Below are 123,189 nucleotides of genomic sequence, written 5' to 3'. Positions count from 1 at the left end.
ACATTTGATATTTTACCATTTTAGTCCCGCTTCCCTGAGCCAATCTTTCAGTGTGAATTCAAAAAATTAATGATCAGTTTCCTTATGGAAATGTGCCATATACTCACAAGTACTGTCACTTAGCAGTCCCACTCCTCCTGCCTTGAAATAGTTGGGTGCATTTGCAGAGTGATGATCCATTAGTGACTTTTGTATTGAGGGGGAAATTATGCATATGTAATATGAAAATGCCAAACACAAAGTGCTACATTATTAGTTAATATATGGAGTTTTAGGACTGGAAAACTACTAGTAAGGATGAACAAAAGCTATAGAAATGCTGTTTAATTTGCATAAGTTAGGCTGACTGGGTAGGTAAAAGCAGAAAAAGATATTTTAACAAGCAATCTATGCAATGGCATAATTCACAGTGGCTTCTCAATTCAGATCATCACCTTCAGGTTATTACTGGATAATTTACCTCATGACAGTGACAGGGATCAGTGCAGTAGCATTTCTTCTATGGAGATGTTAGAGCCACAATGAATTAGGCTCTTATATGGTAACTGTGACTTGTGAAGTAATTTACGCCAATATGAAGGGGGTTGGGGGGAGAGGGGAGGTAAAGTATTGCGAAAACAGAATGGTAGCATTTTGTACCCACTTCACATTCATTTTGCTCTGGTGCAAATGAGCAAACACTAGTGCCAGCAATGGAGAATCAGGCCCTAAATGTGGTGAGCAAAACTACATGTGGTGGGCCAAATTCAGAACAGGTGAAAGTGTGTGCAACTCTGTTGACATCAGCGTTTTTGCACCTACTTACACTTCATTATTTTTTGGCTATTATTATAGCAGCAACTCCATGTATGCACTTTACAGACATGTAGAAGAAAAAAAGTGCCTATCCCCAAAAAGCTCATGATCTAAATAATATATCCACTCCGAATCTGACCCATAGTGTATCTAGATTTCAATAAGGAAGAGCACACTTACATTTTTCAGTTAGAATCGATTAGAATCTTACAGTTTGCCACCTCCCCAACTGTGTTAGCATTAACAGCTGTAAAATATACAGACAGTAACTTCCAGATGAGATTACAGCATAGCTCCTACCATCTCAGCCAATGGAAGAGCAGCTCTCTTTACACCAGGGGTTGGCGACCTTTGGCACATGGCCCACCAGGGTAAGCCCCCTGGCAGGTCAGGCCAGTTTGTTTACCTGCCACCTCCACAGGTTCGGCCAATGGCAGCTCCCACTGGCCACAGTTCGCTGCTCCAGGCCAACGGGGGCTGCAGGAAGCAGCACAGGCCGAGGGATGTGCTGGCCGCCACTTCCCGCATGCCCCATTGGCCTGGGACAGTGAACCATGGCCAGTGGGAGCTGTGATCGGCCGAACCTGTGGACACGGCAGGTAAACAAACAGGTCTGGCCTGCCAGGGGGGGCCGCATGCCAAAGGTTGCCAATCCCTGCTTTATACCAAGAGGGTCCCAGATGGATTCTCTGCTGGGTTAAAGTACAAACAGTAGCTCCTGCCATTGGGTGGGGACTGCGCTAAGTATGTCCAAGTGCCTGGTCAACAGATGTGCGGATGTAACAAACTCCAAAAAGAACTTAAGTTCGAGTGACTGCCCATCTCCCCATGCCATACTTCTACAGTGATCCGTGAAGTTGCTTGAACTGGATCTCCCTCAAAGCTGTGGAACTGTTTTTTAAAATCCCAAACTATGGTGTTTCTCTGCCACACTTGATCAGACTGAATCACTCACCTCCCAGTAAATACAAGTAAATGTTTTGGATTTTCTGGTACATTTTATCCAGCTCCTGGAGTTTTGATGGACATCTGAATCTGGATCAGATTGAGGATCTTTCCTCCTTCTGCTACTTTTGTCACTCAGTTTGTCATTTAACAAGGCAGTTCATAGAGACTGATTGCTCATCTTAACTGGAACCAAAGGTAAATCTTACTACCTAGAAACAAATGCTTTCACACTGTGACAGAATATACTCCTGGCTTCACACCCTATAGGCCAGTGGTTCTCAAAGCCGGTCCGCTGCTTGTTCAGGGAAAGCCCCTGGCAGGCTGGGCCGGTTTGTTTACCTGCCGCGTCCGCATGTTCAGCCGATTGTGGCTCCCACTGGTCACGGTTCGCCGCTCCAGGCCAATGGGGGCTGCGGGAAGGGCGGCCAGCATGTCCCTTGGCCTGCGCCGCTTCCCACAGCCCCCATTGGCCTGGAGCGGCGAACCGCGGCCAGTGGGAGCCGCGATCGGCCGAACCTGCGGACGCGGCAGGTAAACAAACCAGCCCAGCCTGCCAGGGGCTTTCCCTGAACAAGCAGCGGACCAGCTTTGAGAACCACTGCTATAGGTTATTGCACTAACATTTGTAAAAAGTATGCCTTGTGAGGAATCATTTAAAAACCTCATAATCTGATGATCAGTAATAGCATGGCAAAATGCACATAGCTGTGTTACATGTGAAGTTATAAACATAAGCCGAGATCATGACTAAACATATCTTTTCCAAATAAACGTGGGCAGTGGCTAAACCCATTCCTCAGAGACAAAGGGAAAACTGATGCCTCACTCAGGTGTAAACAAGGCTGATGGACCATTACCTGCTAAGTGGCCATGCTCTGGCAGGAAAGGGGGCAGGGACACAAATCTACATCTTAGTAAAGAAACAGCATGGAGTTTCCTTCCATGCAGACTGCCTGTCTCATTGCTCCCAGCTGGGGAAATGCTTCTCAAAGAGGGGACAAGATTATACTAGAGATCTATAAAATCATGATTGGTGAGGAGAAAGTAAATAAGAACGTGTTACTTACTCCTTCTCATAACCTTTGGTCTGACCCAGTATGGCCGTTCTTATGGTCTAATGAGAAGACTTTTGCTTCATTAAGTTGACCAAGGATGCATTCAGTCCATGGGACTACATGTCACTCTACAGACAGAAGGAAGGAGGAATACTTGTGGCACCTTAGAAACTAACGAATTTATTTGGGCATAAGCTCTCGTGGGCTAAAACCCACTTCATCAGATGCATGTAGTTGAAAATACAGTAGGAAGATATATATACAGAGAACATGAAAAAATGGGGGATGCTAGAGACAGACATTCCCATTGAGCTGGGTAAGGTCTACGCAGATCCTTACCTCCTTGTTATATGGCCCCTAGTGGCCATCATGAGTAGTAGCTCTAAATATTCACAATTAGAACCACAGAACCTTGTTCCTTCAGAAGGAAAACCTAGATCCCCTACAATAGTGGTTCTCCACCATGGGTCTGGGGGCAGGGGGTGTCCCTGCAAGCAGGTTTCAGGGGGTCTGCCAAAATAAACCATAGAGCAGGGATGGTGTTAGACTTGCTATAGCCAAAGCCCGAGGGCTGCCTGGGGCTGAAGCCAAAGCCCAAGTCCCACCGCCCAGGGCTGAAGCCAAAGCCTGAGCAGCTTAGCTTTGTGGGGCCCCTTGTGGCATGGAGCCCCTGCTTACTACCTACTAATGCCAGCTCCGGCTTTTAAGCTACTGGATGTGCAGAAAAACAGTTGTTGTGGCCCAGGTGGACCATGGAATTTTTATAGCATGTTGGCGGGGGCCAGAAAAGGAAATAGGTTGAGAACCCCTGCTCTACAACAAGGAGGTCTTCCTTAAAGTGGTTGATAGTAGTGAAATAAAATTCTCTATTCTCTCTGTGAGCCAAGCCACTGGAGGAAATTTGATCTCTCTCCCGCACACACAACCAGGTATCTTACAAATAAAACACCCACACACCCTGGCACAACGTTGTACTACAGTGCCTCATCCTTGCCCCGAGCTATCACCAGCAGTCAGATTTAACAACCTGGGGGCATGGCTCTACTCCCATGGGGTACTTTTTAAAATTAAATAAAAGAAAGACCATAGTTTTAGATTCACTTCTCAGGTTATAGAAACTCTCAATAATGATTAAGGCCCTGAGCCTGCTAAGAACTTAAGCATGAGTTTAACTTTAAACACATGGGTAATCCCAGCAAATTTAAATTGGGATAGCTTCTGTACATAAAAGGTAAGTACTTTGCAGCATCCGGGCCTGAGTTTGTAAGCTTATTGGGCAGTGATTATGTCTTTCAGCAGTCTTGGGACACACCTAGCCCTCTTTAGGACGTCAATAATGATAAACTTCCAAGAAAGCAGAGTGGAGGAATACCACTAGTTACGGTATTACCCACAGTGAATGATGGTCTTACTGTACATTTAAGTGCCTCAGAAGGCACAGTAGAGAGAATGAACTTATTCTGGAAGTCTGCCCTTTCTTATGAACACTGATTCAGGATTATGACCTTTTGCATTCAAGTTAATAAGCTAAAGTGCCTCCTAAATGCTCACAAGAAGTAATCCAATTCCAACCAATTCCTTTTCCCAGGTTTCCTTAAACAGTGCATCCCCTTTTCTCCATATCTGTCTTTTCGTTTGTAAGGTCTTCAGGGGGAGACGACCTTCATTTGTATACTGTGTTGCACCAAACCATCGTTAGCGCTTCAGTAAAGAACAACAGTAAATAACGCTAGTCTCTCTGAGCAAAGGCAGCACTAGTTACTGCTCAGTACAAACATTATTTATGTCCAAAATTTCTCCAAAGCAGGCTGCAGCTATGACTTTCAATCAATTTACTTATTCATTTTAAGGTGCCTATAGCTAAGGCTGGCTATGTGAGGCAGGCTTTTGGGTTAACAACCCCAGACGACTGTAATAAAGTATCTGTCCCATTGAAACAGGCACCTGTATTGTCTAGCTTGAAAAGAAAAAAAAAATGCACATCCTTTATGTCAGTGTAAAATAAATGGAAATTGTAATTGTTTCAGTTCTGTTGTCTGCTCTCTTAGATGGAGTATCTCCATTTATATTGCTTGTGCTGTACTGAAAGATGCTGGAGTAACAACCAAAATTGCTTCTTTCTTGGGTAGCTAATGAAAACAAGGTGCATATCTCAGAAGGCTATTTCAAGTAAATGAATTCATATTTTCCTAAAAGGAACATTATGATTATTTGGTGGTGGTGGGGAGTTATAAGCATCCAGATCAGAAGAATTCTTGCAGAACAGACCCTCTTTTCATGCAAATACTCTTAGCTACAGAAGAATAAGGGAGAAGAAATACAGACGAAAAGAAAAAAAACATAGACCATCTAAGAGGTGGATAAGAATGACTCCCCAAAATAAATCACCTATGTCTGTGAGCCACTAAAGACAGCGTGAATGAAAGGATCCTGAACTTCTTTAGCCCTTTCATTATTTATATCACAGCTAAAACCTACATATCCTAGTGAGATCTGAGCTCCCCATTCTGCTGGGCAATGCACAAAGACTCAATCAGAAACAATCCCTCCATCGAGGTACTCACAATCTAGACGCGACGGATAAAGGAAGGATTATTCAGCCCATTTTACAGATGGGGCACAAAAGATCGCTGAAGTCAAGTTCCCATGTGTGTCAGAATATCACCGCACAGTTAAAGTGCTCTCACAGTTAATGCAGGGATCAGCAACCTTTGGCATGCGGCCCATTAGGGAAATCCGCTGGCAGGCCGGGATGGTTTGTCTACCTGCAGAGTGAGCTGTAGCTCACGAAAGCTCATGCTCAAATAAATTGGTTAGTCTCTAAGGTGCCACAAGTACTCCTTTTCTTTTAGTGATTAACACAGTTAATAATGACCATGAATATTTAGCAATGCACTTTGACTCCTTAGTTTTCAACTGAAACAGGCTTGAAATAAACATTCAAATTGTTTGGCTCAAAGCATTAGAATTCCCCAGACGTAACCCTGTTCCTCATCCATTAATTCCTGCCACGAGCAATTTAAGTTGTTTAATAATTAATTGATGCCCTTGTAAAATATTTTGGGTGTGAAGATGGAGGACTGTAGGTTTAAGATTAGCACATTATGTGGCTGCAGCTGAAATGATAAGGTTCTTTGGATATTACCTATCCCCAACATTGATGTAGGGAATAAACAGGGAGGTACAAGGCTCAGTGACAGACACCTCTTTTGTTATCTTTGGGATTTCAAATTGTATTTTGTGGGCCTGATTCTAATCTCACTTACATAGTGCAATTCTTCAGTTCACAGATGTGGAAACTGAGGCACAAAGAAATCATGTAACTTGCCCAAGGCCACCCAGCAAGTCAGTAGCAAGGCCAGGATTAGAATTCAGGACCTTCTAATGCTAGTTCAAACGCAGTCTCCCAATGTCCCCAAATGTGCGTGGGTAGGGGGGAGACTGCTGGAATCTGAATTTAACATCTGGCCTCTATCTAAAAACCAGGACAAATCAAATTCCCAGATCTGAACATCCATATGCTTATGGATCATAGAATCATAGCACTGGAAGGGACCTTGAGAGGTCATCCAGTCCAGTCTCCTGTACTCATGACAATATTACCTAGACCATCCCTGGCAGGTGCTTGTCTAACCTGCTTGTAAAAATCTCCCAATGATGGAGATTCTACGACCTCCCTAGGCAATTTATTCCAGTGCTTAACCACACTGACAGTTAAGAAGTTTTTCCTGGTGTCCAACCTAAATCTCCCTTGTTGCAATTTAAGCACATTGCTTTTTGTTCTATCCTCAGAGGTTAAGAACAACTTTTCTCCCTCCTCTTTGTAACAACCTTCTATGCACTTGAAAACTGTTATCATGTCCCCTCTCAGTCTTCTCCTTTCCAGACTAAAAAAACCCAATTTTTTCAGTCTTCCATCAGAGGTCATGTTTTCTAGACCTTTAATCATTTTTGACAGGTTTCAGAGTAGCAGCCATGTTAGTCTGTATCAGCAAAAAGAAAAGGAGTACTTGTGGCACCTTAGAGACTCACAAATTTATTTGAGCATAAGCTTTCATGAGCTACAGCTCACTTCATCATTTTTGTTGCTCTTCTCTGGACTTTCTCCAATTTGTCCACATCTTTCCTGAAATGTGGCGCCCAGAACTGGACACAATACTCCAGCTGAGGCCTAATCAGCACAGAGTAGAGTGGAAGAATTACTACCCATGTCTTGCTTACAACACTTCCGCTAAGACATCCTAGAATGATGTTCTCTTTTTTTTTTTTTTTTTTTTGCAACACACTGTTTACTCATATTTAGCTTGTGGTCGACTATGACTCCAGATCCCTTTCCGCAGTACTCCTTCCTAGGCAGTTATTTCCCATTTTATGTATGAAACCAATTGTTCCTTCCTAAGTGGAGTACTTTGCATTTGTCCTGATTGAATTTCACCCTATTTACTTCAGGCCATTTCTCCACTTTGTCCAGATTATTTTGAATTATAATCCTATCCCCCCAAAACACTTGCAACCCCACCCAGCTTGGTATCAGTATTATGAGGAGCATAAAACAAATCCAGACCCACATTTTGCAGGTCTGGCCTATTGCTAGTTTCAGTGGGTTTATATTCTACTGTATTTAGGGTCACACCTATTCAAATTAAACCCTCTTCCTCTTCAGGCTTTACTGCACGCTGTGGAGCAGAACTCTTGTGTGCTTAAGGTGGTTGGGGATCTGCTCATGAAACAGTTCAAGCTTCGTGGCATTTCTCTAACAGAGCAGAGGAAAGCCAAGCAGTATCAAAGGCTATACCCTTTCTCAATTAGGGCAAGTAGAGACATGACCCTAAGAGCACAGGGTACATTGACAAGTATGGCATGGTATAGTTCTGTATAAACTGGAAGTGCTGGTTTGAATAATAAGAGATGCAGTTTAGAAACAATCTGCTCAGCAGGCAGGTTTCTGCTCTTTATTCAATTTCACAGGTGGATAGTACAATGCATCTGACAGTCAAGGGACCTGCCTGACGCCACACAGGGACTCAGCAGCTAAGATACTATCCATGGCCAGTATATGCAGACACACATATACACCCCGAAGGGATGTTCATACTGATGTAAAATACACACTAATCAGCCCACATGACTTGGGAACTTGCTCATTCCATCAGCTGAGTGAAGCAGAGGCTGGTAACTTCAGAAAAGAGGAACCTCCACTCTCTGCTCTAATCTCTTCCCTCCAGAGGAGGACAACAGCATCAAGATAAGCTGACTAAAGCACCTTGCCATATGAAAATTTATTTGTGATTACTGCCCCCCTGGGAATACCTGAGAGCACAAGGTAAATCACATGAGGCTGCCCCAACAAGCAACATCAGGACTAAATCAATGTTTCTCTTTTAGAAGAACAGAACCTGTCACAGTCTGTCTCTCCTCCTCCCACCTTTCAGGTGTCCTAGCTAGCGTTTGCATTTCCATGAAAGCTACTGAACACTCTGTTTTTATGCCTCAGTAAAGCCACCTCCCCAATCCTCATAAAACACTACTTCCAAAAGCCTCAGCTCACCCCTCGGTGCATGTCTTTTAAAAAGGCAGAACAGCACAGGTGTGCTCAACCAGCCAAAGCTAGCGAGCAGCACATGCTACCATTTAATGAAGGGAAGGAAAGGGGTCCCCTGAGTGGATGGAAGTAAGGGACTGATTGTTATTGATGGAAAACAGGTGAAATGGCTGGGAGGCTCTGAAGATGGGAATCTCATGTAGATGACTAATAGCTACACTGAGAAAGGAAAACAGGCATTTTAAAGGTGTGCTACCCACAACCACCATCAGAGATACAGAGCAGTAGATAAAATACTTTGATTTGTAGGAGTTAAGAGAAAATTGAAAATTACTTCAGTGAGCCTGAGGCTGAGACCTGTGTGGAGCCCATAAAAGCTAAATGAAAGCCATTCTGGCTTTGACTTTATCCATAATTTATACCAGCTGGCTACCCCTTCAGGTCATTTTCAAAGTCTGTGTTTTAACATGATTATGTTGTAGCCTCGAACAAGCTTCTCTGAAGACAGATCCTGATCTACAGCAGGGAGGAAATCCCCCTTTGTCATGAAGATACCAGGGCAGATAATGTTTGTTTCAGTATATATTTGTATAGCTGTTGTAGCAACCCCTTCTACAGATCAGCAGTGGTTATAGAACCCCTGGCCTTTGGCTCTAACAGCCTAGATATAGCCACTTGACCTGAATCAGTAAGTCTCATAGCTAGTTTCTTCTCTATGAGAACCAACCCTGGGAGGTTAAGGCCTGGCCCTGTAACCATATACTCATAGCCTTTGTTTTCTAATATAATAATCTGGTATATAATGACTATACTGTCAATGGGTGCAATTTTCAAAAGCACCTAAGGCTAGGATCCTCAAAGGGACATAGACACTACAACACTCAGCATTGCCATGCCCAACTTTTAGGTACCTAGAAAATGACTGGAACAACACACAAGCCTAGGCTCTCTATAAAATGAATAGGGAGAGATTAGCACCTTAGAATGGGATACACAAAAGCCATCACACTAGGCAGATAACCACCTAAGCTAGCCAATGGGAGATGCTAACAAGAAGAGTATGTCCTAAGCCCTGCCCCTCTCATACAGGTGCCTAAGACTTCAGGCACCTCAGCCATTTTTTGCAAGAATGAGTTAGGCACCTACCTCACTCCACACAAAATGGCCTGGGGAAGAGAAGGAGACCACCTCCTTCAGCCCAGTGGTTAGGGTCTCAACTGAGGCATAGAGATCCCAATTCAGTTCTTCCTTCTGAGGAGAGAGGATTTGAACAGGGATTGCCCATGTCTCAAGCAGGTGCTGTTGCAGCTGAGCTATAGAGAGATTCACATGCTTTATCTGGTCCAATTAATATTTAATTAAAGTGGAATGGCTTCAACAAGAGAGGTTGAGTGAGACCCACATTAGACTCTCTCATAATCCAGTGGTTAGGATACTCACCTGAGAAATGGCAAATCCCCATTCAAATCCCTTCACCTCATGAAGCTGAGGGAGGAATTGAAGCAGGGTCTCCCAACTTCGTGGGGAGTATTCTAACCACTGGGCTAACAGTGATCACAGAGGCTACTTTATAGAATTGTAGGACTGGAAGAGACCTTGAAAGGTCTTCTAGTCTAGTACCTTTCACTCAAGGTAGGACTAAGTATTATCTAGACCATCCCTGACAGGTATCTGTCTAACCTATTCTTGAAAACCTCCAATGATGGAGATTCCCCAACCTCCCTAGGCAATTTATTTCAGTGTTTAACTACCTGACAGTTAGGAATTTTTTCCTGATGTCCAACCTAAACCTCGTTGCTGCAGTTTAAGCTCATTGCTTCTTGTCCTATCCTCAGAGATTAACAAGAACAATTTGGCTCCCTCTTCCTTGTAACAACTTTTTATGTACTTGAAAGCTGTTATGTCCCCCCCCCCCCCCCGCCCCAGTCTTCTCCTCTCCAGATTAAACAAACCAAATTTTTTTTCAATCTTTCCTCATAGGTCATATTTTCTAGATCTTTAATAATTTTTGTTACTCTCCTCTTGACTTTGTCTAATTGGTCTGCATCTTTCCTGAAATGTGGTGCCCAGAACTGGACACAATACTTCAGCTGATGCCATATCAGCAGAGTAGAGCAGGAGAATTACTTATCTTGTCTTGCTTACAAGACTCTTGCTAATACCTCCTAGAATGATGTTCACTTTTTTGCAACAGTGTTATACTGTTGATTCATATTTAGTTTGTGATCTACTACGACCCCCAGATCCCTTTCTGCAATACTCCTTCCTAGGCAGTCATTCCCATTTTGTATGTGTGCAACTGATTGTTCCTTCCAAAGTGGAGTACTTTGCATTGTCCATAGTGAATTTCATCCTATTTACTTTAGACCATTTCTCCAGTTTGTCAAGACCATTTTGAATTTTAATCCTACCCTCCAAAGCACTTGCAACACCTCACAGCTTGGTATCATCTGCAAACTGTATAAGTGTACTCTCTATGCCATTATCTGAATCATTTATGAAGATATTGAACAGACCAGACTCAGGACCAATCCCTGCGGGACCCCACTCGATATGCCCTTCCAGCTTGACTGTGAACCACTGATTACTCTCTGGAAATGGTTTTCCACCTAATTATGCACCCACCTTATAGTCACTCCATCTAGGTTTTATTTCCCTAATTTGTTTATGAGAACGTCATGCGAGACAGTTCAAAAGCCTTACTAAAGTCAAGATATACCACATCCACCTCTTCCTCCCTATCCACAAGACTTGTTGCCCTGTCAAAGAAAGCTATTAGGTTGGTTTCACATGATTTGTTCTTTACAATTCCATGCTGACTGTTACTTATCTTATTATCTTCTAGGTGTTTGCAAATTGATCGCTTAATTATTTGCTCCATTATCTTTCCAGGTACTGAAGTTAGCCTGACTGCTCTTTAATTCCCCAGGTTGTCCTTATTTCCCTTTTTATAAATGGGCACTATATTTGCCCTTTTCCAGTCCCCTGGAATCTCTCCATGCATCACCTATGCGAAGTTGAGAGAACTTCATTTTCTTTTGGTGGATGTTGTATGGCACGGGCCCCTGTAGTCACAACAGAGCCAAATGCTTTATTAAGGCTTCTCTCGACCAGCCTCTTCCTTCTTTTTTACCTTGGCCTCTCTGTGCATTTAGACTGTTCCTTGTTTTTTCTCTTGAGCTCTGGGCTTTGTCTTGTTATTTTCCTTCTTTTTGGACTAGCTCTTTTCTTTCACCTTGTATTTGCCATATATTATTTTGTCTTTCTTTCCCTGGCTTTCCACATTCTCTAGTACAGCGTTCCCTTGAAAGATTAGTCCAGACCCTAGAGTTTCTTTGACCACTGTGACAAGAGAAGCCATCTTCTTCTGTATCATCACATCCATTGTAAGTTTTGTCCATTACAGCACTTTAGTTCTCATTTCTGCCATGGTCATGGACTACATGAAGCCCTTGTTTGTGGAAAGTATATTCTTCCTGATTTCTGTGACAGCTGTCTGCAAGCTCCCTGTGACAAAATATACCAGGCCCTGAGGCCCCCTGCTGGAGGCCTTGTGGCTCTATCACACAGAAAGAGCAGTAGAGGTGAGTCCTCCGGGCTGCTTAGAGCAGCTATGGGGAAAACAGCCAATCAGAGAGAGGCGGCAGGGAGCAGCCAATCAGAATGTGACAGGCCCAGCTAAAAGGAACTGCAGAGGCTGAGCACAGTCAGTTACTGCCTGGAGCTAGAGGAACAAGTATGGTGCTCTTGGTTGGCTGAAGGAGTTGCAGCATGAGGACAGAGCAGTTGCGGACTGGAACCAATAGATGATTGCTGGGGCTCAAGCTATAATAACCCCAAGGCAATGGTGCAGCTGAAGTAGCTGCATAGGAAGTGGCCCAGAGAACCCTAGGAGCAGCAAATAGTTGAAAGGCCACAGCAGATGGCTGCTAAGTATAGGGTCTCTGGGTTGGGACCCAAAGTAGTGGGTGGGCCTGGGTACCCCTCACTAGCCACCTAAGTTCCCTCTAAGCTGTGCAGCAGCCTATTAAGCATTACACAGGTGCTCAGGGCTGCAGCGGGAAGAGATGCCTCTCCCCCAGCCCTGGAGCTGCCACAGTGGGGAGAGGCACCTCTTCTTCTCCCCCCCCCCCCCCAGCCCATGTGCTGCTGCAGGGAGAGAGAGCTGGGAAGAGTCCTGTAGCCCCAGAGGAGCCTGCACCCCAAATGCCTCATTCCTGGCCCCCACATCCAGAGCCCTCACCTCTGCCCCAGCCTGAGCCCCTTATCTCTGGCCCCACCCCAGATCCTGCAGCTAGAGCCCTCACCCCCTCCTGCACCCCAACCCTCTGCCTGAGCCCCTCATCCTTGGCCCCACCCCAGAGCCCACACCCCCAACTGGAGTTCTCACCCCCCCGGAACCCCAACCCTCTGTCCCAGCTCTGAGCCCCCTCTTACACTCCAAACACCTTGGCCCCATCCCCGCCATATGAATTTTGTTCACTCATCACCTCCATATTGATGCACATAACAAAATTCATTCTGCACATGTGTGGGAAAAATTAGAGGGAACACTGCCAGCCATTAGGGAAGTGGCTTAAGCCCTGAGCAAAGGTGTAGCCCAGGGAAGGGGCTGAAGACCCAGAGACAGAGTCAGCATTTGTGCAACTTTTGATACCACCCCAGAAAGGGAGTGAACTGTGAAGAGTAACTCACCTGGAGAGCTGGTCAGCGAAGCTGCTATAGGTGAAGAGTCTCCAGGCAGGAAGGCTGGGGGTCCCTGCTCCATACCAAAGCAAGGACAATGAGAGAGAAACCGTTATACAAGGCACTGGTGAGACCTTACCTGGAATACTGTGTGCAGTTCTGGTCTCCCATGTTTAAGAAAGATGAATTCAAACTGGAACAGGTACAGAGAAAGGCTACAAGGATGATCTGAGGAATGGAAAACTTGTTTTATGAAAGGAGACTCAAGGAGCTTGGCTTGTTTAGCCTAACTAAAAGAAGGTTGAGGAGAGATATGATTTGCTCTCTATAAATATATCAGAGGGATAAATACCAGAGAGGGAGAGGAATTATTTAAGCTCAGTACCAATGTGGACACAAGAACAAATGGATATAAACTGGTCATTGGGAAGTTTAGACTAGAAATTAGATGAAGGTTTCTAACCATCAGGGGAGTGAAGTTTTGGAATAGCCTTCCAAGGGAAGCAGTGGGGGCAAAAGATCTATCTGGCTTTAAGATTAAACTTGACAAGTTTGTGGAGGAGATGGTATGATGGGATAACATGATTTTGGTAATTAATTGATCTTTAAATATTCATGGTAAATAGGCCTAATGCCTGTGATGGGATGTTAGATAGAGTGGGATCTGAGTACCCAGGAAAGAATTTTCTGTAGTATCTGGCTGGTGAATCTTGCCCATATGCTCAGGGTTTAGCTGATCACCATATTTGGGGTCGGGAAGGAATTTTCCTCCAGGGCAGATTGGAAGAGGCCCTGGAGGTTTTTCGCCTTCCTCTGTAGCATGGGGAACGGGTCACTTGCTGGAGGATTCTCTGCTCCTTGAAGTCTTTAAACCATGATTTGAGGACTTCAATAGCTCAGACATAGGTGAGAGGTTTTTCGCAGGAGTGGGTGGGTGAGATTCTGTGGCCTGCGTTGTGCAGGAGGTCGGACTAGATGATCATAATGGTCCCTTCTGACCTTAGTATCTATGAATAACCCAGAAAGGGCTGAGAGGCAGTTCAAAGCAGGGTATTGTGGTCAGCCCTGTTGGACTGAGTGAGAATAGAGCCCAGAGGTAGGGCTGCAGATAAAGAGACATTACAGAGGGCACTGAGATAGGCTCTGTTGGAGCATGTATCCCAGAAGGGGGCTGTTTTGTATTGTTGTATACCTACAGATGGTGTGTGACTTGGCTGAAGTGCCGAGTCACAGAAGGTTCACCTGAGAAGTTAACTGCCAGCAGGGGTCATTGCAAGCTACGCAGAGAGAGTGCAGGTGCAGACACATCTGGCTGACAGGAGGTGTTCGCGAGAGGCCCCCTCATACTCCCAAGTTGGGTTGTTTTAAAAAGGAGAGTGGAACCAAAACTTTTGCTTGAAGGCTCCAGTTGGTGCTCAGTCAATGAACTAACTTTGCTTTCCATCAGCCACAAATTCTATTGTCTTTTAGGCTATCAGATCTCTCAAATTTGCTTCTTAAGACATTCATAACCTACCAGTACAATCTTCCACAAGCTACTCCTCCCACAGTCAGGAGACAGGGGATAAGAAGGAGGGGGAATCCCCTCCCCAGTAAGTGGCAGATACCTCCTGGTGATGGAGCTCCCATGTGCTGTATTCACTGCTCTATGTATTAAATTGCACAGGCCTGTAGCATAAGGGCAACCTTGGTACTGAGGTTAAAGCTGCTCCCACTGACTTTAATTGGGGTTGTGGCTATTCAGCGCTTCTGAAAAATCCAGCCCTAAATGTCTCAAGCTGGGTACTCAAAACCAGTGGCCACTTCATGAAATGTTGACCTTACCCTCTCTGCACTTTTGTTTAAGTGATGAATTCCTTCCCACTTCACAGGGACTTTTAAAGTTATTTTAAAGCATATAAACTTCCTCAGCTTAAAGCTGTAATAAACCCGGAGAGTATTAGTGTTTGAACTTGAAAGAAAGTGTTTTCTCCCCATAGCCACTGTCCTTTTTAGGGGACAGGGCCTATGATGGGGGGAATCAGGCTATCTGGGTTCTCTGACCTGCTGTTTGACTTTGGGCAAGTCACTTCCTCTCTCTGTGCCTCAGATTCTCCACTTGCAGAATGAGGACAATGACACAAAACAACCTTTGCAAAGCACGCTGAGCTCTGTGGATAAAAAGGGCAATAGGAAAACAACGGCAATCTTTGACTGGGAAGATACAAACATTCTAGCACAAACAGCCTGGGCGGTTTAGCTCTAAAACCACTTGCATTCGCCTGCAAATCAGAAATTATCCAGAAAATGCATTTCATGAAGGAAACAAACCTTGAATAACAGTGTTGTGTAAGAGACCATGGCAACTTCAGCACTTTGGCCTCACTGCTGGTAGATAGTTTATATTACAGCCAGAGATGAATGGAATGGCCTCAAGCCCAGACAAACTGCATTTCCTGCTGTTTGTTTTTTGTTCCCACCGCGACAGACAAATTAAACCTCAGGAAGTTTTGTTTGTTTGTTTGTTTGTTTTACAGTAATAGTCTCCATGTTAGAGATCTCCCATTTTGTTTACTCCTCTGCTCTTGCGCAGCTCAGGTGGCCTCTGAGTCACAGCCTTGTTGCCGGGGCCAGATGTGAGGGTCCGACTGGCCACAGCACTCCTATTTGGCCTGGTCTCTGTTTGTTAAAGCTTATTAGCAACCTCCCACATTTGGGTGGACAAGACCAATCGGATCTGCCTATTTTTCTCAGAAGCCAAACTCACAAAATTTGTCTTTCAATTTGGGGGTGGGGGTAGGGGAAAAAAGAAGAATGTTCATGACCGTGAAAGACTAAAGGGAATTGGCTAAAACCTGGGAGAAGTGAGCATACCCCAAGTAAACTCTGCCACTGTACGTGGATCTGGACAGGTTGGCATATATTCTGATCCATTTTGATGGGCTGTCCCTCTTATCTCTGCCTAAGCATGTCACTCCTGATTTGTCACACTTCTTGCTAGACCAGTCTTGAGCCCACAAGCCGTTCTGCCAGTACTCTGGGATCTTGACCTCCAGCACATACCCTGTGTGAATCCCGATCCATGATTTGTTCCTGAGCAGAGGATGCCAATCGGATCAGTTTTGAAGATGTGGAGAACCACTCATGCAATATTAGATTGGGTGGATGAGTGAGGTTCTGTGGCCTGTGATGTGCAGGTGGTCAGACTAGATGACCATGACAGTCCCGTTTGGTCTTAAAGTCTGAGTCTATGATTGAGATTCACATGCCCCTTTTATGCCTCAGTTTCAAATCCTGAAACCAAGTGCTTCAGAGGTGAAGAGTAGATATCCTGCTGGACGGCTGTACCAGTTCTGTCTGTGTGCTGTAACTGGAAACCAGAATGTAAGGCCACTGCTTGGCAAAAACAATACTGTGATTTGAATTTGGCAGATCTCAGTGCAGTCCCCACTGGACAGGTGCTCACATCACAGGGGGAAAAAAACCCCAAAAAAACCCCACCACCACATATGGATCTAATTGCCCCTCCCCCCAGCTTGCAGACAGTCTCACTCGCCAGGCCAAGTATTGAATGGAACATGGAGACCGTATTCTTAGCATTCCAGTGTTGATCTTTCCAGCTCAGGCTTCAGTTAATAGTGGACCAATTCCCTTACTTTAAGCTCTTTCTCCTCTGTCTCTTGCAGAGTTTATCTTTAATCCCTCTATTTATTCCATTCCATGGGTGCATTCAGCCTGCCAGAAAGTCCTAGGAGTAGATATTTGAGCTGGTGTCAGGCAGGATTTTAATCCTCAATGGACAATGCCTTGAATAGCAACACTTAAGCGGCTATGGAAATATTTACCAGAAATGTCCTTATGTCTGGAATTCTTGATCAGCAAAAAGTACAGGGATCAGGTTATTATTATCTCACTAATAGTCTCAAAGTTAGAAAGAGTGCAAGTGAAGCACAGGGAAGAAGAATAGTATAAGAGCAAATCAGTGCAACATTCTCAACAAAAAAGAATTCAAACGTGGCTTGTGGACAAAACCAGAGGATTGCAGCAGAAGCTCTGAGAAGGGGCACAAAGTGGAGGAGAGAACAGAGGGACCCATCTCAAAATGCCAATTATGGGAGTATATTGGGGTTACAACAGGACCCGGATGGAGACCCACCAACTTATTTCTCGTGTGAACAGCCAGCATTCTCTGACTGGATTTGAATCCAGAAGTGAAAGGCTCTGTTGCACATTACCAGCTTCTGTTCACCATTTCTCTTTGGTGGATATAAAGTGGTGAAGGCCAAACTTGACATCTGGTGTGAGGAAACTGAGAAAGTTGAGGGCTTTATTGACCACTCTGCCACAGTCTAGCACCTACAACTGGAAAGACAGCAAGGCCTTCTAGGAGGTCTTCCTCTGAGTGGAGAGACAGGATCTTGTAAAGATTTCATCTCTCAAATTGTCCTCTTTCTGTGCGTTAGAGGAAACGGAGCACCACAGAATGAGGTGGGTTTGGGAAAAATAGGAACAGTGCCACCAAGCTGTATGACGATCCCCCCACCACTGCATGTCAGTACATCCAATGAGAGTAGCAGTAAAGAATATAAGAATCTTAAACCTGCCATAACCTGCAAGCAAAAGTAAAGTGCTTGAAGAGGAGTTTTTGCCATCAGTGGTTTTACTACGTCCAAATAACTATGTTCAGAGAACACTAAGGTTGTAAAAGTCAAGCTCTCAAAAGTTCAGAAATGTCAGAATTAGGGCTGCCTGTGCCACTTTAACTCATTCCCCTTGTACCTATGCGTTATGATACACTCCTTCTTTGAAGCATGGAGGTGTTACCCCATCTCAGCTGAATGGTTGTAAGAATTTTGTAATGTGAGCAAAACAATGTATTTTTTTTCCTGTTCTCAAACAGCTGAGCTGTTTTAGCTAAAACTTGAAACAAAACAAAAAACAAGCAAACAAAAAACCAAAGGCAAATAGCCAGCCTGGAAAATTTCAGCCCACATGGTTTACATTTGGCAAAGTTATAAGCAGCTAAAAACAGGATCTTATAAAGGAAAGTGGTGGACAACCATAACTATAGGCCTCACTCCCTATAACAATAGCATGCAATGAATAGGGTCCTACCAAATTCACGGCCATGGAAAAACACATCACGGACTGTGAAATCTGGTCTCCCCCTGTGAAACCTGGTCTTGTGTGCTTTTACCTTATACTGTACAGATTTCATGGGGGAGACTAGAGTTTCTCAAATTGGGGGTCCTGACCCAAAAGGGAGTTGCAGGGGGATCACAAGGTCATTTTAGGGGGGGTCACCCGTACTTCTGCGCTACCTTCAGAGCTGGGCTGCCAGAGAGCGGCAGATGTTGGCCGGCCGCCTGGCTCTGAAGGCAGCGCCCCGCCAACAGCAGCACAGGAGTAAGGGTAGCAATACCATACCATGCCACCCTTACTTCTGCACTGCAGCGGTCTGAGCTGGGTGGCTGGAGAGTGGCAGATGCTGACTGAGGGCCAAGGTCTGCGGGCAGCAGCACAGAAGTAAGGGTGGCAATACCATACCATGCCACCCTTACGTCTGCACTGCTGCTGGCAGCGTCTCTGCCTTCAGAGCTGGGCTCCTGACCAGCAGCCGCCACTCTCCACCCGCCCAGCTCCGCAGGCAGTGCCCACTACCAGCAGTGCAGAAGTAAGGGTAGCAGTGCCGCAACCCCCCTACAATAACCATGCGATTCCCCCCCCCCACTCCTTTTTTGGTCAGGACCCCTACAATTACAACACAGTGAAATTTCAGATTTAAATAGCCGAAATCATGAAATTTGTGATTTTAAAAATCCTATAACCGTGAAATTGACCAGAATGGACCATGAATTTAGTAGGGTCCTAGCAATGAAGCATCACCATGAATGCATATAGCACACAGCCCTCCCACAGGTGTTATCCTGCTCTCTCCCATTGTTTTCAGTCTGCAAAAAGATTTCACATTAACAGAGCAGGTGCGCAAATGCCAGGGGTGCTGAAGTTGTTAAATTAATTGTTGTGTTAGAATTATCCTTTAACAGTACACATTACAAAATGAAAACAGAAAAAAGAGAAAGAAGTCTATCCCTGCTGGTGAGAAAGTGTATTAGCATGGGGAGGAATGTGAGACACTCACTGTAGGCTCTGGAAACACAAAGTCCTGCTTCATGAAATCTCATTTCAGGGTTCTCAAGTCTTTGTGTCAGAAACTGGAAAGTGGGCAGTTGTGCCGGTGGTTGTGCCCGTGATTGTGCCTGGTGGTTGTGCCCGTGATTGTGCCTAGTGGTTGGAGCAAAAGTCAGTAGACAGGAATAGGAGCCCAGGGTCAGAGCTGGAGATAGGGGCCAGATGCCAGAGCTGAGAGTCAGAGCTGGGTTACCTGGAGTGAGGCAAAGCAGGAGCAGGGCTGGGTCCAAGGTAGGGAACAAGCAGACCCAGAAGCTACCACAGCCATGGCCAAATGCTTTGAGCAGCCACTGAACTGCTACTGCTGCTGGGGCTTAAGAGCTGCTCTGCTGACTCTTCCCACCAATCAGGCAGCTTACTACAGGCCAGCTATGCTCATTCAGTTGCCCGGAGACTGGCTCTGCTACAGACCCGGATTCCTCACTCTTCGGCATGTTTGAGAAACATGACATTATTCCTTTCATTCCTGTTTCCTCCATGGCCTGGAGATGGCATTTCAATAGTAGTTACGCTCTTAACACACCCATCATGTTATGTATAGGCATGTGACCATGGCCCTCCTCTATGAAGACCTTCCTACTTTTCCACCATCTCAAGTTCAACCTTCTTGTCTTTGTCACCTTCAAGCCCTTCACACGTCTGGCTGCCCTTCTCCATTTGCCCTCTTGTCTCTCATCATGTCTCGCCCTTAATGTCCTCGGTCCTCCACTTGCCCAGTTACGCTAGCTTCAGCCACCCATTTATCCACTTTCCCCCAGCTGTCTTCAGGGGCTGATCTTGGTTTGTGTAAAAGCAGTTAGCATCCACCCTTCCCACAACTGACAAGACTCAGCTGATCTGCTGATCCTTCTCAGAAAAGAAATGGTCAATGTTTGCCTTTAGATCAGCAGGGATGGAAGATTGGGTGGAAAGGAAGAAGAATGCTTGTGGCCGTGAAAGTCTCTCTCCTGCAGTATCTCCTGATCTGCAGAGGTTCTGAATGCTCCATGTTCCCATTGAACTTCATATGAGATTGTGGGCGCTCAGCACTTCTGAAGAATCAAGCCTGTTAGTCTATTTGGTTTGGGCATTTGTTTGTTCACTTCACCTAGGTGTTTGATACATTATCGCAGGGGCCACAGTGGCACATTATTCACCTTACAAAATGCCATCCTCAGGGGAGCTATCATTGAATCCAGCACCATCCTTATTATACAATTTGCTTACCCCTGTTAACTCAGTGGTTGTTACACCACAAGCAGGCAAGCCAATCACTAAAAGCTACATTCACCACAATGAGACAGGGAAGGAGCATAGGAGTTTCACTGGGATAATAACTGCGTGTTTTTGATGGATAGTGGTAATGGCCTGCATTTGGTTCTCTCTCAGGCAAAAGGTTTTTATTTTGAATGAGTGAGGTTTTATGATTAAGCCTGCAATTTTTAAAAGTGAATTTCTGCCTCCATTAAACACAGCTACCTCCCTGCATTTAATCTTCTCTTTGCCATGGGTCCAGTTCCGCTAGGGAACTTTTCCCTCTCATTAATATCACTTGCTTAGCCTTTTCAGCAAAAATTTCCTGTGCGAATATTCTTCCCTTTGGGGTTTTAAAGCTGTTTCCACAGCAACAGAGAGCACTGGCTAAAGGAGGGTGTTTGTTCCCCCTTTTTTTTTCAATTTTGGAGGGAATTAAGCAAGGGGAATAATACCCAGAGCTGGGGTGAGTAGAACTTCTAATTTGGACAGTGTGACTATAGGGCCATATCCATTTTTGTGGCTTTGTAGCACTCTAGAAATATAAAACAGCTGAAAACTCAGCCTAACCAGCCAGTTAACTCATAAACTGCCCAGATTTACAGCTATTTTATAACACTTGAGTGATGCAAAGCAGCTGGAGGGCACCTGTGAATGTGCCTCAGAGTATATAGGGAGAATTTACCAGGAGAACAAATCTTACCTCCCACCAAACCCACTCTATAGTATGTATCTGAAATTTAGATTTTCACTTAAATGTTGTTGTATTTGTGCTCTGTGTAGCACAGACTGTGAAAGAAGCAAGCAGAAGGAAAGAATCCATGGAAAATATAAAGTGGAAAATGGAGCAGAGGACAGAATGAAAAAACAGACTGAGGAAATTCAGCAGAGGGGAAGTGAGAAAAATTCAATGGCAAATTAAATACAGCCTGTCTAGTGTATTCAGAGCTTTTGTTTGCATCAGCCATGCTTTAGGGGAGAAACGTTCTGTTCCCAGTGTATAGAGAGTACAGATATGTAAGGGTCTGGGATTTAGTACCACAGCTACTTTAACCAGGATTCACTCTGAACACATGGAGCTCCGACAGAAACAAAGACGGCAGAGAGAATGGTTTATTACATTATTAAGTGAGACTGCTTCCTACCAGTGAGTCATTTGCAGGTTACCAGTACCAGATAATGAACAGAAATGGAGAACGAACCATACAGGCCCCATCCTTAAAGGCAAGAAAAAATGTTAAGGTCAAGCATTGACTTTTCTTGAATTCCGCTCTTGTTGTCTCTACTTTCCCCACTATTCTTCTTTCCCCAGAATAAACAACAGACAAGTTGAGATTCTGGCTCCCAGTCCTTCTGCTTTGTGCAACTCCAGAGTTGCAAAGCAGCTGGAAAGCTGGTTGAACTGGGTAGCTGGTATTCCCTTCACTTACAGGGAATCCCCAACAGCAGCAACAGCATCTCCTTGTCCTTTAGTACAGGGGTGTGTCGTGGAAAAAGGGGGCATAAGCAGTGACCCAGATCCACAAAGGAACTTAGGTGTTGCAATACTCACTGTTGCAGTGCTCAGTCTTTAGGCACCTAGAACATCAATGAAACAACCTTGGAATGCACAAAGCTTGAGTTAGATGCCCAGATTCCCCAGACAGTGAATGAGGAGAAATAGCACCTAAAAATGCAATCCAGAAGAGCCAGAATACTAGGCAGGGAGCCACCTAAATTAGCCAAGGCGACATGCTGAAGAGAGGAGTGTTTCTTAAGCCTTACCCCTCTCACAGACTTTAGCATCTATCTCTGCTTGTGATCCACAACCAACTTTTCATGGAGTGGCAGGAGCGTTACACAGGCCAAAAGGCATAACCAAACATTCAAAATGGCCACAGCTGGATTGGAATGCCATCTTCTACACATCTGTCTACTGGATTCTGACCAAGTTATATGCTCCATGCATGTCAAATTTTGTGAAGATCCAGGCTGATTGGAGTCTTTCCAGGAACTTATTAATAAGAGGAAAGGGATATCAATTATGCACCGTGATTTGATTTAGTGCCTGGTAATCAACACAATGTCAAAAAGAGCCATCCTTTCTTAGCTATGAAGAATATAGGGTCACCAGCAGGGGAGACAGAGGAATGAATAAATCCTTTCTGCAGGTTTTCCTCTAGGTACTCCTGGAGGGCCTACAGCTGTGGCTCAGAAACAGCATAAATATGTCCGAAGAGAACCTTCATCTCTGGCGGCGTTCAACAGGGCAGTCGTAATTGCAGTGGTGTGGTAGGGTGTCCACCTCCTGTTTGTTGAACACCCTGGTGAACTCTAGGTGTTTGACAGTAATCTTAAGTGTGGCTGGGCCTGCTGCTTGGGATATAGGGGTGGGGGGGAAGCACCACACAGAGTATGGTCGACTGTGGATGGGGGCTAGGAAGCCAGTCTCATTGATATGCCAGGGAGAAGAAGAGCACTGTCCTTGATCACCAGCTGATTAGGGGATCGTGGGAGACAAGTTAAGGGGTGCAAAGAATGACCAACGTATGTGGGGCATACCCTGAACTGCATGATTACCCAGTGGTTGCTGCTGGTGATGACCTCCAGGGGCACTGGTCAGTGAGTCCACCAACGTTTCCACACGGAGGTGGGGCACCACTCCGTCCCAGAGGTAAAGGGAAAGATTTAGTGGATTGGTGTGTTGGGATTGTCAGGATTGCGGGGCAGAGTGGAATACTGACCCAGCTCTGGCCCTGATACTGGGACTGGGTCCTGGTGTTTCCCGACCCAGCAGGGTGTTGTTTCTTGGCTGGACAACCTGCTGCTAAATGCCTGGATTTCCCACAGTGCATGCAGAGCCCTAGAGCCTGATTCCAGCTCTTTTCTTTGGTGGAGAGGTGGAGTCAACTTGGCCTGGTTGCACTGGCTCAGCATCCAATGGATTGTCTGGAATTGCAGAGAACGGAAGTGGTCTGACAAGGTTCAGGTGATGCACTTCCTTTCCTAGCTTTGTTTCATTAGCTGGTCATCAATCCTTATACACAGATTGATCAGGGCCCCTCAGATAGGCGAGGATTCTACTCGAGCTAACTCATGCTTAATAAGGTAATTGAGTCCTTGCCAGAAGTCATGTCCTTGCACAGATTCATTCCAGTGGGTATTGGCTGCCTGTCATCGAAACACAGCTGCCTATCTGGCAATGGATCAGGACCCCTGATGGAGGACTTGGAGCACAGTTTCTGCAGTGCACTCTGCATTAGGGTCACCAAAAATGCCTGCCAATGCCAGGACAAACTCGTCTAAGCATTTGAGAAGACAGCTAGACCCCTCCAACAGTGGGGAAGCCCATACCAGTGCCGCTCCAGTAAGCAGGCTAATCACAAATCCTACTCAGCACTGGTCCTTAGGGTACGATAGATGTCACAGAATGAACTGTAGGCCACATTGATTCAAGAAGCCCTGGAACTTGGCATGGTCCCCATTGAACCTGCAGTTCCTGTTAGGCCCCGACTAAGACTGCAAGGGTGAGCTGGGCTCCCGCTGGGGTCATCCCAGGAGGGACCTCCATGTTATTAGGCCATGCTCTCCCTATGTCTGGTCTTTAGGGCTGCTCAAACTGTAAGCTGCCAGGATGTGGGCATCAGTCTACATAGTTGGTAGACCAGGTTGCAATGGCAGTTTGAAGTAAAAGGGAGCATAGATCTAGGAGTCGGGTAACAGGCCTAAGGTGAAGCTGGGGTCAGGGTCGAGGAACCAAGCCAAAGGTCAGAACCGGAGTTAGAATCAGAAGCAGGGCAGGAGGGCAAGGACTGGATGGAAGTCAAGGCTAGAATGAGGGCTAGAGGAAGGGCCAGAGGCAGGCTGGAGCAAGGACTAGAGACAGAGCAGAACAAGCACAGTTACAGATGTGGTACACATTGAGAAGCCACTGTGCAGCTGCCACTGAAAGGCTCAAGCAGCAGGCTGCAGGTTCCCCTGCCCACTCAGAATCATGACCATTTGGAAAAGCCTCATTGGGCCCAGCTGAGCTTGCTGAGTTGCCTAGCAACCAGGTTGAGAGCCGGCTGTGCTCCTTACACATACTACTCCCAGGCACTCTCACGTTCCTCACTAGAGTTTCCAACCCTCCAGGATTGTCATGGAGTCTCCAGGACTTAGAGATTAATCTTTAATTAAAGATGATGTCATGTGATGAAACCTCCAGGAATACGTCCAACTAAAATTGGTAACCCTACTCCTCACTTTCACAACATTCTCTTTTGCACATCCATCATATAACCAGCTACGCTGACACATCCAGTTCTCTCAGTTACACTCAAACCCACAACATTTGCTCTAACCACACTAGATTAAAGTGAAAAGGAGTACTTGTGGCACCTTATAGACTAACACATTTATTTGAGCATAAGCTTTTGTGAGCTACAGCTCACTTCATCGGATGCTGTAGCTCACAAAAGCTTATGCTCAAATAAATGTGTTAGTCTCTAAGGTGCCACAAGTACTCTCTTTCTTTTTGCAGATACAGACTAACATGGCTGCTACTCTGAAACCTAGATTAAAGCGCATTCTCTAGAGCAGGGATGGACAAAATACAGCCGGGGGGCCACAGCCGGCCCTCCAGATGTTTTAATCCAGCCCTCAGGCTCCAGCTGGGGAGCAGGGTCAGGGTCTTGCCCCGCTCTACGTGGCTCCCAGAGGCAGTGGCATGTCCCCCCTCCGGCTCCTATGCATAGGGACAGCCCCAAGGGGCTCTGCACGTTGCCCCTGCCCCCTAAGAGTCCATTGTCCAGAAACCACGACCAATGGGAGCTACAGGGGCGGTGCCTGTGGACAGGGCAGCACACAGAGCCGCCTGGCCGCACCTCCATGTAGGAGCTGGAGGGGGGACATGCCACTGCTTCTGGGAGCTGCTTGAGATAAGTGCTGCCCGGAGCCTGCACCCCAACCCCCTGCCCCAGCCCTGATCCCCCTCCTGCCCTCTGAACCCCTTGGTCCCAGCCCGGAGCACACTCCTGCACCCCCAACCCCACCCCAGAGCCTGCACCCACAGCCAAAGCCCTCACCCCCTCCTGCACTCCAACCCCCAATTTTGTGAGCATTCATGGCCCACTATACAATTTCCATACCCAGATGTGGCCCTCAGGCCAAAAAGTTTGCCCACCCCTGCTCAAAAGTCCTGTGCATACCGCCAAAGTCCACTGTGTGTTATTTGTTCATGAGGCAGTTGAAGTTAAGATTGTGCAGTTGCCATTTTGGGGAGCAGGGCAGGGGGCAAATGTCATGTGTTCCCCTGTTGTAGCACCACAGTTGAACCTGGTCAGTATAAACACACTAGAGTGACCAGATGTCCCGATTTTATAGGGACAGTCCCGATTTTTGGGTCTTTTTCTTATATAGGCTCCTATTACCCCCCACCCCCGTCCCGATTTTTCACACTTGCTGTCTTGTCGTCACACCCTAAAACACACTGACTTTACAGCACTGCTGCATATCTGGTGCATAACATCCACTACATTTGGTTTCAAGAGAGATGGCCAATTTGATGTAAAAATCAGTGACAACCACGGCTCAGAAAGGTTTGTGGTGCTGTATGAAATAACCAGGCTTTCAGTGCACCCCATGCTTTGCTCCCATACCATATTCAGTGACTACACCTTATTCAGGCCGTTAGTGCTCTCATGCTTCCAAACAGAATAAGTTGCATCTCTTAACCTCTAGCTTTACAGCACTTATCCTCCATAGAATCCATTCCTTGTGACACGTCCCTTCAACAAATGTCGTGACACGAGATCCGCAGACTACTGAATGCTGTTGACTTTTTCCATTCTCTGAACCCAACATTCTACCTCTCTACTGTTTAATAGCTAACGTGCAATATACTTGTGAGATTCATTTACTACTAAGCTGGCTAAAGAGCTGAGAGGTTGAAATCAGTGGACTGATGAAGCTATGCCAATTTACACCAGCTGATCATCTATCCCTGTGTTTTTGTTCCATATACAACTGAAATCACTCACTCCTAGGAGCACAGGGACCCTGAAAATAGCCTATTTTCAAGATCCAAAAAAGGAATTCTAATGGAAATAGACCTACTGGGGAATTTCAAATAGTGGCATAGCTTGATAACTTTTCCCTAGCTAGGCTCTGCTGAATTAAACATGTCCCTTAAGTAAATTTTTATGATTTGCATCCAGTTAATGGGCCAGATTCTCAGCTGTTGTAAATCAGTTTAGCTGACTTCACCAACTCTTCTGTATTTCAACTGAATTTGAGAAGCTGGGTTTGTTATTGAGTTTAATGTCCAATGGTGAATGTAAATGACAACACAAGGTGTAAAGCAATGAAGTATCAGACTGTGACAGAGTTCACTCAGTGGAGGGGTGCCTCCTGCTGACTGTATCAGGGATTAGCTCTCTCAGCCAGGGCTCCCTCTCCTGGTGGTACTTCTCCCACTGCCTTCTCCTTCTGCAAACCCGCTTCAGTCCAGGAACTGCAGCATCCTCTTCATGACTCAGCCCTCCAGCCATGTCACTGTCTGTGTTTTCCCACCATCTTGGGGAGGGGTGGGAGAGGATCTCCCAGTTCTATAGTCCAGTCACTTTCCCAGTTGTGAGTAGGGGGACCCAGGCCCACCCACTACTCCAGTGCCAGCTCAGGGAACCTGTCAATAGCAGCCTCCTGCTGCCTTTCTTTAACTTTTCTGTCAGAGCTGCTTCAATTCCCTGGGCCACCTTCCTGTGGCCCATGCACCTTCTTCACCCTGCTCTCAGGACCACGAGCAAGCCAGGAGCTCCCTCTTCCTCCCCTGGTCTCTGCCAGCAACTGCTCTGTCCAAGGTGGTACCTTCCTGCACCCCTAAGAACACAGTTCTCTCTGGACTCCCTGCAGCAACTGATCCTACTCTGCCTTGCAGCTCCCTTTTATCTGAGCCTGCCGCAGCCAGATTGGTTGCTTCCTGCAACTCCTCCCTGACTGACTGTGCTTCATGCAGCCTCTCTGGGCCACTCAGAGGACTCACCTACATTGCTCTTTCTAGGACAGGGCATGGTTAACCTTTTCTATACCTATGTGGGGTAGGCACCCCATCACACAGACCCAAAAATTCCTGAAGTAAATTTAATTTTGAGAAGCATTTTCTGAGCATTAATAAAAGCTAATCGTATCTGTCACAATAATTGACCTGAATCAGCCTTTATTGTGTGCTGATGAGACCGCCATCTCATTAAACCTCTCTGAAATGTGTGGCTGAGAACCCTTGTGCACCCCATTATTACAGATGCTTTTCTCAGTCTCTTTCTATTCAATCTGGGCTTTTTAAAGTGGCTCTGGGTGACCCAAAGTGGCTATCTGCCCACTTCTGCCATGTCATTAAGCTTTACCCAACTGCAGGTGGAACCCACCATTCCTTCTATTACCTATGTCACCAGGAAAGGATGATCCTCAGGGCTGCCTTTCATCAGGGGAACAGAGGACACAGCAGGCTCAGGGACTGAGTTATTCATATTTAATTCCTTTCCCTCCTGGGTTCATTAAAACCCTAACTTTATTTAAATTCTTCTGGGCTCCTCTTTAACTCGAGCCTTGCTGATGCTCTTGCCTTCCACATCTATGGCCCTGAGGTCAAACACTAGCTTTGTTGTGAGAAAATAAGCTTTGCTGAATGGAGTTGTGGTGGATTTCTTATCCTATGTCCCATTAGTCCATGTCACAAAAGCAAGTGCTATGAGGTATAATCAATAGTTACATGGTTAGAATAGACAAAAACAGGAGGGGGAGCTGCATTTGCAAGGATTTCTGTGTTCCTTGCCAGGAATGGTTCTTTGCATTCATTCCTTGTGCGGTAGATTTACATTTTGGCTACTGTTGTTTTGAGTTTCAGAACAAACATGGGGTTAGCATTACAAATGTTTTTAATGTGTAACAAAAGCACCACACCAACAGAGCTGATGCAAACCCCAGAGGCCTTTTCTACCTCTCGGCACAGTTTATTATTGTGACACTACGCTCCATATTCTTCATAGAAATGTTGTTATGATTATAGCATATATAAGATATATTTTATGCAAGATGGGGCTTGTGAGATATCATTGGAAAGGTTATGATTTACTGAATAGGATTATCCTCTTTGTATGCATGTACCATTTTGTATCTAAAGTTAGGAATATTGATTATACATCTGTACTACAAAAGTGTTTGCACCTGGGGAATGCCCACCAGACAAAATGCAATCAGTCTAGCTGGTTAGCTGGGGACAATTCAATAAACCATTAGGGAGAACAAAAGGTCTCTGAAGATGCTACTCTCCCACCTTCCTGGGATGCTACAAATGGCCTTTGATTCATGGCTGCTTTGACACGTCAGGGTCATGTGATCATGTCACCTGGTACTGGACTCCATGCTAGAATACCAGTATTTTTCCACTGAGGGGGAGGAGGAACCACACTGGAAAACAAAGGATCCCCACCATATGTAAATTCTATTTAAGATAGGGGAGGGAGATGATCAGGGTTCCTTCTTCACTGAGTCCCCGCCCAGGAAATCTGCTGGAAATATCTAAGAAAGAAAGACAGAGCAGGGGAGAAAAGCTGAGTCTGGGCTGGAAAAGGTGTCTGGCCTGTGAAAGAAATACCTGGAGTTTTAAGCTACAGGCAAGAGCAGCTGGCCTTCAAGAAACTCTGCAATCTGCCTAAAACAACATTGGGGGGTGAGAAATTACTACTTGTAGCCAGTTTCTATAGTGTATTAAGCTTAGTTTGCGTGTTTGTTTTATTGCCTCAGTAATCTGCTTTGATCTGTTTGCTATCCCTTATAATCACTTAAAATCTAGCCTTTGTAGTTAATAAACTTGCTTTTGTTTTCTCTAAAACCAGTTTGTGGAATTCCTAACGGGGGGTGGAGGGGAGCAAAAGCTGTGCATATCTTCCTCTACATTGTGGGTCGGGGGGCAATTTCATGAGGTTATGCTGTAAAGTTCTCTGTGCAGTGCAGGACAATACAATTTTGGGTTTGCATCCCAGAGGGAGTGTGCACTTGAGTGCTGGGCAATTCCCTTGCTCAGTTTTCCCATGCAGAGCTGATCTCGGTGTCTGTGTCTTTCCACAGCTGGATGTGTCCCTATCTGCGTGTGTGCTAGAGGAGGCTTGAGGACCTGACTCAGCAGAATCGCCTTTTATGATGAGATTACTGGTTCTGTGGATGAAGGGAAAGCAGTGGATGTATTGTTTCTTGACTTTAGCAAAGCTTTTGACACGGTCTCCCACAGTATTCTTGTCAGCAAGTTAAGGAAGTATGGGCTGGATGAATGCACTATAAGGTGGGTAGAAAGCTGGCTAGATTGTCGGGCTCAACGGGTAGTGATCAATGGCTCCATGTCTAGTTGGCAGCCGGTATCAAGTGGAGTGCCCCAAGGGTCGGTCCTGGGGCCGGTTTTGTTCAATATCTTCATAAATGATCTGGAGGATGGTGTGGATTGCACTCTCAGCAAATTTGCGGATGATACTAAACGGGGAGGAGTGGTAGATACGCTGGAGGGGAGGGATAGGATACAGAAGGACCTAGACAAATTGGAGGATTGGGCCAAAAGAAATCTGATGAGGTTCAATAAGGATAAGTGCAGGGTCCTGCACTTAGGATGGAAGAATCCAATGCACCGCTACAGACTAGGGACCGAATGGCTAGGCAGCAGTTCTGCGGAAAAGGACCTAGGGGTGACAGTGGACGAGAAGCTGGATATGAGTCAGCAGTGTGCCCTTGTTGCCAAGAAGGCCAATGGCATTTTGGGATGTAGAAGTAGGGGCATAGCGAGCAGATCGAGGGACGTGATCGTTCCCCTCTATTCGACATTGGTGAGGCCTCATCTGGAGTACTGTGTCCAGTTTTGGGCCCCACACTACAAGAAGGATGTGGATAAATTGGAGAGAGTCCAGCGAAGGGCAACAAAAATGATTAGGGGACTGGAACACATGAGTTATGAGGAGAGGCTGAGGGAGCTGGGATTGTTTAGCCTGCAGAAGAGAAGAATGAGGGGGGATTTGATAGCTGCTTTCAACTACCTGAAAGGGGGTTCCAAAGAGGATGGCTCTAGACTGTTCTCAATGGTAGCAGATGACAGAACGAGGAGTAATGGTCTCAAGTTGCAGTGGGGGAGGTTTAGATTGGATATTAGGAAAAACTTTTTCACTAAGAGGGTGGTGAAACACTGGAATGCATTACCTAGGGAGGTGGTAGAATCTCCTTCCTTAGAGGTTTTTAAGGTCAGGCTTGACAAAGCCCTGGCTGGGATGATTTAACTGGGAATTGGTCCTGCTTCGAGCAGGGGGTTGGACTAGATGACCTTCTGGGGTCCCTTCCAACCCTGATATTCTATGATTCTATGAGAACAGGGTAAGGGAGCCCAGGCTGGTGGAACACACGGGCTCAGTAGTACCCCACTACATCAGGTGGCATCCCGGCGGAGGGGGCAACCCATCACAATTATGACACCTCATCTTTATTACCATCCTAAATTCCCCGACAGCTGGATTCTTTCATAGACAGTTCATTTTGTATGAATGCCTGCATACTGTGATAACAAGGTATATCTGTGCTGGTGTCCTCTGAGCTAGAAAAGAAGGGAGTTTTGTCAGGGAGTTTAGAGGGGGAGTGTGAGTCACTCCATCCAGGTACAGCTAAGAGACTATAACTACTAGAAAGGTGCCAAAAAAGCCCCCTTGAAGAAAAACATGGGTGGGAGGGGAAGGTGGAGAGAGAGAGAGAGAACAAAACCCTGATACACCTAACAAACATACTCTAAACGTAGGCCAATAACACCACCACCCGCCACCAGAAAAAAATCCTTACGGGAGTACAAATAATGCAGACAGAAGTTCAGCAGCAGAGTGGGAGCTATCCAGCTTATCGCATTGAATGCAGCATGTACATTTTTTACCTGTCTCATGGGCACATGGCTTGTGTGTGTATATGGTGCAAGCAACTCACGACTCGCAGAGACACAGTACAGGCTCTTGACATCAGAGTAGCTGAACTGGAGCCGCTAAGGGAGACAGAGAGGTACATAGATGAGCCTTTCAGGGACACATCAGAGCAGTCCCACCCCAGTCTGACAGCCTCCATGTTGTTGAGGAGGATGAAAGTCTCAGGGAAGAACAACATCAAGCTGGAATGGAGGGAAACAATTCCATAGTTGGGACCCTCTTTCCATAAGATGCCATGGTATCCTCTGCACTGAGGATACCTCTCCTGGGGAGGGAATCCTCGTATCTTGGAAGAGCACATTAATAATAATGGGGGATTCTGTTATTAGAAATACAGATAGTTTGGTTTGTGATGACTGGGAGAACTGCATGGTAAATTAGCTTCTGGGTACAAAGGCTGCAGACCTCACAAGACATTTGAACATATATATGTGCAGTATTCGGAAGGCGCCGGTGGTCATGGTACACGTAAGTACCAATGACTTAAGGAAAGGTAGAAGAGAGACCCTGGAGGCCAAATTTAAGCTGCTAGGTAAGAGATTCAAATCCAGGACCTCCATGGTAGCATTCTAGTATAAAAGTATAAGAACGCGGGCCAAAAAAGAATCTGAAGGGTAGGAATAATTGGTCAGTTTTCACAATGGAGAGATAAATAGCAGAGTCCCCCAAGGATCTGTACTGGGACTTGTGCTGTACAACATAATAATTCATGATCTGGAAAACGGGATGAATAGTGAGGTGGCAAAATTTGCAAACAATACAAAGTTATTCAAGATAGGTAAGTCCAAAGCTGACTGCAAAGACTTACAAAGGGATCTCACAAAACTGGGTGACTGTGCAACAAAATGGCAGATGAAATTAGATATTGATGAGTGCACAGTAATGCACATTGAAAAACATAATCCAAACCTTACATACAAAATAAAGGGGTCTAAATTAGCTGTTTCTTGAGCTTCACCACTGTGGTGTTTAGATGTTGCTTGTAATTGTTAGAATTGGGAGAACTGGCTGTTGAGAGTCCGAAAGGCCTGAGGTAGTGTTTACATCGCAAATCTCTTCTGCTACAGTAATTAAGTTCCTCTCTTCAGTTTTTAGCAGGGAAGGTAACCCCAAAGAACTGGTTTCAGACAACTGTAGTCAATTTACTTCCCTGGAGTTTGAAACTTTTCTAGTACAGAGGAACATTTTACACAGAAGGTCATCCCTATATTACCCTCAAGCCAATGGGGAAATCGAACGGTTTAACAGAAGTTTGAAAGGGAGTTTGCAAACGGCTAAACTAGAAGGGCGATTGTGGATGCCCTTCACTACTGATTTCTTGCAAGCATACCGGGCTACACGACGTGCCACAACGCAAAGATCACCTGCAGAGTTACTGCATGGGAAACAGATGAATACTAAACTGAACATTGCTGGACTATTAAAGGCACGACTTGATGCCCCAATCGAGGATGATGTGAGAAAAACAGTTGAACAGAACCAAGCAAAGTCTAAGCCTTTCACAGACAAGTGGCAGGGTGCTAAGGAACCAAAGTTTGAGTGTGGTTCCTTCGTTAGAATACGAAAACCTGGAATTTTACGCAAAGGGGACCATAAATTCACAGCTCCTCTTAAAATCATAGACAAGAAGGGACCTTACACCTATCAACTTTCTGATGGGCGAGTATGGGATGCTTCTTATTTTGCACCTGCCTATGCACCAAGAGGAGATTATGCCAAAACCCAGTCTGCACTGGATGACTTCACCACAGTATCAACACAACAAGACATTGCATCGGAACTGGGGCTTGAGAAATGGCCTGTCAGACCCAGACGACCACCTGTCTGGACTAGAGACTATGTTATGTAGTGTCTACAGTGTTTTCAGTGTAATATTTCTGCCAACAGTATAGTGTCTTGTTTCATATTTGTTCCTATGGTTAGAACAATAATGTTTATTTTAATTGGAAGAGTTTCTTAAGAGAGGAGGGAATGTGGTGTTTAGATGTTGCTTGTAATTATTTATAAGTTTATAAAATCATGCATGGTGTGGAGAAAATGAGTAGGGAAGTGTTATTTACCCTTTCACATAACACAAGGACTTGGGGTCAGTTGATGAAATTAATAGGCAGGAGGAAGAAAGTACTTCTTCACACAACACACAATCAAGTTCCACAATTCATTGCCAGGGGATGTTGTGCAGGCCAAAAGTATAAGTGGATTCAAAAAAGAATTAGATAAGTTCACGGAGGCTTGGTCCATCAATGGCTATTAGATAAGCTGGTCAGGGATGCAACCCCATGCTCTGGATGTCCCTAAACCTCCAACTGCTAGAAGCTGGGACTGGACAACAGGGAATAGATCACTCAGAATTGCCTTGTTCTGTTCATTCCCTCTGAAGCATCTAGCACTGGCCACTGTCAGAAGGCAGGATACTGGGCTAGAGCTAGACCATTGGTCTGACCTAGTATGTCCATTCATATGTTGGTTGGAAGAATTTAATCAGGTACATGTGTTTACTTAGCCTCCTAGTGGCAGAAGCCTTCTCTTCCATTCCTCTCCCTGCTTGAGGTGTCAGGGAAACAGTCAGCTCCTGATCTTGGATATTGACAGGCGATGGGGAAAACAATTTTGATTTTGATACAAAACGTATTTATCAGACCTTTGCAGCCTTCCCAAATCCCTCCAGAGGTAATCTTCCTCAGGCACTTTGGTTTATTTTGACTTTTATGTGTAGCCTCGGTGAGTTCCATTTCTCAGTTGCTTTGGGCATTGGAGGAACCGCAACAGCTCTTATAACTTAAGGTCATTCAACCTGAGCCTTTAGAGGAAAGCTATAACTGAGCTCAATGAGGTGTAGGGGAGGATAGAGTGTGTCTGTACTTGCAGCTAGCAATACAAAGACACTGTGAACTCATATATATTTTGAAAAATCGATTTTTCCTTACTTCTTAGATTATTCAACTGAAAGGACTTTAAAACTCTAATGTACCAGTTATCATTTGTGCTCTTTACTTTTTGCTCCTCGCTCAGTTTAAGGTGGTATAACTACAGCCTGCACCAGCTATCACTAGTCCTAAGGGACCATTATAACTGGCAAGGATAGGCTGGGTGCAGGAACGGCTACTGTGTCTCCTGCACTGCCTCTATGCATCCAACGAAGTGGGCATTCACCCACGAAAGCTCATGCTCCAATACGTCTGTTAGTCTATAAGGTGCCACAGGACTCTTTGCCGCTTTTATGGAGGGGGATCACCCTGAGTGGGCTGAGACAGCTTTAGGACTGCTTTGCACCCTGGAGCAGTGTGAGTGACTGATCCAGATAGAGTACAATTAGAAGACTGGTTTCAGAGTAGCAGCCGTGTTAGTCTGTATTCGCAAAAAGAAAAGGAGGACTTGTGGCACCTTAGAGACTAACCAATTTATTTGAGCATGAGCTTTCGTGAGCTACAGCTCACTTCATCGGATGCATACCGTGGAAACTGCAGCAGACTTTATATACACACAGAGAATATGAAACAATACCCCCTCCCACCCCACTGTCCTGCTGGTAACAGCTTATCTAAAGTGATCATCAGGTGGGCCATTTCCAGCACAAATTAGAAGACTATATCCTGTGGGGACACTATAGAGCAGTGCTACTCAAAGTGGTGGTCCGTGGACTGGTGCCAGTCCATGAGTCATCGGCTGCTGGTCTGCATGCACATTAGGAAAAAAATTGCCGGTCCGCCACATCAGATAGCTTGAGAAGCACTGGTCTAGAGAGCACAGCCACTGTTTGTTTTCCAGGGCTTCTGAAGGAATTCTTTGAAACCAGTGATTCTACTGTATGTCCTTCTAGGCCTTGTCTTCATTAGGGAAAAGGTGTGTTCTTACTTTGTGCTAGCTAACACATGGTAACTAACACAATGTTATATATCCTAGTGAAGACAATCCAATCTGCAGTTTCAATAAAAGTTAGGAGGTCCAAGTAAACCCTAGGTTCCCTTAGTGTCTTTACTATGACCTGCTTATGTAACGCTGACAGACTCCAATCCTCAGCAGGCGGGATCAAACCTGGGAGCTCTGAAGCTTATTATATGAGCCTCCACTGCAGGGGTGGGCAAACTTTTTGGCCCGAGGGCCACGTCGGCATTGCAAAACTGTATGGAGCGCCTCCACAAACAGCTGGCCCCCACCCCCTATCCTCCCCCTCCCACTTCCTGCCCCCTGACTGCCCCACTCAGAACCCCCGACCCATCCAAACCCCCTGCTCCTTGTCCCCTGGTTGCTCCCCTGGGACCCCACCCCCTATCCAACCCCCCCTGCTCCCGTCCTCTGACTGCCCCAACTCCTATCCACACCCCCATCCCGACAGGCCCACCGGGACTCCCACACCTATCCAACCCTCCCCATTCCCTATCCTGAGAGCCTCCCCCCAGAACCTCTGCCCCATCCAACTGCTCCCTGTCCCCTGACCACCCCCACAGAACCTCCGCCCCATTCAACCACCCCCCACCCCCTGAGAGGTTTCCCACACCTATCCAACCCACCCTGTCCCGACAGTCTCCCCGCAGAACCTCCACCCCATCCAACTGCTCCCTGTCCCCTGACCACACCCCCAGAACCTCTGCCCCATCCAACCACCCCCACCCCGACAGGCCCCCCAGGACTCCCACGCCTATCCAACACCCCCCCATCCCCCTCCCAACAGCTTCCCCCGAGAACCTCCACCCCATTCAACCCTCCCCCAGTTCCCTGTCCCCTGACTGCCCCCTGGAACCTCCTTCCCCTTATCCAACTCCCCTGCCCCCTTACCATGGCACTCAGAGCAGCAGGACTAGCAGCCGCACTGCCTGGCCGGAGCCAGTTGCACTGCCTGCACGGTGGCATAGCTGCAGGGGAGGGGGGACAGCAGAGGAGGGGCGGGGACTAGCTTCCCGGGCCAAGAGCTCAAGGGCCAGGCAGGATGGTCCCGTGGGCCGTAGTTTGCCCACATCTGCTCTACTGCACGACCTAAAAGCCATGGGCCTCTGCCAAGGCTGTAGCTGACTCATCAATCTCTAGGTGGGCTAGGTGCCACTAGAGGGAGACAGAGCGCCCCACCAAGAAGGCATGGGTTACACTACCAACTGCGTTGTCCTCGCTCGGATTTTCCCTCATGTTAATTATTATGTATTAGCTAATGCAAGGTATAAACACACCTTTTTCCTAGTGAAGATGTTTCCTTAGTGGGCTGAAATTCATCCCTAATGTTGTGTAACTTCACTGTGTTTGGTCCACCTGTGCTGTAGGTAACATCCTGACCCCCCACTCTGACAAGCACGCAAGGCACTTGCCTTGATTTCAGGGCCATTTCAATAGGGGATGGAGCATGCTTTTCTAAGCCTGCCTGCTTCCCCCTGGTGTATTTTTACAATGTAGTCAGGGCATTCTGTTGGGTGAAACTGATCCATTCAGTAGATCTGAGGGTACGTATGTGCATGCCTTTCACAGACCCTTCAAGTGCCACACTGCACATTCCTGGCAGATCCTCCATGCCTGAAGCTGAACACGTATTCCTTTTATGAACACCACATGCCTCACACTGCACATGCATTCCCCTTGCACATCCTGTGTGTGTCTTGCACTCATGCATTCCCCATGATATTTTATGCTGCAAGTGCTGTTCCCACTGCCTATTAATTAGTGTTACAGTACAACCTCAGAGTCACAAACACCAGAGTTAAGAATTGACTAATCACACACCTCATTTGGAACCGGAAGTACACAATCAGGCAGCAGCAGAGACAAAAATAAAAAAGGCAAATACAGTACAATACTGTGTTAAATGTAAACTACTAAAAAATAAAGGGCAAGTTTTTTTAAAAAAAAAAAAAAGATTTGACAACATCAGGAAACTTTCTGGACTTTTTCAATTAAATTCAGATGGTTAAAAGCAACATTTTTCTTCTGCATAGTCAAGTTTCAAAGCTGTATTAAGTCAATGTTCAGTTGTAAACTTTTGAAAGAACAACCATAACGTTTTGTTGAGAGTTACGAACATTTCAGAGCTACAAACAACTTCCATTCTCAAAGTGTTCGTAACTCCAAGGTTCTGCTGTATTAGGGATAATTAATCCTCTCTCTTTGGTAATTAGCCAATGAGAAATTCATGACAGGCAGTTATAAAGGATTTCATCTCAGAGCATTAAAGCAAGTCAGGAGGAGATTTCACAGCCTATCACACTTTACCACAGATAGCCCACTGTGTAGGGCATTGTTTTAATCATCTTTTCCCTTGCAGCAGAGCCAGGCGTGCTCAAAGAGCAGCACTATGCAAACTACTGATTGAAGTCTTTGTTCGAAATCTCTGGAGCCTGATACTGTTTCCAGCTCTACCTGCACGGAGAGTCTGAGGCACCAGCAAAAACGGAAGCTGAGAACAAGTTGGATTGATCAATCCTCATTATGAACAGAGGGCCACAAACTTCATGCACTGCAAAGGAATTTGTTATTGAGGCTGCAGGACACCACCAGTCCCTCTGGTTCTCTATCTGCCAGTCTATGTTGCATGGTGTCCCCACCCAGAGATGCTGTAATTCCTGGCCTGGATTATGCAGACACAGAAGGGCTTGCTGACTATACTACAGGCATCTTTCAGTAGCATGACATTCACTTAACAAGTGTGAAATGTTTGTAGCCTTGTGTGGAGGAAATGCACCCCTACCTGATTTATTTGGGGATTAGGTCCTGCTTTGAGCAGGGGATTGGATTAGATGACCTCCTGAGGTCCCTTTCAACCCTGATATTCTATGATTCTCAAGAGGGAAAGAAGTGTTAAAAGGAAAAGACAAATAGCAAGCACAAATGATGGGAGGCTCTTATTGTCAAAGCACCTGCTGGATGTAACCATCTTCTCTGCACAATGTAAGGGAATACCTGTGCTGTACCTATTCACCGATCTGTCATTCCATGTAGTTAACGCAGGGCTCTGTTATTGCCCAGTCACTTGTAGTAAGGTACATGGTGGGACTCCATGCTGAGGAGTGAAGCTGTTACATTAGCAAAGTACAGAACCTGAGTGTCTCTTCTGTCTGACGCACTCTCCCCTCCCTCCCTATCAGCTTTCCTGAGTGACTCTCACTACTCAGTGCGTATTAGACATGCCCAGTAGTGAGCTGGAGCCGGTTCGCTAGAACCAGTTGTTAAATTTAGAAGCCCTTTTAGAACCGGTTGTTCCGCGAGGGACAACTGGTTCTAAAAGGGTTTCTAAATTTAACCAGCCCAAAGTGGCACCGTAGGCACCGACTCCATGGGTGCTCCAGCCCTGGAGCACCCAAGGGGAAAATTTTGTGGGTGCAGAGCACCCACTGGCAGCTCCCCACCCCACCCCTGGCCCCAGCTTACCTCACCTCCACTCCGCCTCCACCTCCTCCCCTGAACGCGCCGCCCCACTCTGCTTCTCCGTCCCCCCAGGCTTCCCATGAATCAGCTGTTCGCGCAGGAAGCTGGGGCGGGCTGAGAAGCAAGCGGCAGCTTCGGGCTCAGGCCCAGGGAGGCAGAGCGGAGGTGAGCTGGGGCGGGGAGGCACCGGGAGGGCCGCCCATGCCGCAGCAGGTAACCCGGGGCCGCGGGGGGGGGGGGGGGGGGGCGTGTGCGCAGGGGAACCGCTCCCCGCCCCACCTCACCTCTGCCACCCTCGGCTTGAGCGGGAAGCCGCAGCCTGCTTCTCAGCCCTCCCAGGCTTCCCACCGAACAGCTGATTCCTGGGAAGCCGGCGGGGGGCGGGCAGAGAAGCAGAGCGGGGCGGTGCGTTCAGGGGAGGAGGTGGAGCGGAGGTGAGGTGAGCTGGGGCCGGGCAGGGAGCTCCCACCAAATTTTCCCCGTGGGTGCTCCAGCCCCAAAGCACCCAGGGAGTTGGCGCCTAAGGCGCCACTTTTGATGTGATCAGTGGGGGGGAGCAGCCGCTCCCCCTGCTCCCCCCCAGCTATGCTCCCCCGCCCCTAGGGGCCAGAGGGACCTGCCGGATGCTTCCTGGGAGCTGCCCCAGGTAAGCATCACCGGGACTCCCCACCTCGCCCCCCAGCAGGGCCCTCTGGCTCTTAGGGGTGGGGTGGGCACCCACTACAGTGGCCCACGAGACCCTCCTGCCTGGTTCTGGGGGCAGTCAGGGGACAGGGGAAGGGGGTGGATGGGGCAGGAGTCCCGGGGGGGGCGTCAAGGAACACTGGGGGGTTGGATGGGGCAGAAGTCACGGGGGGGGGCAACGACCCCCTCATGGGGTGAGGAGGGAACCCGTTGTTAAGATTTTGGCAGCTCATCACTGGACATGCCCCATAATGGGGGACTCAGCCAGGGTGAGGTGGAGAGGGGGATGGATGCCTCATGTATTTCAACAACACTGCAGTGAAGCTCATTTAGACAGTTTACCTAGAAGTGCAGTAGGCCCAAGGATTCATAGAGTTCAGCTCTGAAAGGCAGGGTTAAGAGATTGTCTATGAATGGCAGTGAAGAAGAGAGGGAGTGTGGCTGAATAGTTGGAACAAAATTTTTTGACTGTCACTAATCATTGTGGGAATTCAAGCACTTTACTCAACCTGGCTATGGCTCAGTTTCCTTCTCTACCACACAAAAAGTAATGACACTTCCTTACCTCACAAGGGGTTGTGGTGCTTACTGAAGGTTATAAAGTGCTGGGAGACCCTTGGCAGTAAAGTACTATAGAAGTCCACATTTATTATTCATACTGCTGCCTGCCTGTTGTGTCCGCTGGTGCTCTAGGGGACGAGTGAGTGCTCCATTCACATCACATTTCTTTGGAGTTTGCTGCCAGCTTTTGAGCCTGAGCAGGGAGGAAACAAACTTATTTCTAGTTCCTGAACCCCATACAAACCTGAGGATAAAAAGATACAATGAGTATATAGCTGAAAAATTTGGAACAAAGTTTATGTTTGGATTTCAAATCCTCCACCCCACATCATCCCCAGTTCTCATGCCCTTTGCTTGTCAGTACCAGCCACCAACCACCATCCCTTAGTGATGGAGTCTTCACAGGTCCAGGTCAGGCAACAACCTTTGCTGCCCAGAAGAAGGGTCACACAGACAAGAGATCTCTAAGGTGATGACAAGAGCTGCATGCTGGGGAAATCCATTTGGTCTGTGCAGGGATGTCTTTGTGGGTCACAACTGAGAATACCAAATTCAGGACAAACTGCTGAGAAATAGGGCAGATACACCCCAAAACTAGTGGTTATTCTCCCATGAGATATACCAAACCAGCAACAAAAGTAAACTTCTGTTTCACCATACTGGCTAACAAGAAGTCAGAACAGCAGTTTCCTTAGGCATTCCAGTCCTTGTATCACCACCAAAAACACTAGACTTAGAGATGAGTGGTCCTTTAAAACCAACCAGTTTAATCAAATAAAAGGTTCTTCTGATCCCAAAAGACCAGCCACGCACCCAGGTCAATATACAACTCAGATCTTACCCAATAATCACGCTGTTGGCAATCCTTTAGTATCTACAATCTAAAGGTATATTCATGAAAAGAAAAAGAAAAGAGTTAATATTGGTTAAAGGAATTAAATACATACAATAATTGCAAAGTTCTTTGTTCAGGCTTGAGGCAGTGATGGAATAAACTGCTGGCTTAAGTCTCTGGTTGCTTCCAAATCATTGGAAGGTCCTCAATTCCTTAGTTAGAATGCTTCCATTAGTATAAGCCCATAGTCCAGAGGTTTGAGCAGGAAAGAGGCTGGAGCAGGAAAGAGGCAAAATGGAGATGTTTCCAGTGCCTTTTATAGCTTCTGCCATGTGGAGGGAAACACCATTGTTCTCACTGTGGAAAACTACAGTAACAAGATGGTGTTTGGAGTCACATGGGCAAGTCACATGTTCATGCATGATTTCACTTAGTCATAGCAGAAGCCATTACCTATACCCCAGACAGAACGTTCATAGGACAGTCCATTCAGTGTAGATGGCGTCTTCCACTGTGAGTTAAATGTCCTTTTGATGAGCCACTTAACTTGAATAGTTCCTTCACAATGTGCTGGCTAAACATCTTGTTGGTGTTTCCCAGAAACAAACATATTAGAAATACAGGCATAGAGCCAATACTTATAAATTCAGATACAAAAATGATACATGCATACAAATAGCATAATCATAACCTTTCCATAGACACCTTGGCATTTGTACAATATTTGTTGCAATTATATAACAGTGGTAGCAACAATGATCTACATGGTTATATTTTATCAGATAACGTCACAGCAGGCAAGAGAGCTTCAAAGTATAGAATAAATAACACTCTCCCCTCATCTTCTCCTCTCCCCCTACCCCCTGTTCAGAGGATGTGAAGGGATAGGTTTCCAGATCTTCATGCTGTTAGGTCACAGAGCTTAAAAAAAATCCTAAAATCTAATGGTTAACTGGGCAGTGTCCCTAACCTGTGAGCGGTCACAGCTATAGAAAGACAAGGAACTTCTGTGCATGCCTGTTCCAGAGGCGACCCCATGAGAAATACATCTGCTCTGAGTGGAGCATCTTCCTCAAACTGAAGAATTGCCAGGCATCTAGCTGATAAGCTTTGAATATCCTTGTAGTGTCTTGAATATCCTGCTAAAGATTTCCCCTCCCCTCCAGCAGTTCAAGGGATTGCATGCACCCCAGCATCCTAATGTGCTGCCAAAGTTTCTGCAAGGTGGGGCTGATAAAACAGGAAGGGGAGGGAGGAGCCAGCCTAGTTCTGATTTATAAGAAATGTGAGTTCCAGTCCCCCCTTCTCTGCTGCCAGCTGCTGTCTACAGATTGCTAGCTTTTATTCACAACAGCAAGAAAAATACCACCCCCCGCAAACCCAGGGCTGCTTTGAACTGGATCCTGATGTGTGAAGCCCATTGTGTGTCAGCCAAAGTCTCAGCAAGACCAGAGGGGAACTCTACCTCTGTCTGTGTACACTGTCTCCACTTCCTTTCTCCCCAGGAGGACCCCAGCCTTTTGCATGTAACTCCTTTCCCCCTGGACGTGTTCCAGGGGCCTGGGCTGCCCCCCTTCCATGAGTGTATGGTACCACACCGCCTGAGTACTCCAAACTGACATCTTACATAAAAGGCCGGTGGAAGAGCGTGCACCCACCACACTCTGAGGGCTGGGTGTGGTGCAGCAGGCTCTCTTCCTCTGTCCACAGCCGCTGAGGCCTTCTGGGAGCATGCCTCATCTCCAGGCTCAGCCCTCGGACTAGATCACATTTAGTCTGCCCCTTCCAAGGTAAGCAAAGAACCCACTAAACTGAATGTAAATAAACCTAACTCTTTGTCCCTGCCTTAGCCCACTCCTCTGCAGGTGCCTTGCCCCTTCCCAGGCTCAGCAGGGTATCCCCCTACACTTGTGCAGAGCAACACCTCCCAGGCCTGTCTCCTGGGAGCCTGGCTTCAGACTCAGTAGTCCTTGTCCCCTTTGTGTCAGGGGGTTCCACGCAACCTTTTCTAGTTGCTGGTAGGGAAATCCAGGCCCTCTCTCCTCTCTGGGCTCCAGCCCAGGGCTCCTGGGGCAAGCAGCTATGGTCTGCTTCTGGAGACTCTTTGCTGCCTCCCTGGACTACTACTTCTTACCTTGGCCTTCCCCCAGGGCCATTCCTTCAGCCCCTCTCTGGGCTTACGATACACATGCCTCAATCTAGGCCTTTCCTCCACTCTCTCACAACCAGAGGGCCTGTAGAGCTTCTTTCTCCCTGCAGTCCCCTGCTCATCTGGGCTCCTCTCATAATGCTCACCACCCACCTCCTCCCCCTGCTGGGTTTCTTCTTAGTTTGGGCCTTGCCCATCCTGCAGGTGTAGCCAGGTGCACTAATTTCTCTTTCATTAGCTGTGTGGGGTATATACTGGAACTCCACAGCATATCAGCATTATTAAGACTAGAGAGGTGAACAGTATCGGCTAGAACTAGGTTTAATGCAACCAGCAGTGGTAGCCTTTCATCACACAGCTCTGCCAATGCACCTCAATCCTCATTTGCAGCACCCCCTACGTTTCTTGGTTCCCAAACAGGAAGAATGAGCTGTGTGCGTTACAGTCATCTGGAAGCCAAAGGATGTGAGCTAAGTGAAAATTCAGCAGTTATATTCTGAAGTCCAGCCACAACAATCTGCAGGGAAATTCTCTTCAAATCCTGCTCTTCCAGCATGGCAAATCTGGGATTCTTCTCCAAAACTGAGCCACAATATGCCAGGCCTTATGAAGTCAAGCTGTTCTCTGTGAGCAGGCTTCATAGCTCTTAGCCAAAATCCCAAGATCTGCTTGGAAACATTCCCTTCAACTCTGGACCAGGACTTTGGAACAATCCAGGCAGGGGTTGAAGAATGCATGGCACATTTTACCGAAAACATCAGCCCAGGCAGACTAATCAACATTGTTTACACTTTGTAGCCCTCCAGCCTGGTTGGCTGTGCTTAGCACAGCATCGAGTTCTACATTTCAATATTAACTCTTAGGGTATGTTTACAGTGCAATTAGACGCCCATGGGCTAGAGGGGCTGTTCAATTGCCATGTAGACATTCAGGCTCAGTCTGGAGCCTGGGCTCTAGGAGGGTCCCAGAACTTGGACTGCAGCCTGAGTCCAAACATCTACTGCCCCTTGGCTCAAGTCAGCTAGGACAGGCCAGCCGTCTGGGTGTAATTGCAGTATAGACATACCCTTAGGGCAGGGATCGGCAACCTTGAAGAAGTGGTGTGCCAAGTCTTCATTTATTCACTTTAATTTAAGGTTTCGCATGCCAGTAATACATTTTAACGTTTTTTAGAAGGTCTCTCTCTATAAGTCTACATATTATATAACTAAACTATTGTCATATGTAAAGTAAACAAGGTTTTCAAAAATGTTTAAGAAGCTTCATTTAAAATTAAATTAAAATGCTGATCTTACGCCGCCGGCCTGCTCAGCCTGCTGCCAGCCTGGGATTCTGTTCACCTAGGCCGGCAGCGGGCTGAGCGGGGCCTGCGGCCGGGACCCCGGCTGGCAAGGGGCCGGCGGCCGGGACCCCAGACCAGCAGTGGGCTGAGTAGCTCAGCCAGCTGCCACTCAGCCCCCTGCTGGTCCAGGATTCCATCCGCCGGCTCCTGCCAGCCAGAGTCCCGGCTGCCAGCCCTGCTCAGCCCACTGCCAGTCTGGGATCCCAGCCCTGTCCACATAGAGTGGGTACCTACCTTCTCCCTGGTTCTAGCCCATTCTCTTCCACACTCAGCTCAGTGCAGAGAGAGGGAGTGCACTGAGCACAGGGCTGGGGGTGAAGGAGCAGGCTGGGAGTTGGGGTGTAGGGTCTGGCCAGGAGCTAGAATGAGGGAGGGGGCTCAGGGTTGGGGCAGGAGGTTTGGATGTGGAGTACTTACCTGAGCAGCTCCCATTTGGTGCGAGGGGTGCAGGTGGGAATGTGGTGGGGGGTGCAGGAGCTCCTGTTTGGTGCTCAGGATGGGGTGGGAATGTGGGGGGTGCAAGAGTCAGGGCCTAGGGTGTGGGGGGGCTGGATATGTGTGGGGGGTGCAGGAGTCAGGACAGGGGGCTGGGTGTGTGTGAGGAGGGTGCTGGAGTCAGGACTGGGTTGTGGGGGGTTGCAGGGGTCGGGGGTGAGGGGGTGCAGGAGTCAGGGCATGGGATGTGGGGGGCTGGGTATATGTGGGGGTGCAGGGGTAAGGGCTGGGGTGTGTGGGGGTGCAGGGGTCACAGCAGGGGGCTAGGGGTGTGGGGGTGCTCCCAGCCCCCTGCCGTGAGCCGCTCTGGGCAGGGGGCTGGAGGGGGTATGCCCTGATTCCACCCCCTTCCCCACCTCTTCTCCACCTCCTCCCCAGAGCAGCGAGCATGGTGCAGCTCTGCTTCTCCCACTCCCTCGCAAGGGCCATCAGCTGATGGTGGCAGGGAGGGAGAGGAGGAGGGGCAGGAACCCAGCACGGCGAGGGGAAGAGGGGAACTTGCCAGCCCTTCAGCAGCAGCCGACAGGACCAAGCTTCTTCACTCTGCCCTCATGGGTGGGGGGCGGAGAAGAGCAGGCCGGGGCGGGCAGGATTTTTAATGGCATACTGCTGCCTGCCGTGATCCCGGCCGCTGGACCTGCTCAGTCCCCCGCGGGCCTGGGTTTGGCAGCGGGCTGAGCGGGGCCGGCACCTGGGATCCAGCAGGCAGCAGCGTGCCTTAAAAATCGGCTCACGTGCCGTCTTTGGCACGCATGCCATAGGTTGCCGACCCCTGCCTTAGGGTGTTGTTTCAAGCATCTCTGAAAATGGAGATGCAATACTGCCCTCTCAGCTCCAAGAAAGCAGCTTCTTTAGAAACCCTGCAAGCTGAACTGCAGCCTTGCACCAGGCCTGAGGTTGTGTGGTTCAGTTGTGTCTTCACAAAAGAACAGCTTCACTGACCTTTTTCACTAGGGCTCGTCTACATACACATTGTACCAGCATAGTTAAAGTGGTACAAAGCCCCTAGTGTGGGCATAATTATACCACTATAAAGGTGTTTGTAGGGGTATAGCTTATTCTCCTTCCTATACAGGAATAAGGTATACAAGTATAAGGCACCATTAGACCAATGTAATGGTGTCCACGTTAGGGCTTGTACCAGCATAAGTATTTCAGTGAAAAAATATTACCCCAGTACCAGTACAACTTTCAAGAGTAGACCAGACTAATATTTCCAAAACTGAGTGTTTGAAGTTAGGTACCTATACCTGTATACCTAAACAAGTTGTCTCATTTTCACAGATTAAGAACCACAGCTCCAACTCAAATTATTGCACATATAACCTTAACTCTGCCCCTTTATGTGTGGTCATATCTTATTTCCTCACATGGTTTTTGTTTTTCCTATCATGTGGAACATCTTGTAGTTCTGTGTCTTACTCTGTATATGTCGGACAAACAGAATGGGGGGAAAAACTCACTGAAAACCACCAATATTTCCTTCTTAAAAATTTATTTAACTACAAATACAAAAAACATTCAAGAGCATTGAGTCCAAGAGGGAATGTGGGAAGCCCCAAAACATTCCCTAGTACATTAAAACACAGGATTTTTTTTTTTTAAAAACAGATGACGGGGGGAAAGGAAAGAGCTACAGCACTGATTTACAATGCCAGTGAATTTACAAAAATATAAATTACCTGTTCACAACCTTTACAAAAATAACATTCACCATAAAAAACACAAACCCTATGTATTTCTCTGGGCAATCCCTGACTACAGCAATTGAAAACAACAACAAAAACCTCATGAGATGCACCAGGATGAGTACTATGAGGATGTCCTCCTAGCACTTTAATTAGAGCTTTCTGAACACACGAGAATTAAGGGTGCCTGGAGCACTAAAACAGCTTTCCCAGCAGCTACCTGCTCACCTAACAGCATATTCAGGCTAATTCAATTCAGTATCCCTGTTCAAGACAGCATTTGAAATACATGCTTAAATGCCATTAAAGTCAACTGGACTTAAGCACACACTTAAAGGTAAAAATGTGCTTAATTGCTGCCCTAAACAGGGATGGACTTAAGGATTTTACTACATTCTTTCCTGAATTAGGGCCTGAGACATGACTGGGAAAAAGGAAGTCGAGCCAGGAAATATTTCCATGTTTCGAAATCAGTTATTCCCAATTGAACTCTTACAGAGGCTGAATAATTTTATTTCCTTTAGCTCATTATAAGCCATCTCTGCTCAGCATTACTTTCTACACCGAAATGCAGGATTCACACTCTCTGGAGATTCCCCACATCAGAGTTTGTTCAACATTAAAATAGAAACTAAGTCACAGATTTCTGGAAATTTCATATCCCATGCACTGTGCTGAACTTTTTCTTAAAAAAAAAAAAAAAAAGTCAAGAACAGATCTCACTGGTTTACAGCCAAACCTTCAAAATGGCCATTGACTGTGGATGGCACAATTTTTGGGGCCAAACTGAGATGACCAGAGCCTTATTTTCAGAGGTGCTAAATACCCACAGCTTCCATAGACTTCTGCAGGAGTTGTGAAAATCAAATCCAAGGCATCTCAAGCTGGGCACCCAAAAGCAGTGGGCCACTCTTTAAAATTCTGGCATTAGTAAATAACTTTGGGCCCAGTCCTGCTCCCACTGAAGTCAAGGGAGTTTTGCCCATCAACTTACCTGGAAGCAGGACCTTGAACTCCTGTTACATTATTCCTAACCATTAAAGGCCCAGTCCTGCAACCCCTTACTCAGACAATCAATCCTCTTCAAAGAATTTCATTGAAGCCAATGGGATGACTCACACAAGAATTACTTGCATAAGGGGTTGCTTGGGCCCCTAATTTGCTACACGCAGAAGAGTAACTAGAATCCAGTTAAACTAGGCAAAAACAGTCCCATCCTGTATTTAATGAACACTTTCATTAAATACACCATAATTGAACAGCTATACTGTGATTGGTCTAGTGAATACAGCCAGAGTGTGCGTCACAGTAGCTTATCTGCATGCTATACTTGAACAAAGAACCTTACATCGCAACCGCTTCATTCCTAAGGCAGAAGTTAATAAGGTTTGTCAATGAATAATATTGATCAGCCTCTGAACAACACAGTACGCAGCTTAAAAATGATAGGGCACCTTAAAATATATACATAAAAACCTTGAACTAGGGAAAGGACATGTTCGCTTAGACCAAATTCTTCAAAAGGAAAAACTCCTTTACATTGTGCTTTCCCCATTCACCAGCAAGGCTACCAGGTGAGATCAGCAAGGACAAACACCACATCAGCAAGTGGCAAGAATTTGCAACACACATTATAATACTCACATACAGAAATCACTGATTGTTAACACTTACAAAAGGATCAGCAGCATTTACCCAAGTTTAGCTTTTTCTCCCAGAGTGTAACTCCAGAGGATCATTCACTCTTAATTACATGATTATGCTGCTGAGCACTTATAGACACAGCAGCCCCTGAAACAAATGAAGGACAAGGGAAAGCCTTACATTCAAACTGGGCTGGATCCTGCATGGGGGCACTGCTGAGCACTCTCAGTGCTCCCCCTGAAGTCAATGGGAACTGATGTACTCAGCTTGCAAAACTAACTCATGGGGCAGAACTACCATTGATTCCAATAACCCATAGTTGGTGACATGAAGGGCAGGTGAAAATCCATCACACTAGTGACCAGATTTTGATTTCACTGGTATAGGAGTAAATCCTGAGTAGCCACTTAAGTCAATGACGTTACTACAAATTTATGTCGGTATAACAGAGATCAGGATCTTGGCCCCAGATCTGCATTTGCCCTGAGATGTTTTACATTTCAGGCACCTTTTTAATTAGTGCTGCATAGTTAAGTAACCAAGTAATGAGGGATAATTTATTGACATTTTAACTTAGAAGGGATAAAACGTTCAATACCTCTGTTTACTGCAAGGCAATCTCAAAAACTGCAACGAGTTGACCTTGACTTTGCCAGAGGCGAATAGCAGACAGGGAAAGCATCATGTCCAGCTTTAGGTGGCCATGCCCCGCATGAGTTGACTTGTCCTCAACAGATACCAATGTCTATTAGTAACAAACCATCCAGGCAAAATGCACACTTGAGTTTAAACAAGGCAATACTGCCCCCTGCTGGCTGCCGGGAGAAACCATGCCTTTAATTACTCCATAAAAGGCAAACACCAATTAATTATAATCTAATTACACATTCCCATGTGGTCTGTGTTCTCAGCCAACTTCAGGCACCCAGAGCTATGATAACAGCCAAGGGATTGCTATGATCAGATGAACCCAATGGGGTTTTGATATATGCATTTCCTATTGTCAAACTTTCAACCGTAACATGTAATAATGAAATCACAATACACGTCAGTCTGTTAAGACAGCCTTTACATGTCAGTTAATTAGTAATGAAATGGTTTTAGCTAGCCCAGCACTGGAACTGTCAATACCAGGGGCTCTCTAATCAGAGCTCTAGTCTTAAAAATATTCAGACATTACTCAGAACAACAGACCAGGGGCGTTACTGAGTGCACAAAGGTATAGTAGATGGCAGCCTATCCTGGGCTTAAAAGAGAGCTGACGTTTCTGTCCGAGGCTGGGATACACAGCTGATTTCAGAAAAGTGCAGAACAGTGCACACTTCTTGGACTGTAAATAGTCTGAAAATGTAACTTAGGGGAAAGAGGGCAGGAAAAAGGCAGGAAAATGCACAGAAATAAAGGGAGAAGAGGGGAGCCTGAGACACAGGATAGGAAAGGGAGGAACCATGTACCACAGGCCAAATCCTGATCCCATTGCAGTTAATGATTGTTTTGCCTCTGACTTTAATGGGACCAGGCTTTATGCTACTAGAACAGCTCTGTCATTCTCATTTGCCTCCCGTCTGAGGGTTTCTAAGGAGGCTGTGAACATTAATGGAGTAGGCCTCACAACAGATCTGCGAGGTAGGAGAGTATTATTGTCCCTACATTAGAAGTGGGGAAACAGGAATGGAGAGGTGAAGTGACCTCCCAGACACATTCAACATGTGTGGCATAGCTATGTGCGAATCTCCTGACTTCGTGTTATGCTTTATCCACAAGACCATCCTTCTGCTTTGTCCCTTTATAGCTTGATGGCTGCCAAGCACCCTTGGTAACTGGCATAAGCAATATGTTTTTCGCTCTGGAGAGTTGTTTACTAAACACAGGGAAAACCACCACCCTTTCTGCTCTCTAGCCCCTCAACTTCTGCAAAACATACCCGGAACACTCAGCAGCAGGGACACGGTGTTCTCAAATGTACCAGTGTGGTCCCTGGCAATCCACTGATGCTCAGGCAATGTGAATGAAATTAAGACAGCACTGTCAACAGCTTATGGTTCTTAGCTGGGATAAGGTGAAAGGTTTAATCAGGGACAGTCCAGCTCATTTTTCCCAAAGCTCTTGGGAAGATGAACAGTGCCCACAATGCTAACTGGATGCAGATGGTCTGATATTTTGCACCCTATTGCCTATGCACTTTGGCAGCGCTATGTATGCTCAGCAAAACTCCCTCCTCACCACCCAGTATTGTTCTAGGGACCCTAGCATCAGTGAAACTCTGAGTATATCCCAGAGCTCATGAGGTTAACTCTGCATTGGACTTGAACCCTCAAGGGTGTAGCAGGATGAAACAGACTAAATGGGGTAACTCCAACGCCAGCCCCAGATATCGGTCTCAAGCCTTCACTAAAAAAAGCAATCCCCACGTGCTGAGGTGCAGCAAAATACAGCACACATGGGAAATGTCATGCAGCCCAACACCATCACCCTGTGCAATGTGGAGCTAGCCACATTCTTCTCCATTCTTGTTTGAAACAGCCAGCTCCACACACTGGGCAAGAACCCAGGAGAGATTATTAAAAAGGCACCTCCTTTCCCATCCACTAGGTGTCAAGGTTGTGTCACCAATGAAGTAAAGATCCACCTGAAGATGGTGTTCTAGGGAGCCTATGTCATCTGCCACTTGACAGAGCCACACTCAATCCCACCTAGAGTGAACCACAGTGAAACAATGTGTTTTATGGAATCCGAATGAAAGCCCGCATCTGTCTGAATTCATGGCAAAGTGCTGATTGCAATCAGGCTCCCAGCAACACCTCTCCTTCTGGAGCAGCTGCTCTGTCAAAATGAACTCACTATGAAAGGAATCCATCACAGCTGAGTGCCAGGGCTGAAAAACACATCAATATAACAGAGTATGTCACATGCCCTGAGTGCTAGGGTCCTCTCATGAATGGACCGTGGGTGTGTTCTGCAACCACAAAACAGACTATCACAGCTGATCACCAGGGCTGGATTCCTGTCCTCTCTCCGGGAGGTGTGGGGTGTGTCATCTGGCAGGATTTCTCCAGCCTTACAGGAGACTTGGATTGTTTCATATTCTACAACTTCCTCCCACCAATCCAATTTGTCAGATAGCAGTTCAAAGTGTAACCTGCTCCTACTTAATGCACAGTAACAAGAGAAGCTGGTGGCAGCTTTGAGAAAATAGCACAAGAACCTGCAGCCACCAACCTTGGAAGCTGCCTCCAGATACCAGTTCCAGGAACTTCAGGAAGTCTAACACAGCCAAACCATGGCAAGCTCTGACAAATCCTCCTAGAGAAAATTAAAGTCAGAAGAGTGTGTCCCTATGGAACAGCCATTCTCAGAAACCAGAAAATGAGGTCATCTTTAGTCTGAACAACACATTATGTTAAAATAAGGCCGCTTCACCACTAATGGCATGATTACTTTAACAGGCAGCATAACATGGCCAGGAAACAAACCTCTGGACACCAGAGTCATTCAGCTAAATCAAATACACATGGCACTGGGATGAGAAGTCATACTTTCCTGCTCTTCCAATAGAAGCCTCTTGCAGGCAAATGGCAACCCTGGGAGTAGTATTTAGCCTCCCTGCACAGGCTAATAATCAGAACCTGACCACACAAAGGTCTGATTAATTCCAGTAGGGGGCGTTATGCACATGGCAGTACATTACACTAGCAGTGAGAAAATACTTCTGAGAATACTCCATGGTGTTTCATCCAGCATTTCCCATTATGAACTTGGCATAGTTAGTTCTTGAGGAGTTCCATCCTTTTAGTTTTTAATTAACTAGGGCAAAGGAATAGAGTGGTTGTGCCATTCAGACACCCTTCATTATTATACTGAGTTGATTTTCTTGTAGCTACATAACATACTAAACCCCACAGGCTCTGTTTTCCCACCATAGAATAGGAGCATCTCCCACAAAAGCCAATGGCAATGGCCTGCATCCTACAGCAAGAGAATTGGGCACCGGATGAGCTGAAAGCCAAGCCATCCCTCCAATCTGCACTTCAAAGGGGCGCCATCCAGGCCAAGTGGTCTCCATTTAGTGTTTAGAAGATGAGACCCTGTGGTGCTCACAGGAGGGGCAATGGAGGGGAGACCCTGACTCTGGATTACACATCCAAATTCCCACAAGGGTTTTGTTTGTGTCACGTGTTCTAAAAACTTCAGATGTGCAGAAGAGTCGAATATGTGCTGTGCTGTCCTCCAAACATCAGCACAGAGGAGCCCGTTAGCAAGCCCCTTAGGGCAAGGGAGCTGAAGTGCTTTGCAGAAGACTGGGGAATGCAGCAAGTACCCTGCCATCTGCACTGGAGCAAACTCCACCATGCTTAAAAAAATCCTGACCCACAATTAGAAATATCGCTTAACGAAAACGGTACTATTCCACAGCCAGGAAATACAATTAAACACACTGCTATTTTGGTATGGCACACAGAAATTCAGCGCATGAGTCCCTCCTCCCCGGCCAAAAAAAAAACAAAAAAAAAAAGAAAGGAGTGGCAGCTAAACAACCCTTCTCCAAGAACAGGTCCCCTGGTCGATGCACAAAAGGAGAAGTAAACAAAAAGGCAGCCACAGCAGAAAGCTGAGCAGAAAGCCAGCAAAATACAATGTCTGCCAAATGGAGAAGGCCCACATCTAAAAAGTGGGGGGGAAGAACAAATGATTATCAGGTCTCTAAGAGGAAGATACAATCAGCTGCAGGGGAGAAATCCAACACAGAGGGTCCAGACCCTCTGAGCTCCATCTTAGAGTTGGGGGATATTTTCACACACCACCATCCAGCCCCTCACTCAAAGAGTTCAATCATTACAGCTGAGATGTGATTCAAGGAAACACTGTGTGCTTGAAGGGCCCATTATAAATCCACACCTACCCATGGAGGCAAATGGCCCTGTAACCATGCATGGTGACCATGAGGGCCACGTTTCTGGGCATCAATATAAACACGTATGAAGAAATGTGGCATTTGGAGGTACCACGTGCAGCTGCCAGCTATCACCAGCACAAGGTAGGTCTCAAGCAGTGGACAAGAGAGAGAAGTTTGCTGAGTGAGCACTCACAGACTCATCATTCTACTGTGATTCTACCCCAAGGATTCAAAGGCAACCCCCACACAGCCCACAAAGAATGGGTAGGAAACCAGGCAGCAGCATCGCTGCCAGATTCACCCAGCCAAAATGATGCCTGGAGTTGCCCCTCCCTCTGTGTGCGGAGGCAGCAACGTGGGTTTCCCCTAGTGTTGGCAGCCCTGGGCCTGGCTCATAATGAAATGATCACAGAGTAGGAGCAAGGCGTCGAAGCGCTGGAGTCGCTGTAGGACCCGGGCCAGGGCGGGAACAGTGACTGTGTCTCCTGAGGAGGCGAGGTGAGCAACGAGCTGCTTGAATCCAGACATCCTGCTCACCAGATGGGATGGGACCCCCAGCTCCACCCCCACGTGGCTGAAATTCTTGAGACCAGACAAGCAAGGGTCCAACTGGAAGCCGAGTGACAGCACCAAGGAGTGGGGGAGCTGTGCTATGGGGAGACCTGGGGATGGCAGAAAAGTGAGATGAGAGCCTGTCTACTTAGCGAGGGAAGGGTGTCCTGAAAATAAGGCAGTGAGGCCCATACCACGGCCCCTGTCCCACCCATCTGATGGGCAGCTGCAACACCCCCTTCTGCCTGGCCTCACCACAGAGGGAACTTTTGCCACAGGGCACCAATGCATATCCTTTCAGAGCTTAGCCGCATGGAACCTGCCTCTCAGCCCCAGGGGAGCTTAATCCTCACCACAAGCAGACTTTTCAAACTGCCAGGGGGTGCTTGATCCCCGGCTCTGCCCCAAGCCCAGCCCCCAATCCACCCCTTCCCCCAAAGCCCCACCCCCACTCCGCTTCTTCTTGCCTCCACTCCACCCCTGCCCAGCCTCTTCCCATGCACCCTGTCCCCCAAGTGCACCGCGTCCCCGCTCCTCCCCCTCCCTCCCAGCCTCCCTGCATGCGGCGGGAGGTGCTGATCGGCGGGCGGAAGGTGTTGGGGCGGGGGAGCTGATAGGAGGCTGCCAGTGGGTGCTCAGCACTCACCATTTTTTCCCCTATGGGTGCTCCAGCCCCTCAGCACCCACGGAGTCAGAGCCTACGATCCTCACTGTTAATAGAGATAAACTATGTGCCTGTCCCCCAACCCACCCACATTCCAAAGTGTATCACAGAAGGGCTTGTCTATTCCCCGCATTAATGCCACAGGCCCCGTGAAAGAGGGTCAGCCACAGATCTCTATGTCAACAGTCAGTGCGACACTGGCCAGGCTGGGGCTCTGCAGGTGCCCCTCACCCCATGGTCTGCCTCCACCTGAACCCCAGGGGAGCAAGGGCATGACTGAAAAATGCTGCCCAGACATCCACTCACCTTGTGTGGCTCTGCTAATCTCACTCACAAGGCTCAGGACATCATTCACCTGCTAAGACAAAGACCCCAAGGATTGGGGAGATTCATCAGAGAATGAGCAACAATCACATGTGGATCTTGTCAGTGCTCCACTCACAGGACCTACCATGTATTAGTAATGGCCTGGATATTTCTATTCAGGACATCACCACTCAATTAGGACAGCAACCCTATTAAGATGCTCTAAGTTCTTCCAGCAAACCATCATCTCAATAAAGAAGTACTTGAACCTAAACTAGTAACTTAATTACCTGCTAGACATTTTTTAGACTTTTGTTAATCACTAATCCGTCACAAACTGGTGAGGAGACCAGATGGCTCAGGGGACTGGGAAGCTGAGTTGTTCACCACTAGGTCAGTTTTCCATACTGGCAAACATGCAAAGATGATCCGTGGGTGATGCAAGGATCAGGTGAAGTGCACAGTTCCTGCTGAGTTAAGGATATGCTTGAACTTTGCCCTTTTGCCAGGCTGAGTATCTGAACCCAGCCCAGGTTGGTAGTGACTGAGTTTTGCTACCATCTGATAGCTCTTTGGTGGCCCTTAGATAAGTTGGTGGGTCTTAGACCAGTTCCTTGCAAACAGAAAAAGCACCACAACTGGCGACTTCCCTTGGGCTCTCAACACCAGTTAGTTTAATGGTGGAAGTGTTACGTGCTACCCTGGCCAACGGGAACTGGGCGGTGTCCCTTCCCAAACTCATACCACACAGTTCACTGAACGGCAGACGGTTATGACTTTTGGACGGTCACTACCAGCCAGTGCTACATCTGAACCTGCTCAGAGGTGAAACGTTTTGTACCCCCAGCCCCTCCAATATCCCGTCCCTCCCTGTGTGAGCCCCGTAGTAGCTGTTATTATACAGAGGGGGACAAGATGGGAAGAACTTACAGGCTGCTCCCTGCTTTCAGCAGTGGGAATTTGGAAGGATGAGGATGACCCCCTGGCAGGGTCCAGATCAAGTTCACTTTGTGTTATCAGAGGGGCACCAAACAGGGGCACTTCAAGGGTTAGTTCATCTGTATGTCTCCGGACCCTCTGAGCCACCTGCTTCTCTGCATCCTCCTGGTTTTTGGTACCCGTAAACTCAGCCTGGGTGGAGAACTTCTGCAGATCTAGCTCCGTGCATTCCACCGGGGCATGGGGCCACCTGGGTTGCATCTCTGAAGCACATGATGAGAAGGGAGTCAGGGCCTCTGTGAACCCAGCTGGGCCCTGCCTGGCATCAGAGGATGACGAGACCCCCGCAGAATAGTCGCTGAACCCTGAGTTCCTTATCAGGGGTTGGGTCTCCAAGACGCTCCTCGCCAGCTGGGATTTGGGATTGGGGCTGATGGCAATCGCTTCCGCATTGGGCTGGAGAGCAGGGATCTGCAGGCCTATGGCTTCACCATCCGAAATGAACTGAACCGGTTCAACGGGACCTGGAACCAGAAACCCCATGGCTTAAAAGTATGTTGGTTTCCCTTCCACCAGCCTCTCCACCTGCCAGGGCTTGGCCTCCCTCCAGTCAACCACTCCTTAAAAACCCCATTTCCCCCGGGGCACTGCACTGCCAATGCCTGTCTCCAGCTGCAGAGGAACAGACAGGACAGGACTACTCAGTGCCTTTTGTCTGCGAGGTGGTAGTGAGCACTGCTGAACAAAGCAAGGCTCCCCGCTCTTCCAGGGGTCGATCACCAGCCCTCCAGGGTCACTCCCACTGCAACAGTCAAGCACTCTCTCCTCCAGAACCCACACATCCCTAGGAGAGAAAGACACTGAAGCTGGAGGAGTGAAACCTACATCTTCCCAAAGCCAGTGCAACGTCTTCTGAGTTCAGAATCCTCCCCAGGCTTCCACCTTTCACCCTGAGGAAGATTCCTAGTGGCACTGGGCTCTGTCCACCTTGATTATTCCAGTGTCTGACCACAGGGGCTGACCCTGGCAGTAAGCCTCATGGCAGCAGAGATTTTGACAGCCCGCCAATGGGGTGCTCCTTCCTGCCTGAGGAATGGAAACTGAACAGATATTATGATGTGAGGGTCACAGCCCAGCCTGCCCTTCCCCCCAGACCCAAGCTAAAGCAGCAGAGCAATGAGAGACGTTACCTTCTGCTTGCCTGGAGCATGGGCTCAGGTTCTTCACACCCAAGCAGCAGGGACTAGACATCTGTTCCTCACAGGGAAACCTGCTTGGCATGGCTGAGGCCCAGAACATCACCCTCTGGGCCGAGAAACTCTGGGTCCTCAGAAACACTTTAAAGGATAAAGAGCAACTGATATCAGCAAAGACCTGACTTGTTTTCCCAGAATGCACTCGGCCATCTGGTACGGCTATCTATTTGGTGACTGTAAAATTTAGGAGCAATCAGGCCTCGCTTCCTGGCATGGAGAGGGCTAGTGCCGTGCACTGTTCCCCATGCAGCTGTGCCAATGCCCCTCAATCGTATCTCTCTAACCTACTCCTCCTTGCTGTTTCCCTCATCCTCTTAATTGTTTCAGCCTCTGCTGCTCTAGCCCTGGCCCCCTCACCTCCACAACTGCCAAAATCTCCTCAGTCTTGACCCAGCCTGGGAAAACCCGAGAAGAGAAAGCACTAACCTCGCAAGTGACAACCTTGCTGGCCCCACCTGGAACGCTGTTGGAATCTGAGCCCTTACATCCTCCTCCTCCTCCTCTTCCCTGCTATTTCTAGGGAAGAGGGGGCAGGGCAAGGAGGACCAGAGGGATGCTGCTTTGCATTTACTCACCTCGCTGACACTGGCTCTTCCAGAAGCGCTTGCAGCAGATGATGGCGAGTGCCAGCAGCACCAACGCAATGATGACTAGCGCACTGCTGGTTAGCACTAGGAGGGCAGTGTCCTGGGGAGGTACTGTGGGAATCGCTGCCTTCACCAGGCTAGACCTGGAGCTGCCTGCAAACATACCAGCCAAAGACAGAGGTCAGAGTCCCATCATCACCACATGGTGAGCTGCAGGATGCTACAGAAAAGAAAGCAGACAGGACCAGTGCAGCACAGATCCAGCCTGGAGTGATTAGTACATGACCAGTTACAAGGATATTAATCCCTTAGGACAAGAGGTCTCAACCTGGAAGTTAAAAGCACCTAAGGGGTTTAGGAGCCTAATTCCCACTGACAGTCAAAGAAAGTTAATGGACTTTGACCACTTAAGAGTGACTTAGGAATCTCTGTCAGAGATAGGGGATATTGAATTACATGCACCACTGGCTTGCTCCACTCCACCATTCCTCCCACCTCCTGTTACTCTTAGGAATCTAAGTCCATTAACTTTCTTTGACTGTCAGTGTGAATTAGGCTTCTAAACCCCTTAGGTGCTTTTGAAAATTGAATATAATAATCCAGTGCCATCCAGTAGCACGGTATTTTTAGCTCCAGTTTACAGATGGAGAAACTGAGACACAAGCAGTTTAAGTGACTTGTCCACAGCCAGTGTGACTCAGTGGCAGAACCACCAACTGGACCCAGGAGGACTGAGAAACAACAGCTAAAATTATCTCCCGGCTGCAGAACGACGGCAAAGTGAAGGGGATGATTTTCCTTGATTTTTAACAACAGAAATAACAAACCATTACAGGATAGAGAATGGCTGAGCTGCTGAGTCTGACCACACAGATACTCACGTTTACCATGGCACTGCTGGCCCCAGCTGCCCCTCCCCTCCATACATATACTGTCAGTATTTCCTTGGTCAGATCGCACTGGGGCAGAATTCTTCTGCTACAGCTAGCGTAATAAACTTCAAAACAAGGACTAGTCATTTAAATGAATAAGCACAGCCTCTGCAAGGACACTCATGAGGACAGAAACAACAAAAAGCCTCAACCTTCATGTTTCAGGGCAAAAGATGATCGGCAGCAGGGGTCAGGAGGGAATTTTCTTTTGCACACTTAGGGCAAGTTTACACTACAGAATTACTTTGCTATAACTACTTCAGTCAAGGGCATAAAGAATCCACAGCCCGAGTGATGTAATTATACTGACCTAAGCGCTGGGGTAGACAGTGTTATGTTGGTGGGAGAGCTTCTCCCGCCAATGAAGCTAACGCCTCTCGCGGAGGTGGATTAACTAAACCACCAGGAAAGTTGTTCTCTCCCGTCGGCTTAGAGTGTCCTCATTAAAGCGGTACAGCAGCACAACTATGCCAATGCAGCGTTTTAAGTGCAGACCTACCCTTAGTTATACCGTGGGGGGTTATGCCTTCATTTGAAGCGTGTAATTGGCCACTGTCGGAGACAGGTGATACTGAATTACATGCACCACTGCCCCGCTCCACTCCACCACTCCTCCCATCTCCTGTTAATCCTGCAGGGCTCACCCCGTGCCCTGTGGAATAACATGTTACACAGCGAAAGACAGCAGGTTGCAGTGCTGCGGGCTACGTACACTGAGGCTCAGAGGAAGGCGTCTGCTTTGTGCATGGGATGCATTCCAGATCCTGCAGCCCGCCAATCCGGGTTTTACTGTAAAACCTGCCAAAGAGAAAGTGGAGAATGCTCTAACAACAGGACAAGGTATAAGAGAATTGTATATATCAGGGATCGACAACCTTTGGCATGTGAGCCGCCAGGGTAAGCCCCCTGGCGCGCTGGGCCGGTTTGTTTACCTGCCGCGTCCGCAGGTTTGGCCGATCGCAGCTCCCACTCCCACAGGTTCACCACTCCAGGCCAATGGGGGCTGCAGAAAGCCGCGGCCAGCACATCCCTCAGCCCACACCGCTTCCCGCAGCTCCCATTGGCCTGGAGCAGCGAACCGCGGCCAGTGGGAGCTGCGAGTGGCCGAACCTGCGGACGCGGCAGGTAAACAAACCGTCCCGGCCTGCCAGGGGGCTTAACCTAGAGGGCCATGTGCCAAAGGTTGCAGATCCTGGTATATCTCATCTTTTTGAACAGCACCTCCCTATGCCCTCCCAAGAGCATCTGCTGCTGGTGTTCCAGCTGCCAGCTGTACTCACCCTGGCAGACATTCCCCACAGGCTGCATTGGAAGTGGCAGTGCAGTTGGATTTCTGGACACGGTTGATGAGGGGGCAGGAAAGACAAGGTTTGCAACCATGGAACCCCCAGCTGTCCTTAAACCTCCTGGGAGGGCAAGCAGTGCACTGTGCATCCCTTCCTTCACCATAGCCACACTCCTGCAAGAGACAAGCGCAGGGCCATGTCTGAGACAAAGAAACGGCATCAGATCCGAAGATACCACGGAGGGAAGAAGCTGTCCTATTCTCTAGAGGCAGATGGCTTCTCTTCAGTGAGAGAATTCTCCGTTGCCTTTCACACTCTGGGCAACTCACATCTTTGCACTGCACTGAAGCAGACAGCAGCAGTGCTGTGTCTGTGCAAACAAATGGGGCAGCCATTCTGCACTCAGCAATAGCTCACACATTGCCTCAATCACTGAAACTTGTTTTATTGCGAGGGAGATGCTGGTGTAATGCTGTGCCCTCGGGGGGAGGAGAGGGTTTGCTGGCAGCTGGGATCAAACAGTATTAGCCTGAGTTAGTCAAGGCTATACAGGCTCACTAACCTCAATGGAGTGTGTAAATCACACCCATTCAGTATGGCGTTCTGTCCCCTTCTAGTGGTGACTGGATCATATATAGAGATTGAGGAGTCTATAGTCTTGGTGAACAGAGCTAGGTCTCTTAGCTTAGGCATAGATGCTCATTTATAGAGCCAGAGATCCCAGGTGGAAACCTGCTGCCAGTGACCCACACAAGGACAGAGGTTAAGGGTCTATTTCAAGAGTGGGTGAGGTTCTGTGACCTGCAATGTGCAGGAGGTCAGACTAGATGATCACGATGGTCCCTTCTGACCTAAAAGTCTATAAGTCTATGAGACATTGTCTAGCTCTGACCAGAACACTGGAGTTATCCACCAGAGGGATTTTTGACTTCCCCTGGGAGCTGGAGAGGATGGACTCTCCTTGGTGTTTACGTAATAAGATGCACCAATTTGAAACCTCTCCTTACTTATGGTACTTCCATCTTCCCATCCTCCTATCCCTATCCCTGCATCACTTATGATCAGTGGAATAGTCTAACCTCCCATGCAAATGAAGCTCTGTTCTTTTTAAAGGCACAGGCGCCCATATCAGAGAAAGCTCTAACTCTATCCTTCTAGTAAAGGCTAGCAGAGGATTCATCTAGTACCACCAGTGCCAACAATCCAGGTTCATCTCAGAGCAGCCAAATTACCTTGGAAAGCTCCCATCCAGGGCCACACTCTCTGCAAGGAACACACTTCCTGTGCTCATCCAGATACTCACTCTCCTGGCATTCCATTGGGTTTGGAGCAGCACCTCGGACCTGGAGAAACAACTGGGGTTACTACAAGTCCCAGAACACTCCTGAGGTGAACCAAGCATGTTGTTTACTGGGCAAAGCTTTCTCATTGGAAGGAACATTTGCCTGCATTCTTTGCACACTGTGGCCACTGGGAGCTGTGGGCAGCTGTGCCTGCGGACGGTCAATGTAAACAAACTGCCTTGTGGCCTGCCAGCGGATTACCCTGATGGGCCGCATGCAGCCCGCGGGCCGCAGGTTGCCCATCACTGCTTTAGTAGATGCTTGTGTTGCACCAGGAAAACCTGACTTTGGCAAGAGCAAAGCCATGTGCCTTCTTCCCAAAGAGCAGTAAGAGGTGCAACTGGCTAAGCAGAGACAGAGGAGGGACTTAAGTAGTAGGTCATGCAGCTGAACTGTCCATTCCTTGTGCCATTTGGTTGCACTTAAAAGTGAAGTGAGGTGCTGTCAGTTTTTATTTCCAAACTCATGTTGGACACTCTTTTTTAAGTTCAGGTCAGCAGCTTCCCTCATGGGAAATAACTTGTTATCCTGGTCTGCTAAACAGTCGGACTATTCCTAACTTACAAGCATCACAAAGATCTACGTAAATGGAGCAGTGGAAAGTACCACCAATGTGGTATCCAGATCTGCAGAGAGCACCAAACTGGATGGAGCACACAAAGCAGATGTTCAATCCAGAGCCTTAGTTGGTATAGAGCTGGCGAGAGGCAAATACCTCCACTCAGAGGAGCTCATGTTCATGTGATTTGGCATGAAAACAGTGCAAGAGAAGATAAGTTAACTACACAGTCTTGGGTCAGTGGGGCAGAAGGAATCTGGGGATACGTAATATGGGGCACAGAACATAGCAAGGGATAACTATCAGTTCTCTGAAGAACTAAAGCCACACTTTATATTACTGGGCACCATACTGCCACCCAAGATTTTAATGCAATGAATGGAATTCATGGCCAGAACTCAGCACAAGACACAAAACTGATTTGAATCCTCTGCTTCAAACTGAACAGAACTAGTCAAAGGCACTAGGTAAGGCTAGCCTACAGACTTACAGCCTGGTCATGCATTCCTTGGTGAAATCCTGGCCCCACTGAAGTCACTGGCAAAACTCCTATTGAGTTCAGCGGGGCCTGGATTTCAGCCCCCCCCCCCCCCGAATTCATTTGGAATTTGGACCATGCAAATAATACAGACCAGAGAGAGCAGAGCACATAGAGAGAATTCAACAGAAATCAAACTGAAGCTATTAAAACACATTAGGCAGAGTTTTTGGTTCATTTGTTTCAAGTGGGTTCCTACCTCGGTGACAAGAAATAGGGTAAAAACCAGCATTGGGCCTCTCTTCATGTCACTTCTCTCATAACCTCATGCACCAAATGAGGAAAGGAATTAATAACGCCGTGTCTGCCTCATGAGGTCGGCTCATTGGAATCTAAACATTAAAGAAGAGTACAAAGGGCTTGAGAAACATGCTTTCAAAGGAAGCTACTGTTCTAACTTGAAACAATTCAAAAATGGGTGGAGCGCAAGTTTTTGTCAGTCCAGCCACAGGCCTCATTAGGAGCAAGTCAAAGGACAGCCTGACTAATGTTCACATAGTAGGGCCTAGTAACATACTGGAAAGAATGATGTTACAGCAGTAGATATATGAGCCCTCTCCACTTCTCTTCCTGCCCCAGTCATAACCCATTTCTATCTATGCCACCATTTGAAACTGTAAATTTCATTTTGTCACAAACAAAATGAAAAGGGCCCCTCAGTAAATGTTCCTTGTTATGCCTTTTCAGCCCGCTCAGGTCTGATCTCCTACCACCCTTATGAGCCCTATGCAAAGTAGGCTGCACTTTGGAAGTGGGCTATTGGCCAGGCTTTTCCCACTATCCAAACAATCAGGACTCATCTCATGTGGCGTCTCCACTGGATAAGCACAGAAAGCAAGATATTAGTTATTACTATCAACTCACATACCCTGAGCAAAATTAAGGGCACTAAATTTATCTAGCCCAGTAAAGCAAAGATCGCAGAAGGGATGAGATCACAGTCCATAAATAGCTTCAAGATTACTGACACGATAGAGTAAATAGAGTTTGTCATAGTCTCAGAAGATGGTGGTCAGGGAGCTATGGGCTGAAGCTAAAGGAGGAAATGTTTAGGCTCAATATTAATGTCTAGTTAGGGCCTATTTCCATTAGAAAAAAATAGAAATGAGCCTGAACCATCATCCCAAATATGAACCAATCACAGATTTGAATCCAAGTTCATATCTGAAATTTGTCTCCATAATAGGGTGACTCCAAACACCTTGAAACTTTGGATAAGTTCAGTGTTTGAAGCCCCAAGTTCAGCACTGTTTAGATCCATGGTTTTGCGTCTGCTCATTATAGAGGTAAAACATTCAGATATGGAGTTTGGAATGGAGGCTTTGATTTGGGCCCATATCTATGAATAAAAACAAATGGAATAAGAGCAAATTCCCAAGTGAAGTGGAAAGGCACCATTCACTAGGGTGTCTTAAGAACAATGGGGACCTGATCTTGGTGGGGGACCCCAGGTGACACCCTAGTACAAAAAATAAATAGTAATAAAAAAGAACAGGCAAGGTGAGACAATAATAGGAATGATGTAGGGAGTAGGCCTCCCAAATATAGTTTTATCCTTCATAATCTTTTCTATCCTTTGTATCTATGGTTCCATGGTCCTCACTCCTGTTTAGCAATACCTGGCCATTGAAAGCTTTATTGAATTTCTGGTGTGGGTTACAGCAGTGGAATTTTTAAAATTTTCTCGTATAATACCAAAACCAAGGCCATCAATTTACTTGTGAAGTCTAATTTGTAAGTGAAATTTACATAAACAAAACAAGCTCACACAGCATTGTCATTGTGGGGGCCTCGGGTACAGTGCACCTCAGTGCCTCCTATTCTCTGCTTATGACACATAATAGTATAGTCTCCTATGGGCTACAATGCTTGGGTCTAGTTCTGATTGCTGGATTTAGTTTGGAGGTGCTGGTGGCCTGCGATATGCAGGAGGTCAGACTAGATGATCTGGTGGTCTTAAACTCTATGACTGCCCTCAATAGAAAGCCACCTTGAGATTCTAAAAAAGAAAAGGAGGACTTGTGGCACCTTAGAGACTAACCAATTTAGTTGAGCATAAGCTTTCGTGAGCTACAGCTCACTTCATCGGATGCATACTGTGGAAAGTGTAAAAGATCTTTTTATATACACACAAAGCATGAAAAAATACCTTCTCCCACCCCACTCTCCTGCTGGTAATAGCTTATCTAAAGAGATCACTCTCCTTACAATGTGTATGATAATCAAGTTGGGCTATTACCAGCAGGAGAGTGAGTTTGTGGGGGGTTGGGGGGGGGCAGAGGGTGAGAAAACCTGGATTTGTGCTAGAGATTTGGGTGGGAGGAGGTATTGTTTCATGGTCTCTGTGTATATAATGTCTTCTGCAGTTTCCACAGTATGCATCCGATGAAGCGAACTGTAGCTCACGAAAGCTTATGCTCAAATAAATTGGTTAGTCTCTAAGGTGCCACAAGTACTCCTTTTCTTTTTGCGAATACAGACTAACACGGCTGTTACTCTGAAACTTGAGATTCTAGTAAGTGGTTAAAACATCTGATCCCAATTAGGTTAAAATGAGCTATTCTCCCATCTCTGCAGAAGCTGTACAGAATCTCAAAGCAACTGCCAGAATAAGATCTCATTTTCCGGATAGGGACCTAAACATCTCACAGTATCAGTCTCTTCACTGATTTTATAGGGAAACAACCTACAGTCATTGTTCTGCATTAATGGGAATCTATGAACTTGGTGAATAAAACCTGTTAAATTATTGAATGATTTCATGATTTGTTAAAAATCTCAGTGAAAACAGCTTTCCCCTATTTAAACACTCCCTTGTATGTGTAATATGCACCCAAAATACCGCACTAAAACTATTGTAAAATGAAGTGGTTTGAACCATTAATGTAGAATACCATAGTTTTGGTAAACTTGCTGTTTTCTGCAGTTCCACCATTCTTATCCCACTGGGTTAGACTGCAGCATTTATGCCAGGGCCCTGGGGAGGGGTGGGGCAGGACAGCATCAGCGAGACTGTATCTCGGGAGACAACCTCACAGTGGATGAATCTGATGAACTCCCAGGCGCACCAGCCATACCCCTCTCTTATGGCATCATGCTTCCCAGGGGAAGCACAAGACCCTGCACTCCCCAGAGTACAGGAACTGCAGAGACTGCTGGTATAGGAGGCCCTTAGGTAGCTGCAAAAAGCGGGAGGAAGCTTCACCCTTGCACTCCGCCACAGTGTGCCCATGCAAGGGCCACTCACAGCGTAGCCTTTTAACTAGACAATAGGATATTTCACGGAGGACTTAACAAGCTAGACTGGCACCTCGCAATACATAGATCTACAACTGCATACTGAGGCCCTGATTAAAAGCCCACTGAAGTCAATGGGAGTGTTTGGATTAGGCCCTACCTAACTTGCACTTTCCTTGAACATTGGTCAGACTTCATATTCAACTGAAAACTGTTGTTTTTTTCCCCCAGTAGATGCTTGATTTATAAATATCCAAAGCACTGAATTGAAATAAAAATCCAGAAACTGACAGCAAAACTCAAATTCTTTCACGGAAGATCCCTGAAATTCGAGGGTGCATTTTGTTTTTGGTTTATAACCCTAGTCTGACCTACAATCTTTACACAGTGAAGAAAATATATATTTGTTTGATAAACGCTTGCCATCTTTTGAGATGGTTCCTGCTGTTCCTAATGGATTTCAAGGCGTCTGTCTACATTTTCAAAGTGGCAAAGGGATTTCAATGGACCAGGATAGTGGCATCAGGTTTAGCATTACTGGATTATCAGGCCAACATATTAGAGTTAAGGGATCATAGAAGATGTGCCTAGTCTTTGCTGGTAACATACAGCACTACTTGCAATATACCAAAACAGGAAAAATTGCTATAAAACACTTACTGCATATCTGAAGTTGGCAGCTGGTAGAATTGGGCAGTGGAAAACAGGTCAGGCAGATTAAATGCCATCATGTGGGTTATATGTTGCTTTAAAAAAGAAAGAATGACAATGTTAAATAAAAGCAACAGGAGAAAAAGAATTTTTTAAAATCCCAAAATATTAACCTGGAAAATATTCCTGCATGTCTAGGATTTTCCCCTGCTATTAGTCAAGTCCCTGCCTTTAGTGCAAATATCTTCTGTTCCCCAATCACTCAGTGCTATTCATTTTGTTCTGCAAGCATTTCTTGACACTATATTTGCTTAATATATAGGACTCTGAGCCAAATTCTTCTATCTTTACTCATATCAAATAGTACCTTACTTTGTAAACAGTCCCACTGATTTTAACATGGTTACCTGCAGAATAAGGTATTGCTCGTCATAAGTAAAAAGTGGCTGAATCTTTTAGCCTGGTTTGGAAATAAACATGTTTTTCAGTGAACTTGTAGACTTTCTCCGAGTCACAAAAAGGCCAGTAAGTGTGTAATTTGTAATACTTCAAGCTAAAAGTTTTGTTTTCTGTTTATTTTTAGAAGAAAACACCCCAATATCAAAAGTGGGAGTGTGCAGTGCTGATTTTACATCTCTCTGACATGATGGCAATTTTTTAATTTCCCACTCTTGTCGTAATGGTCATTTTAGACTTCTGTTTGTTTCTTTCAACTGTGTTCTAACAGCAAATAAAATGAGACTTTAAAATACAGTAATAATACCCAATGCAGGAGTTATTGTATTATTATTATGTGCATTCCTGTAGTGCTCACAGCACGCAAAATGCCATTTGAACACATAGGAAGACCTATATCATCCCCAAAAGAATTTAATCCGAAGCCCCAATCATGTGCTGGGATCTGATTAATACAGAACTCCGCACCCATGTGAAGTTCTGTTTTACTTCAGTGAGATTCCTCAGGAGTGCTGAGAGCCAAGTTAGCAAATCACAATGCAGGATTGAGACTTAAGATGACAAACAATACAGGAAAGAAAGGGATACACTTGAGACCTTGAAATCAATGGGACTGCTCATGTACATACAGTTTGTCTTGTGCATAAGTGTTTGCAGGATCATGGCCATAATATGTATAATTTTTATATACAATATATGTTTTATATACATACTTATACACTAGGATCAAGATCGCCAAATGTGACTAGTCTGTGTTGGGGGTTGTTTGAGTATTTTTCAGTGCCTCAAATTTTTGGATAACCAATCTGAGCACCCATTTTCTAAAAATCAGGCCATTTTAGAGTGTCTCAAACTGACTTCCCAAAATCACTGGTATCTTTTGAAAATCTTGGCTTCTTTTTTGTCTGTTTGTTTTTCTCCTCAACCTATCCATTATTAACTGGCCAGTTTCTTGATTATTGTAACAATTTTTTGTACCCCCATGTTACTCCTTTTTGCTTTTGTCCTCTTTAATGTCTAACACATAATACCACTGACAACCTGTCATTCATACTCAGCTCAAAGGAAAAAAATTGTGCCTAATTTGTAATTAATTTTACAAAGAAAACCATTTCTAATCTGTACTTACTAAGAATTACTCCAAATGAACATAAAAATGCTTAGTACATTTCAGTTGCTAGACAGAAGAATTTAAAATATTTACAGATGAAGAGCACACCCAGAGATACCATAAATGTTATCCACACAGTGCTCAGGAAATGCATTTTTAAGAATTAAAGAAATTATCAACTACTAGATCAACTGCTAGCTCATTATTTATTAAAAACTTGAATATGAAGTGTTACGATCATAGAAAAAGTGGCTTGTACTCATCCATATTTGCGGGTGCCAATCCTAAACTCAACAGCGTAGTTTATAATAAATAACCAATCAGATTATTAATTTGTAATCTTCACTAATAGTTTTCGTTGGCTGCAATCTCAGCCTTGAAATCTACAGCTCAGCGCTCTAAACACTTTGGTGTCTGCTGTGTTTTAGAATCGGGCACGCCACCCCCGCAATCGCTTGAGTTCAAGTGTCGAAACCTGCAGCGTGCCCTTGCAGACCAGAGTGGTGTCACTTACCAGTGACTCTTTGGCGCGCAGTCAAAGTATTCCAGGGTTTATTCCAAAGTCTGCGTTTGCAGGGAGCAGACTATCTGGGCCGTTTGTAAAGCGAGCAGATGAACCCCCATCCGCGGGGAGTGGGAGACAGAGCTAAGGCTGGAGACTGTACCTGCAAGTCCTGACTTGCCCAGCGCACCACGTGTCAGTATCAGTTTCCTTCCTCTCCGGACCCTTTGCACAGCTAGTGCAGATCCGTTACCCCCTCGCTCCCGGGAAGAAACGGAGGGCCCTGCTTTCCAGTTTGGTACCGGACAATCATAACCTAGACTCTGAGCGCGGAAACTTACAAGGAAAGCTGATTAAGAAGACCGATCCTTCCTGGCAGCCCGCTTCTCTTCTCCCTACAAGGATCTCTAGCTGAGACAGAGACAGGCTCGCCCACTGGAGCCTCTCCATCCCCTGCAGCACAAACGGCAAAGGGCGAGGGATGCTCCAGCGCGCTGGGATATGCCCAGGCATGTACACAGCACAGCGACTCCGCAGGCTATGAACCAGCCCCAGACCTGTTCATGCCGGAGAGCCCGAGCCAGAGCGAAAGCAATGCACGGGCCGGGATTGGACACACGCAACCCAGGCGGACAAGTAGATTCAGGGCGCCGCATCTCGATTACAGCCGCTACATACCGGGCATTCCCCGGTTGTTTAGCATCTAGAGATGCGGAGTAACCTCAGCCGCCCCGGCAGGCTGGGTGGGAAGTCCAGGGACAAGACGAGGCAGCTCAGACACAGAGAGGTGATAGGCAAATAACTGCCCTACCCATGAGACAGGCAAGCACCAAAAGGCATCAGGTGCCAGGCAAACATGTCCCATTTTACCTGCTTCCCAGCCGCAGCGATCCTGGTGCGGGCTCCTGAGCAAGTCCGGGCTGTTCTGCCCTGCCCCAGGCAGACCCACCGGCTGGCCCGCAGCCCCACGGTTGATGAAATCAGCTGCAACACCCACCCGCCCTCCTGCCCTGGAGGGACCCACGAGAGGCGAAGTTCCACCCCGGGACTCCGCCCCCACGGGCAGGCCCGGCTCCCCATTGGATATAAGCAGCCCTCCTGGGCGAGGCGATGCAGATCAGCCTGCCCAAAGGGGCGGGGCCTGACGGCGGCAAACAAGGTGGTGGATGTCGAACGGTTCGCCGCGGCGGCCGGGCTGGGGACAGCCTCAGGGTCTGTGGCTGAAGTGCATTACCAATAAGCAGCAGGGCGGAGTGGCTTGAGAAGGGGTCACAGCAGCACAGCGAGCAGTTTGGGGTTATTTCGAAAACTGCGAGGCACAGAACAGCAGGGCAGCGTAATGCTACACAATAGCACCACGAGATGCAGGAGAACACAACAGGACAGACCAATGCAATCCAACACAACAGCACAGCACGTCATAATATGAAAACGGGGTGTAATAAAATACCCTATGGCCACACAGTACAATAAAAACAGGCGGAGTGCAGCGATACAGTAGGACAGGATAGTTCATAAGAGTATGGTAGTACCATGGTTAGAACAAAACCACAGCAGAACCACCCCAGTTATAGAGTGCAGTATCCTGCAGTGATAATTGCAACACCGTTCACTGACCTCAACCAAGTAAAATATAATACATACAATGATGAACACAAACAAGAATGACAGAGATACCATTAAGCCATATAGCACTGCCTCTGGAACAGAAAAGGACAGTCACGCTAAACACAGACAGGGAATACCAATCGCTGCAATGCCGTTATTTTGGGTAGATACTTGATATATTGCACCTGGCAGAGAAACAAGAGTTTTGTCTGCTATTATTAATTTTTACTACTGTACACCTAGCAGCCCCAGTCATGCACCTGGATCACATTGTGCTAGGCACTGTACAAACAGAAGAAAAAGACAGTCCCTTCCTTAAATAAGGCTATTATTTAAAGGAGTACTAGTCGCACCTTAGAGACTAAGCAATTTATTTGAGCATAAGCTTTCGTGAGCTACGGCTCACTTCATCGGATGAAGTGAGCTGTAGCTCACGAAAGCTTATGCTCAAATAAATTACTTAGTCTCTAAGGTGCAAAGTGAGCTGTAGCTCACGAAAGCTTGTGCTCAAATAAATTGGTTAGTCTCTAAGATGCGACTAGTACTCCTTTTCTTTTTGCGAATACAGACTAACACGGCTGCTACTCTGAAATCTATAATATAATATAAGAGAAGAGGCAACAGATGGAGACAGAGAAGGGGGACATAAGGAAACATTGAGACTAGAGATGATCATAAAAACTTGGATGGAACTGTCAGAAAATGCAGTTTGTTAAAACAGAAACGCTTTGTGAAATCATATCAATTTTGCTGAAATTTTGTTTTGGAGAAATAAAGGGGGAAATTTTCCAACAATGTTGAAATGTCCTATTTGTATATTTTCAGCACAAAATATTTCAATTTTTTTCTTTTGAAACAACTTTTCATATTGATTTTAAAAATTTTGTATTATATAGTATAATACAATAATATACATGTAAAATAAAAGGAAGATTAAACTTTTCAATTTTGTTGAAAAAAACATTTTGATGGCCTGAAACAATTTTCCCCGTAGACTTTTCTTTCACAGAGATGATATGAGACAACAAAGAGATGATATTGGTCAGCACGCTACGCTGGTTTCAGCATACCGGTTGCGTAACTGTTGTCCACTTTTTGCACATTGGCAACAGTTGTGTGGTGTGCCAGTGAAGTATTTTAAATTTGTTATAAATACAACCTGATGCAACTGTATAAAACAATGTTACACAATAGTACAATATGACAATAGACCAGCATGCAATAGAATTGTACAACACTGCAACATAATACAGTACAGCATAAACATTGTTTATTAAGTCAGGGGATGTGGAACTTATACAGATAAACAGGGGTTTGGATGCATAAAGAACTTTGCTATGTATTTGATATGGGTTGGTGGTCATGATAATTTTAAATGAGTTTTTGGAAGGACAGTCAGGTGGTCCCCAAGTGCACTGGGACGCAGGAGATCTGGGTTCATTTTTCAGCTCTGCCTTAGACTTCCAGTATGACAATGGGCAAGTCTCTTATTCTCTATGCCTCAGTGCCCCATCTGTAAAATGGGGATCATAACTTTATTTTTCTCACCGTTTGTCTGCCTTGTACTTTGTACTGCCTTGTGAACTCTGTGGGGCAGGGACTATTTCCCACTAATTATATAGGTACAGTGCCTAGCACAGTGAGACCTCCTAGCACCATTGCAACACAAAATAAATGTTGGCGTGGATAGAGCACTGGACTGGAACACAGGAGACTGAGGTTTTATTTCAGCTCTCTCACTGTCCTGCTGGGTGACCTTAGGCAAGTCATTTCCCCTCTCTTTGCCTCAATTTTCCCTTCTGTAAAATGGGAATAATTATAGAAGATTAGGAATGGAAGAGACCTCAGGAGGTCTTCTAGTCCAACCCCGTGCTCAAAGCAGGACCAACACCAACTAAATCATCCCAGCCAGGGCTTTGTCAAGCCAGGCCTTAAAAACCTCTAAGGATGGAGATTCCACCACCTCCCTAGGTAACCCATTCCAGTACTTCACCACCCTCCTAGTGAAATAGTTTTTCCTAATATCCAACCTAAATCTCCCCCACTGCAACTTGAGACCATTACTCCTTGTTCTGTCATCTGCTACCACTGAGAACAGTCTAGAGCCATCCTCTTTGGAACCCCCTTTCAGATAGTTGAAAGCAGCTATCAAATCCCCCCTCATTCTTCTCTTCCGCAGACTAAACATCCCCAGTTCCCTCAGCCTCTCCTCATAACTCATGTGTTCCAGTCCCCTAATAATTTTTGTTGCCCTCCGCTGGACTCTTTCCAGTTTTTCCACATCCTTCTTGTAGTGTGGGGCCCAAAACTGGACACAGTACTCCAGATGAGGCCTCACCAGTGTCAAATAGAGGGGAACAATCACATCCCTCAATCTGCTGGCAATGCCCCTACTTATACATCACAAAACGCCATTGGCCTTCTTGGCAACAAGGGCACACTGTTGGCTCAGATCCAGCTTCTCGTCCACTGTAACCCCTAGGTCCTTTTCTGAAGAACTGCTGCCAAGCCATTCGTTCCCTAGTCTGTAGCGGAGCATTGGATTCTTCCGTCCTAAGTGCAGGACTCTGCACTTGTCCTTGTTGAACCTCATCCGATTTCTTTTGCCCCAATCCTCCAATTTGTCTAGGTCACTCTGGACCCTATCCCTACCCTCCAGCATATCTACCTCTCCCCCAAGCTTAGTGTCATCTGCAAACTTGCTGAGGGTGCAATCCATCCCATCATCCAGATCATGAATGAAGATGTTGAACAAAACCAGCTCCAGGACCAACCTCTGGGGCACTCCGCTTGATACCAGCTGCCAACTGGACATCGAGCTGTTGATCACTACCTGCTGAGCCCGACAATCTAGCCAGCTTTCTATCCACCTTATAGTCCATTCATCCAATCCATACTTTTTTAATTTGCTGGCAAGAATACTGTGGGAGACCATATCTAAAGCTTTGCTGAAGTCCAGATATATCACATCCACTGCTTTCCCCATATCCACAGAGCCAGTTATTTCATCACAGAAGGCAATCAGGTTGGTCAGGCATGACTTGCCCTTGGTGAATCCATGTTGACTGTTCCTGATTACCTTCCTCTCCTCGAAGTACTTCAAAATGGTATCCTTGAGGACCTGCTCCATGATTTTTCTAGGGACTGAGGTGAGGCTTAATGGTCTGTAGTTCCCTGGGTTCTCCTTCCCTTTATTAAAGATGGGCACTATATTGGCCCTTTTCCAATTGTCCAGGACCTCGCCTGATCGCCATGAGTTTTCAAAGATAATGGCCAATGGCTGTGCAATCACATCAGCCAATTCCCTCAGCACCTTTGGATGCATTAAATCTGGACCCATGGACTTGTGCATGTTCACCTTTTCTAAATAGCCTTTAACCTGTTCTTTTATCACTGAGGGCTGCTCAACTCCTCCCCATACTGTGTTGCCCCTTGTCTGTGAAGACCGAGGCAAAAAGAGCATAGAGTACTTCAGCTTTTTCCACATCATCTGTCACTAGGTAGCCTCCCCCATTCACTAAGGGTCCCACACTTTCCCTGACCTTTTTCTTGTTGCTAACATACCTGTAGAAACCTTTCTTGTTACTGTTCACATCCCTTGCTAACTGCAACTCCAGTTGTGTTCTGGTTACACCCCTGCGTGCTCGAGCAATATTTTTATACTCCTCCCTAGTCATCTGTCCAAGTTTCCACTTCTTGTAAGCTTCCTTTTTGTGTTTAAGCTCACCAAAGATTTCACTTTTAAGCCAAGCTGGTCACCTGCCATATTTGCTGTTCTTTCTGCACATCGGGATGGTTTGTTCCTGTGCCCGCAATAAGGCTTCTTTAAAATACAGCCAGCTTTCCTGGACTCCTTTCCCCCTCATATTAGCCTTCCAAGGGATCCCTAGGGGAGTCAAAGTCTGCTTTTCTGAAGTCCAGAGTCTGTATTTTGCTGCTCTCCTTTCTTCCTTTTGTGAGGATCCTAAACTCAACCGTCTCATGGTCACGGTTTCCCAGGTTGCCACCCACTTCTACTTCCTCTACCAATTCTTCCCTGTTTGTAAGCAGCAGGTGAAGAGGAGAACGGTCCCTGGTTGGTTCCTCCAGTAATTGCACCAGGAAGTTGTCTCCAACATTCTCCAAAAACGTCCTTGATTGTTTGTGTACTGCTGTGTTGCTCTCCCAACAGATGTCAGGGTCATTGAAGTCCCCCATTAGAACCAGGGCCGGTGTTCTGGAAACTTCAGTTAATTGTCTGAAGAAAGCCTCATCCACCTCATCCTCCTGGTCTGGTGGTCTATAACACATGCCCACCACGACATCACCCTTGTTGCTCTCAGTTCTAAACTTAACCCAAAGACTCTCAACAGGCTTTTCTCCAGTTTCATACTGGAGCTCTGAGCAATCGTACTGCTCTCTTACATACAGGGCAACTCCTCCAGCTTTCCTCCCCTGCCTGTCCTTCCTGAACAGTTTATACCCATCCATGACAGTGCTCCAGTCATGTGAGTTACCCCACCAAGTCTCTGTTATTCCAATCACATCATAGTTCTTTAACTGTGCCAGGACTTCCAATTCTTCCTGCTTGTTTCCCAGGCTTCTTGCGTTCGTGTACCTGCACCTAAGATAACTAGCCGATTTTCCTTCTTTCTCAGTATGAATCAGGAACCCCCGCTCCATCCACCCATTGCACCCTCGTCCTTGTGTTTTCTCCTGGTAGCCCACTTACCTCAGGGCTTAGGTCACCGACCCCTGGCGAACCTAGTTTAAAGCCCTCCTCACTAGGTTAGCAAGCCTGCCTGCGAAGATACTCTTCCCTCTCTTCATTAGGTGGATCCCATCTCTTCTTAGCAATCCTTCTTCCCGGAACATCCCATGGTCGAAGAATCCAAAGCTCTCTCTCCGACACCACCTGCGTGACCTCGCATTTACTTCCACAGTTCGAAGGTCCCTAAGAGCTAGGTATCAACATCATCAAGGGCCTTATCTAGACTACAGAATTAGACTGATTGTTCTTATCTCATGTTTTGTAGCTCAATTAAAGTTAATGGTTTGTATCCCCACTTGCATTCACACATGCATTAGGTACATCTTTCACTGAGTGTGGCCTCTGCTGAGGGAGATGAAAGAAATGGGCTGATGGTCAGATAGGCGACTTTGGCTTTGTCTACACTACGGACCTTACAGCCGGACCTTACAGCCGTGTAGCTGCTCTATGCTGGCAGGAGAGAGCTCTCCTGTCGTCATAATTAAACTACCCCCAATGAGTGGTAGTAGCTATGTCGCCGGGAAAACGTCTTCTGCCAACACAGCACAGTCCATGCCAGCACTTTTGTTGGTGAAACTTATGTCAGCCGGGGGTGGTTTTTTCACACCCCCCGACAGACAAAAGTTTTACCGACAAAAGTGCTAGTGTAGACATAGCCTTTGTTGGGCATTGTGGAGTATCATCGGAGGATTGATTTAAGTTGATTATTATAACCCTGCATCAGCCAGCAATTACACTGGTGCTTTCAGGATTGAGATAACCCATCTGAAGCTAACACGGAGGCATACTGCAGGCCTTCACCTGAGTTACTTGGTATGATGGGGTGTTCACCTCAGTGGTGTAGTTAGGATTGGAAAATTTGGACGGGCCTCAACTTTTGGGCGGGCGGGCAATGACAGACTGTGTTAGCTCAGCTTCTCCCCTGACTCCTCGCCCTCTTCCTAGCCCTGGTCTCCCCAGACCCAAGGCTTCACCTGCTGAGCTGGGCATGCACATGGGGCCAGGACCCCATTTGCATGTGCCAGTGTGGGTAGCTGCTGGGGTAAAAGAGGTTCCCGCCCCTTCGGGCTGAAATTCCCACATCCCTTAGAGCAGAGGGGGGATAATAGGCACTGACCCCCACTTCAGTTGAGCAGAGTCTGAAGACTACATCCTCCTTCTCCCGGCAGGGTATCCAGCCAGCAAAACAGGTTTCCTGAGCCTTGCCATCTTGGGAAGAGGGAAAGTTTATCCAGAGCAGGGAGGGAAAACTGGGAAGGGGCAGGAAGAGGCTGGATTGGGAAGGGTAGAGGCCAAGGTCCAGAGCTGGGGGGAAGGGGCAGGACCCAGGGGGGCGTGGGACATGAGTGAAGCAGCAGAACTGGGGGGCATAGCAGAGCCTAGCACTGGGGGTACAGGGACAGGACTGGGGCACAGGAGGTATTGGGGGCACAGAAAAGATTGTGGGATGCAGGAGGGATCAGGAGTACAAGAAGGATCAGAGGCCTGGGGGAGGGGGCACAGGAGGGATCTGGGGGCCTGGGGACGGGGGCAGGAGTGATCAGGGGGCAGCCTCCCCCCACCTCCTCCAACCGGCCCTTACCGCTCTCAGACACCAGAAGACAAGGCTGCCCAGGGCGCACAGGCTATCGGGCACGCCCATGAGGAGGAGGGGGACCCCGCCAGCGGTCAAGCTCTACCCACCCCTTCTGAATCCGGCTTGGTGTCTGTCCACCCAGCCGGCCTTGTCCCTCTGTCCTGCCGGCGCCGCTGTGTCTGTGCATCCTGCACTGTGCGCTGCTCCCCCTGTCTTTGGAGGCCTGTCCATGCCCAGCCCACTCATCCTCCTAGTCACCAGGCTTGGCTCCACTCTGGCCCCAGCACTAGTCCTACCCAGACCCACCCTCACAAGACACACCCCCTGCCTGGGACAACTCACCCCTTCCCAGTCTGTGGATTCAGGGGGCTCCGGCCCTGCCCACACTCCATCCTGGATTTCAGGTGCCCAAGTGATGCTCTGGGCTGCTGTGGCAGCACTACATCCCTCCTCAGATTTGGGTGGGCCTGCATGCTAAGAGGGTAGACCACAGCCCAACCAGGCCCAACCCTGGCTACCCCTCTGGTTTTCCCTCACACCAGTCTAGAAGAGGTTAATGAGGGTGAGATGGGGCTAATTAACCAGATAGGTCAGAGCTGAGGGGCAATAGGTGGCCTAAGTAATCCCCTGAATGCTGATGGATTCCAGCTGAGAAAGAAGTGTGTGTGTGGGGGGGGGGGGGGGAGGGGGTGATAGGGTAAAGCCGGGAAGGTGAGAGAAGGGAGATGTGTTTGGAGATTATAGTGCTAAGTAGCCTGCAATTTCTGCCTGGGAGAAGGGCGTTTGGGCTAGCAAACCCACAGAGTTAGGGAGTCAGAAGGTAAGAGGTGAGAAGTAGGAAGAAGTCTAGGGAAAGAGCAACCAGTGTTGAAGGAAAGTGGACTACAATTGCAGGTATAGGGTCCCTGGACTGGCGCTTGGAATAGTGGAAGAGCTGAAGTTCCCCACCAGCTACTGAGGAAATGGCATGGACCAGACAGTGGCGTGCAGATTGCCTAGGATGGTTGTCCGGGGAGACTTTGTGACCCTCAGGAAGGAAGGACTATAGTGACCTGGCTGGAGGGCTGAGTTATGAAGAAGGAGCACCCTTCTTCTTCTGTAGTACAGAAGAGCAAGCATGATTTCATCTTTTGTGTAGAGCAGCATGTCTCCTGTGATTCCAGAGTCTGATGCAATTGACCTGTACTGATACTTGTCTTGCATCATTTGAATGACTGAATGCATCCAGCCAGCTGTCTGACCCAGTGGCAGCTCATAACTATTATTGAGTCATTGCTTTACAGATGGCATAGGTCAAGAAATTTACATGAGCTTCTGCAGTTTCTATGACAGACTGCAGGTCTGTTCTTTCCTGGGCAGCTATTTAAATAATTGTGAAAGTTTTGTACTAGAGCATCATGCCCAAGCTGTATGGGTTGATGACTGACCAGAAGTCTCGCTAGTACAAGACTCTGAGTGTAGTGTGTGATCCTGCTCATGGTCAGTGCTCATCATTGCTAGAGAGCGGTCAAATAAGGTGTGTGATACTTACCAAATGTGGGACACAACAATCACAGAAGTCCGTTAGGTCTACCAAGCTTTGTACTTCTGTGTGGTTGCCTTTTGTATGGCTGAGGTTGCCTGTGTGATAGTACAAAACTATCCCTGAAAAATCCCCTTTTGTACCCACTGTGCACTTTGTGTGATGTTGTGTTCATGAAGTAACATGGCTATGAGGTGAGAATTATGCTCTTCAGATGTTTTCCTGTGTGCTGTGATGTTTAGAACTCCTGATGGCCCTAAGACTTCACAGATTGTGTTTTGAAAGAACTATGCAGCTGGAGAGATTCTAAAATCATTTGTAGCAATGCAGAAATTCATGTGTCATGAATGTTATGGATCTGAACTCCAGGTGAAGCTCTGTTCAGTGGTACTCTGCTGCAAAAAAACCTGGGATCCATTTAGTTCATCTGATCCATAGTGAGCTGATGTGTCTCAGGTCTTATTTCTTTGTTTAGTAGGTGCACATGGACACTGATTCAGATCTTGCCTTGTTGCTTTGTTTTAGTTTTTCTTTTTAACTCCCACAATAGGAGAAACCTAGAGGATGAGGCCATCTTTGTTAAACATCGAGCTTTTCTGGGCACATTAGTCCTTCTGCCTCAGTTTCCTGATGTGGAATAGGTTTTACCTGTGTGGTAAGGCTTCAAGGTGAATTGTTCCCTGTGTGCAAGTTGACTCAATGTCCTCTCAGTTTCTAATGCCTTGGAATAGAGTGTGTTTGGCAGAATTGATTCATTAGTCAGATGTCACAGCATTTACAGCATGTATCCATCCTACCTCAGTGGCTGTGGTTTCTGTCCCCGGGTCACTATTTTAATTGAAAAAAGAAAAGGAGTACTTGTGGCACGTTAGAGACTAACCAATTTATTTGAGCATAAGCTTTCGTGAGCTACAGCTCACTTCATTGGATGCATTCAGTGGAAAATACAGTGGGGAGATTTATATACATAGAGAACATGAAACAGTGGATGTTACCATACACACTGTAAGGAGAGTGATCAGGTAAGGTGAGCTATTACCAGCAGAAGAGTGGGGGTGGTGGGGGGAACCTTTTGTAGTGATAATCAAGGTGGGCCATTTCCAGCAGTTGACAAGAACATCTGAGGAACAGTGCGGGGAAGGGAAATAAACATGGGGAAATAGTTTTACTTTGTGTAATGACCCATCCACTCCCAGTCTTTATTCAAGCCTAAGTTAATTGTATCCAGTTTGCAAATTAATTCCAATTCAGCAGTCTCTCATTGGAATCTTTTTTTTTTTTTTTGAAGTTTTTTGTTGAAGAATTGCCTCTTTTAGGTCTGTAATCGAGTGACCAAAGAGATTGAAGTGTTCTCCAACTGGTTTTTGAATGTTATAATTCTTGATGTTGTCAACTGCTAGAAATGGCCCACCTTGATTATCACTACAAAAGGTCCCCCCTCCCACCCTCCGCTCTCCTGCTGGTAATAGCTCACCTTACCTGATCACTCTCCTTACAGTGTGTATGTTAACACCCACTGTTTCATGTTCTCTATGTATACAAATCTCCCCACTGTATTTTCCACTGAATGCATCCGATGAAGTGAGCTGTAGCTCATGAAAGCTTATGCTCAAATTTGTTAGTCTCTAAGGTGCCACAAGTCCTCCTTTTCTTTTTCCCGATACAGACTAACACGGCTGCTACTCTGAAACCTGTCATTATTTCAATTGGGCTTTTCATCTAATTACCTCATGTTAGCTGTGACCCCACCACATACACAGCTAGTGATTCCATGTGGACAAATTTAGACTGTTGCCTTTTTGCAAGGGCATGAAACTCATGTATACCCTTTTGGCCTGCTTGCTTCTTGTGTTATTCCAAAGTCCTGGTCTGGAGCTCAGACGGGATTTTCCCCAAGACACTGCACACACTGCTATGTCAGAAGTTGGCATGTGCTCTAGTTTTGCTATGGGACTTGCTATCCTAGAAGTGAGTGTTACAAAATGAGACACAGTGACAACTAACTGCACAATTAGCTTAAACCTGTCCAACAACCAATCCAACATAGGCTCAGTCCTGGGTCCAGTTCTGGACAATGTCTTCATCAGTGATTTAGATAATGGCATAGAGAGCAAACTTATAAAGTTTGTGGATAGTGGGAGGGGTTGCAAGTTCTTTGGAGGATACGATTAAAATTCAGAATGATCAAACCCTTTCTCCAGTTTATCCAGAAATAAATAGGATGAAATTCAGTAAGGACAAATCCAAAGTACTCCACTTTGGAAGGAACAATCAATTGCACATATGAAATGGGAAATGACTGCCTAGGAAGGAGTACGACAGAAAGGGATCTGGGGGTCATGGTGGATCACAAGCTAGATGAGTCAACAGTGAAACACTGTTGCCAAAAAAAAAAAAATGAATATCATTCTGGGATGTATTAGCAGGAGTGTTGTAAACAAGACAGGAGAAGTAATTCTTCCGCTCTACTCTGTGCTGATAAAGCCTCAGCTGGAGTATAGTGTCCAGTTCTGGGTGCCACATTTCAGGAAGGATGTGGACAAACTGGACAAAGTCCAGAGGAGAGCAACAAAAACGATGAAAGGTCTAGAAAACATGACCTTGGATGAAACATTGAAGAGAACTAGGTTTGTTTAGTCTGGAAAAGAGAAGACTGAGAGGGGACATAACAGTTTTCAAGTACATAAAAGTTTGTTACAAGGAGGAGGGTGACAAACTGTTTTTGTTGACCTCAGAGGATAGGACAAGAAGCAATGGGCTTAAACTGCAGTAAGGGAGGTTTAGGTTGGACATTAGGAAAAACTTCCTGTCAGAGTAGTTAAGCACTGGAACATATTGCCTAGGAAAGGTGTGGAATCTCAGTCATTGTCTAACTTGTTCTTAAAAACCTCTAAACACCTACCAGGGATGATCAAGGTCTTACTTAGTCCTGCCTTGAGTGCAGGGAACTAGACTAGATCTAATGAGGTCCCTTCCAGTCCTTCACTTCTATGGTTGTGTTGATGGGATAACTTGTTTATGATCTGTTAGTCTCCGCGTTAGAAGACATCACCTCTAAATTTTACTTCATCCCTCAGTTAGTTCCCAGATGTTGTTTTACCTCTTGTCCAGCAGAGGGTGACCTATGTATGCTACAAAATAGCCTCTGAATCCTCCTTTGTAGCAACATCCCATCTTCACTCTCACATGTGAGAGTATCCACTGTCCCAGAGGAACAGCTCATTCTAATAGCACAGTTTGGCCACGACACCTAGTTGAATTTGAATTATGAATAGGTGAAGATGCACACTTGTAGAGATGGGCACGAATAGGAAATAGGACCTAAACCATCAAGAACTTTACAGAAGGTGAGATCCAAATCTGTTTTGGAATTGGATCTTTGTGACTCAGGCTCATCTGTTTTTTCCCATGGCTGTCAAGGGAATCAAGGATTTTTTAATGATTTTAAAAACAGCCATGATTTTAACTGTTCAAGGGTTTTGGCACACAAGCTGCCTTTTGCCCAGGAGAGGGCACTGAATCGCTGCTTTGAAACAGCAGCCAGAATAGCTGCCCATTTCTGCTGCTTACAGAAAAGTCTTTGGGAGAATTTTGTTCTCATTTCTGAGTCTGGTTTTGAAGATCCCACAATCTCAAACACAGAATTCATTTTCTTTAGCCACAGGCTTTACTCTCCCTGTCTGCTTCATGCTCTTATTGATCTGCTAATATTTATCCAGGTTCTTAGCCCTTTGCCCACTCCATTCTCTATCACCAAGAAGACAGTTTTACTAACTATCCCAGACCCCACCCCCTAACCCGTTCAGTGCTGCCCTTTGCCATGTCTCCCCACAACTTCTACCTGCACATGACCCAGCAGAGCAGAACAGTCCTGTTCTCTCTCTTTCATAAAGATACACACAATATGCAGCTTTAATTATAAGCCTAAAAGGGGGCTCCAACTGAGGGCTTCCACTGAGGGAACTGGATGTGTGTGAATTGGCCCTTGGGAGAACATTCCACGGGTTTCATTGTCAAGATGTGCTTCCTGACAGCCAGTCTTACTTTACCTTCTTTCAACTTCATCCCTTTACTCCTACTCCCTCATATGGTTGGTGAATGCCCTGTCTCTCTCCTTGGTGTGCCCCCCCGCCTCCCCTTCCCCCTCCCGTGACCCCACCCTCTTCAGGACTGGTTAGAATGTAGGCCACTTCATAATAGCTGATTAGGCAACTGGGGTGGATTTAGTTCTTATCTGTCTTTGTAAGTCAGCGCTTCCAGTTCCTGGATCACCTGTATTGAACTCCATCCAGTCTGTCAATCTCTCTGGCACTGAGGTGGCCTGAACTAAATGGAGGATACCAGGAATTATCTCATGTGGGCCTCTGCGTCCCTGAGCATTATCATTCCTACGTTTCAGTCTTACTGCTTTCTAGATTTCTCCCTTCCATGAGATATTAATATTATGGTAATGAGTAGAGTCCCCAAAAGAGAGCCCAGGCCCCATTGTGCTAGGCACTGTACAAATGCATAGTGAGAAACGGGCCCTGCTCTGAAGAGCTTACAGTTTAAATAAAAAAGACAGACAAAGATGGAAGGAAAAATAGAAGTGGCATGACTGACCCAAGGTAACACAGGTCAGAGACCAAGCTGAGAATTGAATCCAAATTTTTGAGTCCAGTGTTCTGGCCACTGCACCACACTGCCTCTCAACATTTGTCTTCCACCTGATTTCTCCCAAACATATTAACTTGAAATTTTCCAAGCTGAGTCACTTTGCCCTTTTCCTGCCCATGGTTCTCACTTCTCTAGGTTCCTTTGTATTGTTTTTCTGTCCTCACTAGTTATTTACAGTGCCTCTGAACTTAGTGCCAACCACAAATGCCATTAAGATTCTGTTTATCTGCTTACACCCCTTGTCTTCAGGCCCATTAATGAGGCTTGAAACGAGTGCCAATAACAGTGGTAACCTGCTGAACACCTCCCCCAACTCATTATGATTTGTGATCTTTGTTTGGCTTTTCAGCCAAGTCTTCAATCATGTCATTGTGCCCAATATAGAATTGTGCAAGTAAAATGTCATGATATGCTTGAACAAATGCATTATTAAACACTAGCTGTTACACTAATGTAATTCTATAAAAAAAAAGTCACATTTGCCCAGGGTGATGACTTATATATGTCCAAATCATGTCCTCAGTGACATTTGTGCTACCCCCATTGCCTTTGATGCAATTGCACAGATGTTGTAGTTTGGCCCTATATCTGGAACACAGTACCTCTTCCAGCCCCCCCCCCCCCACCCGTTGACTTCAAAGAAAGCAGGATCAGACCCTGAGTAAACACTACTAAAGATTTTTGTCACTAAAAGGAGAAGAGATGGCTCAGGCTCCGTGTGGCTGTCCTATCTGAGTAAGAAGGAGCTTTATTGTTATACTGTCATCACATTTCAGAGCAGATCAGCACTTAAAAAAAAGACGCTATCATCATGTCCATTTTCATCTGTAGCAGATACAGCCAGGTGAGTAAGTGACTTTTTGGGGCCAGTGACTGGACCAAAAAATTGCATATGTCCTTTTGAGTTGAACAGAACATTTTGTTTGTCCTAAAACATTTGTGGGTTTTTTCATTTTGTTTCATTAATGGGTGCCTTTCAGCCTCTCCTTTAAAAAAAAAAAAAATCCTGTAAACTTCAAAATGAAAAGTAAAAAACTATTTTCTTTCAAAACTGTTGGCACCAAAAGGTATACTTTTTTTCAATTTTTTCTTTTCCATCTGAAACTGCTCCCCCACCCCCTTTGTGAATAGACTATCCAAATTTCACCCAGCTCTTGTAGCAGAGTTACTTAGTATCTATCCCATCCTGGGTGATACTGTTCTGTGCATTCTTACCCCATATAACTTTGTACTTTTTTAGAAACTGGTGACAGCCATAAGATAAATACACTAACCTCAGGAATTAATGCCACATGGGACTTCAGTTCACTCAGTGGGTGAAAGCCTTGATATACAGTACTGTATGTAGACCATCCACTTATGTAGTATCTTTCATTCTGAGGCTTCCTAGAGCACCTTACAAACTTTTAGAGTAAGAGCATTACTGTTGTGTATATGACCTGTCAGACTTCTAACCTTTGTTCCTCTCTAGACCTTTTCAACCTCAGCTGGATCCTTTCTTAAGGAGCGAAGAATGGAGAAAGTTCAACCCAATCCTTCAGCCTAGTGTTTGCTTTTTGCAAGGTTAAAGTCATAAGCAAAAGTGGATGTAAGAATGCCTAAAGAACACTGGGGAAATGTCTGCAGTTGGGAAAATATCAGCCGTTAAAACAGAAGTGTTTCCTAATGGATTTGTTCAAGTTTTCCACCAGATGTCTGCAGCTCTTTAAGTTCAAAGCATGCTATGCTCGCTTGTACTAGCAGAGTAAAAAGGGCAAGGTTGCAGTGTCTCCCCTACATGTTTTTCACCCTCACCTTCTCCACTTCCAATGCCTTAGATACCCAATGAACTCCTCCTCTTTCCTTGGCTTTGTCTGGGGCACCCTTATCTAGCAAAATGCCAGTAGGGCTGCAGTGGAGGGTCAGAGATTTGTGTTATCAGGAAACAGAATGAAAGGGAACTGAATTTCAGAGAAGAAGGACGAGGGCTGTTTTTAGGTTTTTTTTTTGCATTCCCAGACTGAAAGACTAAGAGCTACATCCTAGTAGGGGAGAGACCACATGCCAGCAAGTCATAACTCCAGAGCAGCTGGGTCATGGACACTGGCAGAGTCGACTGTGGGTGTTGAATGTTGTACTTTGATATCTATGTTGCTTTTCTGTATGAATTTGAGTCAGCGGTTACCATCTGATGTTTGTTTAGTGTCTGAGGCAAAATGAGTTGTGGGACTAAGGGCTTGTCTACACGATGAGGTAATGCACTGTATGGGGATGTGATTTCTAAAGAGCACTAGCATGCTGTACATTAACTGGTCTGTGTCGACGCTCTGCTGGTGCACTTTAATGCAGCGCTGCTGGAAATAGTACTATGCTAAAGCACAGTCGGGAACACATAGGCTATGTCGGCACTGCGCAGCTTACAGTGGCCCATCTGTGCTGCGAAAGCCTTGCCAGTGTAAGGCACGCTGTATAGCCACTCTTCGTCGGCAGGAGAGAGCTCTCCTGCTGATAAAATAAAACCACCCTCCAAGGAGGGGCAGTAGCTTTGTCAATGGGAGAGCATCTCCCACTGACGAAGCATTGTCCCCACCGGCGCTTTTTGCCATTAAAACTTGTAGTTCAGGGGGTGTTTTTCATACCCCTGACAGACAAAAGTTTTAACGACAAAAGTGCAGGGTAGACACAGCCTTCGTGCGCATCAGTAAGGTCTACGTGGACTGATTAATATGCAACGCATTAGTGTGCTTTAGAAATCACACCGCTGTAGAGCCCATTACCTCACCACTCTAGACAAGCCCCATCAGTCCCATTTCTGGTTGGCAGGTGTCCCCGTATAGAAACTACTTCCCCCTTTGTAAAAGCCTGGTTACCTGTGTAAGGGTCAAAACTGCGATACATCCATCTACCTGAAAGCCTCCCACCACCCTGCCACTGGAAAAACCCTAACACATACAAATCAGGCAATCAACACTACATAAACCTGAGAAGTGTCAGAGACTCCAGGAAGGCCACCATAGACTTCACTATTGCCTTTTTTTGGGGGGGGGGGTCTGTTTGTGTGTATGAAAAGATAGATGTGCTGTGTGTCTATGTGGGTGAAGAAGTTACTGAGGCTAAGCAGGGAGGCCAATGGGTGAATGGACCATGGAGACTGAACTCCAGGATTACCTGTAGACAAAAAGGGATGGGGAGGAGCTATGTGGAAGTAGCTTTCAGTGCTGCTGCATGTGATATAAAAGGAGCTAGATTTGGGACATCCATTTGCAGGGCTGTTAATCCAGCAGTTTTCACTAGCATTAACTAACGCAGCAAATCACAAACTAGATTTAATTAAGTTCCTGTTTTATTGACTGCAGTAGAAAGCAGTCATCATCCTGAAGCAACCATCCAATGCTAACGCAAGTCCCTTCTTTGTGCACTAGTGAGTCAGCGATCTTTTTACTGAACATCATCGACTATACACTGAGCCATGGGATTCTAGAAGAACCAGTAAACCAAAATCAAAACCAAAAAACCTGAACAAAAGACTAGCCTGAGACTGTATTAGTGTGCATGGAAACTTTAGGCTGAGGCTTTAAAAGCTGCCCATGGATTGGGAATATCCAGTTCCCTTTAACATTAACTGGGAATTGGGCATTCAAATTCCTTATACGTCTCTGAAAAATCACAGCATTAGAGTTTACAGGCAACATTCAGAGAAGCCCCTACCTGTGGGCAACAACCCCAATCACACATAAGCAAGTGATAGAAGGAAAGAGAAGAATGCGCCAGTGAGTCTATTTGAGGGCACTGTTTTCCACCACAAGCACACATATATTTATATATTGAACGGTTCAGCAGCACCCACCTTCCTTTAAGACCTAACTCCTTCTATCTTGCCCTGCCCCAAAAGCCTGCAATGCCTTTTCCATACTAGTTCATCTAGACCAGTGGTTTTCAACTTTTTTTTTCATTTGCAGACCCCTACAAAAATTTCAAATGGAGCTGCGGACCCCTTTGGACCCCCAGGAGACCATGAAGCATAGGCTGAAAACCACTGATCTATACATCACCTTCCTGAACACTCACCTCTTCCATATTATAGATCATTGCTTGTGTGCAATGTTTTTAAAAGGCTCCAAATTCTTCCTTCCTCTGGGCTTCCCAGCATATTCCATGTCCTTCATTCCATTTATTAAATTATAAGATCTTGATGGTAGGGCCTGTACTCATATTGTACATGGTGCTGTACAAGGCACAAAGTCAGCAGCGAACAAATAATAGAATCATGGTGGTGCTTTTTGTATTAATTGGGCCTACGCATTTGGTCTAATTGTGAGCTCAACTGTAAGAAGTAAGTAAAAGTTCATAACATTACAATCTATAACAATGGCTGTTGATGGGGAAAGGTGAAAAAGAGAGACAGACTGAATTTGCACAAATAAAAGGCCTCCTGATAGAACTCAAAGACAGTGTTAATAGCCTGCCTGGTAAACAAAAGAAATGTGGGACTGAAAATCAATGGACCAAAATTGGTGTGTCAGAAATTAGGCCTAATTGTTTAGCAAAATAATGAGGGGATAGGCTATTCTTCCCATCACCCCATTGTGGGTCTTTAAAAGAAAAGACTCCGGTGGAGGGGGAGAGGGGATGAAGATGGCAAAGAAGCTAAGATAAGAGTTGCTGGATGAAAGAAGAGGAAGGAGTGTCCCTCATCAACGTTTTTACCCCCACCATCTCCTGGGACCCTGGGATCCAACTTGATATTGTTGGGCCTTTGTCTTGATCCCAAAAGTAGCCTGGCTTGCTCAGGACAGGAGATGGGGACGCAGGTGACACTGTCACCTCCATCGGCTTCACCTAAATCCCAAATACCACTTGGGATGTGAGATTTTTGTCACTCCCTCCTTGTGTGTCCTTTTCATTCCTCATCTTATTTCTTCTCTTTCCTACCCTTCTCCTTTTTGCTTTCTGTCTAATTCCTGACTGGCCAAGACTGTATTCTGCAACACTGCTGTAAGCCAGCCACCAGAAAGAGGCAGTTAAAAGAAATGCCTTAACTAGCCTAGCTCTGGTACAAATTTGCCATGTCTCAGAGTGGCTAATAAGACCACATGTTGTGCCTCTGTTTTTTCCAGAAGCTGGAGTTTCTATCTTTACTGTTCTTTTCTCTATCCTCACGTGTGTTTGTCTTGCTTTCCATTCTAGGAAATGGGATCAAACTTTAACGATGACAGCCCCAGTCCAGCTCAATTAACTTCTCTTCTCTTCCTCAAAAGAACAGTTATTACCATCTTTAATACCATGTGAAAAACTGTCCGATAGGGAGGGGTTTCCTTCTAAAAACACTCTCCAGCTAAAGCATCACTGAACAGGGGACAATGTTAAACTTTCATTTTAACTTAATCCTTTACATTTCAAATGTGTCAACTGTGTTCCTTTTTCTACACACCTTAATAAAAGGTTAACATGATTTTAATGGTGTATTTGCCATGGTAGTAAGCAAGCTGAGGCCTCTGCATTCCAAACCTTGGTTAGCATTGTTTAATATTGGACAGGAACATGGAACACCACCTTTGGTTTTTTGGGGCCCATATATTCCATCTAAATTAATGTATGCTCCACAGCCAATGAGAGAGAGAAAGTGTACATGTCACTTGTCTTCCTGAGTAATTCATCCATCTACGTGTGATTGCAGCCTGGCCCTTGCAAACTGGGAAATGCTGGGCCATGTGCTCTGGGTGGACTGAGATACCAGAGGGTGGAAATGCAGCCTGGCAGTGTGGAACACTGAAACACTAGCAGCCTAGTTTGTCCTGTTCATTAGGTGTGAGGAGCTTTAGATCATTGTTTCAGACCCTGTAGGTTGTGACACAAGGGTTTGAGAGTGCTTTGATCCCAAGCCATTCCCATTCCTCATCTCCAGTCTTCCAGTGAAGCGGATTTGCTGAGCTACTTGCAACTAAGTCCACCTCAGATGTCCAGGTCATCCCTTAAACCATTGCACCAATTCCTCTAGAACCTCTATGCAATACCTCTTTGAAGGACTCCTTTTGCTTGTTCACCTGAGTCTATATATCAGAACAGGGTCCTAGGGAAAGGGGCAATCTGGAATTCTGGTCATGAGCACCATAAATAAAGATTCAGCCATTTTGTTACATCAGAGTACAGCTCCTCCTCAATGTAAAAATGTATTACAGCACATACACTTTGGGTATAGAAGGAATTGTCTGAGCATTTACAAGGAAATTGGTTATTTAGTTTATACCCTAAAACTAATTTTAAAATGGATCCTTTCTGAAATTTAACACCCATGTCAGATTATTTATCCCAGATTATGTTAACAGAATAATGCGGAGTATTCCATAGAGTTAAAACTCACTGAAATCTCATGCTTTGACTAAGTTTGAAGAATTAAATTTGTTAGGATTAATGGTTATTTTTTTTGCTGTTGTCCTTCATAACTGAAAGCTTTTCCTTCAGCAGATGACAAATATTGTTTGACAACAGAGAATTCCATGAAGAACTACATTCTCTCAAAATGGCTGCCTCCCTTACTGCTCACAAGGGGAGTGCTGCTAGAAGCCTCCTATTGTTCCCAAGGGGAATGAGGCCAAGCTGCCCTCAGGGAAGATGCTGACCCATACAAATGTAAGTGGCCACCATCTTCCCTGAGGGCAGCTTGGCTTCACTCCTATAGGGAACAATGGGAAGCAGAATGGAGCTGGTATTACAAAATGGAGTGGTGCAAAAGGGCCAGAGTGATGGCAGAATTCCTGAGCCCCAGATTCCTCTGGCATGGGGGATTCCTTAACTAGTGTGGAGCCAGCTCCGATGTCACAATGTGCGTAGCCTATGCAATATGGGTTCTGCATGGGGCACGTTTGAGGGTTAGTGCTGCTGGACTAAGCTGTGTTGTAGTGATCTCTGGCTACCAGATAGCAGTAGCTCCAGAGGCCTGTTTCTCCCTCACCTCATCCTTTGCCCCAGTAAACAAGAATCTAAATAATAAACATGAAAAGAAAGATCTTGAACTAACCTGGTGTGTGCCCATCATCACTCCATCTGCATGGTGTACCACTTTAACTAACCTATCCTCTTTATTCTTTTGGCTTTTCAGATAGTAAAGACTGTCTCTTGCCATTGTGTTTTGTGCAGTGCCCAATACAATAGGGCCCTAATTTCTCATTGGGGCCTGTGGACATTATTGTTATAATAATCTTCAGGCCCTGAAATATACATGAAGATATTATAGAAACTATAGTTACAAGATGTCGATTTTGTCTGACTTTGCAGACTTGAGAGTCTGTTGCTTTCCCACAAAATGAGTTATGATCTGCTATGAAGCAAATGACACATCATGGCCTCGTGAATAGCTTTATATTTGCTTGCTTCATGTCAAACAGTTTCTGTTTCCTCAAAACTATTCACACTGTTTACCACCTAAATTTTCTGCTATTAAACACAGACATTGTCACTTTTGCTTCTGGTCACCACTTCTTAAACATACCTCTCGGTTTGTTGACTCCATTTTCCTTATCCAGAGTGATTCATTTGTTCACTCATTGACTGCTCCCTAGCACATCTGTAACATCCTGAAATAGCCTCTCTCCCTGGCACTGTGTGATGGTGCCGAACTCAGGGCACTTCATAACTATATATGTCACCAATCTTGGCAACAGTTGCTGGTTTGGAACCATTTTCTTAGGTTATTTATGTAACATTCATCACGATGGTATCTAAGCCCTGACCTCTCAAGATGTGGCTCAGGAAAACAAAGAAAGATGTTGGAGCATCAGCTTTCTGGCCTAAGTAGAAGCAGTGTACTAATGACATATTTATTCTTACCAGTGTGCAGCATCCTGGCCACCTTTTTCCATTTCATCTAAAGACTTGCTTGCCTTTCAAAGGATTTTCTTTTCAGTACATTTTATTATTTCCAGCAGATTTTGCTCAGTATACTGAGATCCATTTTCACCTGCTGTTCATACATTTCAACCCCAGATTCTTTTCATAAGACCAGTCATTCAGCAATGCCCCCATTCTCTCAGAGGCCCTGGGTGAAAACCCGCTGAATTCAATGGAAGGACTCTCCACTAATGGGCTTTGAATCAGACTCAGAAATAGGCATCTCTCTCTCCACCTCAGGCTGTGTCAAGGGAGCATTCTCCAGAATTGGATCCTGAATCTAGATCATCACCTACCACCTCTCTCCTTTCGGAGCTCCCCTGTTCATGTCTGGCTGTGTTAATGCTGTACTTCCTCAATGTTCAAACTTTCACTGTTCTGGAGCATGTTGATGACAAAAGTAGGTTCAATGCTTTTTTCATAGATTCAAAGGCCAGAAGGGATAATTGTGACCACCTGACTTCATGTATTACACAGGCCAGATAACTTCCCCCAAAATAATTCCTAGAGCAGATCTCTTAGAAAAACATCCACCTTGATTTAAAATGGTCAGTGATGGAGAATGCGCCACAACCCATGGTAAGTTGTTCAGTGGTGATAACAGTCAGCTCTGGGTTCTTGGGGAACCAGGGCGCAGTATCTAGCCTGTCTGACTCATGAAAGACCACCCCCACCACACACACACACACCAGTCTCTGCTTGAACCAAAACCGATCAGAGAAAAGGCTTACAGAGAGCAGTGAAGGGTGTTGGGAGACACACCTAGACCCCTCCTGACAAGGGGGACAAGATTAAGACATCTCCATTAGCATACAGAATGAAGAACAGAGACAACTCCCCTAGCCTCATCTGCATGAAAGATGGGACAGAGAGACATCTCCATTTGCATACATAATGGAGAACAGAGAACCGGACTGAACTCTGGGACCAGAAAAGCAGGGAAGCACTGCATCATGGGGGATCTCTGCTCCAGATATTAATGAACCTATGCCTGCACACATCCAGCTCAGCAATTATCTGACCAATTCTCATAATAAATCCTTGATTGATATCCAAAATACTGAAGCAGCCTCATTGCATTGTGAGCTCCCTAGAAGAAAACACCACCCATAGCCAAGAGTGATCCGCTCCTATTGTCTAGCCTAAAGAAAACCCTTGAGTCACAGTTTACCTATAAACAAATCTAGTGTTCTCCCTTGAACCATTGTATTTTCTCTACAAAAATCCTACACATCCTCCAGTCAGTGTTCTGATGCATGGATCCAACCTCTGCCTCAGTTCCACTGGGACTCCATCTCCTGACTGATCATGCTGGGGGCTCTGCCGGTCTCCAGGGCTCAGGATCCTGAGCTACCACCATCACCTGGGAACCCTGACCAGTTCATGCTTCAGGGAGGAGTGAGATCTTTTTTTCTCTTTCTCTCTCTGTTTTCCTTTCTACCTCAGGTATTAACCTTTAATAATGTATGTTATGTTGGTTTAGGCTCTCCTTGTGTAGTTATCACTATTATTCAATAAATAACTTTTATGGTTAAGCTGGTTGCTTCTCTCTCTTTGAACTTTACTCTTTTGTGTTTTTAGCTTCCCCCATTTACTCTGTAGCAATGCTTCTTTTACCTAAGCTAAAGATCCCTGTAGCACCCAAAAATACTGTGGGGTTTGCTAATCAAGTGGGTTACTACGAGTACAATTGTGATGTGAAAGTAGGATAGGGATGTGTTAAACCTGTGGTATATAAGGGGGGGAAGCTGAAAGTGCTGCTTGACCCAGCCCATTGAGTACAGGGACGTATAAGGGGATCAGCTTGAGAGTGATGATTGACCCGGTCCGCTCAGACTTGCTCTGTTTGTGTGTGTGCGCATGCATGTTCATCTGGTTCTAGGGCTGGAGGACCCCAGTCCTGGGGAAACTTCAGGATAGCTCCACTGGGAGGGGACTTGCAGAAGGAAGGAGTAGAGCTCCATATGAACACACAAGTGACATAAGCAGTACATTAATAGAATTACAGAACCCCCCCGCCCCCCCAAAGAGTAACCCCAATAAATGAGCATACCCAAAAGTAACAGGCACATCTGGTAACGATAGCTAATTACTCTCACCATTAAAAATTTACACCTTATTACCGGTCTGAATTTGTCTAGCTTCAACTTCCAGACATTGGATTGTATTGTACCGTTCTCTGCTAGACTGAAGAGTCTGTTAAGTATTTGTTACCCCCATAGGTACTGATAGACTGTAATCAAGTCATCCCTTAACCTTCTTTTTATTAAGCTAAATCGATTCAATCACTATAAGGGATGTTTCTAATCCTTTAATTATTCTTGTGGCTCCACTCTGAACCCTCTCCAATTTATCAACATCCTTCTTGAATTGTGGGCACCAGAACTGGACACAGGATTCCAGCAGAGGTTGCACCTGTGCCAAATACAGAGGCTATATAATCCTTCTACTCCTACTTGAGAGTCTGCTGTTTATACGTCGCAGGACTGCATTAGTCCTTTTGGTCACAGTGGGAGTGTATGTTCAGCTGATTATCCATCATGACCCACAAATCTTTTTCAGAGTCACTGCTTCCCAGGATAGAGTCCTCCTCCTGTGAGTATGGCCTACATTCTTTGTTCCTTTCGTGGATGCCTCCCTGGTGGTGTGGTGCTGGTTGTTATGATTATTTATTTACAGTAGCATCCATTATGTGCTGGGTGCTTTCCAAACATGTAAGCATACTCCCTGCTTAGAGCTCACTATAGTTGGAATGATACAGAGAAGATTAGCATGCCCCCTGTGCAAGGATGACACACAAATTCATGATCTAAAGATAGAGGTCAGGGGAAGGAGAAAAACAATAGGCAAGATATGTACAATGAAGGTACAGATCAGCACTATTCACTGTAACTGGCACAGTAGTCCTGGGTCTCTACAGGGACTTGAGTGTGAACAACCCAAGGGAGGTCAAACCATGCATAAGGACTGCATGGAAGAAAGCATGGAGGTGATTCTGGGAAAATCCAAGAAAGTAGGATGAGGTTGGAAGCCTTGGCAAAATGGAGGGGACAGGATGACATGAAGCCAGACAAGAGAGGATAAGCAGGGAAGGGCAGAGTTATGTAGCGCTTTGAAAGTTGGGGGGGACAACATAAATTTCATATGATATTAGACAGGAAGCCAATGGAGGGATTCAAAAACAGGAGTTACACGGTCAAACCAATGGGCAAGGAAGAGTTTACTCCCTTAGAGCTTTTCAGTTCAGGCTTCCTCCTTTATATTCTTCTTGTTTCCATGGCTGGCAATACTACTAGATGCCAGCACTTCCACCACTAGACGCCAGCTGTAACAGTAATGATGTTTTTGCATTCACAGCCCAGTTTGTTCATGGTGGGGAGAAGAGCCTGAGCCTTATTACAAGCTAAATTAAGAAAAAACCCAAAAAGAGTAGTCAAATCCTCACTGCTGCTGTAAATTGATTTCCATGGAGTTTTGCTCATGTTGCCCCAGACCTGAGCAGTTAGGGGACATTCCAGTTAGGTGAAGAAATTGGTGACAGTCAAGTATTTCTTCAGTGCAGTCTTGTTATTTACAGGGAATATATCAAGTCCTGTGTGTCTGAACACAGAAGGAATCAAATAGCAAGAAACAGCTTATTTTACTCACAGCCCCCAGAACACACTCTCTTTTCAACCCACACCCCACCCAAAAACTTCTCCCCAGTTTCTTCCAGGGTCAGATACTTTGCTTTCAGCTGCTCCTTCATGCTGATTGTGTTTCTCTCTGGTCTCCTGTGTTCTGCCTTCTCTTGCTCACACTCACACATATCACATTCTCCCCCTCCCCCAAACAATACTCAAGAAAAACTCATGGGTAGGGTCACATACTCCTTTTGTCCTAGGTGGGGGCTTATCATTACAATTATGTCAATTGAAAAGTGTATTCACACCTGTGAATCTGAATAAGGTTTTAACTCAACCCTTAACAAGGTTTCACCCAGCTCCTGACAATCCATTTGCACCAGCTGAAAATTTGGCCCAATGTTTCTGGGTGTGTCAGATGCCATTGCAAGACAGTCAGTACTGCAGATTAAAAATAATTAAGCAGAAACACACAGCAACCACAGAGAGAACCTTTTGCCTCAAGTGTATTTATTAGTAGGCACCTATGGAAACCAAATGCCATCAACCACCTGAGGCAGTTGACTATCCCTGTGCACAATCTGTTATTCTCACAACTATTGTGTGGTGTTGTGTTGCTAATATTAAATGACATTTCAGGATTTGACCAATATATGTGGTAAATAGTTTAGTTTTGTTTTTAAATACAGTCATTGTATAAAGTTACCCAAAACCAACAGGGGAAAAGTAGTGGCTGGCATTGAAGGAGAGGGCTTGAGTAGCTACTAGGTGGGTGGTTTTAGCAAACTGACAGCTAGCAAAGTAAAAGCAAGACTCCTTCACACTTGAGGCAGGGGGTAACAAGGTGACTCAGAGTCCTGGGTACCCTGAGAAACCATCCCACAGACATCCACAGCTGTCCAGTTGTAAAGCAATCCCAGCATTTCTTCAGCATGAGGGAAGGCACTATAAAAAAGATGACAATTATTATTCCAGTCTCAGGCCTCATACTTAGCAATGGCTGCCAATTCTATGGTAGTTTAGTGATGTGGGCAAATATGTTTTAGAAATCAATAAGAGCAACATAGCTATCTTCTCTTCTGATCCAGCTCAGGATTTGAGCAAAGGTTTGCAGAAGTGAGAGACTAAGTTCTTCAAAATTCTTGCCTTCATTTCCTTATGAGAGTTGTAAACCTGCACACGCTTTCTTTGATTATTCACTGGGTCCTTTGCCACATGGAATGAGTAATTTACATGTCCCAGAGGACTCTTCCCAAGCTGAGCAGCATGTGTGTGACACAGACCTGGTTAGTTATGCAACTTCTTCATATTTTATTTTATAGACCTTATTTATGGTGGCATTATTGTTTGGTGGCCTTTTGTCCTTTTTTTTTTTTTTTTTTTCTGGCAGTGATAATGATTTTTCTGCTGTAATATAAACCGGGAGCTGTGTCCATGAGAGTATTCCAGGTCATTTTCACAGTACACTGCTCATAAACACTGGGCAGGCTGCCTGCCAGAAGTTCCCTGCCTGCCGTGGGGCAGACAGCTCTAGTGTTGCTGTGCACAATGGGACCATTATAATATATGTTTTAAAAAACAGAAATTTTATTTTAAGGGTGGCCCAAAACCAAAATCTCTCTCTGTCTCTCTCTCCTGACTAGAAGCCCAGGACTGAATTAACTAGGGATGCTGCAGGTCAAGCCTGAGGTTCAGAACTGCGGGAGAGTCCATGACTGCAATAGCAGGAGCTGCAGGTCAGGATGGAGGAATACTGGTAAAGCTCCATATGGGAAGCCTTCAGAGTACCGGCCTACACTGAACTTGGCTGTAGACCAGTGGGTCTCAACCTACAGCCCGCAGGCCACTTTCAGCCAATCAGCACAGAGCTGTGGTCCATGTCATATCCGCAGGGCCATACAGGTAGCATTGGATGTGGCCCACAATGGTAAATAGGTTGAGAACCACTGCTGTAGACTGTGTCAGCCCAGCACTTGCATGAATACCTCATGCATTCAAAACTTTCAATAAAAAAAACTTCTCTGGATCCATGGCAATTGGAATTACCAGGAAGTTTATCATAATTTACTCATCATGTGGCTTCTTCTTAGACTCATTTTCCTTTATGAAGACAGTAGTGAACCAGATAATTTATTGTTATTTCCTGTCTGCAGCCTATTTCCTTTTCCCAAATCTTTCTCAGCAGTTCTGACAATCTTTGGCTGTAACTTCGCTAGCCCAGCTCCAGTCTTCAACTCCCATGTCTTGTCCAGAGTTGTGGAAGATGAAATGCATCCTCAGACAACCTCTGATCCAGGGAATCCCCAAAGTGTGAGATTAGACAGCCCCAGATAATCAGAGTCCAGCAGCCAATGTGTGACAGATGATTCATTTTTAGCCAGGCCACCTCCCTGATTGAATATCACCAATAATAGGTGACAGGGTTAGGAAGAAGCAGTAAGGGAGCCAAGAGGAACAGGTTGTATGCTGCAGAGACTCTGGGGCAAAGGTGGCCAACCTGTGGCTCCAGAGCCACATGCGACTCTTCAGAAGTTAATATGCAGCTCCTTGTATAGGTGCTGACTCTGGGGCTGGAGCTATAGGTGCCAACTTTCCACTGCTCAACTCCAGGCCCTGCCCCCTCCACCCCTTATCCCAAGGCCCCTGCCCCTTCCTACCCCCTCCCCTGAGTGTGCTGCACCCTTGCTCCTCCCTCCTCCATCCCAGAGCCTACTGTACACTGGGAAACAGCTGATTGCAGCAGGCAGGAGGCACGGGGAAGGAGGGGGAGGTGCTGATCGGCAGGGCTGCCGGTGGGCAGGAGGTTCTGGGAGTGGGGGTGGAGGGGCTGATGGGGACTGCTGATGTATTACTGTGGCTCTTTGGCAATGTACAGCTCTGGCTCTTTCTCAGGCTCAGGTTGGCCACCCCTGCTATGGGAGATTAGGGACAAGGACATAGGAAGAAGATGACCTGTCCGTGGTTGAGTATTAGTGATCAGAAGAAGGACAGGATAGGGATCCATTGGAATTTATGTGTCAGCACATTGGAGTGAGAAGGAGGGAAAACTGCAATTTGGGATAAGTCTTCAAGGAATTGGGTCTCACCAGGCAGAGAGTCCGTTCACACGCTACTATACAATTGGATTCAGGAAATGATTCCGTGAGCTGCTGCGTGCACTCAACTCCCATGGTAGTCCTATTAGAGTTGAGAGCACTTGAAACCTAACAGCTTGCAGGATTGGGCTGAACATTTGCAATGGCCATGCTCACTCTGTATTAGGGACTAGCCCACACTGCTATGATCTAGGAAGCCTGGAAAAATGAGGTAGGGTTTGTCTTATTCTGGAGGCAAATCATAGGAACTTGACCTGAGACCCCAGGAGGACCTATTTGGAAAAACAAAATGAGCTCAGCTTAGGGAATATGGAGGGAGGCGTCCTTTTGCAGCTTGCTTGCATGGTTCGGAGCTCCGCTGTCATACATGAAAACAATAGATTAATCTATCATTTCATTCATTGCGGTTGGTTTTGCCCTTGACTCTGTTGATCTTTCCAAGGTAAATATCAAACAGTTTTGGCCTTTCAGCTGTAGTGAAGACAAACTTCCATTGATTTATTACTTTAATTCTTAATTAAAAATTTCTTTTGTAGCTGCTCACTCATATGAAACACCATTGGCTTCAAGAGGAGTTTGGAACAAGGGAATGAATACAGCCTTGCTTTGCTTATGGGTAGCACTACCTCTTGGCTCAGACACAGATAATTTCATCTTTGCCTGGAAGATGTAAAGAGGGGTAAGGAAGCAAGGCTCTGTATGGCTATAGATAAGTTCGGAGAGCTTGGGGGACTGGATGTCTCATGGAACTGAGAGTGGCACATTGAACCATTCACCTCCGTTTCCAGCTTGGATCCAGCCCAGGTGACTAGTGAGCTGTGATAGGAAGTTATCCATCTGGCAGCAGTCCAAATGATATAAATCTCAGTCCACATCCCAACAAACACTGGCACTAACTGGCAACCTGGTTGTCAATCTCAGAAGAGACCAGGGACTGCTGGGACCTTGGAGACTGAACTTGCTTCTTGAGGAGTTCCTTCTAGTTCAGGGGAAAGGCATCATAGCATGGAGTTTGGAGGAAATTTGCAGCCTGAGCAAGAGCAGTACATCTGTTCTTGGAATAAAAGAGGAGGCTGCCAAGCTTGCACTACAAAAAAAGAGAGTCCAGAGCCAAAGGACTGGTGTATGAAGATATCTAGGAAGGTAGCTTTCATGAGCATGCGCAGTTGGGGTAATAGCAAGGTGGCTGAGTACAAACTCCTCTTTCTTGTCTCTTCTCCAGCAGTAGGATTTTGGGCAGTGTCAGGGTGAATTAACTAGTAGAAATGGAGAAGGAAGTAAGAGCTGTTACAGACAAGACCCAAAATACCTGAGCTTATAACAGTTGGACAGTAGTGCTTTAAGCATCCAGAACAGGGCCTTTTTAAAATATTCATTGTTTGGATCCCATTTCAATAGAAGGGTGGTCTTGTGGACATGTCTCCTCTCATTCATGTTTGTGGGTACCACCTCCCCTCCATCTAGAAACCTATTAGGAGTAGTAACAACATCAATTGTTTGCATGGGGAACTAGCATTAGGGAAAATGCCAATCAGAGCTGGATGAAAAATGGGGGTGATTTCATGAAACACTTATTTGGAAGTTGATTCCATTTCACAGGGTTTGTAACAATCCATTTTCTGGTTTTCACAAAACTTCCCCCCTTCTTTTTATTGACTAGAAACTTTATCTGAATTTTTATTGAGATGTTCTCCAATAATTTTTTATCAAAATCGCTATCTACATTTTCTAGACTACCAAAAACTACATTTTCTTACTCAGTGTTTGGTAAATAAAAAATGTTATGGACACGGCTTTGAAAAATGATTTAAAAGAAAACTTGGCAAAAATGTCACTAATGCTATCACAGAAAAATATCGTGGAGTAGTCTGATCAATTCCATAGTGTCACCATTTTTTCAGGAAAAGTTTCTCTTTTTTTAAAAAAAAAGACGACTATTTTCTGATGAAAAATGCATGTGCAAAAAAATGTCAGTCAGCTCCCAAACAATCTCTGACTCTATGTGCTGTTCATTCTGCAGTAGGAACTGGAAATAAGGAGAAGACCCAGCACAATGCAAGCAGCCATGTCTGTGCACATCACAAGTAACTGTTCTATGAGCTACCAGCGTTCTGTGAACAGTAGAGAGATTGCTGTTGGAAGCCATCTAAAGTATGTTTTAGAAATGTTTCTCTGTTGCAGCTGTTTTATATCCTTCTTTCATATGTATTCTTACCTATAGTTTCCAAAGATCATGTTAGCCTCCCCCATGCAACTGCTATCAGAGTAGAAATATGATATATGCTCTCAGTATCACAGAGCCGACACACTAGGGTAGCTCTATTTAATAACTTAATCATAAGCCAATGTAATTTTCATATTACATGAAGCTTTTTATGTCACTTTCATGGTGGTGAGGCTGCATATGCAATGTTCACACTGCTGAGGCAGTGTCATATAACACCATCTTTAGGGACCTTGACATTTTAATTTGTATGTAAAATGCCATGAACATCTCTTGCACTCTATACATAATAGAAATTTGACCATATTTTGAGGTTGTTTCATTATGCAGGGGGAAACAGGATAAAGATAATATTACAACAGAGGGGAAAAAAGTGAGTCTATAGCCAAAGTCCATATGCGGTTGATCAAATTGATCCCACAGTCTCATCCAGGGAAATCAGAGGTGTCATTTCAGAAAAATTCAGGGAAGAGGGAAAAAGTCGTGATAGCATATAGAACATGATGTGATTATATTATATCTGGCAAAGGGTGGGGGGGGGCGGGGACTGCAAAAAGTGGGAGACCTAGTGGAGCATATAGACGTACGAAAAGTCTGGGAGGGAGGGCAACTGCACCTCTTGCCTCCTAGCAAATGATGCCCCAATGGAAATGCCAAGATCAAGGTGCTCGTAGCATGTTCTGCATTGTCTGAAATACTCCTCCTTTTAGAGGGAAAGTGGGTTTTCTTTAACATGCCATCTGTGGTGCTAGCCATTGTTGTGGATCTAAATATGCTTCCACCCTACATATAGTATACAATACAATACATCTGGTATGTTCCTTCTTACCTTCAGCCCTTATATATACTAACTAACCTCAGCAGAACAGTGTCAGCTGTCAAAGGGAAAGCAAAATTATCTCTTTGTATTTATTCACCCATTTAAAAAAAAATTCCTCTGGCTTTTAATTAGTCCTTTGGAAGATAGATACAGCATTTTCCCAGTTCACATTTTTTCTCCTCTGTTGTGTCTGCAGTATTGCTCAGAAGTGCTGGGCTCTGCACATTGGTTTGTTGTTCTAGGGTTACTTTAAAACATTTTCTTTATGTCTTTATTTTGAAACAATGACCTGAACTGGGTTTGCTTTGCTTGTTAAGGGTTCCTGTAAGCACAGTTCCCATTGATAGAGGGGATGGTGCATCCTTTCCCCTTCCATCAAAGGCAGGAACATAGGACATGGTGATAAGGGGCCAGCTGGCAATAAGTTCTTTCTCTAGGGGCAGATGAGGAAACGTTCTGACCTGTAAGCATAAGATCGTGCTTTAATAAATGAGATTTAAAATCAATTCAACAGGAGAGCTTTGTAAAAACCTGACTCTTGGGCTCTGACTTCCTTCAAACCACAAACAGCCTCTGCACACAGCACATATACATTCATTATACTCAGCTCACTTCCTCTCCCCAGCCAGATTATCCACAAACAAACAGAGAAACCCGGGCATTCATACAGTGCTGCCAGAGCAACTGGAAAGGCTGTGTTTCTCCGGTAAATATTGTGATGGCTGAGCCTCGGAGTGCTGGTTGTCTCTATATATTAGAGACTTGAGAGCGATGGACATACTGTGTATGAAACCTTTATTTATTGTCTGTATAAAGAACACTGCCATGCTTACAAGCATGTCCTAGCTGCCAAGGAACTGTGCTATGTAAACAAGGCCAAAGCACTTCTGAGATGCACCTGAACCACCTTCTTGTCTCCCCACTAATTAAGGAGACTTTGAACCAAGAAGGAGAAGTAGGGAAAGATAAATTTACCAAAAGAGATGCAAGAGCATAAGGAAAACAAAGGACATAAGGCACAGTCTGACAGGGGCAGCAAGAGTGATGATAATAGAATAATGCATTCTTAGTAAAGAAATAACCTCCTTTTATATTGAAAGATTTTCCCGATAGACAGATCTCAAAATGCTTTTCAGCAGAGTGTTTTAGAATTTAACAACAGCTATGTAGTGCTGACCTGCTCTTGCCTGGTCCGCTGCTTTCCAGCTGCTAAGAGGCTTTAGCCTAGAATTCAGAACAAAATCAAACATTTGAACCATCAACGTGTATGCGAGGCTAATCTGAGTAAGCATCGCTCCCTGATCTATGTCCTTCCCTGTCTGACCTTATATTCCCACATCCGTCAGTTAGGCCCCCATTCAGGAAAGCACTTAAACATGTGCTTAACGTGGGACTTCAGCAGGACAACATTGAAGCATGTGTTTAAGTGTTGACCTGAATACACTTTCCTGAATCAAGGCCTGAAATGTATGCCACTCAGAGAAGGTGTTTATTATGAAGTGTCTACGCTGTTTGGAAGCTCTATTAAAAAATAAAACACTATAATTATAGGCTTACAGTTCTGCCATTAGCTCTGCATATAGAAAAACATCTGATGTAAGAGTATGTAACACAGCAGCCTGCTAGAAGAATGAATAGGAAAGGATTATATGTAAAGATCTTGGGGCATAGATATGACCCAGAATGTTAATATCTTGCACTTTAATAGCACTTTTAAGGGAGGCTCTCAAGGCATTTTGCAAATGTTAATTCATTAATTTTCACCTGTAAAAGAACAGCATTATATGGCCTTGAATGGATACTGTAATTCTGGGAACCACTGTGGGGAGCTGGCTGGGGTAATAGGGAGGTAATTAGACCATTTTAAGAAGTCACACAGGTCTACATAGCTCATTTTCTCATTGCTGGTTCTCTAGTCTGCAGTTTTGGTCCCTTTGGGGTCTTATCTACATTAGACCTAAAGTTCCTAAAATTTCCTACCATTGCTACCATCAGTGATAGCAAAAGGAGGCGCACTTAGTGTGGGTAAGTGGATGGTGCTTCGATCATCATGGCATCTAGACCAGCTCTGATCAGCACTAGACCATACAGTGGATAAAATGCAGATTGCCACTCCACATTCACGCTCCCACTTTGCTACTGCCAGTGGAACTAGCTCTTAGGTTTGTGCAAATATCCCATCTGTGGTCACATGCAGCAGATCTCATTCACATAGGGCCCATTCATCCAAGACACTGAATGCCCGCAGTTTCCCTGGTCTCCAGAGGGCGTTGACGGTGCTGTGTACCTCCGAGGATCTTCTCCTTAATCAAGAGAGAAGAGCTTTTTGCATTATAAAAATGCCAGCATGCACAAGCAGCTCAGTGCAGCGCTGCTGAGGACTCATGCTATGTCTAAGTCAATATTGGTTCATTTTTTGTGGTAAATTCTGTTATGCTGGCCTGTGTACTAGGCATTTTGTGTTGATTTTTGCTTGCTCTAGTTAAGTTAATATCTTGGCAGGAGATGTCTGAAAGTGCACTTGGATTCCAAATTGTTTTAGCTGGGGTTTACTGCTTCTGACCTACGAGTGCAGGGCTAAATTGTGCTTCTGTGGAACCTACAACCCATGTGGCCCTTAATTAGAAGCAGCCAGCGTCTAATTATAAGGCCAACATGAACATATTAAATGGTACTAGTGCTTTACACATTCCACTGGTCACACATTTACTTCTGGAGTGAATTCCAAATCCTAGTCTTAATCTACAAGGCCTTGAACTGCCTAGGACTTGAAAACCCCTCAGATTACCCCCACCCCAGACAGCTACAATCCACAGTGATAAAGTCCAGTACAAGGTGTGACAGAGCATTCCCATCAGCTGTTTTGGAATTCCTTCCCAGAAGGGAACAGGTTGAGCCCCAGCCTAACCACATTTAGGTCAACATGACAGAATCACCATTTGGTTAAAGCTTTCAGCCCAGTAACAACTTGCCCATGGCTGGCTGGAAGTGTAACACCAGTTTAATGTTTGCTAAAATGGGTTCAGAGCGTTTGGAAACAAAAATGGGACTTTTTGGGTGAGAGAACTGAACTTTTTCCTCAAATTTACTTAGCAGTGTCAAGATTAATTGGTGACTGGCGGTGAGCATTGCTCTTTGATGTATCTGAGCCCTGGGTGTTTTCCATCATAGCTATGAGCAAGCATTCACATGTGACTACTAACTTGTTTGTGTCTACGGCAAATAGTGATAGCAGCGACAGGAGATGGAGAATGGCATAATGGCCAAACATACATGGCAGGAGTATGACAGTGCTCTTGGATAAGAGTGGGATGCCATTAAAACAGTACTCCTTCAATCTCCTTTGGTCAAAGATTATTCCTTGAACCAATTAATTTAATGTGACATATACAGAGACACAACCACATCCTTGACAACTGGGTCTGAACACTCACACACAGCAGTTAAATTGCTCATAGTAGACCAAATGCTGGAGTCCTAAATTTTCACCATTTTAATCCCTTTTGTGCCAGCTTCCCGCTCCCCTTCCCCTATGTTGACATAGCACCAATATGTTCCCCTCGAAAAGTGCTGAATTCTTTACTTGGAATATGCAGTGAGAGAGAAAGCATCAGTAGGCAAGGGCATTTGCAAGCTGGTGCCATTATTATCAATGTGAGACATTTAATGGGTTTTATTTTCCACTTCTTTTCTTTGAAAGACCTTGTCTTACACTAATGTGCTCGCCTCCTGCGGATGGAGCAGTATTTGTTCTCTGCAGCCGATATTTAAAATTTAAACTGTAAATTTTGAACAAAAGTAAAAAGGCAGCATACTTAGGCAAACATTTAGCTAAATGCTTTTTTCATTGTCCCCAGAAGGGAACACCCAAGACGCCTTGTAGCCATTTAGACATATTTATTAGGTTAATGTATGCTGCTTATGTTACCTTCCTGGGCATTGACTTACTTCCTGCAGTGACTGTGGGTTTCAACTTCAGTGAGATGTTCAAGTTAAGGGCAACATTTTCAGGAAGATGCTCCTGTGTATACCCAAGGGGGAAAACGAGTTGAACTCCCCTAGCTAAAGAATTGTTTGCTATCTAGCTGTATGATACACTTGATCATTAATTTCTGTAGGTATAAACATTTGATAAAATGTCCTTGTCAGGGTTCCTTCCCCACTCTGAACTCTAGGGTACAGATGTGGGGACCCGCATGAAAGACCCCCTAAGCTTATTTCTACCAGCCTAGGTTAAAACCTCTCCAAGGCACAAAGTCTTTGCCCTTGGATTAGGTAAAACGCTGCCACCACCAAGTGTTTTAGACAAAGAACAGGGAAAGGACCACTTGGAGTCCTATTCCCCCAAAATATTCCCCCATTGTAAATACCTCGCACATTATCCAGCAGCATGTGCAGTACCTGCAAAACTGGTGAGGAAGCGACAATAGCGCGATTACTATACTGATGAGGACATGGACACAGATGTTCCTAGAAGCACGGCATGTGGCAACTGGGAGATCACGGTGACATTGGGCCAGGTTCATGCCGTGGAACACCGATTCTGGGCCCAGGAAACAAGCACAGACTAGTGGGACCACAGAGTGTTGCGGGTATGGGATGATTCCCAGTGGTTGCGAAACTTTTGTATGCATAGGGCCACTTTCATGGAACTTTATGACTTGCTGTCCCCTGCCCTGAAGTGCAGACACCGAAATGAGAGCAGCCCTCACAGTTGAGAAGAGAGTGGCCATAGCCCTGTGGAAGCTTGCAACGCCCGACAGCTACCGGTCAGTCGGGCATCAGTTTGGAGTGGGCAAATCTACTGTGGGGGCTGCTGTGCTGCAAGTAGCCAATGCAATCATTGACCAGCTGCTCTCAAGGGTAGTGACTCTGGGAAATGTGCAGACCATTGTGGATGGCTTTAATGCGCTGGGGTTTCCTAACTGTGGCGGGGCGATAGATGGAACGCATATCCCTATCTTGGCCCCGGCACACCAGGGCAGCCAGTATGTAAACCATAAGGGGTACTTTTCCATGGTGCTGCAAGCACTGGTGGATCACAAGGAATGTTTCACAGACATCAACGTGGGATGGCTGAGAAAGGTGCATGACGCTCGCATCTTCAGGAACTCTGGTCTGTTTGAACAGCTGCAGGAAAGGACTTACTTCCCATACCCAAAAATTGCCATTGGGGATATTGAAATGCCTATAGTTATCCTCGGGGACCCAGCCTACCCCTTAATGCCATGGCTCATGAAGCTGTACACAGGCACCCTGGACAGTAGTAAGGAGCAGTTCAACTATAGGCTGAGCAAGTGCAGAATGGTGGTAGAATGTGCCTTTGGATGTTTGAAAGCATGCTGGCGCAGTTTACTGACTCAGTTAGATCTCAGCACAACCATTATTCCAATCGAAATTGCTGCTTGTTGTGTGCTCCACAATATCTGTGAGAGTAAGGGGGAAGACGTTTATGGTGGCATTACTCCGCATAATTGCATGCAGCTCACAGTAGAAGTGGCATGTATGGGGCTGTGACCCAGAGTGCCCGTTTGCCTCCCTGGCTTTTTGGAACGCTTGCCTGAGCTCCTTGATTTTTGTACGACACTGCTCTGTGTCCCTGGAGTAGCCTCTTTCTGTCATGGCCCTGGAGACTTTAGTGTACGTATTTGCGTACACTACTTTTTTCGGAACGTAGTTCTGCCATAACAGATTCATCTCCCCAACAAGCAATGAGATCCAGTACCTCCCATTTGGACCATACTGGAGCTCGTCTGCGAATCCGGGATTGCGTGGTTTCTTGTGATGGTGGACTGTGCATGATCGCTTGTGATGGTGGACTGTGCTGATGGTCACCTGTGCTGATGGTGACCAAACAGGAAATGAAATTCAAAAGTTCCCGGGGCTTTTACTGCCTACCTAGCTAGTGCATCAGAGTTGAGAGTGTTGTCCAGAGCGGTCACAGGGGAGCAGTCTGGGACAGCTCCTGGAGGCCAATGACATCCAATTGTGTCCACAGTACCTGTAACTGGGAACTGCGATCTCGATTTTAGCGCTATTCCACTTGCCAAGGTGGAGTGTAGAAATTGGATTAAAGAGCCGTTTAAATAAAACAAATAGTTTGGTCATGTGGATGGAATCATTTTTATTTCGAATTAACTCGGCTAATTCTGAAATTACCATGTACTGTAGACCAGGCCTTAATGACTTGTCTGTCAGACAGGAAGTTGTGGCACAGAAGGGAAGTGAACCCTAAAATCCCAGGCCTCAGGCTAGCACACTGAGTACTGTGTGTGATGTTACAAGTTTAAAAAATAAAGATGTAACAACTATTTGTGTATCTAATAACTAGTTATATCACTGATGTTTTGGAGGTCCAGTTTGGTTTTAAACCCTATAGTGTTTATGCTCGCTGACCTTCAAAACATCATGGCTTCTTGATTTAAATCAGACTTTAGAACTTGTGACTGTCTGGAAAAAGGTGAGTTCTGGTTCATTTTTATTCATTTTAATTTGGTGGTTATTCCAGAAGTTGGGTGAGAGTAACTTTCCGGCAACAATCTTTAGTATTTGCCTAGCACAGTTCTTCATTTAGTTAGAAAAACTAGCTCTTCTGATTCAGAGATTCTATTTTCTTTGCAAATTACCTTGGAATAAAGAGGTAGGAAAGAGTAATACAGAAAATGTTTAGCTCTGATTCCCTCCAAATTTTAGACAGAATATTAAGCAGCTCAGGGATTAGATTTCTACAGCATATGAAAAAGCAATGCGTTTAACTTTTTCAATCCCTTCTCTCTTCAGAGGAAACCGAAATTATGGCTGTGCAAAGTCCCTGCCTGCTCTCCCATCAGTGTCATAGAGTCTTCACTAGAGCTCTACAGCGGTGCAGCTCCGCTGCTGTAGCGCTGTACATGAAGACAAGCCCTAAAACCAAAACGGTAAGAAGGATGTGTGTTTTGACCCAGTGCAACCTGCATTGACTGTGGATGGAGCAAGGTCAGAAAAGATGCTCACACAGACACATCCCATATCAGTTCTTGTATCTGAGTGAATACCGTGGCTATCCACTTGAAAAGCAAGGCTCTGATGTCTTGACCCCAAATGACAGCTGATCTAAATTCCAATATTCAGAAATTTACCAGGTTAGTTATCAGAGGAATCTCTGGCATCCTACAGAAGGGTTCAAGCAGTTTAGACAGATCTGGTGGCGTGCTTGTTTATTTCTCTTCAGACTGATTCCTGTAAGCTAGCTCCTGCCATAAGACAAAATGTGGCCTGTCTTCAGATGAAAATGTAGTGATTAGTGAATAGAACATAAAGGATAATTTAATTTAGAGGTAATTAATTATGGCAATGATCTGTAAACTGAATATTCTGTATACCACAGTGAACAACACCAGCCAAAACTCAAGAGGCTTATCCCTTCCAGATACTGTCCAGCCCTTCCATAAATACAGATGACAGAGTCCAAAGTGGAATGATTTTTGTTTACAAAGTAGCGTGCAATCTCCTTGCCATTGGAGGGCCTTGAATCAGCCATAGAATAGAGACAAGATAGATTAACCAGTGTGGATATCCTTCAGCTGGAACAATTCACTGACAGACTCTTTAGAAGCCATAGAGGGATAAAGAAATTCTCCTTGGCTGCCACACAGCCAGAGTGCAAGAGTTCAAAGCAACTTCAGGACACAATTGATCAGTTTCATCACTACTTTCCTACCACATGTGTGATAGCTTCCCTAGGCTTCAAATACCTGGTCTTTGTTCAGCTCAGATTCCCTTCAAATCAGAGTTCACCTATCGCAGGCCTTCTATAATCCAGGATGGCCTGGGAGGAGGAAGCTGGGGGAGAGAGCTACTTCACCAGTAACTGAGAACAAAAGATAATTCTGAAGTCCTACCAAGCCATCAGTGGAGTGCCCTGCAAGAGGAACAGTACACCCCAGGACAGTCTGTTCAACAAATAATATTCCCCATACCTCAAGGAACCCTCAAGCAGTGAGTCTGGCTTTTCTAAAACAAAAGTCTCAGGTGCTTTCTCCCTCCAGGATAAAATAAAAGTGTTGTTTGTTCTTCCTTGAGATGGGAAAGGATGTGCACCAAAACATCCAAATTCTGGTTCCCCAGCCAGGGATTTTCATTCTGCAGTCCTCCAAGGTTTAGCCCTATCTCACAAAACTTAAATGCCCCCGCCTTCAGGTTCAGGAGTCCAGCAGCTTCCCAGTGTTTGAATTGTCATCTCAGATCACTTGCTTTTGCCCCTTTCCCAAATTCACGAGAGCTGTTTTTATCTGGTCCTGATTGTCTCCAGATCCTGCTTTCCTCAACAAGCCTCACCTGGCCTATGAGCACCTGGCTTTTCTGGCCAAATGTTGTTCAAGCTAGCCAACTGATCCACAGGTGTCAGGCCTCTCCAATTCCCAAAAGAAAGTGGAAAAGAAAAATGCTACAGCATAGACAGACATAAAGCAGAGGGAAGAAACGGGGGGAGGGGAAACAAAATGATTTTTATACTCCATTTGTATCATATTCATTTACTTAATCATACCATATGCAACATAACGGGTTTTATAGACTCCTCTAACTAACCCTACAAAGCACCATACCACCACGTCACACTGCCTTAGAGGCTGACTTATGTCTTTCCCTATCAGCATCTCATACTGATTGAAACTCAGTCAATTGAAATAGAGTGAACTCAAAAAGTGTAGCCTCTCACTCTCTCAGGACTATTGCAGGAAACAACTTGCCTGTATAATTTGATACGTTACTACAGATAGTACACAAGACTTTCCTGCCGCTTTATCCTGGGTGTACCACTAGTCTAGAAAAATTATTGAATATTATTTTAAATGGTGATTGATGGGTGCCAGTGCCAACGGCTATATGATTCTTTAATGAGAAACCCTATCCAAACACATATGCAGAACAGGGCAAAGGTAATGACAATGTAGAAATGGAGGAAGAGGAATCCAGACAGAGGGAAGGGGTCAGGGATAAAGAGCCATGATGAGAGTTATAGAGAAGAGTGTCTCTCTGGGCTTCCTAACCCCTGAGCATTGATAGAAAACATGTCCATGAAAGTTCTGTTGCCCTTGGGTTTGGATTTGAAACCTAAAGTCAATCTGCATGTTAACGATTTATTCTCTTTGGCCATGTCTACACTGTAGCGCAATGCAAGTGTAGAGACTACAGCGACAGGAGGGGGCTCTCCCATTGCTATAGTGAATCCACCTCTGTGAGAGGCAGTAGCCACATCAATTGATTTCTTCTACCAACTTAGTACTGTCTAAACTGCAGGTTAGGTCAGCTTAGCTACATATCACAGGGATTTTTCTCACTCCTGAGTAACATAGCTGGGGGTACCTAACTTTTTAGTTTAGACCAGGCCTTGGCTTCTGAGCCAGAACTGCCACCTTCATGTCAGCCTGTACTTTGTTCAGCCTTGTATTATCTCCAGGTGGAAGAAACATTTCCTGGTTCTTGAGAAGACGATGCCAAATTAACCTCAGGTGAGACCCCAATGTGAATCATGTCCTGGAGAATCACCACCTGCTACTGCAGAAAGAAACTGCTGAATTGGAATTCATTTGCAAATTGGATACTATTAATTTAGGCTTAAATAGAGACTTGGAGTGGCTAAGTCATTATGCAAGGTAGCCTGTTTCCTCTTGTTTTTTCCTACCCCCCCCCCCCCAGATGTTCTGGTTTAACTTGGATTTAAACTTGAAGAGTGGTCAGTTTGGATGAGCTATTACCAGCAGGAGAGTGAGTTTGTGTGTGTATGGGGGTGGGGGGGATGTGAGAAAACCTGGATTTGTGCAGGAAATAGCCCAACTTGATTGTCATGCACATTGTGTAAAGAGTTGTCACTTTGGATGGGCTATCACCAGCAGGAGAGTGAATTTGTGTGGGGGGTGGAGGGTGAGAAAACCTGGATTTGTGCTGGAAATGGCCCACCTGATGATCACTTTAGATAAGCTATTACCAGCAGGACAGTGGGGTGGGAGGAGGTATTGGTTCATATTCTCTGTGTATATATAAAGTCTGCTGCAGTTTCCACGATATGCATCCGATGAAGTGAGCTGTAGCTCACGAAAGCTTATGCTCTAATAAATTGGTTAGTCTCTAAGGTGCCACAAGTACTCCTTTTCTTACTGCAGAAGTGTATGCTACAGCCGTGTGGTGATGGGACTGCCTAACAGCTGAACTGGAACAGAGTTAGCTCAGACTATTCTGACGGATACCACATGCCAACTGGAAAACTGACAGGCTGCTGGCCCCATTTCCCAGAGCACATCAGGATTGGTGGGAGAACAAGCCTGGATAAAACAAGCAGCATCTAACACCGTCTATCGCTTTCTAAAGCCAGAAACATTTGGAAGGTTTGGAACCAGTTGAATCACTCCTCCCTCCCCTCACAACCTTCATTTTTATTCACCACCATAATTCCTTGTTTTGGTTGGAAGCAAGAGTGACAACATACCAGAAGAACAGCCTCTCTCCGAGTATAACTGGCTTGGCTATAACCATGAAAGGCTGGAAATGCCAAAACAATGCCCCATCATAAAGTGCCTCAGCCCAAAGTGTTTCTAATAAATTAGGGATGCAAGTTTGGATGCTTCTGCAAATACACTCTGAGCCACTTGAGGTTTGCCTGTGGCTCAATATCAGTGTCATTTAGCGTACTCACCCCCAGCAAACCCCCTTGGGCCAGGCTTGATGTTGCAGGAAGTTTTGTCTCCAGCACCCCTGCAAGCTGTCTGTCTTTGTATATTACTCACTTCTAGGGTCTTCTTTGGCCTGGCCCTGCAGCCTAGTCACATACAAGCTCTAAACCTCTTCCAGTGTAATGAACTCCAACTCTAAGTCCAAGTAAACCTTTAACTAATAAGTCTTCTGCCCTTTTTGGGCTCCACTGAAATGCTCTTACTGGCCCTACCTCAGGGCCTCCCCACCCCAGGAGCCCACCCCACTCCTGCAAAGTGCCTTCTCTGTTGCTTCTTGTGTAGCAGGTTTTTACCCACTACCTCCCCAGGAACTCTGGCAGCCTTCCCTAGGGATCTCCCCAGCTCCTTCTAATCCCTGTCTCAGGGCTCCTCTTCACAAGAGCCCAGCCTGCTCAGTCCTTCTTGTAAGAGTTCTGTCTTCTCTGCAGAACCTTCTTACTGAGCTCCCTGAGTTTGCTTATAAGGCCCAGGTGACTACCAGGTCATCACCCTGCTCTTCCCCCTCTGATCAGGAAACAACCAATCAGTCACCCCACAGGTGTGGAGCATGTCACTAATTGGGCTGGGTTTTTTTCTTTCTCTAGCAGGTGATGGGGATTCCCCCCCATCACCATCAGCAATATATATCTGAACAAGTCAAGCTTTTTAAAAATACATACTAACATTTTAAGGGCTGTGCATTTTATCCTGTGCAAATCTCAGGTATAGTTAGGGACAATTGCATAATAACTAAATACAGCAGCTTGTGTGCTGACTGGTATTGGAAGGTTTGATCTAGTTACCCTGCCAAACCCCAACTAGGCACTGGATCCCACTTGTCTTTTGAACTAAATTTGAAGTTATGCTCTAATTAGATAGCTCGTGATATATCTTGATTGCAGTAAGATTTTTCACATAGTCCCACATGACATTCTCATAAGTGCACTATCAAAATGTGGTCTAGATGAAGCTACTGTAAGGTGGGTGAAAATCAGCTTGAAAGACCTTACTTAAAGAGTAGTTATCAATGGGTTGCTGTCAAACTGGGGTTATTTCTCTAGTGGGGCCCTGCAGGAGTCCTAGATCCAGTACTATTCAATATTTTCACGAATGACTTGGATAATGGAGTGGAGAGTATGCTTATAAAATTTGCTGATGACACCAAGCTGGAAGGGGTTGCTAACACTTTGGAGGACATGATTAGAAGAAGGACTTTGATAAATTGGAGAATTGGTCTGAAATCAACAAGATGAAATCCGATAAAGACAAGTGTGAAGTATTACACTTAGGAAGGAAAAATCAAATGATAAACTCCAAAATGGGGAATAACTGGTAGTAGTGCTGAAAAAGGATCTAAGGGTTCTAATGGATCACAAAATGAATGTGAGTCAACAATATGATGCAGTTGTGAAAAGGCTAATATCATTCTGGGGTTTATTAATCAAAGTGTCATATGTAAGACAGAGGTAATTGTCCTGCTGGATACAGCACTGGTGAGGTATCAGCTGTGTCTAGCTCTGGGTGCCACATTTCAAGATATATGTGGATGAATTGCAGAGTTCAGAGCAGAGCAACAAAAGTGATAATAGGTTTAGAAAACCTGACCTATAAATAAAGGTTTAAAAAAATGGACATGTTTAGTTTTGAGAGAAGAAGAGTGAGGGAGGCTCTGATAACAGTCTTCAAATATGTTGAGGATTGTTATAAAGAGGATGGGGAACAATTGTAGTAATGGGCTTAATGTGCAGCAAGGGAGATTTCAGTTGGATATTAGCAAAAACTTTCTAACTCTAAGGATAGTTAAGCACTGGAATAGATGACCAAGGGAGGTTGTGGAATCTGTGTCACTGAAGGCTTTTAAGAACAGGCTAGCCAAACACTTGTGAAGCATGGTCTAGATCAGTGTTTCCCAAACTTGGGACGCCGCTTGTTCAGGGAAAGCCCCTGGCGGGCCGGGCCGGTTTGTTTATCTGCCACGTCTGCAGGTTCGGCTGATCGTGGCTCCCACTGGCCATGGTTCGCCGCTGCAGGCCAATGGGGGCTGTGGGAAGCAGCGAACGTTTACATCCCGTGGCCCGCGCTGCTTCCTGCAGCCCCCATTGGCCTGCAGCGGTGAACTGTGGCCAGGGGGAGCTGCAATCAGCCAATCCTGAGGACGCGGCACATAAACAAACCGACCTGGCCTGCCATCGGCTTTCTCTGAACAAGTGGTGCCTCAAGTTTGAGAAACACTGGTCTAGTAAATTAGTCCTGCCCCAGCACAAGGGGTTGGACTAGAAAATCTTTCAAGGTCCCTTCCAACCCTACATTTCTATGAACACAAGGAGTCATGAAACTTGGACTGTACCCCTAACTCTACCAATGATTCACTCTCTGGTTTGAGCAAGTCACTTGACCTGCCTGCCTCAGTTATCCCATCTGTCAAATGGGGCTCATGATACTTTCCTACTTTTATGCCAGGCTTTGAGATGCATAGATAAAGGGCACTGCAGACATTTAAACTGTTACTGATGACTTCAACAGCCCTTTACAGAACACGACCAAATATCAGGTGACTCTCCTGAGTTAGTTCTTTCAAAAGGAACTTCATGGCCATTACATCTAGTCTCCTTTCAATATCTAATAATTCTTCTTATGTCCTGCTCTGAGAGATGGTCCTATTTCAATTTGTTTAATCAGTGACTGATATCTGAACACCTGTGTCCTGTAATGCTTTTACTTTCCTGTCACAGAGATGGTAATATAGTAAGCATTTATTTCCAACTCGTGGGACAACTTTTTTTTGGCTGTCTAACAGTACCTAGGTTAAAATTTCAATGAATCACAGAACTGGATAGCTTATTACTGTTCTCTGTAGAGCCTTGCCAGGTGTGGCATTTAGTTTTATGTTTTCTTCGGTGATGCATTTACCAATACCCTTAAGCAATACATTTCCCGAAGAGATCTTGAACACTGCGTAAACCATTCCTCAGTTCAAGTATACTGGGATTTCCACTTTGGGTTGATCACTCCCTTTCCTCCTGATTGTGACTCTCTCTCATTTCCCGATCGCTGATATCGACATCATATCTGACATCTTGTTACTCGGTCTGAATTGCCACCACACTTGTAGCAATGTTCACATCTTTTAGTGGAATTTTTCTATTGGCAGTATCGACAACATCTCTGGTTACTCCTTTGCATTTATGTTTTCTGATTTGTATAATGCAGGGAATTATTCTTGGTAATTCCTGAAGTCACAGTCCTTGTGAGAAGAGCGATTCCAGTTGTTAGTTGTTAGAATGCTTCATTGTTCTGTTCCATCCTAGTAGCTAATGAGTTTTACTTTGGCGTTTTTGTTCTTTAACAGTGGTGAGAGCTTTTTAGTTTCTCCTTCTTTCAAAACAGGTTCCATGGAATTTATTTTTAATTATCTCAATTACCCTGATGCTTTTAATTGTTGCTGGTACTCCATTTCAGTGCTATAGACAGTGTTCAGTTTTTCCAACAAAAGATCATCAGCTACATTTAAATCCTATAAATGTGGGTTACTAAACTCTAATATTCTCAGAGTGCAACCCAGTCAAACTAAACTGTAGAAACTGACTTTGAACTGATTCAGGGAGATATTTTAGACTCTGCCTTCTCTGATACAAAGACAGTTTTAAAATTAAGATCCATTGCACACACCAGGAAATCCAGTGGAGTCTTTTTGGATTCTTGAACTGCCGTGGGTTAATTTTTGATAGAAATCAGTGGCATTTTTTTCAGAATCATGTGGTTGTAGTATCTGCCTTAGTCTGGGCAATGTGGGATGGCTCTTTCCCTCTAAAAAACTTTGGAGTTTCAATCTTTGGCTGGCTGCACGGAAACACCTTCCATAATTTCTGGCTCCGGACCATTCCTTTTTAATCTTGCTTCAGATTGGTGTTTCAGTCCGCTAAAACTTAACGAGTCCTTGTGTGGGATCACCAATCTGCCTTGTCATTCTGAAATCTTCCCTCAGTGCTCATAGCAGGTTTTGATGGTTCCGTGTTCCCTTATTACTGTCATTTTCAATAGGCTGTAGTGCACTAATTCAGTTCTCATCCCCTTAGCTCTAAATTGCTCTACTGTCTTTAGTTGCTGCAATGCTACCTGCTCGTGTTCCGACAAACTGAAAAAGCTTCTTTCTACTCGTGAATGGGATTTTTCTGTTTAGCCCTTTCTGGGTCTAGTGTGCCATTCCCTTTCTAAATCAGGTCCCCAATTTCATCATTCTGATGGAGTACACTAGACATTGCGTCATCCTCCATTCAGCTAACAGATTCAATCTCTAAATGCTTCGGGGTATACTGGGGCAAACCTCTGTGTTTTTTGTTGCTTACATTTGTTTGATCACCCCCTTCAATTTACAGTCATTCAGTCACAGGCAGGAGCTCCAGCTCTGCTTAGAAAATCAGACAGCTTTCAGACTCAAGTTTGCAATCTCCATCATTTTGTGGCCAGCTCAACTGTAATTCTTCAGAATGGCCCCAAACAAATACTCATTTCTCATCTCATCTCAGTGAGAGCTTCAAATTTGTTACACCCTCAGTCACAAGACTCAGCTCTCAAAGGAAAACTGTTTGTTCTAGAAATCCACATCTTTTTCTTAAAGAGTTTCTTGCAGACTAAGACCTCCCCAGAGCTCAGCTCCAAGCGGGTCTCCTCTTGCAGCTGCTATAAATGTACAGAGGTCACTAGCCCTAGAAGAACTCACACCCAGCCCCACCACATCCCATTCTTAAGGGTTCAGTTCCCATTCCTCTTATTATACATGTATCGCAAAAAACAAATACAACAATTAAGAAATAGCCAAAATTAGTACTAAATATAAATAATATGGCACTGTTTCTAAAACATCTATTTCAGGGACCTCACACATACAGTAAAATTCATGTTTGAAATCAGTCATCCCTGGCTTCTTGGGAAACTGGGAGAAAATTTTAATTTTTTTTTAAAACCCAAACATGCAGCAGCTCAGAGCCAAACAGAATAACCCTGCCAACAGTTCTGTGTTCAGCTCTGAATCCAAACACCATAATTTCTGAGTGGATTCTCAACTTGGCAAAGTGGGTTCTTCCATCCCTAGCACTGGATATTAGTAAATATATTAATTTGATTTCTGAAAAATTCAGTAATAACAAAATATCCTCACAAAGACATATTCCCCACAGTTTCATGGTAACATAACTGATAACCTTACACTTACACAGTTATTTATCTTTTGTGAACACATATGTTTCTAATAATTACAAGGTTGTTGGTAGTTTAAAAAAATGGAACAAATTTATCTCTGGTGTAAAGTTTAATGACCTCAGTGGCTTTAACAAGCATAAGAGTCGTTACCGGGGATGAATTTTGCCCCACTGATTTGCTGTCTATTAAATTTAGAGTTATTTGAGCAGCTGTTGCTTTCTGGCAAGCATTGGAAAACATTCTACTCACAAAAAGTTCTGCTTCTAGTGCCAGTATTTTACTACATTTCTCTTCCCTCCCTTTTTATTGCTAAAGATATTTGCACAAAGGGCCGGCTGCTACACTCTGTAGTCCTTAGGTGGATAAAATGCCTTTTAACCTCAATGGAAGTTTTCCCTGAGTATGCAGAGCGGGATTAGGCCCACAGGCACCTTATTTACATGTCAAAGGATCCACTTTCATAACAAAATGAAGGTCCAAAGAAGGAATCATTCTCCAAGAAGTTCCCTGCCTCACAGGGGTTTTATGAGGATATATTATATTAAAACCTGTGAAGTGCTCAGATACATGGCCCCCATTACCATGTAAGTATGATAGATTCCAGAGGTGACTGGGGCATAACAAGGGACTCCATGGGTATTTGTCACCTGTATTTCTTTTCAATGCACAGACGAGTATAAACTTCTGCTTATTCTTCAAATTTGAAAAGAAAGACAGTCTTGTGGTTAAGACATTAGACTGGGATTCTGGAAATCTAGGTTCTATGGCTGATACTACCACTTACTTGCTGTGATGGTGAGCAAATTGCTTAATCATATTGCATCTTAGTTTCCCCTCTATAAAACTGGATAATACTGCTTCTCTACCTCACAGGGCATATGGAAATATTAATTGATGTTTGTGAGGTACTCAAATGCTACAGTAATAAATGCTCTACAAAAAGCCTATACAATTATATGTGTACACATATAGGATCTGCAAGGCTAACAAGAGTAAACAATTACAGGTTTCAGAGTAGCAGCTGTGTTAGTCTGTATCCGCAAAAAGAAAAGGAGGACTTGTGGCACCTTAGCGACTAACTAAAATAAATTTGTTAGTCTCTCAGGTGCCACAAGTACTCCTTTTCTTTTTAAGAGTAAACAATAGTACACACTTATTCTTAGCAGTGAACAAAACAGATGTGAGTCAGAATACACAAAACGTTGAGTAAGAAGGCAGCATTTCCACCATAACCACCCTTCAGCTCCTTTCTCCGACTGTGTTACTGACTCAACATCTACTAACTGTAAACATGAAGGAGCCTCCACATAATTTGATATGACAGGTAGTATCTGTTAATAGAGAAATCCAGGGCTTGAATAGTGCTTCACATCTTGATTGAAGTACTCTGGCAGACCTGTTTGGAGATGTTTGCAAAGTCCTTGACTATACAATGCCTGTTTATCAAAACTACCAACAGCCCTGATTTTCCTCAGCCCCTAACTGCCTCATCAATTTAAAAAAGCACACACTAGTCCCCAACAAGTATAGAAGGCAGCAGGTACTGAAGGCAGCAGGAAGGTGAGAGATACTGCAGGATGACCATATTTGATTGTTTTAAAACTACACAACTCTTCAGAGTGCAGTTCTGTTCTGCAAAGTGGCTGTAGTAACAATGGTACTAGGGAATCCTATGTTCACTGTCTTTCAGTTATTTCCCTATCAAATCTGCTCAGCTAACAAGTGAAAGGATGTTGTTGTTGTTTTCCTAACTGCCAACCCCACAAACTCAGCATAGCATCTGAGGGTTCTTTCCTCCTCCCTTCACATCACCAGTGAGACAGGTTTTGCAGGCCAAATTATACTCCCAGTTACACCCATTCAATCTCATTGTCCTCCAGTTATGTCTTCAGTGACACCTCTGCAACCTCATTAATTTCTGTGGGGTTGCACAGGCATATCTGGCTGGAATTTAGTGAACAGTTCACAGGATGCACAGGATGGAATGGAACCCAGAGAACATACTAACGGCAATGCTGGCCTGCAGAGATAACTGGAGTGAAAGGTACTGAACACTTTGGGCTTATCTACGCTTAAAATGCTGCATCAGAGTAGGTAATCCACCTGCCCAGTTTGTCCGTCGACCTAGCGCTGTCTACATAGGGATTTAGGTCCGTTTAACAACACTCTCAGGGGTGTGGATTTTTCACACCCCTGACTGACATAGTTAAACCAACCTAATTTTCAGATTTAGACCAGCCCTTATTTTATCATTCAAATGAGCAGATGGGACTCTGAACACTCATAGAGAGCTAATCTATGGAGAAGGTGACCTATTTACACAATAACTTTTCAGAGAAGAACTGAAACTGAAAGAGTAAAGGGAAGATGAAAAGAAATAAAAATAAGAGGAGGAAAGGGACATCAAGAAATTCACAAGCCTTTTTCGTCCTGGCAATAAGACAACCCTCATCCTATTGTACTCGTTGGGGTAGACTCATATGGAAGCATTATGCCCAAATGCGGCTGGGTGACTGTCAACATGGTTTCCAAGATTCCCAGTTATCTGCCCCCACTTGATTTCTCACAGTGCCAAAGTTTAAATTACTTAATAAAAGAAAAATGCCACTGGACACTGAAACAATAACCATACAAAGAGGCATCCACACAAACTCTCCCGGTGGAAATTAATTGTGTTCCACTCAAATGGTTTCCCTTAAAAACATCATAACCAAAAATATAAATAATAAAAAAAATAGATATAGCTTAAGTTCTTTTAGTGCCAGATACAGTAGAACACAGTGTACTCTGGCAAACGTTACTGCACTGGGCATGGGCCAAATTGCTCTGTTCGAATGACCTTTGGTCGCAAAACCATGTCTGCTATGTGAAAAGTAAATAAATAAATAAAAGAGCCTGCCACAGTTAGTTGATCAAAGCCATTGTTTGTCACTGTGTCCTCAGCGGAGAGCAATGTTACAACCTACGAACCGCACAGATCTGTTTGTGTGAGGTCTGATGGGAGCCGATAACTCTCCAACTCAAATAGTTGAGGAGGAGGAGGAAATGGGTAGATATTAGCATGTTAAAAAAGGTTTTTAATTTTTTTTAAAGGTGGTTCCCACTGTTTATTTAATACACTAATTTCTCAGTCACTTTGGTGCAAGAATGAATCGGACACCACAAATGCATTGTTCCAGCATGGTTGTCATGGAACTAGGGTTACTAGTAGAGATGTCAGTGTGGGTTTCCCATCTAGATGGAAAGCTCTTTGGGGTAGGGGTTGTCTTTTATTATATGTCTGTGAAGGAAGTAGCACAATACGGCCTGACCTGGTTGAAGCCTTTTGGTGCTCCCACACTATAAATGGTTATTATTAATATTAATGGTGCCAGAGTGGGTTAGTTCCAGCTCTATTTGGATACCATTGTGTAGTATTAGGATAGTTTTAGGAAGATGAAAATGAGTATGAAGTCCTTTTCACTTTTCACCAGGAATATTCAGAAATGATCCCAATGCTTCAAAATCTATCCTCTCTCACTTGCTAGTGTATTGTTGGCTGGTACCACTGTGGCAAAAACTGACTGTCACAGGGTTGCCAGTACTTTGTGCATTGTAAGGAAATGCCTCATGGGTAAATACTGGTGCTTTCTGAGGGGTCATCAGATAACCTTTTCTGTCTGTGACGCTCTGGTTTTGGCTTGGAGAATATTCACCAGCAGAAGTTTGTATTGTGAATTGACAGGCTTTTGTCTTGTAATATGAAAGAAGCAAAGAAAAAAGAAAGAGAAGAGTAGAAATCAGAGGGGAGCAAGAAAAGTATAAGGGAGTATTGGGAGAGAAGAAAAGAGAATCCATCCATCCTGATATAAGTAAAATTATTGTTGGCAACGGGAAATAATGCCTCCTTTGGAACTAATTTAGGGACCAGGAACCAGCTGATGAGATAAAGTGTTCAAACCCCAAATAGTCCAACCCAAAATTAAAAAACAGTCAAACAACAAAATCAGCAACAGGAGAACTGTCAGATGTGTTCACACAAATAGAGCACCGTAAACAAACAAACAAACAAACAAAAAGGGTTTGGAGGACAGAGACATAGGAATGCAACTGGGTATTCAAGTGTAACAGATAAAGGGGGGAAACAATTCCTTCTTTTCTTCCAACCCCCATCTTTCCCCTCACCAAACAAACACACACCACCACAGAGATTCTTACCACTCTGTTTAGAATGAATCTGTTACAGTAGCATCTCCCAAGGCCTCAGGAGAGACTATGCACAAGAAATGTACTGGATGAAAGGACAGATGTGTCTAGTGAAGATACTTTCTATGTACCAAAATATAGTCTACACAACAATGGAACTGGAGCTAGAGAATTAACTGACTCTGGAGCCAGAGACAGACCTAAACCAGAATTGGAACAGGAACCATGAATTAGCTTTGGTACAGTAACAGGGTAACTGTTTGGTGCAACAGGAGGCAGGATGGTCCAAAGGTTAGGGCACTAGCCTAGCATTTGAGAGACCTGTGTGATCTTGGGGATGTCACTTAGCCTCTCCATGCATCTATTTCCCAACTGTAAAATGGGGATCGTACTACTTCCCTACATCACAAGGTTGTTGAGGATAAATACATTAACAACTGTGAGGTTCTCAGATGGTGTGATGAGGGAGGCTGTAGAGAAAGAGAGAGATTAAAAGTGTGACAGGTTTTCCTCTGTGTTTTAAGACTACACATGTGAGAAGAGAATCAAGTTGTGAAGCTGTGCTTGAAGTTCCAAAGCAAGAATGACAATAAAGAACTGGTACTAAATGCATTTCCAGGGCCTCATACCAAGAGTAATGTAAGGCAATAAATAAAGCATGATGATAAACTGAGCTGAAAAGGGGAATGTGCTTTCTCCTTTCTAACATACTTTTGACCCGAAACAAATAAAATCCATGGTACAAAGGAATTTTTTTTTAAATGGCAATGCAATTCCTCACCCTCTGTTTAATATTAGGGGGCTCTTTTTCTAGCAAAGGCATAACAAAATCTGGACAATGAAATCAGAGAAATTCAGATTGGAAACATGACATGGCTTTTGAATAGTGAGGGCATTCAACCATCAGAACAAACGACCCAGAGAAAGATTAATTCATCATCACTTGGACCCTTTAAATCAAGACTGCCACACTTTACTGGGCCTGATAAATGTTAATTTGCATAGCAGGGAAGAGTAGTTCTCTCCACTGCAGGAATTATTGGGTGAAATTACTATGGCCTGTGTTATGCAGGAGGTCAGACTAGGTGATCACAGTGATCCCTTCTGGCTTTAAAATCTATGTTAGAGACAGCCTGGTCCAGGATACAAGAATGAGGGGGCACTCAATGGAAGTAAAAAGCAAAAGAAGAATTGAAAAGAGGATCAAAGAAACATATTCAGTGAATAGTCAATCAGCACATGGAATCTGCTACCACCACAGGAGGTTATCTGGAAAAAAAATCATGGGACTTGAAATAGCTGCATTAACAAATATAGCAAATTTAGCTTCAAAGGCAAGGAAATCAGGGACAGCATCCCTCCCTACAGGGATTCGGCTGATCGCCTGCAGGGGAATGGAAGCCCTCTTTGTCCCATATAATATGTAAGTGGCCATGATTAGATGGATCAAGAGTCAGAGCTGGTATGGTATCTACTATGCTTATAAATCATTGTGCCTCTATTTGCCAGTCAGCACTGTTGGTGCATTTCTCAGGGTCTTCAAGCACTCTTGCTTTGATACATCTTCTCCTGTAGTATTCACCTTTTGGAATGGAATGCTGACTAGGTAATGCTGCACTCAGGGGGCAAAAGTAAGGGAATAATAGAAAGCAGAATGGAAATGACCCATGACGTTCTCATCCATCTCCTACAATACCTGCTTACAGACCTTTGTGAAGTCCTCTTTTAAATAGCTCATGAACAGAGGTTCCTGTCCCTTTCCTCGGGAGATAATTCCACAGTCTAAAAATCTTCAGCATTACAAAACTTTTCCAGATGTTCGACCTTAATGGTTCTCTACAGAAGGCAGGGAAAAAAGGCTGCAAGCCTGACCCTCGAACCACAAGGCTGCTATGTGGGCCCACCCCAGGCACGTCTTTCATGGTATCAGATTCATCCATTTTACTTAATCTATAAAAAAGGGAAAGTTTTTGAACTTTTGCATGAGTTCTCCAGCTGGGGGTCACAACCTTCAGGGAAGCTGTGGTAAGGTGTCAGAGAACCATGAACACCCTTCCCTTCCCATATTACTAAATGGGAGACAGGCTCCTGACTAGATCTCAGCAAGGGACATGCTATTATGAGAGAGGCTGAGAACTAGTGAATTTCTGCATTCTAGATTTTCTTTAGTGTTGTCGGCACATTTCCTTGAAGCCCTGTAGCTGGCGTGTGTGGAAGAACAGCTGTAGGAAAGTTTTGTTTATATTTAGACCTGTTCCAGCCATGAAATTAAGCGAAGAATAAATAAAGATAGAAGTAGAAAGATTACAATCTCTCTAATTTGGTACAAGCAACATTAACGGTTTATTTGCTTTTTGGTATTGGAACTTGGCCCATCTCTCAATAAATAAAAATGCTCCATAGCAGCTGGACAGAACAAAGAGGAGATGAAGACAGAGCCAAAAGCAGTAGAGGTGGAGTAGGCTGGGACAGGTACTACAGGAAAGATCAAGGGCCATTTCAGCTTGCTGAGTTATTTTTGACTGCCGAGGGAGAAGGAAAGTTACAGATCATGAAAGGAAGTAGCCACGTGAAATCTCAAGAGACTTTTTTGGGAGGGGGTCATCGTTTTGTTGTATTATTACTATAGTGAAATTGCATTGTATAGGTGATCTATAGCACAGACTCCTAGAAGACTGGGTTAGAAGGAACCTCCTGGTTCATCACAGAGATTAATGAATTTTAGGCCCCCGTTCAAGCAAAGCAATGAAGCATGATGTCCTTAACTTTAAATGTATGCTTAATTCCCACTGCCTCCATTGGGATTTAAACATAAAACTGTAAGCATGCGTTTATGTGATCCTCCTGAACAGGGCAGCTTTCCTGAATTGGGGCCTTAAGACCCCAACAATGTTATTTTGGGGAACTCAGAAACTGTTTCCTTTCAGAGGCAGTGTTTGCTAATGGCTACAGCAGCGCATAGCCTCAGTTTACTACTGCATTACTCCCGGTTTATGCCAGTATAACGTCAATCTGGGTTTTATTTCCTCTCTGCCGCTGTCCTACTGTGTGACCTTTGACAAATCACCTAACCCTTCCATGCTTCCATTAACTCCTTTGGAAAATGAGTCTTCGTTAAAGGGTTGTAATAATGCTTAGTTGGTTCACCTCTGTGAAGCACTTTCAGATTCTCATCTGAAAGACTGAGGGTAAGTGCAAGGTTCTATTACTAACTGTTGTGAGCTTCTTGGTACAGAAGCGAGAATAATTCACATTCATTGGGAGTTTTGTCTTCAATTATTTATTTATTTTTGCATTTATTGAATGTACTTATTAAACTTCAGACACTGGATTTAATAATAACAAGGACTGTGAGATGTGAAATTTTCCCAGTGCCTCTGTTGTATTATCCCTAACATATAAGTGCATTTGGGAAAATGTTGACTCAGATCCTGGGT

General features: G+C 45.3%; 1 protein-coding gene and 1 non-coding gene across 3 annotated transcripts; one reads left to right on the top strand and one right to left on the bottom strand.

Annotated features, from left to right (window-relative positions):
• Positions 1-49,144: 49,144 nt before the first annotated feature.
• Positions 49,145-68,983, bottom strand: EDA2R (ectodysplasin A2 receptor). 2 transcript variants are annotated; one of them, XM_073360999.1, is made up of 11 exons: positions 68,811-68,983; positions 65,881-65,966; positions 62,183-62,315; positions 60,776-60,886; positions 59,538-59,716; positions 58,970-59,055; positions 57,314-57,478; positions 56,673-56,819; positions 55,474-56,006; positions 54,544-54,592; positions 49,145-53,683 (listed from the first exon to the last, which is right to left on the bottom strand). In XM_073360999.1, exons 3-11 carry the CDS (start codon positions 62,228-62,230, stop codon positions 53,388-53,390), a joined length of 1,614 nt encoding a protein of 537 aa, XP_073217100.1. In that variant the 5' UTR covers positions 62,231-62,315; positions 65,881-65,966; positions 68,811-68,983; the 3' UTR covers positions 49,145-53,387. The 2 variants fall into 2 exon arrangements, with proteins under 2 accessions (XP_073217100.1, XP_073217099.1); XM_073360998.1 differs by lacking the exon at positions 65,881-65,966 and having other exon boundaries at positions 54,544-54,595.
• Positions 68,984-92,640: 23,657 nt separating this feature from the next.
• On the top strand, positions 92,641-92,742 carry LOC140917803 (U6 spliceosomal RNA). The gene has a single exon (XR_012160995.1). It is a non-coding gene; the product is annotated as a U6 spliceosomal RNA (small nuclear RNA).
• The last annotated feature ends 30,447 nt before the right edge of the window (positions 92,743-123,189 follow it).

This window comes from Lepidochelys kempii, chromosome 9, assembly GCF_965140285.1.
Source record: "Lepidochelys kempii isolate rLepKem1 chromosome 9, rLepKem1.hap1, whole genome shotgun sequence".
In the NCBI taxonomy this organism is placed as follows: Eukaryota; Metazoa; Chordata; order Testudines; family Cheloniidae; genus Lepidochelys; species Lepidochelys kempii.
The sequence above is the reverse complement of the archived record's forward strand: the minus strand, read 5'-3'. Positions and strand labels throughout refer to the sequence as shown.

What these genes read in the sequence shown, in the direction of transcription:
- EDA2R (XM_073360998.1), bottom strand. Translation starts at nt 62,230, where the DNA reads ATGAAGAGAGGCCCAATGCTGGTTTTTACCCTATTTCTTGTCACCGAG. An exon ending in GCCTTCCTCTGAGCCTCAGT is followed by an intron (nt 57,479 to 58,969) that starts GTACGTAGCCCG and finishes GTATGTTTGCAG; the next exon opens with GCAGCTCCAGGTCTAGCCTG. An exon ending in CTGAAAGCAGGGAGCAGCCT is followed by an intron (nt 54,596 to 55,473) that starts GTAAGTTCTTCC and finishes TCTTTGTCTTAG; the next exon opens with CAGGTGAATGATGTCCTGAG.